Below are 124,119 nucleotides of genomic sequence, written 5' to 3' on the forward strand. Positions count from 1 at the left end.
CCTCCTCTCAGCACCCCCTCACTCTCACTCTTTCTCTCCTCCCCCACCTTTCCCCCCTCACCCACCCTCCCTCTTACCCTCCTCTCCACCCCCTATCCCTCTTGCCCCTCTCTCTATGTCTCTGTCTCTCTCTCTGTCTCTGCCCCTTCTCTCTCTGCCTTCACTCTCTACCCCCGCCCGCCCCCCCCCCCCCCTCCTCCCCCCCTCTCTCTAGATGTGACTGCAAGTTGGGGGCCATGTGTCAGTAGATAGGGTGGTTATGGGGTAAAAGGAGCAAATTAATAATATTAATATAATATCAAGGGGGGTAATTAGCATGAGTGCGGGGGGGGATAGTTAGTGTGTGACGCTGCATGCCGCCTCCCCCCCCACAACCGCACGTTGGGGGAACAGACCCAACGGGTCTGCACTTGGTCTAGTCTTTCCTTTCCTATAATTTGGCGACCAGAATTGTACACCATATTCCAGAATTGGCCTCATCAATGCCTTGTACAATTTTAACATTACATCCCAACTTCTATACTCAATGCTCTGATTTATAAAGGCCAGCACACCAAAAGCTGTAGTAACTCAGTAGGTCGAGAGTCCAGAGTGTTTTAATGTCATATGTACCAAGCAAATGAAACAGTGAAATTCTCACTTGCAACAGCATCCCTGGGTAACATGGATAGGTGACGTTTGGTGGAGTCCTGTCCTGACCCAAAACGTTGCCTATTCGTGTTCTCTAGAGAAGCTGCCTTAAAAATAGGGCATCATGATTAATAATTTTTTTAAATCTTGAAAAATATTCAAAGAAAAGGTGACACAGTGGGGCAGCGGGTAGAGCTGCTGCCTCAGAATGCAACAGACCCAGGTTCGATCCTGACCTCGGGTGCTCTCTGTGTGGAGTTTGCACACTCTCCCCATAACCACATGGGTTCCCTCCGGGTGCTCCGGTTTCCTCCCGCGTCCAAAAGACGTGTGGGCTTGTATAAAAACATAGAAAATAGGTGCAGGAGGCCATTCGGCCCTTCGAGCCAGCACCACCATTCATTGTGATCATGGCTGATCGTCCCCAATCAATAACCCGTGCCTGCCTTCTCCCCATATCCCTTGACTCCACTAGCCCCTAGAGCTCTATCTAACTCTCTCTTAAATCCATCCAGTGACTTGGCCTCCACTGCCCTCTGTGGCAGGGAATTCCACAAATTCACAACTCTCTGGGTGAAAAAGTTTTTTCTCACCTCAGTCTTAAATGGCCTCCCCTTTATTCTAAGACTGTGGCCCCTGGTTCTGGACTCGCCCAACATTGGGAACATTTTTCCTGCATCTAGCCTGTCCAGTCCTTTTATAATTGTATATGTTTCTATAAGATGCCCCCTCATCCTTCTAAACTCCAGTGAATACAAGCCTAGTCTTTTCAATCTTTCCTCATATGACAGTCCCGCCATCCCAGGGATCAATCTCGTGAACCTACGCTGCACTGCCTCAATCACAAGGATGTCCTTCCTCAAATTAGGGTGGGAAAAGTTAGTGTGGAAAAAGTTAGCCTTTGGGTTCTTATTAAATCTTTCCTCCCTTCACCTTAAACCGATGCCCTCTGTAAATTCCCCTCGTGTGTAGTGAGTCGATGAGAAGGAGGGATAGCATAGACTAATGTGAACGGGAGATCGAAGACCAACATGGGCCCGGTGGGCCGAGTAGGCCTATTTCCATTCTGTATCTCAAACTAATCTAAATTCTTTTCAACATCAGCTGGGAGAAAAAGACGAGTTAACTTATTATACCCAAATTTATGGTTAAATAGAATCTTTGCCACCTGCAAAACTGCTCTGATTTTCACATAGATGTTACGGAAACCTGGCTAAGAGAAGGCCAGGACTTGGAGCCTAGCTTCATGTTCTGGGGAACAGGTGCTACAGGGGAGATAGAGGTGAGATAAAGAGGAGCGGTGTTGCTTTATTGATCGGGGAGAATGTAACAAGCAATAGTCCAAGATCACAAGGTCATAAGTGATAGGAGTGGAGTTCGGCCATCCGGCCCATCAAGTCTACTCCGCCATTCAATCATGGCAAATCTATCTCTCCCTCCTAACCCAATTCCCCTGCCTTCTCCCCATAACGTCTGACACCCATACTCATCAAGAATGGATCTATCTCTGCCTTATCTGACGGCCTCCACATCCTTCAGTGGCAAGGAATTCCACAAATTCACCACCCTCTGACTAAAAGGTCAGATGTTACACTGCTACACTTGTTGCTTTACCTCCCCCCTCGACTCCATCCAAGGACTGAAGCAGTCTTTCCAGGTGAGGCAGAGGTTCACCTGCACCTCCTCCAACCTCATCTATTACATCCGCTGCTCTAGGTGTCAGCTGCTCTACATCGGTGAGACCAAGCGTAGGCTTGGAGATCGCTTCGCCCAACACCTCCGCACAATTCGCATTAACCAACCTGACCTCCCGGTGGCTCAGCACTTCAACTCCCCCTCCCATTCCGAATCTGACCTTTCTGTTCTAAGCCTCCTCCATTGGCCAGAGTGAGTCAATAGACAATAGACAATAGGTGCAGGAGTAGGCCATTCGGCCCTTCGAGCCATTCAATGTGATCATGGCGGTGCTGATCCCACCGTAAATTGGAGGAGCAGCACCTCATATTTTGCTTGGGTAGTTTACACCCCAGCGGTATGAACATTGACTTCTCCAATTTCAGGCAGTCCCTGCTTTCTCCCTCCTTCCCCTCCCCTTCCCAGCTCTCCCACAGCCCACTGTCTCCGCCTCTTCATTTCTTCTTCCCGCCTCCCCCACCCCCCACATCAGTCCGAAGATGGGTCTCGACCCGAAACGTCACCTATTTCCTTCGCTCCATAGATGCTGCCTCACCCGCTGAGTTTTTCCAGCATTTTTGTCTACCTTCGATTTTTCCAGCAGTACTTTCTTAAACAACCCTCTGACTAAAGATATTGCTCCTCATCTCCTTGCTACGTAAAAGAACGTAAAAGATGACATTGCTGATGGTTTGTCCAGTGAGACTATATGGGTGGAGCTGAGATATAAAAAGGGGAATTTTTGGGAATGTACCATAGGCACTTCCAATAGTCAGTGTGAATTGGAAGAACAAATCTGCCAGGAGATTGCAGGCAGCTGCTGGACTAATAAAGTTGTCATAGCAGGGATTTATAACTTTCCCAAAATAGCCTGGGACTTTGATAGTGCCAAAGACTCAGACGGGATGGAATTTGGCAAATGCGTTCAGGAAAGTTTCCTTAGGCAACACGTAGAGAGCAATGATAGTGAGCTACTCTCTGGAAGTTGGAAAGGGAAAGTGACTGAAGTGTCCGTGACGGCTGAGCCTTTTGGGGACCAGCGACCACGGTTCTCAGGAGGACAAAAAGTGGGGCAGGAATGTTCAATTACATTTTAATTGAACTTTATTAGAAGGGAAAGTGTGAAACTAGAGAGAGAGAATGATGCCCCTCAAAAAAAAAAAGCTGCAATCTCTATTTGGAGCTGCAGGCGATGGGGAAGGAAGGACCTCAATGAGCATTAAAGGGCCTGTCCCACTTGGTGGTTTTATTCGGCGACTGCCGGCATCATATCAGTGTCGCCAAAAGATTTTGAACATTTCAAAATCCAGCGGCGACAAAAAAAATATTGCGACACTTGAAAAAACACCGCCCGTCGATACGGCATCATGCCACGTCACCTGATACGTCAGTCAATGAAGCTGGCAGTCGCCGAAAGAATCGGCCAGTGGGACAGGCCCTTTACCGTGCAGGACGACATGAACACTGGGGAACTTGGGATAGTTAAGGAAGATGGAAGAGAAAATCTTTTTTTACACACAGTGTGGTGAATCTGTGGAATTCTCTGCCACAGAAGGTAGTTGAGGTCAGTTCATTGGCTAGATTTAAGAGGGAGTTAGATGTGGCCCTTGTGGCTAAAGGGATCAGGGGGTATGGAGAGAAGGCAGGTATAGGATACTGAGTTGGATGATCAGCCATGATCATATTGAATGGCGGTGCAAGCTCGAAGGGCCGAATGGCCTACTCCTGCACCTATTTCCTATGTTTCTATGTTTCTATGTCTTGAGGACATTTCATATTATAGTCAACAGGTGCAGGAGTAGGCCATTCGGCCCTTCGAGCCAGCACCGCCATTCAATGTGATCATGGCTGATCATCCACAATCAGTACCCCGTTCCTGCCTTCTCCCCATATCCCCTGACTCCGCTATCTTTAAGAGCTCTATCTAACTATTACCGTTGATGAGTTGATGGACATCTTAAGGCGTAACCCGGAGGAAACCCACGTGGTTATAGGGCGAGGTATAGTTAGATGTTCCCCCTACAATTGCTTGGGTTTTCTCTGGGTGCTCCTGTTTCCTCCCACATCCCAAAGACGTGCGGGTTTGTAGGTTAACTGCCCCTCTGTACATTGCCCCTCGTGTGCAGGGAGTGGATGAGAAAGTGGGATAACATAGAACATATGTGAATGGGTGATTGATGGTCAGTGCGGTCTCGGCGGGCCAAAGGGCCATGTTGTTTCACTGAACCAATCTATACCAAACCTAGTCATATTGCTTGTGGTGCTCTCCATGTGGCCTCCTCTACATCGGTGAAAACCAAACGCAGACTAGGCGACTGCTTTGCCGAGTATCTATGCCGAGTCATGGAGTCATACAGCATGGAAACAGGCCCTTTGGCCCAACTTGCCCACACCAACAAATATGCCCCATTTACATTAGTCACACCTGTGTGCGTTTGGCCCATACCTTTCTAAACCGATCCTAGCCATGTAACTGTCTAAATATTTTTTAAATGTTATGATAGTACCTGCCTCAACTCCCTCCTCTGGCACCTCGTTCCATACACCTACCACCCTTTGTGTATAAAGGTGACCCAACAGGTTGTGATCCATCAGTCTGAAGAAGGGTCTCGACCCGAAACGTCGCCTATTCCTTCGCTCCATAGAGGCTGCCTCACCCGCTGAGTTTCTCCAGCATTTTTGTCTACCTCAGATTTCTATTAAATCTTTCCCCTCTCACCTTAAACCTGTCGTTCCTTTTGTTCTCGATTCCTCAACTCTGGGCAAAAGACTGTGCATTTACTCGATCTATTCCTCTCATGAGCTTGTACAACTTTATAAGATCACCCCTCATCCTCCTGCTCTCCAAGGAATAAAGTCCTAACCTGCTCAACCTCTCCCGATAGCTCAGGCCCTTGAGTCCTGGCAACATCTTTGTAAATCTTCTCTGCACTCATTTCAGCTTGACAACATGTTTCCTATAACATGGTGTATAAAACTGAACTCCATACTCTAAATGCGGCCTCACCAATTTCTTATACAACTGTAACATGACCTCCCATATTCGATACTCAATACTCTGATTGACAAAGGCCAATGTGCACAAAAAGCTGGAGTAACTCAGCGGGTTGGGCAGCACCTCTGGAGAAAAGGAATAGGTGATGTTTCGAGTCGAGACCCTTCTTCAGACTGAGCGTCAGGGGTAAGGGAAACGAGAGATATAGACGGTATATATAGAGATATATAGAACTAGTTTAGTTTAGTTTAGTTTAGTTTAGAGTTACATACAATAGACAAGAGACAATAGGTGCAGGAGTAGGCCATTTGGCCCATCGAGCCAGCACCGCCATTCAATGTGATCATGGCTGATCATCCCCAATCAGTACCCCCGTTCCTGCATTCTCCCCATATCCCCTAACTCCGCTATCTTTAAGAGCCCTATCTAGCTCTCTCTTGAAAGTATCCAGAGAACCGGCCTCCACCACCCTCTGAGGCAGAGAATTCCACAGACTCACAACTCTGTGTGAAGAACTGTTTCCTCGTCTCCGTTCTAAATGGTTTACCCCTTATTCTTAAACTGTGGCCCCTGGTTCTGGACTCCCCCAACATCCGGAACATGTTTCCTGCCTCTAGCGTGTCCAAACCCTTAATAATCTTACATATTTCAATAAGATTTCCTCTCATCCTTCTAAACGCCAGAGTATACAAGCCCAGCCGCTCCATTCTCTCAGCATAGTCCCGCCAATCCGGGACAGAAACAGGCCCTTCGGCCCACCGGGTCCGCGCCGACCAGCAATCCCCGCACATTAACACTATCCGACACCCACTAGGGACAATTTTTACATTTACCAAGCCAATTAACCTACAAACCTGTACGTCTTTGGAGTGTGGGAGGAAACCGAAGATCTGGGAGAAACTGGTTATATTGCTTGTGGTGACCCACACAGGTCACGGGGAGAACGTACAGACAGCACCCGTAGTCGGGGTCGAGCCCGGGTCTCCAGCGCTGCATTCGCTGTAAGGCAGCAACTCTACCGCTGTAACGGTGATGAAGGAAACGGTCTATTTTTAGGTGTGGGCTCGGTGAAAATGAGTCATACAGAGAATGAAACTCACCAGGACCACAGTGAAACTAGTCCAACCACTAGAGTGAGGTCAAAAGCCACCTGGACCACAATCTACTCAATCCACCCTCCCTTCTTTCCATCCACCCTCCAGCACCCTATCACCTCACCCTCGTCTACTACATCCATTCCCCTCTCATCCCTCAGGGTTCCCTATCCCCTTACTTTCCTGTTCCCATCAGTTTGCCATCCCTCCGTTACTTGGTTCCACTCATCATCTACCTTTTGCATCATATTCCATAATCTAGAGCTTTGATGTCTCCTCTTATCACCTCCCATCTTCTGTCGCCATCTCCACCCTCATCTCCCTCCTCTGATTCCATCTTCACTCAACCCTTCCTCACCTGGATCCCTCTTGCCAGCTCTTAGTTTAGTCTAGTTTAGAGATACAGCGCGGAAACGAACCCTTCAGCCCACCGAGTCAGCGCCAACCAGCGATCCCCGCACACTGACACTATCCTACACCCACTAGGGACGGTTTACAATTTTACCAAGCCAATAACCTGTACATCTTTGGAGTGTGGGAGGAAACCGGAGCGCCCGGAGAAAACCCACCAGGTCACGGGGAGAATGTACAAACTCTGTACAGACAGCAGCCGGAGTCAGGATCGAACCTATGTCTCTGGCAACTCTACCGCTGCGCCACTCTGCACTCTAGCTCTCCCCCCCATTGCTCACTTCTCACCACTTTATACCGGGTATCTATCTCCACTTGCTTACTGGAATTGATGAAGGATGGTGAACTGACACATTGACTGGCCATTCCCTCCACAGATGCTGCCTGACCCAATGAGTTCCTCCAGCAGTTGGTTTTCTGCTCTGAATCCCAGCATCTCCAGTCTGCTGTTTCTCCTTTAATGTCCACTAATCAGGATATCACAAAACCATTAATATATTACAATTAATCCTTAGGACATAGACCACAGATGTCAATTCATTAACACACCCCTGACTTAGTCAAAAATGTACCTCAATTACCAAAATGTATACTCGGCTAAACGGTGACACATTTTCCCCTATACTAGACATATTTTTAACAGCATCTTTCAAAGATTATTAAGCATTCAGATGCATGTGCCCGGCCCAAATCAGATTAAATAAAAATATGTTCCATTTCCCATTAAAAGATCGTAACCTATTTTCAGTCAGATACCAATATTGCTGGATACATTGAACAGCTGGTACTAGTAATCTTATTAAGTTTGTGTTGCAAACACAGACTCTGGTAAAAATGGGGCTCTGCACTTTAGGAAGCCTCCAAGTCAAAGGGACATTTCATTTAAAATATTTGGAAGCATTTCCTCCAATTTGGCATGTCGGATGTCAGATGTAAAACATGCCCATGTGTTCCAGAAATTCAGTGTTTAGTTTAGTTTAAAGATGCAGCGCGAAAACAGGCCCTTCAGCCGACTGAGTCCGCGCCGACCAGCGATACCCGCACAGCAAGGGCCAGGAAGCGAGCGGGCAAGATCATCTATGACCCCTCTCACCCTGGCCACAAACTCTTTGAATCACTTCCCTCTGGAAGGCGACTCCGGACTGTCAAAGCTGCCACAGCCAGACATAAAAACAGTTTTTATCCACGAGTAGTTGCTCTACTCAACAGCCAAAAATCTGTAGCCTCCTTGTGTTCTGGTATTTTGTTGGTTCACATGCTTGATCAATGGTGTTTTATCATTAATGTTTTATTATTATTAATGTTTAGTGTTTTCTGAGTCATTTGTAACTGTCACTGTATGTCATGTCGTTACTTGTGGGCGGAGCACCAAGGCAAATTCCTTGTATGTGAATACTTGGCCAATAAACTTAGTTACTTACATTAACACTACCCTACACATACTAGGGACACTTATACATTTGTACCAAGCCAATTAACCTACGTCTTTGGAGTGTGGGTGGATACCAAAGATCTCGGAGAAAACCCACGGGGAGGACGTACAAACTCCGTACAGACAGCACCCGTAGTCAGGATGGAACCCGGGTCTCTGGCGCTGTTATGGTTCCCGAATGCAAGTACTTCAGAGCCACGTAACACAAGTCAAAAACCAGGTTCAGGTTCAAAAAAACAGTTTTAATAATTCACTGGAACACAAAACTCAAACCTGATATAAACAACCCAGTCAGGGATAGGGATAAACCGACAAACAATTTAACAATGCTCCAGCCAGCCACACCATGGGCCGTCGAACCGGAGATTCCAAAACCTGCCCAAAGAGATACAACCCTGAAACCAAAATACAGGAAAACTCTAAGGTCAGCCCTTATCCGTCCCAACACAATATCTGATAACACGGAATGGTGAAAATACACAAAGTTCTATGCCATGTGGTCAGGCTGCCTCGGCCCCCACCAACAGACTGCTTATCAGTCCGAGTCCACGACGAAGAGAGAGAATTCTGGGAAGCTCTGGTCTTTATACTCCAGATGAGTCACCCGTCACCTGACGCAGCTGGGCCAATCGGGTACAGGAGCCTTTAACCCCTCGATTCCAGACTCACAGCCACGAGGCCTGTACTTGGGATAGAAACAGAGAAGTAAGTACATGGCATTCACCAGGGGGGGGGGGGAAGCGCCTAACACCCCCACCCAAAGATACTGAATAAGTTTCTGAAAATGAACAAAAAAAAACACCACCAAATTTCAGCAACTATTCAGTAACACAGACATTACTGGCGCGACAATGCATAAGCCAATACATCATCCTTGCCACGGATATGCCAGTCAAATGAGACAACCGCAAGGGAAGCGTCTCCAAAGCCTCAGAGTTACTCAGCTTTCCCTGCGTTACTGCCACAGACAACCGTGCCTCCCCCACATCACCACCCGTGTCAGGGGGCAGCACCACTGCAGCCAAAACATGCTTAGAAGGACTTAGCTCCGACCCATCAACCTCCACAGGCTCCTTCCTGTCGAACCAGTCCTTCATCCTAGACTGAGCAGAGGCAAGATTACCCATTGCCAGTTCGCATGCCCTCCTCAGTCTAGAGCGAAAAGTACAGACGTGGTCTAAAATACTACGTTTTGTATCCTCCTGCAACCATTTCTCCTTCAGGACCCTCAACAGACCACGTACAGTATGCGCGAACACCAGGTCAGCAGGACTGAACCCTAAAGACTCCTGCACGACCTCACGCACCGCAAACATAACTAGATGAACCCCCTCATCCCAGTCTTTTTCAAACTCCAGGCAGTAAGTCCTCAACATAGATTTCAAAGTCTGGTGAAACCTCTCGAGAGCTCCCTGGCTCTCAGGATGATACGCACTGGAGTAACAATGCTTAATATCTAACTTGTTGCCCACTCTTGTCCGAGGTAGAGGGCCCACACAATCAACTAGAATCCGCTCAAACGGCTCACTGACCACAGGGATTGGATATAAAGGCGCAGGAACAATCGATTGGTTCGGCTTTCCTGCCACCTGGCAAATGTGACAACACCTGCAGTGCTGTTTCACGTCCTTTTTCAACCCTGGCCAAAAAAAATTCCGTAAGATGCGGTCATACGTCTTATTGACCCCCAAATGTCCACCCAGAGGACCATCATGAGCCAAACAGAGTATCTCGTCCCTATACCAACGAGGCATCACAATCTGATCAACCACGCTCCAATCATCATGCCCAGATATATCCAAGGGAGACCACTTTCGCATCAGTAAGCCATCCCTTAGAAAATACCCCTTTGCTGTGGAATCCATATCCCCCTCAGGCACTGCGCAGTCGCACAGATCCGATAAACCTGGATCACTCTTTTGCTCCTCAACCAGCCGGTCACGTGACAGTGACACCGGCACATTTCCAGACACTATCCCATCTTGAGATGGAGAAACACCCTTCACAACACAGGATCTATCATCCTGATCCCCAAAAATGCTCTCACTCAGGTCCACCACATCCTCAAACTTCGCCTGGCTCTTAGCCATAGCCCTCGTGACAGCACAAGCTGCGAAGACCTTTGGATGCTGCATAGCCAATCTATCAGGACTCTGCACCATCGGAACAGCCGTCACCTCAGGAGTGACTAAAACTCTACCTCCTGCCAAGTCATTCCCCAAAATCACAGAAACTCCCCCAACGGGAAAACACGGCCGTAACCCAACAGTTACCCGGCCTGAAACCAACTCGGACTCGAGACGCACGGTATGCAAAGGCACTACCATGTCATCCATCCCGAATCCTACCACTGGGACACTTGACCCAACCGATGATTCCCCAGAAAACGGCAGTACACCATCCAATATAAAGGACTGAGTAGCACCAGTATCAGGCAAGATGGATACTGGAACTCTGTCACCCCCATCCTCTAGAGAAACAAAACCATTCATGATGAACGCAGAATAATTCCTACACTCATCAGACTCAGGCACCTCAGGTACGACAGGTGCCTTCTGTGTTCCCACCAAAGCCACAGGCTTTGCATTTTTCTGCTTCAGAACGGGACACGACTTTAACATGTGCCCTCTCCTTCTACAATAGTAGCACACAGGACCTTCATTTGTCCTCTCATTTCCGTCAACCTTATCAGCTCGGACCTCCCTCTGTATCAACGTGCTGCCACTTGCAGGCACAGAAACAGCTCTGACACTGCCACCGGCGACACCACCACGATCAACCGGCCGTGCACCAAAACTATAGGATCGCCCAACAAAATCAGATTTATGAGTCAATACATACTCATCTGCCAACACCGCAGCCTTAGACACCTCATTCACCTTCTGCTCATTAAGGTAAGTAGTAACCCTCTCAGGGAGACAGTTTTTAAAGTCCTCCATAATTATCAAGGCCCGCAGTAGCTCAAAATCCTTCACTCCTTGAGAAGCGCACCACCTGTCAAAAAGTGCTTCCTTCTCCCTAGCAAACTCCACATAAGTCTGACTATCAAACTTCCTAAAGCGCCGGAACTTCTGCCGGTACGCCTCTGGAACTAATTCATAAGCCCTTAGTACTGTAGACTTCACACACTCATAGTCCAGACCGCTTTCAACAGATAAAGACGAGTACACCTCCCGTGCTTTACCCACAAAGACACACTGCAATAGCAAGGTCCACACGTCCCTAGGCCACTTCAAGGACAAAGCCACCCGTTCAAACACTGTGAAATACTTGTCCACATCCTCCTCACGAAATGGGGGAACCAGGCGGATGTTCTTGCTCATATCAAACTCCCGTTCCCTAGAAGAAACCCGGGAATTATCTATTTCTTTTTCCCGCAGCTGAAATTCAGCCCTTTTGGTTTCCTCCTCAAGCTCAAGCCGTTTCATTTCAAGAACATGCATGAGCTCTTTCTCTTTTAACAAAGAGGCAATTCTCTGTGACTCAAGCTCCATCTCCTTCAGTTTAATGATGGCCTCCATGTTCTGAACTGGCTGAACAGAAGGTGGGGGACTGTCTGCACCACCAGGCAAAACCCCAGCCTCCACCAACGCAGCCCACAACTCCGATTTAATGGAGTGTTTCTTTGAATGCTTGTCAATAGTCACGGCATAGTTCTCAGCCAGCAAAATCAAATGCTCCTTCGTACATCTATCAAACAACTCCCGACTAGGAGCCTCAACAAATTCTTTCACCTTAAATTCCATTTTCTAATGTAGCCCCAAACCACCAGCTAAAACTTGGGCCTTAATGCTACCACAAACAGGGAAGAAAAAATTCCCTCTCAACACCCAGACTTCCTCAGTCCAGAAGCCTACCAAACAAACCCTCTAAAAACGTCTAGGGTCCTCAAAACTTAGGACGAGCCCCCATTTTGTTATGGTTCCCGAATGCAAGTACTTCAGAGCCACGTAACACAAGTCAAAAACCAGGTTCAGGTTCAAAAAAACAGTTTTAATAATTCACTGGAACACAAAACTCAAACCTGATATAAACAACCCAGTCAGGGATAGGGATAAACCGACAAACAATTTAACAATGCTCCAGCCAGCCACACCATGGGCCGTCGAACCGGAGATTCCAAAACCTGCCCAAAGAGATACAACCCTGAAACCAAAATACAGGAAAACTCTAAGGTCAGCCCTTATCCGTCCCAACACAATATCTGATAACACGGAATGGTGAAAATACACAAAGTTCTATGCCATGTGGTCAGGCTGCCTCGGCCCCCACCAACAGACTGCTTATCAGTCCGAGTCCACGACGAAGAGAGAGAATTCTGGGAAGCTCTGGTCTTTATACTCCAGATGAGTCACCCGTCACCTGACGCAGCTGGGCCAATCGGGTACAGGAGCCTTTAACCCCTCGATTCCAGACTCACAGCCACGAGGCCTGTACTTGGGATAGAAACAGAGAAGTAAGTACATAGCATTCACCAGGGGGGGGGGGAAGCGCCTAACACAAGCCAATTAACCTACGTCTTTGGAGTGTGGGTGGATACCAAAGATCTCGGAGAAAACCCACGGGGAGGACGTACAAACTCCGTACAGACAGCACCCGTAGTCAGGATGGAACCCGGGTCTCTGGCGCTGTGAGGCAGCGACTCACCAAGTACCAGTAAATGTTGCATCTACAACGGCTGGTGTTGTGTGAATTTCATCCATTTCCGTTGATGTGAACAACATAGAGACACAGAATCTTACAGCATGTAAACAGGCCCTTTGGCCCCACTACCCCCATGCCAACCAAGATGCCCCATCTAAGTTCATAAGTTATAGGAGCAGAATTAGGCCATTCGGCCCATCAAGTCGACTTTGTCCAACAACTCGCGTCAACTCAGGAAGAAGCTGTCCTGAGTCTAGTGGTGCGTGCTAGGAAAGGTTCAGAAGGATATGGGCCAAATATGGGCAGCAAATCGGACTAGCTTAGGGTGTCATGGGTTATGGGGAGATGGCAGTAGAATGGGGTTGAGAGGGAAAGATAGCTGGTAGATAGTATGTGGTAAATGAAATTCATGCTTTAAAACACAGTCTGGAGCAAATAACACAAGCGTGGTTGGACACAAGACCTGGCAGTCCGCGGCCTACAGGGGCATCCGCTGAGCCCGTTCCCTGCACAGAGGACTCGAGAATTGCGGACTGCAAGGGGAGAGCCCACCGAGCCGGCCCCTGCTCGTCCCCCAAAGACCAGAGAGCGGGAGGAAGGAGCCGGCGACCACGACGGACATGAGGGGCGAGGATGGAGAGGAGAGGGAACCAGGGTCTGGCCCACCGTGCCCGCGAGGTCGGCTGTGGGAGGCTCCCACCACCCCCACCCCCCCTCCCCCTCCCCCCCTCCACGGGGAACAAAGGTGGACGGGCGAGGAGAGGAGAGGGACGTGGGTTCACCGGTCGATTCACACGACCAAGGAAGGCATTGGCTGGAGGCCCCACAGCAGCCTGGGGCTCGCCTGAAACGGGCACCGCTCATAATATCACTGCACTTTGAAAATGGCACCAAAACATAGCGCTCCTTGCATGCGGGATCAGAGGACTATTTCTGCACACTGGCTCATGGGGGATGTGCTTGGGTGTGGCAATACTCTACTGGACTTTTTCTAAGAAAAGAATTTCACCGCACATGTGACAATAAAGGCTCCGTTGAACTATTGAACCATTGAACTATAATAACTCTATGTTCTGAAACTGGAGAAGCAACTTCATCCTAACTTGCCCTTGGGAAACGGACAAGATAGGATCAGGCACCTGCTTCGCATGTCATCCCATTTTAATCTCCACCGACACAGTCCGATCAATCGTCATTGGATGGGTTAATTTTTTTAAATTCCCTATATATCCCTGAGGGCCCCACTCTATTATCTCCAGGAGTTGAAATGTTTCCATTGTGTTTAGCTCTTAAAGTCTGTAATCGAGAAAATATGCTTCCTGGCAAACTTTATTGAGACATTTTTGTTGTTGCTTAGTTTAGTTCAGAGATACAGCACGGAAACAGGCCCTTCGGCCCACCGTGTCCGCGCTGACCAGCGATCCTCGCACACTAACACTATCCTACACACGAGGGACGATTCGCACTTATACCAAGTATACAAACCCAAACCAATTAACCTACAAACCTGTGCGTCTTTGGAGTGTGGGAGGAAGATCTCGGAGAAAACTCACGTGGCCACGGGGAGAACGTACGAACTCCATACAGACAGAACCCGTACGCAGGATCGAACCCGCGTCTCTGGCGCTGCAACGTTGTAAGGTGGCAACTCTACCGCTCGCTGCTCCACCGTGTTGCCGTTCATGTTATAAAAGATGTTGGTGAGGCTGCATTTAGAGTCAATCATGTCAAACTTTATTTAAGGCAAGATTAGCAAGTTTACAGATGATACAACAGTGGTGGATTTGCAGATAGTGAAGATGGTTGTGAACGATTGCAGCAGGATCTGGATCGATTGGCCAGGTGGGCTGAGGAATGGTTGATGGAATTTAATACAGAGAAGTGTGAGGTGTTGCATTTTGGGAAGTCTAACATGGGAGGGACTTACACAGTGAATGGTAGGGCTCTGGAGAGTGTTGTAGAGCAGAGGGCTGGCACAGTTCCTTGAAAGTGGAGCCGCAGGTAGATAGGGTGGTCAAAAAAGCTTTTGGCGCATTGGCCTTCATCAGTAGGATTGTGGATTGTGGATGATCAGCCATGATCACATTGAATGGCGGTACTGGCTCGAAGGGCCGAATGGCCTACTCCTGCACCTATTGTCCATTGTCTATAGTACATTTCCAGCACAGTTTAGTTTATTGTCACGTGTACCGAGGTACAGTGAATAGCTTTGATCAGTAAAAAATCAGTCAGAGTATTGAGTATAAAAGTTGAAAGGTCATGTTGCAATGATATAAGACTTTTGTAAGGCTGCATTTAGAATATCGTGTTCAATTCTGGACTGCATGTTATAGGAAAGATGTTGTCAAGCTGGAAAGGGTACAGAGAAGATTTACGAGGATGTTACCAGGACTCGAGGGTCTGAGCTGCAGGGAAAGGTTGAGCAGGCTGGGATGCTATTCCTTGGAGCGCAGGAGGATGAGGGGTGATCTTATGGAGGTGTATATAATCATGAGAGGAATAGATCGGGTAGATGCACAGAGTCTCTTGCCCAAAGCAGGGGAATCAAGGACCAGAGCACATAGATAAAAGCTGTCCAGGGTCTGACCTCTCCAGAGGAACATGGGTGAAGCTCAACAGACTTGGTACTGGAGTTTCAATGCCAGCGTGTGAAGATGGGGGCTCCCTCCGCCAGAGCCCAGCCTGTGAATGTGGAGCAGAACAACAGACAGCCAACCATGTCATCTCTGGGTGCCTGCTCTACCACCCACCCAATGGAGCTGTGTCAGGGCCTGGCAGATATTGACGCCAACAGGGACAACAACCTGGCTGCTCAACACCCTAACTATTCCTTTGGTTTACGTTTTATTCGCAAGAAGAAGAAGTCAGCAGTCATTTCAAAGGGATAGGATTGGTTTGACCTGATTAACACTTTGAAAATGCATTGAGAGTAGACAATGGAGAAGATAGAACTTATCTAAATATGTCTTTGATAAGGTGTTATCTGATCAAATTGTGTGGAGGCAGCTCAATAGGGGCAAATGGAAAGATCCAGTCAAGAGTGTTTTATTGTCATGTCCCAGATAGAACAATGAAATTCTTAGTTGCTGCAGCACAATAGAATATGTAAACATAGTACTCTGTAAACAATATGATAAACGAGGGAAAAAAGTTCAGTGTGTGTATATACACATACTGTATGAAGAAGGGTCTCGACTCCAAATGTCGCCAATTCCTTCTCTCCATAGATGCTGCCTCAGCCGCTGAGTTTCTCCAGCATTTTGTGTCTACCCTCACAAGTACACACACATATATATATATATATATATATATATAGACTATAGACTGTTGGGTCCCATATTCATATGGGAAGACTGGTCCCCCAACACAATATTCCATCTCTCCACCAATTCCAATACTGGTGGCCAGGGGGCTTTCTGGAGCGCTAGTATGGGTGTTGTGGGCCAAAGGGACTGGTTTCCAGAGGGCTAGTATGGACATTGTGGGCCGAAAGGATTCTTAGGTTGGCAGCTCAGTCATTCAGGCCTGGTGGGCTGGCAGCTCAGTCACTCAGGCCTGGTGGGCTGGCAGCTCAGTCAATAAGGCCTGGTAGACAAAAGTGCTGGAGAAACTCAGCGGGTGCAGCAGCATCTATGGAGCGAAGGAAATAGGCAACATTTCGGGCCGAAACCCTTCTTCAGTCAATAAGGCCTGCTGGGCTGGCAGATCAGTCACTCAGGGCTGGTGGGCTGGCAGATCAGTCACTCAGGGTTGGCGGGCTGGCAGATCAGTTACTCAGGGCTGGTGGGCTGGCAGCTCAGAAACTGCCAGAAATTTTGCCCAAAGAGAGAAAATGTTGAGAGAGAAGGGGGAGGGTGGAGAATCCATTTTCGATATTTTTCATCTATTTCTGCAGATCACAGCAATGAAGAAGGAAAGTCTATCCTGGCCTGGATCTCACAGGGTGCTAGTGAAGGGAGGGATAAAAACTCCTCCTGGGCTAGTACAGGCCAGATGGGCTGAAGGGACTTTATTTAAAAAAAAAAAAAAGAGTGAAATATCAGTGAAAGGCACTTTTTCTGGACATTTCCTGGCCTGGCACAGGCACTTTGGGCCAAAATGCTCCTCCTGGGTGAATACGGGCATTTTGGGCAAAGGGGACTGGTTTCTGGGTGAATATGGGCCTTGTGGGACGAAATTATTGGCGTCAGGTAGGCCAAACAACTCATTTCCTTTCCATTTCAAACACAGGGCAGGCCAACACCTCATTTCAATTTCCTTTCCCTTTCAAGCACAGGGCAGGCCAACACCTCATTTCAATTTCCTTTCCATTTCAAGCACAGGGCAGGCCAACACCTCATTTCAATTTCCTGTCACGAGCACAGGGCAGGCCAACACCTCATTTCAATTTCCTTTCCATTTCAAGCACAGGGCAGGCCAACACCTCATTTCAATTTCCTTTCCATTTCAAGCACAGTGGAGAATCACAGTTCAGTTCCCTCACGGCGTAGACTCACAGTTCTGTTGGAGGCGAGGAGGACGGTGAGTGAGATGGCGAAAAAAATCATAGTGATATAGGGTAGTGTTTTTTCTAAAATTTATTTACAGCGTAGACAGGAGGTGGTCAAGATGAGATTTTTAGTAATAGTATAGATATATATTTACACACACACACACACACAAAAACACACAAAAAAAACATAGTAGTGTAATAATAGTCTATTCAGATCACTGACTGAAAGATATAAAGGAGGGGGTTAAAAGTAGCTCTTGGAGTTAGGACATGATATTGGGCTCCAACAAGGAGCTTTTTTTTTTAAACAATACCATATTTTAATTTTGCCCAATGTAATTAGAGTCATTGAGTCATGCAGCACAGAAACAGGCCCTTCACCCCAACTAGCCTATGCTGATCAAGATGCCTCATCCATACTCTATGGTGTAATTCTGAATAACCAAATTGTACTTCATTCGTGTATGTCAATTTGGGAAAGGCATCGGAAAGGTATTACGACAAAGCAAGAATTTCCTTTTTCACTTTTTATATAGAGGGTTTAGAGGCTTTGGTGAAGGAATAAAAAAATATGGGATACTAATAATGTGAGGAAAATACCAACAATGCGACCGTACTTGGCAGGATGTGGATATCCTTTTTGTTGAAGCGGTAGAGTTGCTGCCTCACAACGCCAAAGACGCGGGTTCGATCCTGACTACGGGGTGCTGTCTGTACGGAGTTTTGTACCTTCTCCCCATGACCGCGTGGGTTTTCTCTAGGTGCTCCAGTTCCCTCCCACATTCAAAAAACGTACAGGTTTGCCTGCTAATTGGCTTCGGGAAAGATTGTAAATTGTCTCTGGTGTATGTAGGATAGTACTAGTGTGCGTTGGAGTGGACTCGGTGGGTCGAAGGGCCTCTTCCCATGCTGTATCTCCAAACTAAACGGCTACCCTGATCTAATTGAGATCCGACAAATTGTGAAAGGTTTCGAAAGAAGGAATGGAGAGAGTGTTTTCACTTGGGGAAGAACAAAATTAGATGCTTCCATTATAAATTAGTTCCCATAAAACGAAATAGGGAATCCAAGAGTAACTTGTTTGATTTAGAGTGGTGAAAATGTGGGACTTTATGGTTCCAATGTGAATTTGCTTATCCCTTCCCGCCCAGTTACATTCCCCAATAACCGCAGGAGATGCAACACCTGTCCCTGCACTCTCTCTGTCACCTCCATTCATTATCCCTCTCCTCGATATTACATTTCACTCCTCCCCCTCGTTATCTGGCCTCCATTTTCACCTCTAGCTAATTATCTTTTCTCACCTAAATCCACCTAACATTTGCTAGTTTTAGCATTGTAGAAATTCAAGAGGGTACTGGGTAGGCTGAATGCAGTCTTTTTCTCAGGGTAGGGGAATCAAGAACTACAGGGTGTTTAAGAACTGCAGATGTTGGAAAATCGAAGGTACACAAAAATGCTGGAGAAACTCAGCGGGTGCAGCAGCATCTATGGAGCGAAGGAAATAGGCAACGTTTCGGGCCGAAACCCTTCTTCAACTACAGGGTGTAGGTTTAAGGTGAGAGTTGGACGTTTTGTAAATGGCGCCAAAATATGGCGACTCGTGCATGAGTGAGCTATGCAAAAAGAATTTCACTGTGCAGCACACACGTGACAATAAAGACCCATTGCAGGAAACATGTTCCCGATGTTGGGGGAGTCCAGAACCAGGGGCCACAGTTTAAGAATAATGGGTAAGCCATTTAGAATGGAGACGAGGAAACACTTTTTCACACAGAGTTGTGGGTCTGTGGAATTCTCTGCCTCAGAGGGCGGTGGAGGCCGATTCTCTGGATACTTTCAAGAGAGAGCTAGACAGAGCTCTTAAAAATAGCAGAGCCAAGGGATCTGGGGAGAAGGCAGGAATGGGGTACTGATTGTGGATGATCAGCGATGATTACATTGAATGGCGGTGCTGGCTCGAGGGGCCGAATGGCCCACTCCTACACCTATTGTCTATTGAACCATTGAGTTTTATCCCAAACCCTTCCCTCATTTCAGTTTACCAGCTTTCCCCCCTCTCTGATAGAGTAGATTGGAACCCTTCTCTAGACTGATAGTCTAAAGATGGGTTCCAATCCAAAATGTTGCCTGTCCATATCTCTACACTTTTCGCTGAGTTTTTCCTGCACTTTTTAGAGACTCTAGCATCTGCAGTCTCTTCTGTCTACCAAAATATGTTTGAGTTAAATTATATAAATTATATTAAGATTGAGTTTAGTTTATTGTCCCATGTGCAAAGGTACAGTGAAAAGCATTTGTTGTGTGCTAACCAGTCAGTGGAAAGACAATGAGTGATTACAATCGAGCCATCCACAGTGTACAGATACATGATAAAGGAAATAATGTATAGTATGAGATATAGTCCAGTAAAGCCCAATTAAAGATAGTCCAATGGTCTCCAATGAGGGAGATAGTAGCTCTGAGCTGCTCTCTGGTTGTGGTAGGATGATTCAGTTGCCTGGTAGCAGCTGGGAAAAAACTGTCCCTGAATCTAGAGGGATCAGGGGGTATGGAGAGAAGGCAGGTACGGGATACTGAGTTGGATGATCAGCCATGATCATATTGAATGGTGGTGCAGGCTCGAAGGGCCGAATAGCCTACTCCTGCACCTATTTTCTATGTTCTATGTTCTAATCTGGAGGTGTGCGTTTTCACACTTCTGCACCTCTTGCCTGATGGGAGAGGGGAGAAGAAGGAGTGACCAGGGATAGATTGATCCTTGATTATGCTGCTGGCCTTGCTGAGGCAGCTTGAGGAGTGAATGGAAGGGAGGAGTCAATGGAGTCAATGGAAGGGAGGTTGGTTTGTGCGATGGTCTGGGCTGCGTCCACAATTTGCTGCAATTTCTTGCGGTCTTGGACGGAGCTGTTCCCAAACCATGCTGTGATGCATCCTGATAAAATGCTTTCTCGGGTGCATCTGTAGTAGTTGGTGAGAAGTAGGAAGTGGGCGTTAGAAAAGGAAAGAGGAAGAAATGTTGCTATAGTTAGGAAAGAAGAAGTTTAAATGCTGATATGGAAGGCATGGCAGAAGGGCTTGTATATGTTCTATAAATTCGATATATTTATTTGTAAAATTGCAGATATAAGATCACTGTGGGAAACTAACAAGTTGAGTTTATTGTCATGTGTCCCTGTATAGGACAATGAAATTCTTGCTTTGCTTCAGCACAACAGAATATAGTAGGCATTTACTACAAAACAGATCGGTGTGTCCATATACCGTTATATAAATATATACACACATGAATAAATAAACTGATAAAGTGAAACATCTTGGAGGCGCAGTGAAGATTTACGAGAATGTCACTGGTCTTGAGGGCCTGAGCTATAGGCAGTGGTTGGGCAGGTTAGGACTATTCCTTGGAGTACAGGAGGATGAGGGGTGATCTCACAGAAGTCTGTCAAATCATGAGGGGAATAGACAGGGTGAATGCACAGAGTCATTAGCCCAGGGGAAACAAAAAAACAGAGGACATAGGTTTAAGGTGAGAGGGGAAAGATTTAAAAGGAACCTGTGTATAAGTAATGAGCTTCCAGAGGTTGTACTTGAGGCAGGTACTATAACAACATTTAAAAGACAACTGGACAGGTACATGGATAGGAAAGGTTTAGAAGGATACCGGCCAAATGTGGGTACATTTGAGGGCGTCCTGAACCAGGGGTCACAGTTTAAGAATAAGGGGGAGACCATTTAGGACTGAGATGAGGAAAAACATTTTCCACCCAGAGTTGTGAATCTGTGGAATTCTCTGCCACAGAAGGCAGTGGAGGCCAATTCACTGGATGTTTTCAAGGGAGAGTTAGATATAGCTCTTAGGGATTACGGAATCAAGGAATATGGGGAGAAAGCAGGAATGGGGTACTGATTTTGGATGATCAGCCATGATCATATTGAATGGTGATGCTGGCTTGAAAGGCCAAATGGCCTACTGCTGCGCCTATTGTTTATGTTTCTAAATGGGGCTAGCTTGGATGAGGCATCTTGGTTGACATGGATAAATCGGACCAAAAGGCCTGTTTTCTTGCTATATGGCTCCATGACAATATAGGTAGAAACATAGAAAATAGGTGCAGGAGGAGGCCATTAGGCCCATCGAGCCAGCACCGCCATTCATTGCGATCATGGCTGATTGTCCCCAATCAATAACCCATGCCTGCTTTCGCCCCATATCCCTTGATTCCACTAGCCTCTAGAGCTTTATCTAATTCTCTCTCTTAAATCCATCCAGTGATTTGGACTCCACTATCCTCAGTGGCAGGGAATTCCTCAAATTCACAACTCTCTGGGTGAAAAAGTTTTTTCTCACCTCAGTCTTAAATGGCCTCCCCTTTATTCTAAGACTGTGGCCCCTGGTTCTGGACTCGCCCAACATTGACAACATTTTTCCTGCATCTAGCTTGTCCAGTCCTTTTATAATTTTATATGTCTCTATAAGATGCCCCCTCATCCTTCTAAACTCCAGTGAATACAAGCCTAGTCTTTTCAATCTTTCCTCATATGACAGCCCCACCATCCCAGGGATCACTCATACACAAGTGAAAAATGTGTTTAAGCTTTTGCCTGTTCCTTTTTGGGACTTTGAGACTGCAATTTCAATGGCATTGCATTCTAGTTTTACCATTTAAATGAACTGGAGGACTAATTTCAATCTTAGAGTGACAAATGATCTCTAACTTTCTCATTGTCTATTTGCCGTTTGGAAATCTATTTTACATGAGTATGGAATTGGATCTAACCAAAAGGAATTGAAAAATCAGAAAATAGAACATCATCAGTTGTTTGTTTGTTGACATCATCAGTAGTTTGTTTCAAAGCACAAAAATATTAACGTTCTTTAACTTTAGACATTTGAGACACAGTGCGGAAATATGCCCTTTTGCCCACCTAGTCCGCGCCGAGCAGCGATCACCCCGTACATTTGCACTATGCTACACACTAGAGACAATTTACAATTTTACCAAAGCCAATTAATCTACAAACCTGTACGTCTATGAAAGTAAGCATGCAGGTACAGCAGGCAGTGAAGAAAGCGAATGGCATTGTGGCCTTTATAACAAGAGTCGTCGAATATAAAAGCAAAGAGGTCCTTCTGCAGTTGTACAGAGCCCTAGTGAGACCACACATGATGTGTTGTGTACAGTTTTGGTCCCCTGATTTGAGAAAGGACATTCTTGCTATTGAGGGAGTGCAGCGTAGGTTTACAAGGTTAATTCCCGAGATGGCGGGACTGTCATATGCTGAGAATGGAGCGGCTGGGCTTGTACACTCTGAAGTTTAGAAGGATGAGAGGGTATCTCATTGAAACATTTAAGATTGTTAAGGGTTTGGACACGCTAGAGGCAGGAAACATGTTCCCGATGTTGGGAGAGTCCAGAACCAGGGGCCACAGTTTAAGAATAAGGAGTAAGCCATTTAAAACGGAGACGAGGAGACACTTTTTCTCACAGAGAGTTGTGAGTCTGTGGAATTCTCTGCCTCAGAGGGCGGTGGAGGCAGGTTCTCTGTATGCTTTCAAGAGAGAGCTAGATAGGGCTCTTAAAAATAGCGGAGTCAGGGGATATGGGGAGAAGGCAGGAACGGGGTACTGATTGGGGATGATCAGCCATGTTCACATTAAATGGCGGTGCTGGCCCGAAGGGCCGAATGGCCTACTCCTGCATCTATTGTCGATTATCTATTGTCTTTGGAGTGTGGGAGGAAACTGGAGCACCCACGCAGGTCACGGGGAGAACGTACAAACTCCGTACAGACAGCACCCAAAGTCAGGATCGAACTCGGGTCTCTGGCACTGTGAGGCAGCGACTCTACCACTGCGCTACCATGCTGCTCCTTTCATTGCATATCGAGGATTGTTAAGCATAATATAGGGAACATTTTCCACCTGTTTCTGTGCTGTATGAATGAGTCTATTACTCTATGCCTTTCATAATTTTATATACTTTAGTATAAGAATAGGCCATTGCTCCTTCAAGCCTACTCTGCCTTTGAACAAGATTACAATAGGTCTCCCACTTCAACATATTTTTTCTGCTCTATCCATATATCCCATAACCCTTTAAAATCCAGAAATCTATCGATTCCTCCCCTGAATCCCAATCAATTTCTGAGCCACCACAGCGTTTTGAATTACTTTCAAATTAAATGTAAAATCATTTGGTCTCTCTCTGCTCCGTGCCCATTTATAAGATGATTATTAAGTCACTTGGATTAGAATGTACAAGGTAAGTTTGCAGATCACACGAAAATAGATGGCATCAAAGTCAGTGGTTGGCAAGAATTACAGTGGGATCTTGCTGGAACGAGTGCAGAGTAGATTTGAATAAGTTTATTGGCCAAGTATTCACATGCAAGGAATTTACTTTGGTGCTCCGCCCGCAAGTGACAACATGACATACAGTGAGTTAGGAATTATACATAAAACATTAAACATTAATAATAAAACATTATTGATTAAACATGTGCATTAAATAAAATACCAGAGCAAAAGGAGGCTACAGATTTTTGATTATTGAGTAGAGCTACTACTCATGGATAAAAACTGTTTTTATGTCTGGCTGTGACAGCTTTGACAGTCCGGAGTCGCCTTCCAGAGGGAAGTGATTCAAATAGTTTGTGGCCAGGGTGAGAGGGGTCAGAGATGATCTTGCCCGCTCGCATCCTGGCCCTTGCAGTGTACAGTTCATCAATGGAGGGAAGGTTGCAGCCAAAAACCTTCTCAGCTGATCAGACGATTTACGAGGGTGTTGCCATAACTCAAGGGCCTAGGTATAGGAGAGGTTGGGAAGGCAAGGTGTGTGGGAAGGAAGTGCAGGTGCTGGTATATACCAAAGATAGGCAAAAAATGCTGGAGTAACTCAGCAGATTAGGCAGCATCGAAGTAGTGTTCTGACCAGAAATGTTACATATTCCTTTTCACCAGAGATGCTGCCTAATAAGTTACTGAGTTACTTCAGCATTTTCCGTCTCTTGGGTCTTTATTCCTCGGAGTGCAGGAGGCTGAGGGGTGATCTTATAGAGGTGTATAGAAGCATAGAAAATAGGTGCAGGAGTAGGCCATTCGGCCCTTCGAGCCAGCACCACCATTCAATATGATCATGGTTGATCATCCAGAATCAGTACCCCGCTCCTGCTTTCTCCCCATATCCCTTGATTCCGTTAGCCCTTAGAGCTAAATCTAACTCTCTTGAAAACATCACGATATCATGAGTATGAGATCATGGGGAGAATAGTGCAAATGTATTTTACCCAGAGCAGAGCTAAAACAGAGAGATTTAGTCATATGACTCAATGACTAAGTGGACGGAATGTGTAGGAAAGAACAGCAGGTGCTGGTTTAAATTGAAGATAAGACACAAAATGCTGGAGTAACTCAGTGGGACAGGCAACATCTCTGGAGAGAAGAAATGGGTGACGCTTCAGGTTGAGACCCTTCTTCAGATTGATGTCAGGGGAGTGGGCAGGACAGAGATAGAATGTAGTCGGAGACAGTAAGACTGGTGGGAGAACTGGGAAGGGGAAGGGGATGGAGAAAGAGGAAAGGCAAGGGCTATTTGAAGTTAGAGGAGTCAATGTTCATACTGCTGCGGTGTAAGCTACCCAAGTGAAATATGAGGTGCTGTTCCTCCAATTTGCGCTGGGCCTCACTCTAACAATGGTGGAGGCTCAGGACAGTCAGTTTGGGAATGGGAAGGGTAGGTAAAGTGCTGAGCAACCGGGAAATCAGGTAGGTGAAGGCGGACTGAGTAGAGGTGTTCAGCGAAACGATCGCCGAGCCTGCGCTTAGTCTCTGTACATCGCCCACTCCTCTGACATCAGTCTGAAGATGGTAGGCTGCTCTGGAAGGTTAGGTCCCATGGGATTCAAGGAGAGATAGCTGAATGGAAAGAAAACTGGCTTCAGGGAAGGAAGCAGAGGGTGATGGAGGAAACTTGCTTCTTGGACTGGAAGCCCATGACTAGTAGGCACTAGTTCTTTAGGGTTTGGTGCTGGGCCCATTGCTGTTTGCTACCTATATAGAATAGAATGCCGTTTATTGTCATTTAAACATACAAGATTCAAACAAAATTACGTTCCTGCAGTCATAACAGCAAAAAACTAAAACACACAATTAACACAATTCCACACAAACATCCGTCACATCCAACCATCTCTTCACTGTGATGGAAGGCAAAAGTCTTATCTCTTCCCTGTTCTCTGTTCTTTCTTCTTCTTCTCTCGCAGTCAAGCTGCTGCATCGAGCTGATCGATGCGTTTGATGTTAGAGCCCCCGGCAGGCGATGGTAAATCCCGCGACCGTTTAATCCACGCCGGGCGATGTAAGGCGCTGCTCCGGGTTGATTTAAACCCCTCGATTCAGGCGGGAGAAGTTGCCATTGCGGGAGCTCCGAAAAGCGGTCTCCCACCAGGGACCCGCGAGCTCCCGATGTTACCGTCCACCGGGCCTGCAGCTGGAGCCTCCGAAGCTCCGAAGTCGGGTCGCAGCCGCGCTCCACCACAGCGCTCCGCGCTCCGAAGTAGGCCAGATGGTGAGTCCGCAGGCTCTGCGACTGAAGCCCCAGGTCGATTCCGGTTGGAGGCCGCCGGCTCCACGATGTTAGGCCCCAACGACAACGGAGACTCGGCAGGGAAAAGGTCGAGTCCCCGTGAAGGGAAGAGATGAAAACATTCCCCCCCCCCCCCCCCCCGCCCCCCCACATATACACAGCTAAAAATAAAGTGAAACTAAAACCAAAAACATACACCTAACTGGACAAAAAGAAAGAAAAGACAGATGGACTACAGTCAAGCCGCTGCCACAAGGCACCGCCTTATATCCATGATTTGGATGAGAACGTACATGGCATGATTTGCAAGTTTACAGATGACAGAAAAGTAGGTGGCATTGTATATAGTGGTTGTGAAAAATTGAAGCAGGCTCTTGATCGGTTGGCCAGGTGGGCTGAGGAATGGTTGATGGAGTTTAATACAGAGAAGAGTGAATGGTAGGGCTCTGGGGAGTGTTGTAGAGCAGAGGGATCTAGGAGTTCAGGTACAAAGAAACATAGAAAATAGGTGCAGGAGTAGGCCATTCGGCCTTTTGAGCCTGCACCGCCATTCAATATGATCATGGCTGATAATCCAACTCAGTATCCTGTACCTGCCTTCTCTCCATACCCCCTGATCCCTTTAGCCACAAGGGCCACATCTAACTCCCTCTTAAATATAGCCAATGAACTGGCCTCAACTACCTTCTGTGGCAGAGAATTCCAGAGATTCACCACTCTGTGTTTAAAATTTTTTTTTCTCATCTCGGTCCTAAATGATTTCCTCCTTATTCTTAAACTGTGACCCCTTGTTCTGGACTTCCCCAACATCGGGAACAACCTTCCTGCATCTAGCCTGTTCAACCGCTTATGAATTTTGTAAGTTTCTATAAGAATCCCCCTCAATCTTCTAAATTCTAGCGAGTACATAGTTCATTGAAAGTGAAATCACAGGTAGATACGTTGGTCAAAAAGGCTTTTGGCACATTGGCCTTCATCAGTCAGGAGGGTCATGTTGCATTTGTTTAAGACATTGGTGAGGCTGCATTTAGAGTATTGTGTTCAGTTTTGGGCACCGTGTTATAGGAAAGTTGTTGTCAAGCTGGAAAGGGTACAGAGGTTTACGAGGATGTTGCCAGGGAGACTGAGCTATGGGGAGAGGTTGAGCAAGCGAAGACTCTGTTCCTTGGAGTGCGGGAGGATGAGGGGTGATCTTTTAGAGGTGTATAAAAAATTGAGAGGAATAGATTGCGTTGACCAGGGGTCGGCAACCTGCGGCCCTCAGGCCGAATGCGGCCCGTAACCTGAAATAATCCGGCCTGCGGGCGGATTTTTCCCCCCGCAATCATCCGGCCCGCCGTGCGGCCCGAGCAGTGGCCAAGCGCCCCAAGCAGCGGCCGAGCTCTGGCTGTACCGCATCATGCGCAAATCTGCCAGCACGGCCGCTCATCTTCCATGAACACATTTAAGAAAGAACTGCAGATGCTGGAAAAATCGAAGGTAGACAAAAATGCTGGAGAAACTCAGCGGGTGAGGCAGCCTCATGCAATCCTTACATGTCTCACGAGGCTGCCTCACCCGCTGAGTTTCTCCAGCATTTTTGTCTACCTGGGAACACGTGATTTGATGCCTGCCATCAGGGGGGGGATCCATGTGTACACGTGATAGATGTGGCCCGCCATCCGCTCACAGACATGCGTCCCGGCCCCTATTCAGAACAAGGTTGCCGACCCCTGGGGTAGACGAACAGAGTCTCTTGCCCAGAGTAGGGGAATCAAGAACCAGAGGACATAGGTTTAAGGTGAGGGGGAAAAGATTTAATAAGAATCTGAGGGGCAAATTTTTCACACAAAGAGTGGCAGGTGTACGGCACGAGCTTCCGGAGGAGGTAGTTGGGGCAGGTACTATCGGATTGTTTAAGAAACATTTAGACAGGTACATGGATAGGACAGATTTAGAGGGATATGGACCAAACGCAGGCAGGTATGACTAGTGTAGATGGGATGTTGCCTGGTGTGGCCGAAGGGCCTGTTTCCACACTGTAAGACTCTACGACTCCATAAATGCTGTTAGTGAACTGCCTCAACAACATCCTCTCTCAGTTTTTTTCATTTTTCCTCAACTGTGTGGAAATTACTCTGGATGTGACCTCACTAATATTTTGTACAACTGTAACATAACTTCTAACGGCTATACTCAATCCGCTGACTGATAAATGTCAGAGTATGAAATGGCTTCTTCACTACTCAATCCGCTGACTGATAAATGTCAGAGTATGAAATGGCTTCTTCACTACCCTATCTACCTGCAACACCAGTCAGGGAATGTACTTGTACTCATTTATGTCACTTACAAGGAACTATGTAGTCCTAGATTGCTCTGCACTACAGGAGGCTGGGGGAATCGAGAACAGTGGCATAGGATTGAGGTGAAAGGGGAGACATTTTATAGGAATCTGAGGGGAACGTTGTTATGCGAAGGGTGGTGGGTATACGGAACGAGCTGCCTGTGGAGGTAGTTAAGGCGGGCTCTATTGCAACATTTAAAAAGCAATTGGACAGGTACATGGATAGGGCAGGGATGTGGATGTTCCAGGGATATGTTCCAAATGCAGATAAGTGGACTAGTGTAGATGGGACATGTTGATCTGGGAGGGAAAATTGGGCCGAAGGCCCAGTTACCATGCTGTATGCATCTATAACTCTTATGACTCTTTAACATTTCAAATTGATGACCACTCACCTGTATTTGGAGGGAACCTAGATACCAATAACAAATGTGTGGGGGGGAGGGGGAGAGAAAAGAGGAGGACAAAGAGAAGAGTTCTACCACCAGCACAACCCTTGTGCAAATTACAGTTCACTTTTACAAGCAAAATGATTAAAAAGTGCGTTGGTCCAATTCCTTGACAGGGTGTTTTATTCCATGACTTGATTATAAAGTAACAAAGCATGAACTTTGAAGTATCACTTGAAAGCAAACCAGATTAAAATTCAAACATGCTGCTTCACTGATGGCGACTCTTTATATTCTCAATTGAATCTCGTTTCAAACCATTTATTTCTTCAATAGTGAGCTTGCATGTTTATCTAGGATGTAAAATTCCGACTGATGGTGGATAAGCAAACTGCTAGTTGTTGCCCCTTTATTTCTGTTGAAAGTGATGCATTCAAATTCTTAGAAAACACGGTGCCTTTTAAATCAATTTCCTTGCCAGAAGAGACACCATAATTGTAAAGATACTAAATCACTACTGCGATTTAGCAATATGTTTGGAAAGAATACGTCTTAAAATATATTTGTGATCCATCGCAGCTTAACATTAAAATCGCTTTCAATCTCATTAATTCGAACTTCGTCCCCTCTTTGTTTGCACAGTCGAGCTTCTCGAGAGACATTGCAATGTAGGTCAAATTACATAGCAACGCATGTGCAGTGCCAAATCTATTCGTGTGTTATGGTGCTTTTCTTTTTACAGTCAATCCTAATGGTTTGCAGATTTAACGGTAAATGCTTCCGTTCAGTGGCCGAGTGTAGGTTAAATTCTGTCCCCGCCTCCATAAAAGTTAAGGCGGCGTGTTGATAATTAAAATGTTCAGGCGAAATACAAACGAGCACATGGTGTACATAATGTTCTTCGAGAGGATTAAAACAGATGGTTGCGTATGCGGATTGCTGAGCTCACCAGGGGAATTGCAGCTCTCGTAATATTATGGGGGAGGGGAAGGGCGGGCTCTCTATCCTCCACCCTTTAGCACCATGACTTTGTGGAGATGTAAAAATTATAACAGTCCCTGTTTTACGAAACATCCCCTCAGAGTTTGTAAGTAATTTACTATATATACACACACACACACTGAACACACACACATATATATATATATATGCACTGAACAAACATATATGTGTGCATCTATATATACGTACGCACTGAACACACACACATATCTACTGTACACACACATATATGAGTACACATATATTGATATGTGTATATGTATATATACACATACACACACACTGAACATATATAATGAACAAGATACAGAGATATATAATTTTAAAATGTTATTCAAATGGGTTAATTACTCGTTTATTTTGCAAATATATATTTTTAGTTCGCTGCATAACGTCAGCCCTTGTGGATAAAACAGGGCTAACAACAGCATGCACGTGTTGTGATGACATGCTGAAAATAATGCAGCATGGCTGCAGCATGCACCCCCTGACAACACGGAGCAGAGCAAGCCAGGGGACTCAACCTCCTCGGACTAACGCCAATGCATGCATGCAAGCAAACACCACCAGCAACCAGCTTAATGCAACAAACGGCACCATCCCCCGCCCTTCCCCCCTCCTTTTGCACGTGTCTTCGGCCGGGATTTAATTATTAAATGCACTGTGCGTGCTTTTGTTATTATTGTGCCTCCCTCCCCCCCCCCTCTCTCAGCTGAAGCCTGAGTGACAAGCCGGGATCACGTGCTCCTGCCAGGGCGATGACGCAATGCATTGCTGACCTGGCCGAGCGGCCTGCGTGACGCACGCGAGCGGGGACGACCAATCAGGCGGCGGCCCCCCCCGCCCCCCCCTTCACTCACCCTCCCGCCCGGAGACGACGCCGTCCAGTCAGCGGCCCGGAGAGGCAGGGCCGCGGTCGGAGTGGAGCTGCCTTTCACGCCGTCTCCAACTTTGTTTCGCTGGCAGAAGTGGAAGATATAAAGAGAGTGAGAGAGAAATAATATGAGTGTGGCTCCCCCTCTCTCGCCAGTTTTCTTGTCAGAAGCGAAGAAGAGGCCAAGCCAAGGGGAGCAGCGGCGGCAGCAGCAGCAGCCAACACCTCCACCCTCCGATCGCCAGCTCCGTGCGAGCTGACTGCCGGGCGGCCCGTGAGCGAGCGAGCGCGCGCGTCCGCGTGACCTCCCCGGCGCGAGGGAGGGAGGGCTCGAGGCCAACGGTCGGTGCTCGAGGCCAACGGTCGGTGCTCGAGCGAGTGGGAGGAGGGGAGGGGAGGGGGGGAGAAGAGGGGCTTTAAACCCCCCTGTCATTAAACTCTCTCTCTCCCTCCCCCCCCCAATCCCATCCATCTCCGTCTCTTTAATCAACTCACTTCTCTGGTCAATCAGTCAGTCGAGAGGGAAGGGTGGAAGGCACCTCCACAGGGAGGAAAGAGTAGTTAGAAGGAGGATAAAAGGGGGGGGGGGGGGAAGGTTGGAGGTGACACCCAGCCCGCTTGTCAAGATGGCAGCGGCGGGCTGTTGAGCCGCCTCTCGCTCGCACCTCCAGTCCACTCCTTCCCTTCAACCAACCTACAGAGCCTTGCGCCCATCCCCTCCCAGGGTAATTGCTGGGCGTCCGGGGCGCTCCTCAGCCCCTCTTTCCCCCCCCCCCCCCCCCCTGCCCTCCATCTTTACTTCTCTTCACTCTCTCTGCCCCCTCTCCTCTCTTGCGGGTTCCCCGCGGGGCTGAGCTGAGCTGGAATCATGGCCGACGACGGCGGCGCCTCCTCCTCCTCCTCCTCCACCTCGCCCCCTCCTCCTCCCCCCCAAGCCGCCACGCTGGACATCGACCCCGACTTCGAGCCGCAGAGCCGTCCCCGCTCATGCACTTGGCCCTTGCCCCGACCCGGCGGCGACTTCCCCGGCGCTTCGTCCCAGAACGACTCGGCCGCCGAGATGATCCCCGAAGAGGAGGAAGAAGAAGATTTGGACGAGGAGCCCGGTCCGGGTGGTGGTGGTGGAGGAGGAGAAGAAGCGGAGCCTCCGGGGCTGGAAGGGTTGAAGCAGTCGGTGAGGGCGAGCGGCGGGCCGGGGGCTTCCCCTCGCTCCCCTCCACCCTCCTCACTTACCCTCAGCGGCGCCGGGGAGGCTCCCTCCTCCTTCCTGGTGTCGCCGGCCGCCCCGGGGCCTCAGCACCGCAAAGCCTCGTCCCGCAGGAACGCCTGGGGCAACATGTCGTACGCCGACCTGATCACCAAAGCCATCCAGAGCTCGGCCGACAAGAGGCTGACCCTGTCGCAGATCTACGACTGGATGGTCCGCTGCGTGCCCTACTTCAAGGATAAAGGGGACAGCAACAGCTCGGCCGGCTGGAAGGTAAATGTCCGTCTCTCCCTTGCCTCTAATGCCCCGTTCCCGGCATCTCGCCACCGGTTTACTGCTTTCACCAACATTTTAACGGGTCTGCACTCTGCACCTCTCCAGCCAGTTATTGCAGGCACTATCGTAATACATCTGGAAACCAGGAACTGCAAGTTGTGGTTTACCAAAAAAGAAAATACTGGGGTAATTCAGTGGGTCGGGCATCATCTCTGGAAGGACTGTTCCTCAGACTGCCTGGATGCAGTTATTAAACTTACCGAATTGTTAGAAACAAACAACCACAGATACTGGTTTGCAAAAAATATACATACAAGGTGCTGGGGCCTGACCCGCTGAGTTACTCCAGCACTGTTTTTAAATAAAAGTGCTACATGTCCTTTAGAGATGCTGCCTGTCCCGTTGAATACATTATTCTCTCTTGTATTTGTTTTGTTTCCCACGGCTTTTTTTTGCAAATAAGGTTTTCAGCACAGCTGAGAACTTGTTCCGGAACACCCACAAGTGGCGTGGTAAACCTATGACAGGCGTTGAGGACGTGCTACTGTTTTTTCACTCCCCCCGTGTCTTGGTTTAAATGAATCTGGTTAAATTAAATATGTCCAAGTGATATTCAGCGTAAAGAAATGCAAATGATGATAGCGTCCTTCACCACCTCGCAATTGCGCTGCAGCCAATGAGCTAAGGGGTGTGATTGTTATGGTGAATTAGGAACATGCCCGCCAGTTTGGATTGAGCAGAGTCCCAAACAGCTACGTGATCGATACTGGTTGATAATTGAAAAGGTCTTATCCCTCATACGATTCGTACGGGTGTATCTGCTGGCCTGGGCAGATTAACATTCAGATTTTAACATTTTAGTCTGTTAAGGCTTGGTTCTGGCTGTGGCTAATGGGGCTAGCCTTAAAGCCAGATAATATTCGTTCAGTGCCCACTACAGTTGTGGCAAGATAGGGTGAAATATGATAACGTTGAGTGATTTTGAATAAACTGTCTTGTTTGAATATTTTGCTAAGTCTGTGCGTGTGTGTGATGGTTGAAGGTTAGCAATGGTAGCACAATCTGTGATGTTTATGTGGCTGTAAAGCATATCCTTTTGAGTGGGGGGCTTAGAGGCAAGGGAGCTTTATATTTATTTTTTATTCTATTAATAAATGCAAACAGAAGAAAGCATAACAAAACAACAGACTTTTGGTTTGTTTAGTTTATTGAAAATGACATTTCTATTGTGCAATAACATTCATAATTTGCAAATTCTAATAGAATAAATAATAAATATAATGAGTACAGCAATAAAATATGTAATGCAAAATTGTGCAAAGAATGTGTAGTCAGAAGAAGTACAAAAATATAGTGAATTAACTGAATGAGGTAAAGAGTTTATCCTGCACCTTAAGGGCACTTTCTACTTGGTTATGAGTTATGACAAAGGGTTGCAAACATGAAATGTTGACTTTTTCTTTCCACAGAAGCTGCCTGACTTGTTGAATTTTGCCAGCATTATCTGTTAGCTTTAGATGTTCAGCAAGTTCATATCTGCCGTCAGGATTTTCCTTGTCGTGGATGGCTAAAAGTGCAGAAAAATAAATCAGTTGGAGGCGCTTTAGTTTGTGCTTGTGGAGTTTGAGCAGCAACTGATGATACCTTGGTTTATCTGGAAAGTTGTTTCATGGATAGCACATTGCAGGAGGTGGTCACTCTGCAGTTCAAGAGTTTGCAGGCAGAGGGGGAACAGACAAAAATGAGTATGTAGGCAGTTCAGACCCTGAGGGCATCTTGGTATGTAATTATTAATCAATTCTGTCCACTAACAGGGAGAGGATTTCTCAGGATAATGTAATTGGAGCCCAAACCATAGTGAAATTAGTAACTTACTATACAAGGAAGGGCAAGAAGGCAATAGACAGATTATACAGTTGTTTTGGTGATCAAAGGTGAGATTCCAGGATGATATTTGCCACCGTTAAGGATACCTCTGAGCAGCTGCATGGTATTAGAACATAGAACAGCACAGGTACAAGGCCTTTGGCCCACGATGTCTGTGTCAAACATGATGTGAAGGCTATACATCTGCCTGTGCATAATTCATATCCCTCCATCCTGGGGAAAAAGGTTCTTGCTTGGCTACCCTATCTATGTCTCTCAGAATGTTACATTTCTATCAAGTCCCTCAGCCTCCAATCTTCCAGAGAAAACAATCCAAGCATGTTAAACCTCTCCTTGTAGCTAATACCTCCTTCTTTAGGCATCAATTTGGTAAACCCCCTCTGCACACCTGTAATGCGCCTGCATCCTTCCTGTAATGGAGCGACCTGAACTGCACCAATACTCCAACTGCAGCCTAACCAAAATCCTACAAAAGCTACATCATGACTTGTATTCAATCGCCTGACCAATAAGGGCAAACATATCATATGCTTTCTTTGCCACACTACCTACTTGTATTGCCACTTTCAGCGAGTAATGGACCTGGACTGTGATTCCTCTGTACTTCAATGCTGTTATGGGTCATGCCATTAATTGTATGTTTTCCAGTTGCATTCTACTACTTAAAAGTGCAACACCTTGCACTTTGTTTAGTCTAGAGACATTTGCTTGGGTTCAACTCCATCTGCCATTTATCTGCCCATTTTTGCAGCTGTTCGATGAACTGCTATATACTTTGATAGCCTTGCTCACAGTATGCAGTCGCATCAATCTTGGTGTTATCTGGTGATATTCTGGAGAGAAGCATAACTACATTGGGACCAATTTGGTGTAAGTTTGAATGATTTACATGTCAACAGTAGCAGGCCAAATATGAAGGTGGATGTCTTTGCTCGTGTTGTTGGGGGATTTAGACTGTGTTCCCAATTAAAATTTGCTTGGCAGTGAAATGGGAAGATATGTAAAAATTCAAAAATGTGACAATTGCTGAATGGTATCCATCTGTACTGTATCCATTCACAAAATCTAAATTATTGCAGCACTTTGTCTTTATTTGTAAACCAATACATTAGCTTGCTTTCTTGGTTTTGTAGATTTTGGATTGGGGAGAAGGATTTTTTTTATAATCTGCTGGCAAGATTAATTTAAGAAGCTGTTCTGAGATGGTTAGACATCAAAGACAAGATTGAACTTTATGGTTGAACTAAAGAAAAAAATAGCAGTATCATTACCATGATGTTCAAAAATTGAGTACTTCGTAAGATGGCTTACTGAGGACAACCGATCAATTCGCGGAACACCTTCGCTCACCTGCACCAACCTGATCTTCAGGTTGCTAAACACTTTAATTCTCCTTCCCATTCCTACATAGCCCTTCCTGTCCTCGGTCTCCTCCATTGTCGGAATGAGGCTAAACGCAAATTGGAGGAACAGCATCTCGGCTTACAGCTCAGTGGTATGAATATTGATTTCCCTCATTTCAGGTAGCCCTGGCATTCCCTCTCCCTATCCCTCCCCACACGTCGCACTAGCTTCTCATTTTCACCCCACAAGCAGCTTACAATGGCCTGTTTCCTTTATCATCGTTACTTTTTTGCACATCTTTCATTTATTGTTCTTTATCTCTCCACATCACTGTCTATCTCTCGTGTCCCTTATCCCTAACCAGTCTGAAGAAGGATATCGACCCGAAACATCACCCATTCCTTCTCTCCAGAGATGAGTTACTCCAGCTTTTTGTGTCTATCTTCAATCTATTTACCAGATTTTGTCCTGCCCATTCTCTCTTCCGGTCCCAGTCGTCGTCCCGTCCCCCCCCCCCCCCCCACACACACACACACAATCAGTCTCGACAAGGGCCCTGACTCGAAACCTCACATCCATATTCTCCAGAGATGCTGCCAAACCCACTGAGTTATTCCAACAATTTGCCTTTTTTTGTAAACCAACATTAAAGTTCCTTGTATCTAAGTAATTTTAATCATTGTTCAATCATGCATCCATTGTGTAACTGTTGTTTCATATTGTACCTATCCAACATTCAGGAATAATTTCATCCCAGGAAAAGTCTTGAAAGTTGACTCATGGATGTGTAGGAAAGAACTGCAGTTGCTGGTTTAAACTGAAGATAGACACAAGAAGCTGGAATAACAGCAGATCAGGCAGCATCTCTGCAGAAAAAGACTAGGTGACGTTTTGGGTCGAAACCTTTCTTCAGACAGTATGTGTGACACCTTAGATTTTTGAATCTCAGCAATGAGATGCTGGATTATAGAGTCATAGAGTGATACAGTGTGGAAACAGGCCCTTTGGCCCAACTTGCCCACACCGACCAACATGTCCCAGCTACACTAGTCCTTCCTGCCAGCATTTGGTCCGTATCCTTCCAAACCTGTCCTATCCATGTACCCGTCTAACTGCTTCTTAAATGTTGGGATAGACCCTCCCTCAACTGCCTCCTCTGGCAACTTGTTCCATACATCCACCACCCTTTGTGTGGAAAAAGTTACCCCTCAGATTCCTATTAAATGTTTCCCCTTCACCTTAAACCTATGTCCTCTGGTCTTCGATGCACCTACTCTGGGCAAGAGATTCTGTGCATCTACCTGACGAATTCCTCTCATGATCTTACACACCCCTCGTCCTCCTGCGCACCAAGGAATAGAGTCCCAGCCTACTCAACCTTTGCCTATAGCTCAGACCCTATAGTCCTAGCAACATCCTCGTAAATCTTCTCTGTACCCTTTCTAACTTGGCAGCATCTTTCCAAAAACACGATGCCCAGAACTGAACACAATACTCTAAATGTGGCCTCTCCAACATCTTACACAACTGCATCATGACCTCCCAACTTCTATACTAAATACATATTGTATTGTCTGATGGAGGCCAATGTGCCAAAAAACATTTTGACCACCTGATCTACCTGTGACTCCACCTTCATGGAGCTATGCACCTGCACTCCTAGATCCTCTGCTCTACAACACTATTGAGAACTGCACAGTTGCCAGTTTTAGAAATGTTGATACCCTCTAATTACCTAGATTACTTAAATGGCTCTCTAAAATAGTTGTCATCAAGGATGTTTGCCCAACGTTGGAGCGTGTCCATTTGCAGATGCAGGACATATGCTGACCATGCTCTCCAAAAAATGGGATGGACACCCATTATGGATCAGCCATGTGCTTTACTATAATAGCCTGGAGTTCAGCTATTGTGATTATACACAGATGAAATCATGCTGCCTGCGCAGGTACCATCATGACAGCCCATGCTACACACTTTCTCAAAACAGACCTCCTTGGAATATGTCCACTGGCTCCCTTGTAGTTGGCAATATGCAATTAGTAGCTGACTTGGAGCACAATGAGGGCAAGACCTGGAAGTGTTAATAGTACATTTTATTTAGAAAATGAACATCTCAATGTTGATAAAAATGCATCTGTCTTCTGGTGGAATAAATAATTTCACCTTCCTCTTCATGTTCCTTATCCATGGTATAGCTCTCAGATGAAATGGTAGTGTGCTGCCCTGTGTTTGAATGGTTTTAACCTGAACGTAAATGATTGAACCTTTCTCTGCAAGGTCTGATGCACTTGTCATAATCTGGATATGTCTGGGTCATCAGGAGAAGGCAACATACTGAATGCCAACAGAACCTGTTTATGCACCAATGGGAATTTAAAAACAGGAATTCTGAGTGGTGTTTGTATTTTTAGATTTTCTCCTTTTTATTTATCTTCTGAATGCAAATGTAAGTCTGACTTGCAAGTCTGCAGGCAAGGTATTTGTCATCTTTTAAGACATCATTTAAATTTGTGCATCTTTGTTAATGGTGTGCACGTTGGAAAGTTGTTTTAAGCTTTACGTTGCATGTTTAAGGTTAGGATTGTTCTGCCAAGATGATAGTGGAGGCAGATTCAATTGTAATGTTCAGATGGGAGTTGGATAAGTGTTTGCAAATATGTTGGGTAGTGTTACAGGAAGATATTAGATGAATGAGAGTAGCTGCAGTCCATATAAAAGGCCAATAAATATTTGCCGCAAGTGGTTTATGACTGCATATTTTGGTTTATGTTCATGTGTACTGAGATGCAGCGGAAAAACGTTTTTGCCTGCTATCCAGGTAGAACATGTATAAATGATTACAATTGAACATGCACAAATGCAAAGAGAAAGGAAAAAGCATGCTCCCAGATCATGTTGGCTACTTTCCTGTGACAATAGTTGTTGGTGGTGGTGGTGGTGATGGGGGGGGGGGGGGGGGGGGGGGGAGGGCGGAGGTAATTTGCATGATGTACTGGGCTGTACGCATAACTCTGCAACGCCTTGTGGTTTTGGATAGAGCACTTTTTAATGACCATAGAAATTGAGATGTTGAATTACCTTCTGGGAAGTAGATGCAAGGTGTGCTTTTTTGGCCATAGCCTGAATTCTTACCTGTATTATGCTTTGGCTATCTCCATCAAATCCTGCTCTTCTCTTCTAAAAGATGAAAACTCAATTAAGTGGCAAACTGCTCCCACGGCAATGTGAGTTTGTGGTAGATGATCAGTATGTGAACACAGAAATGTTATTCACCACCTTGAATATTTTTCTATTCGATGTGCATGAAATGTGACTAAGTGATATCACTCCTTGTCCCTTAATGCTTAATATTTTTATCGAAGTGATGAATGTTAATTAAAATTCTACCGACTTCAAGTTCAAGTGAGTTTATTGTCCTGTGTCCCTGTATAGGACAATGAAATTCTTGCTTTGCTTCAGCACACAGAACATAGTAGGCATTTACTACAAAACAGATAAGTGTGTCCATATACCATGATATAAATATATACACACATGAATAAATAAACTGATAAAGTGCAAATAACAGAAAATGGTTATTAATAGAAACATAGAAATTAGGTGCAGGAGTAGGCCATTCGGCCCTTCGAGCCTGCACCGCCATTCAATATGATCATGGCTGATCATCCAACTCAGTATCCCGTACCTGCCTTCTCTCCATACCCTTTGATCCCCTTAGCCACAAGGGCCACATCTAACTCCCTCTTAAATATAGCCAATATGGCCTCGACTACCCTCTGTGGCAGAGAGTTCCAGAGATTCACCACTCTCTGTGTGAAAAAAGTTCTTCTCATCTCGGTTTTAAAGGATTTCCCCCTTATCCTTAAGCTGTGACCCCTTGTCCTGGACTTCCCCAACATCGGGAACAATCTTCCTGCATCTAGCCTGTCCAACCCCTTAAGAATTTTGTAAGTTTCTATAAGATCCCCTCTCAATCTCCTAGATTCTAGAGAGTATAAACCAAGTCTATCCAGTCTTTCTTCATAAGACAGTCCTGACATCCCAGGAATCAGTCTGGTGAACCTTCTCTGCACTCCCTCTATGGCAATAATGTCCTTCCTCAGATTTGGAGACCAAAACTGTACGCAATACTCCAGGTGTGGTCTCACCAAGACCCTGTACAACTGCAGTAGAACCTCCCTGCTCCTATACTCAAATCCTTTTGCTATGAAAGCTAACATACCATTCGCTTTCTTCACTGCCTGCTGCACCTGCATGCCTACTTTCAATGACTGGTGTACCATGACACCCAGGTCTCGCTGCATCTCCCCTTTTCCTAGTCGGCCACCATTTAGATAATAGTCTGCTTTCCTGTTTTTGCCACCAAAATGGATAACCTCACATTTATCCACATTATACTGCATCTGCCAAACATTTGCCCACTCACCCAGCCTATCCAAGTCACCTTGCAGTCTCCTAGCATCCTCCTCACAGCTAACACTGCCCCCCAGCTTAGTGTCATCCGCAAACTTGGAGATATTGCCTTCAATTCCCTCATCCAGATCATTAATATATATTGTAAATAGCTGGGGTCCCAGCACTGAGCCTTGCGGTACCCCACTAGTCACTGCCTGCCATTGTGAAAAAGACCCGTTTACTCCTACTCTTTGCTTCCTGTTTGCCAGCCAGTTCTCTATCCACATCAATACTGAACCCCCAATGCCGTGTGCTTTAAGTTTGTATACTAATCTCTTATGTGGGACCTTGTCGAAAGCCTTCTGGAAGTCCAGATACACCACATCCACTGGTTCTCCCCTATCCACGCTACTAGTTACATCCTCGAAAAATTCTATAAGATTCGTCAGACATGATTTACCTTTTGTAAATCCATGCTGACTTTGTCCAATGATTTCACCACTTTCCAAATGTGCTGCTATCCCATCTTTAATAACTGACTCTAGCAGTTTCCCCACTACCGATGTTAGACTAACTGGTCTGTAATTCCCCGTTTTCTCTCTCCCTCCCTTCTTAAAAAGTGGGGTTACGTTTGCTACCCGCCAATCCTCAGGAACTACTCCAGAATCTAAAGAGTTTTGAAAGATTATTACTAATGCATCCACTATTTCTGGAGCTACTTCATTAAGTACTCTGGGATGCAGCCTATCTGGCCCTGGGGATTTATCATCCTTTAATCCATTCAATTTACCCAACACCACTTCCCGGCTAACCTGGATTTCACTCAATTCCTCCAACTCCTTTGACCCGCGGTCCCCTGCTATTTCCGGCAGATTATTTATGTCTTCCTTAGTGAAGAGGGAACCAAAGTAGTTATTCAATTGGTCCGCCATATCCTTGTGCCCCCATGATCAACTCACCTGTTTCTGACTGCAAGGGACCTACATTTGTTTTAACTAATCTCTTTCTTTTCACATATCTATAAAAGCTTTTGCAGTCAGTTTTTATGTTCCCTGCCAGTTTTCTTTCATAATCTATTTTTCCTTTCCTAATTAAGCCCTTTGTCCTCCTCTGCTGGTCTCTGAATTTCTCCCAGTCCTCCGGTATGCTGCTTTTTCTGGCTAATTTGTACGCATCATCCTTCGCTTTGATACTATCCCTGATTTCCCTTGTTATCCACGGATGCACTACCTTCCCTGATTTATTCTTTTGCCAAACTGGGATGAACAATTTTTGTCCGAGCCAGGTTTAATAGCCTGATGGCTGTGGGGAAGTAGCTATTCCTGAACCTGGTTGTTGCAGTCTTCAGGCTCCTGTACCTTCTACCTGAAGGTAGCAGGGAGATGAGTGTGTGGCAAGGATGGTGTGGGTCTTTGATGATACAGCCAGCCTTTTTGAGGCAGCGACTGCGATGAATCCCCTCGATGGAAGGAAGGTCAGAGCCGATGATGGACTGGGCAGTGTTTACTACTTTTTGTCGTCTTTTCCTCTCCAGGGCGCTCAAATTGCCGAACCAAGCCACGATGCAACCGGTCAGCATGCTCTCTACTGTGCACCTGTAGAAGTTAGAGAGAGTCTTCCTTGACAAACCGACTCTCCGTAATCTTCTCAGGAAGTAGAGGCGCTGATGACATTTTTTGATAATTGCGTTAGTGTTCTCGGACCAAGAAAGATCTTCAGAGATGTGCACGCCCAGGAATTTGAAGTTCTTGACCCTTTCAACCATCGACCCGTTGATATAAATGGGGCTGTGGGTCCCCCTCCTACTCCTTCCAAAGTCCACAATCAGTTCCTTGGTTTTGCTGGTGTTGAGGGCCAGGTTATTGCGCTGGCACCATATGGACAGTTGCTCGATCTCTCTTCTGTACTCTGACTCATCCCCATCAGTGATACGTCCCACACAGTGGTGTCGTCAGCGAACTTGATGATGGAGTTCGCACTGTGGTTGGCTACGCAGTCATGGGTATAGAGTGAGTACAGCAGGGGGCTGAGCACGCAGCCTTGAGGTGCTCCCGTGCTGATTGTTATCGAGGCTGACACATTTCCACCAATACGAACAGACTGTGGTCTGTGGATGAGGAAGTCGAGGATCCAGTTGCAGAGGGATGTGCAGAGACCCAGTTCTGCGAGTTTGGTAACCAGTTTGGAGGGGATGATTGTGTTGAATGCCGAGCTGTAATCGATGAATAACAGCCTGACATATGAGTTTTTGTTGTCCAAGTGGTCCAGTGCGGAGTGGAGGGCCAGCGAGATCGCATCCACCGTTGATCTGTTGTGGCGGTAAGCGAACTGCAGTGGGTCCAGATTTTTGTCGAGGTAGGAGTTGATTTGCTCCATGATCAGCCTCTCAAAGCACTTCATCACCACCGGCGTTAGTGCCACTGGTCGATAGTCATTGAGGCACGTCACCTTACTCTTCTTGGGCACCGGTATAATTGATGCCCTTTTAAAGCAGGTGGGGACCTCAGACCTCAGAAGTGAGAGGTTGAAAATGTCCGTAAAAACTCCCGTCAGTTGGTCCACACAGGTTTTTAGAACACGACCGGGTATACCATCAGGACCAGGTGCTTTTCGGGGGTTCGCCCCTCTGAAGGATTTCCTGACGCCTTGTAGGAGGTGATTGCATTCAGGCCCCGCCACAGCTGCCGAACATCTGTCTCATCTTCCAGTTTGGAGCAGAAGTCCCTTTTGGCCTTTTTGATGGCCTTACCAAGGTCGTATCTGGACTTCATGTAGGCCACTGTATCATCGGACATGAATGCCCTGTGTCTGGACTTTAGAAGAGTGCGGATCTCAAAGTTCATCCAAGGTTTCTGATTGGGAAACACTCGGAAGGTTTTTGTAGGGATGCAGTCCTCCACACATTTCTTTATGAAGTCTGTAACGACTGTGGCGTATTCGTTCAAGTCCGTTGCCAAGTCCTTGAACATTGCCGAGTCTACAGACTCCAAACAGTCCTGGAGTTGTTCTTCTGCCCCCCCCCCCCCCCCCCCCCGACCAGCTCTGTGCTGTCCTCACTTCCGGGGGTGCGCTCTTCAATTGCTGCCTGTAGGAGCAAAAAAAGAGCCAGGTCTTTCAAAGTGGAGTTGCAAAAAAGTGGTATGAATTTGAAACTTCGCCTTGGGATCAATTGAAAATTTATGGCGAAGTTTCAAATTCATACCACCTTTTTGCAACTCCACTTTGAAAGACCTGGCTCTTTTTTTTTTAAAGCTATCTCTCCTTGTTTGGAAAATTTTCTGAATTAATATCTTCACCTTGATTCTAAGGAAAACAGTTAATGCAATCTAATTCTTTGTAGCTCTGGAATCATTTAGTTAACCCTATGCTACACATCTTTTAAGACTAATGCTAGTTTCTATGGTCTTCGTATCTAAATCTCACGTAATTCCAGCGATCATCTATTTAACATTTGGTATTGCTGTACCATAATGTCTTACCCTCTCTCTTCTCTTCTTTCCCCCCCACAGTGTCACGGGGGTCAGCATTACATTTATGTATAGTTTAATAGTTCTAGCTTTCTACTGTTTGGGTAGTTCTGCCAGTGTTTTACTCATTCTTGTAATCTATTAATAATTGATTTTTTATATCCATGCTGCCAAAAGAAACTAGTGTGCAAAATATCCTCTTGCATCGTTCTACATTCCTGTACAAGTCCCATAAAGCTGAGCTCAATGTTTTTAATCACAGCCTTAAATATACACAACAAATGTGCCAATTGTGCTCTGAATCGACAATGCCAACAATTTCAAGTTTATCCTCCCAATCAAAAATGGTTATTCTGAATACTGGTCCCTGGGTTTTAGACTATCCAGCTGGTGGAAACCATCTTGCCAAAATCTATTCTATCAAGTCCTTAAGTTATATATGTGTCAATGAACAAAACTCTGGTGGAAAAAACAGGACAAGCAGCATCTGTGGAGGGAAATGAACAGACGCATTTTGGTTCGGGACCTTTCTTCAGGCTGTTTCGGTCCGAAGAAATGTTTTGACCAGAAATATGATCTGTCCATTTCTCTTCATACGATATTCTGAATATCGTCTTCTTTAAAATCATGCACAATCATAGCAAATATTCCTTGTACACCATATAACTTAAAATTTTGGTCAGTCACCACTTAAAACATTAACCTTCCATATAATATTAGAGTATTAGAAGCAACAGTAGGCTGGTATGCCATTCGAGTCTGCTTTGAATGAATGAATAAGTTTATTGGCCAAGGAATTGCCAATTGTCTTGCACACACATCCTGCTTTTTAGTTTTTGTCAGTTGTGGAATACAATAGAATAACTGAAAAAGTAAATTGTTAATGAGTGTAGATCCTTACAACCTGACTTGCAACCTGAAAATGACCAGCTTGTTTTTTGTACTTTTGCTCTCAAAACAATCTATGCTAATATTTCACCAGCTTCTTGAGTCGTTATCTTGCAACTTATTTGCCTCTTATGCCTTTTTGTCTTAAATTCCAAGTAATATTATTATATTATCCTGTTTCATGCAGATCTGCTTGTCAAATGTCCAATTTTAATTAACCCAGATCTAAACATTGCAAAGGGCATAACAAATTCTGGCAGGAGGACTTTAATGTCAAATGCCAAGAACGTCTTTGTAGCATCAACACCGACCAAGTTAGCCAAGTCCTGAAGACCTAGCTGAGTCTGCAGCAAGTAATAAAGACAACATGAGCAATAAGCCGAAGATAGACACAAAATGCTGGAGTAATTCAGCGGGAATAGAAGGAATGGGTGAAGTTTCGAATCGAGGCCCTTCTTCAGACTGAGAGTCAGGGGAGAGGGAGACTAAGCGATAAGGATGGGGAAGGTGTCAAAGCGAGACGTCAGAAGAGATGAAGATCAAGGAGAATGTAGGTCAGATCATTGTTAGCTAGGAGAAGGTGACAACAAAGCAAACAGATATAAAATGTAATTAAGGAAACAGTCAGACTGGTCGGAGAACTGGGAAGGGGGATGGAAAGAGAGAGAGAGAGAGAGAGAAAGAGGGGGGGGGGGGGGAGGGGGGGAGAAGCAAGGGTTACCTGAAGTTAGAGAAGTCAATATTCATGCTGCTGGGGTGTAAGCAGCCCAAGTGAAATATGAGGTGCTGTTCCTCCAATTTGCACTGGGCCTCACTCTGACAATGGAGGAGGCACAGGACAGAAAGGTCTGTGGGACTGGGAGGGGGAATTAAAGTGTTTAGCAACCAGGAGATCAGGTTGGTTTAGGTGGACTGAGCGGAGATGTTCAGCAATACCCAAACAACCTCCCCAACCTCTACAGATGTGCTGCAGAAAGCATTTTATCAGGATGCACCTCAACATGGTTTGGGAACACCTTCATCAAAGACCGTAAGAAATTACGGAGGTTTCCACAAATCAGCAAGGCCACCAACATAAGAACCAGTCATGCCCCGGTCACTCCCACCTCCCCTCTCCCATCAGGCAAAAGGTACAGAAGTTACTACCCATTACTGATGCCCTTGTCTCCTTTTCACTTCTCGCCTTTGTCACTTCACTCAACAGCCTTCCCATCTACAAGTATCACATGCCAGGCTTTGCCCTGTCCCCAACTCTTTTTTCCAGCTTTTCCCATTCTTCGGTCTGAAGAAGGATCCTGTCACAAAACCTCCCTTCAACATTCCCCGGGTGTTGCCTGAACTGCTGAATTTCTCTAGCACTTTGTGCTGTGCATAACATATAAAATATTTAGTCGCCACTTTAATCTTTGGTTCAGATATTTACAACATTTGTTAAAGTTATGAGGGAACTGTCAATGTCCTTGGTATATGAAAGGCTGAGTGAATTTGTGGAAAGTCATTGATGTTTGAAGAGTTGAAATGTGAACCTGTTCCCAGTAATGGAGAGCACAGATTTGCATGAGAAATGGTTGTCGTGAGCACAAGCTTGGATCTGATTGATTGGCTCAAATGAAAAGGCACACTTGCAGTGGGGCAAAACTTCACTGATTCCATGATTTTGGGATTTATTGTTTCTTCATTAATGCCATGTAATTCACCAATTCTTGTGGAAATATTTGGTTCAAGATTGAGCTATAGAAATCTTTCCACCAAAAAAATAATTTTTTTGCATGCATCGTCACTTTAAAAAGCTAACATTTTCTTGGTTTAAACGTCTTTACATGCACAGTTTCCACAGTTCCAGGAATTAGAATCTAATTTGCCATGTTGAATGGTGCTGCTTGGTGAAATGGTTGCACTGTGTCAAACTTGGAAAAAGTCCAGCGAAGCTTGCGTGAAGGTTTTTACTTGAAAGAATTGTCATATGATCATCCTGAATTAAAGGGGTATTCTGAAAGGACAAAAGGCTTAAGTATTAGTTAGTGATTTCTCTCACAGTTTATTACTGGAATATAGTTTAGCACTGATCTCTACTTTTACAGGAAGCAAAGATTAATTTAAATGTCATTTGTGGAGTTCATAACAATTAACTCGACTTTTATCCATTACAAGCCTTGGTGATTTAATCTGTTTTGGCTATGAATGTTGGGAGTACACCGAGTCTAATATTGTGGAATTATACAGCATAAAAATGAGTCTTTTCAACCCATCTCGTCCTAACTGTGAAGCCCAACTGCACTAATCTCACTGGATTGTATCCTTTTATGCCTTTTTAATCCAAGTACTTGTCTCAAGGCCTTTTTAAACATTGTAATTGTATCTGTCTCTTCTACCTTTGCTGGCTTGTTCCAAATAACCACCATCTTAACCCATGGGATCATCTTTAAATTTCTTCTCTCTCCTTAAACCTGTGCACTTTAGATCTAGACTTCCCTTGGAAAAGAGATTCTAGTGATTCCTGTCCCCTAAGGCAATATTCCACCACTGACGCATAGCCACCAACTGCGTAGGCGCGCCTGACGGGTTCCCGTTGTGATGCCAGAGATCCCCGTTGTTACGTGAGTCATGGCAAACCCTCCCCCAACAGCGCAGGCGCGGCCAGCAAGTGGGAGCGCGACTGCAACGTTTTTAAAGTTCAAAATGGCAATAACTTGTAAAATATCACCCCCTCCCCTCCTCCCTCTTCCCCTCCCTCTTCCCTCTCCCCTCCTCCATTACCTCGCCATCCCTCTTCCTACCCCTATCCTCCTTCAGCACTCCCTCCCCTTCCTCTTCACCCTCTTTCCCCTCCCCTCCCCCCCAACTCTTTCCCTCCCTCTCCTTTCCCCAACCCTCAGTAAATCCCTCCATCCCGTCATAACCCCTCTCCCCTTCCTAACCCCTTCCTCTCCCTCCTCACCTCCCCGCAGCCCTCCTCTCTCTCTATCCCCCACTCCCTACCTCCCCCACTCTCCCTCCTCGCCTCCCCCACTTTCCCCTCCCTACCCCCCTCCTCTACCTCTATCCCCCTGCACCCCCACTCCTTACCTCCCCCCTACCCACCCCCCACAATGAAAATCGCGATCTTTTCTTTAAATGAAACCTCCCCCTATCCCACCCCCCACAATGAAAATCGAGATATTTTCTTTGAATGAAACCTCCCACCCATCCGCGATGAAAATCACAATTTTTTTAATGAAACCTCCCCCTATTGCACCCCCACAATGATTTTTATTAAAATGGAATTCTCAATGAAAATAGTGTTTTTTCTTTAAAATATCCTATGCACAATGTAAACTGTTAATGAAAACTGAAGAATTTGATTAAGTTTTTTTGAGAATCGTGTTTTTTTAATGTAAATGAGATTCGTGATGGCATTGTGATGTAATTGTGAATGAAAATGGAAGAATTTGATTAAACATTTTTTTTTAAAATTGCGATTTAAAAAATATATAAATGAGATTTGGGATCCCATTGTGACATCATTGTAACGCGGCTGACAGGCAGAGCAAGTGGAAAAGTGTATTTTGTAAAGTTTAAAGTTTAAAATATCAATAACCTGTAAAATATAACATCAATCTGAACAAAACTCATTTAATTTACATCAAAGGACAATAGTGAGTAAGATGGGCCAACAATTGTAGCGCTATCATGTATCGTTTTGGCATTGGGAGTAGGTGGGGTGGGGGAGGGAGGGGAAGGAGTTGAGTTTCTTAAAAATGGTCCATTTTGTGATCTTCCATAACTTGATGCTGCATTATGTGTTTTTTTTTAACATTTTTCCTCCGCCTTTTGTAAGATAAAATTTTTATTCCATCCCTAGATAGCAATTTATCAATTCTGAGATTTAATTGCTATTAACCTAACTGCTGTAATGCAGGTGTCGCCTTGGCCAATGAAGGTAAGTATACCAAATACTGGGCTGGAAGGAGTGAGAGTAGGGGCCAGTCTTCCAACTCAGTTAGAGAGTGAGCAGGGGTTTTGCCTTCTGTGCCCTTGAGTTTGGCTATGGTTCAAGGAGAGGAACAACTGTTTGCTGGATGATTCAGACAGAGGCAACAGCTGGAGGGAGTGACGAAAACCTTTTTTTTTGAAAAGGCTTAATTTAATCATCTTGCGAGAAGCAAAATTCGAGTTGACCAGTGCTAGCTTGAAATGAGAAATTACAAGGGATTTCAGGAACTGGAATCTCCAGGGAAATCGGTGGGTCAGCCTGCATCTTTGGCAAATATCATCTGGCCTGCTGAGTTCGTCCAGCACTCTTTGCTTTGCTGAAGAGAGGCAGGAGAAGTCAAGTTATTTTTGCTCCAAAGATAGGGTATTAGCAAAAGGTAATGGAGAGGCCAGAAGTGAAGAAGCAGATAAGGACATATTGCATTTGTTACTTTTTAAGTTAATTGTTGGCTTGTGAAATTTGGAAATTTAGCATTGACCAATTCTCATTTTGCTTGAACAGATAGATGCTGCTGCCTTGAACTCCATTCCTGCTGGTGAGATTACTTCAAAAGTATTGTTGAGTAGAGTACATTTAGAATGGTGAGATATTTCAAGTCAGGATGTTGTTGTATAATTTGAAGGGAACTTTCAGGTTGTAAATTTTCTTTGTCCTTTCCAGCATTGGAAAGTTTTGCTGAAATGTTGCAGTACATGTTACATTTTATAGACAATACATACTTTAGTTACAGTGCATCATAGATGGAGACGCTCAATGTTAAAGAAAATCACAGGGTAACCCATTTGGCTGTTGGATATGATGCCACTGACAATTTTTTTTTTTGTAGTTGAATTATTTCTGTGGCTGGTTACTTTGTTTTTGTTGAAGATGTTCATTGTGTGGCTTTAGTGAGAAATAAAAATCCTTGGTAGAATTGAAGTTAATGTAAGGGAAATATCTCTATTTTTCCCCAACAGCGGATGCTAACTTTTGAAAAGGCTTCAAATATCCAACAATATTTGAAGACATCTTTCAGACTTGTGCGACAGCTGCACAAGTGGAATGAGAATTAGTGTCAGACCCACAGTGCAAAATTGTTTATAGTTCTTATGAATTTATTTGGAAACCGGCTTTTATTTGGAGGACCTTTCGTCACATATTCTGGTTCTGGTTTAGATGCTAGAAAAATGGTTCCTATGATTGCAATTCAAGTAAAATGATAAAAAAAAATATTTGCAGTAGATTTGATACATATGGAATGTTAAATGCATTGGGGGAAAATGGAACTTAGTCTCAAATTCCAGCATTTGTGCAACAACCAATATGAAGTTTACTTGGTGCCCTCCTTAATGTTTGGGACAAAGACCCATCATTTATTTATTTGCCTCTGTACTCCACGACACATGGTTTCACAGGCGTTCGTAATAAGCGAGTTCGGTATTCCGAAAAACGTCAGCGATCATGGGATTCGCGATAAAGAAAAAGCGAATGAAACGCTGGCTTGCATAAACTGTGTATAAATTCTTATCTTCATTCATAATTTATGTGTAAAAATGTATTTAATCTGAGGAACGGAGGTGCCGGGTAGCGGGAGAGCAGGGTATAACAGCGAGAGAGGGGGCAGATGCGAGTGGGAGACGGGGAGAGGCATTCTCGGCACTGGCACTGGCACTGGCACTGAGGGGGCCAACCGACAGCCCCTGGACAAGGCGAGAGGCGCAGCCGACGGTCCCCAGGAGCCGGACCAGAGCCAAGCCGGAGCCAGCGCCGCGCTGGCTGCAAGTCCGTGGCCGCCACCGCACAAGGCTGGCGTCCCATCAGTCCAGGGCTGCCGGCCGATCCAAGCTGGAGCCAGCCCCCCCCCCCCCCCCCCTCTGCACCGGCTGCAAGTCCAGGGCCGTCACTACTCCGGAAAGTCAAAGAAGCCATTATGAGACTGAGAAACAGCCAACATTAACTGTTTGGAACATCATTAAGAAGAAAGAGATCACTGGTGAGCTTACTAATCGCAAAGGGACTGGCAGGCCAAAGAAGACCTTCACAGCTGATGAAAGAGGAATTCTCTCTATAACAAAGAAAAATCCCCAAACACCTGTCCGACAGATCAGAAACACTCTTCAGGAGTCAGGTATGGATATGTCAATGACCACTGTCCGCAGAAGACTTCATGAACAGAAATACAGAGGCTACACTGCAAGATGCAAACCACTGGTTAGCTGCAAAAATAGGATGGCCAGGCGACAGTTGGCCAAGAAGTACTTAAAAGTGCAACCACAGTTCTGGAAAAGGGTCTTGTGGATAGTTGAGGTGAAGATTAACTTGTATCAGAGTGATGGCAAGTATGGAGGAGAGAAGGAACTGCCCAAGACCCAAAGCATACCACCTCATCTGTGAAACACAGTGGTGGGGGTGGGCATGCATGGCTGCTGAAGGTACTGACTCACTTATATTCATTGATGATACAGCTGCTGATGGTAGTAGCATAATGAATTCTGAAGTGTATAGACACATCCTATTTGTTCAAGTTCAAACAAATGCCTCAAAACACATTAGCCGGCGGTTCATTCTACAGAAAGACAATGATCCCAAACATACTGCTAAAGCAACAAAGGAGTTTTTCAAAGCTAAAAAATGGTCAATTCTTGAGTGGCCGTCAATCACCCGATCTGAACCCAATTGAGCATGTCTTTTATATGCTGAAGAGAAAACTGAAGGGGACTAGCCCCCAAAACAAGCATAAGCTAAAGATGGCTGCAATACAGGCCTGGCAGAGCATCACCAGAGAAGTCACCCAGCAACTGGTGATGTCCATGAATCGCAGACTTCAAGCCGTCATTGCATGCAAAGGATATGCAACAAAATACTAAGCATGACTACTTTCATTCACATTACATTGCTGTGTACCAAACATTATGGTGCCCTGAAATTGGGGGGACCATGTATAAACACTGTGGTAATGTCTACATAGTGAAACCAAAATGTATAAAAATTGCCTTTATTAAAATCTGACAATGTGCACTTTCACTGCATGGGATCTTTTTTTCTATTAAAAATCTCAAATTTTGTAGTAGAGGCAAATAAATAAATGATGGGTCTTTGTCCCAAGCATTATGGAGGGCACTGTATGCCAATATTGAAGCAATTTCTTCCCTTGCTCCCTTTTTAACCAACTTTATGCTTCAAGGTTGCCAGCACTACTTCTTTTGTAATATCAATATGTTTCAGGACATCACTGTTTTCTTCCTTGAACTCTCTAGCTTTCATGTCCTTGTATAGATGAGCAATATTCATTTAAACCTAATCCACCTCTCGTGGTTCTGCATATAAATTACTGCACTATTCCTTATGGGAATCTCTCTGCCTAGTTACAGTTTTGTTCTCAATATATTTAGAATCTTTTGGGATTCAATTTTAGTTTATCTGCCAGCGATATCTGTTTCCTTTATTCACTCTTTACCACCTTGAAAATATGCTACATCCCTTCACATTAGAGGGATTCGTTTGATCCCAGCTGTCCATACCTGACGTAGAACATGGAGCAGTACAGCACAGGAACAGATACTTTCGCCCACAATGTTCATGCCAAACACAATGCCAATCTTCTCTGCCTGCATGTGATCCATATCTCGCCATTCCCCGCATCTCCAAAGCCACTTAAATAGCAGTATCATATTTGCATCCTCCACTATTCCAGGCACCCACCGCTCTGGGTATGATAAGCATGTGTCTCCTTTTCCTTATCTATGGCCTTGGAATCCTTCTTCAACTATAGTTTACGGATCATTCACAGCTGCCAACTTTCCTCTTCATCTTCCACTGCTGGCATCTATACAGATCCCTGGCCCATATAACTCTTATCAGCATACTCAGCCCATGATTTACGATTGAGGTAATTCCTGAGCACCACCTTCCACTCTGCGTGCATGATAATCACTTTCTTCCTTGCGATATAAAGTTCTGCATGTGGTTTGGATCTACAGCCATGGAGGCATATTGTAAAACCCCCTGATTAAAATAAGAATACTGGAATTATTGTTTTTCTTTAACCTTAAATCTAATTGAACCCATTAGCAATAAAAGGTGCAGCAACGTAACACATTGCCCATGACAATTGCAATTTTACCCCACGCGTACTTGCTCTGTTTTACACAATTTGTCTTACGCAATTAAGTACGCAAAACATTTTTGAATATGCACTGGTCATTGCATGGACGAGTTGGAGTTGAAAATGCTAATGAAAGATCATGATTGTAGACATGTATTTTTAAGCACATGATTGTCAAAGTATAAATCATTGCCAAAATAGTTTATAAATTTGGCATACTTTTTCTCTGTCCTTAAAAGCTAGATTAAAAAGTGTCGAATGAGTAATCTGCTCACCAACATGAACAACAAGGGCATCTTTGTTGTTATATTTCTTTCATATTTTTGTTGATATATTTGTTTGATATAACGAAGATACAGTACATTTAGCCCCTTCACTTTTACCACATTTTATTACGTTACTGCCTTATTCTAAAACGGAGTAAACATTTTTTTAAAATCATCAATCTACACACAATACCCCATTTTAAAAAAAACAAACAAACTGGTGTTTAGAAATTTTTGCAAAGTAATTATAAAAAAAAATACTGGAATATCACATTTACATAAGTATTCAGGCCCTTTACTAAGTACTTTGTTGAGGCACCTTTTGCAGCGATTACACCTCAAGTCTTCTTGGGTATAATGCTACAAGCATGGCACACCTGTATTTGGTTAATTTCTCCCAATCTTCTCTGCAGATCCTTCCAAGCTCTGTCAGATTGGATGGGGAGTGTCGATGCACAGGTATTTTTGAGGATGTAACTTAGGAAAATGGACAAGGGAGAGCCAGTGGATGTAGTGTACCTGGACTTTCAGAAAGCATTTGATAAGGTCCCACATAGGAGATTAGTGGGCAAAATTAGGGGACATGGTATTGGGGGTAGAGTGCTGACATGGATAGAAAATTGGTTGGCAGACAGGAAACAGAGTAGGTATTAACGGGTCCCTTTCCGAATGACAGGCAGTGACTAGTAGGGTACCACAAGGCATGGTGCTAGGACCGCAGTTAATTACAATACATCAATGATTTGGATGAAGGGATTCAAAGTAACAATAGCAAATTTGCAGATGATACAAAGTTGGGTGGCAGTGTGAACTGTGAGGAGGATGCTATGAGAATGCAGGGTAACTTGGACAGGTTGGGGGAGTGGGCAGATGCATGGCAGATGAAGTTTAATGTGGATAAATGTGAGGTTTTCCACTTTGGTATCAAACAGGAAGGCAGATTACTATCTAAATGGCATCAAGTTTGGAAAAGGGGAAGTACAACGGGATCTGGGGGTCCTTGTTCATCAGTCTATGAAAGTAAGCATGCAGGTACAGCAGACAGTGAAGAAAGCGAATGGCATGTTGGCCTTTATAACAAGAGGAGTCGCGTGTAGGAGCAAAGAGGTCCTTCTGCAGTTGTACAGGGCCCTAGTGAGACCACACCTGGAGTGTGCAGTTTTGGTCCCCTAATTTGAGGAAGGACATTCTTGCTATTGAGGGAGTGCAGCATAGGTTTACAAGGTTAATTCATGGGATGGCGGGACTTCTATGCTGAGAGAATGAAGCGGCTGGGCTTGTACACTCTGGAGTTTAAAAGGACGAGAGGGGCTCTTATTGAAACATAAGATTGTTAAGGGTTTGGACACGCTAGAGGCAGTTTTGATCAAGGATCTCTCTCTACTTTGCTCCGTTCATCTTTCCCTCAATCCTGACTAGTCTCCTAGTTCCTGCCGCTAAAAAACATCCCCACAGCATGATGCTGCCACCACCATATTTCACCGTAGGTATGGTATTGGCCGGGTGATGAGTGGTGCCTGATTTCCTCCAGACGTGACGCTTGGCATTCAGGCCAAAGAGTTCAATCTTGGTTCATCAGACCAGAGCTCAAGAAAAAACATCCCTTTTGGCAAATTCCAAGCGGGATGTCATGTGAATTTTACTGAGTGTTGGCTACGCTACCATAAAGGCCTGATTGGTGGAGTGCTGCAGAGATAGTTGTCCTTCTGGAAGGTTCTCCCATCTTCAGAGGAACTCTCCAGAGGAACGCTGGAGATCTGTCAGAGTGAGAGTAGGAATGGAGCAAGGTGGAGGATAAATGCGTGGCTGAAGGACTGGTGCAGAGGGCAGGGATTCAAATTTCTGGATCATTGGGACCTCTTTTGTGGAAGGTGCGACCTGTACAAAAAGGATGGGTTGCACTTGAATCTGAGGGGGACCGATATCCTGGCGGGGAGTTCTGCAAAGGCTACTGGGGAGACTTTAAACTAGAATGGTTGGGGTGAGGGACTCAAATAGAGAAAGCTATTAGACAGTGCAGGAGGCAGAGAAGGAAAGCATTCAGACCCAACATGTAGGGGGGAAAGAAGAAAACAATAATAAACAGAGAATAAGAGGTGGTGGGGTTCTTAAATGGGTGAGCAGAGAAACAGAGGGGTGTAAAATGCGGGCGGAAGCAATAGGTAGCAAGGTGAAAAGTAAAAGTGGCAGGCAGACAAATCCAGGGCAAAAATCAAAAAGGGCCACTTTTCAACATAATTGTATAAGGGGTAAGAGCGTTGTAAAAACAAGCCTGAAGGCTTTGTGTCTCAATGCAAGGAGCATTCGTAATAAGGTGGATGAGTTGAACGTGCAGATAGCTATTAATGATTATGATATAGTCGGGATCACGGAGACATGGCTCCAGGGTGACCAAGGCTGGGAGCTGAACATCCAGGGATATTCAATATTCAGGAGGGATAGAGAGAAAGGAAAAGGTGGTGGAGTAGCGTTGCTGGTTAGAGAGGAGATTAACGCAGTGGAAAGGAAGGACATTAGCTTGGAGGATGTGGAATCAGTATGGGTAGAACTGCGAAACACTAAGGGGCAGAAAACGCTGGTGGGTGTTGTGTACAGGCCACCTAGCAGTAGTAATGAAGTTGGGGATGGCATCAAACAGGAAATTAGAAATGCGTGCAACAAAGGCAAAACAGTTATAATGGGTGACTTCAATCTACATATAGATTGGGTGAATCAAATTGGCAGGGGTGCTGAGGAAGAGGATTTCTTGGAATGTATGCGGGATAGTTATCTAAACCAACATGTAGAGGAACCAACGAGAGAGCAGGCTATTCTAGACTGGGTATTGAGTAATGAGGAAGGGTTAGTTAGCAGTCTTGTTGTGCGTGTCCCCTTGGGCAAGAGTGACCATAATATGGTTGAGTTCTTCATTAGGATGGAGAGTGACATTGTTAATTCAGAAACAACGGTTCTGAACTTAAAGAAAGGTAACTTTGACGGTATGAGACGTGAATTGGCCAAGATTGACTGGCAATTAGTTCTAAAAGGGTTGACGGTGGATATGCAATGGAAGGTATTTAAAGACTGCATGGATGAACTACAAAAATTGTTCATCCCAGTTTGGCAAAAGAATAAATCAGGGAAGGTAGTGCATCCGTGGATAACAAGGGAAATCAGGGATGGTATCAAAGCAAAAGATGATGCGTACAAATTAGCCAGAAAAAGCAGCATACCAGAGGACTGGGAGAAATTCAGAGACCAGCAGAGGAGGACAAAGGGCTTAATTAGGAAAGGGAAAATAGATTATGAAAGAAAACTGTCAGGGAACATAAAAACTGACTGCAAAAGTTTTTATAGATATGTGAAGAGAAAGAGATTAGTTAAAACAAATGTAGGTCCCTTGCAGTCAGAAACAGGTGAGTTGATCATGGGGAACAAGGATATGGCGGACCAATTGAATAACTACTTTGGTTCCGTCTTCATTAAGGAAGACATAAATAATCTGCCGGAAATAGCAGGGGACCGCGGGTCAAAGGAGATAGAGGAACTGAGTGAAATCCAGGTTAGTCGGGAAGTGGTGTTGGGTAAATTGAATGGATTAAAGGCCGATAAATCACCAGGGCCAGATAGGCTGCATCCCAGAGTACTTAAGGAAGTAGCTCCAGAAATAGTGGATGCATTAGTGATAATTTTTCAAAACTCTTTAGATTCTGGAGTAGTTCCTGAGGATTGGAGGGTAGCAAACGTAACCCCACTTTTTAAGAAGGGAGGGAGAGAGAAAACGGGGAATTACAGACCAGTTACTCTAACATCGGTAGTGGGGAAACTGCTAGAGTCAGTTATTAAAGATGGGATAGCAGCACATTTGGAAAGTGGTGAAATCATTGGACAAAGTCAGCATGGATTTACGAAAGGTAAATCATGTCTGACGAATCTTATAGAATTTTTCGAGGATGTAACTAGTAGAGTGGATAGGGGAGAACCAGTGGATGTGTTGTATCTGGACTTTCAGAAGGCTTTCGACAAGGTCCCACATAAGAGATTAGTATACAAACTTAAAGCACACGGTATTGGGGGTTCAGTATTGATGTGGATAGAGAACTGGCTGGCAAACAGGAAGCAAAGAGTAGGAGTAAACGGGTCCTTTTCACAATGGCAGGCAGTGATTAGTGGGGTACCGCAAGGCTCAGTGCTAGGACCCCAGCTATTTACAATTTATATTAATGATCTGGATGAGGGAATTGAAGGCAACATCTCCAAGTTTGCGGATGACACTAAGCTGGGGGGCAGTGTTAGCTGTGAGAAGGATGCTAGGAGACTGCAAGGTGACTTGGATAGGCTGGGTGAGTGGGCAAATGTTTGGCAGATGCAGTATAATGTGGATAAATGTGAGGTTATCCACTTTGGTGGCAAAAACAGGAAAGCAGACTATTATCTAAATGGTGGCCGATTAGGAAAAGGGGAGATGCAGCGAGACCTGGGTGTCATGGTACACCAGTCATTGAAAGTAGGCATGCAGGTGCAGCAGGCAGTGAAGAAAGCGAATGGTATGTTAGCTTTCATAGCAAAAGGATTTGAGTATAGGAGCAGGGAGGTTCTACTGCAGTTGTACAGGGTCTTGGTGAGACCACACCTGGAGTATTGCGTACAGTTTTGGTCTCCAAATCTGAGGAAGGACATTATAGCCATAGAGGGAGTGCAGAGAAGGTTCACCAGACTGATTCCTGGGATGTCAGGACTTTCATATGAAGAAAGACTGGATAGACTTGGCTTATACTCGCTAGAATTTAGGAGATTGAGAGGGGATCTTATAGAAACGTACAAAATTCTTATGGGGTTGGACAGGCTAGATGCAGGAAGATTGTTCCCGATGTTGGGGAAGTCCAGGACAAGGGGTCACAGCTTAAGGATAAGGGGGAAATCCTTTAGGACCGAGATGAGAAGAAACTTTTTCACACAGAGAGTGGTGAATCTCTGGAACTCTCTGCCACAGAGGGTAGTTGAGGCCAGTTCATTGGCTATATTTAAGAGGGAGTTAGATGTGGCCCTTGTGGCTAAAGGGATCAGGGGGTATGGAGAGAAGGCAGGTACGGGATACTGAGTTGGATGATCAGCCATGATCATATTGAATGGCGGTGCAGGCTCGAAGGGCCGAATGGCCTACTCCTGCACCTATTTTCTATGTATCTATGTATCTGACCATCGGGTTCTTGGTCACCTCCCTGACCAAAGCTCTTCTCCTCCGATTGCTCAGTTTGGCCGGGCAGCGAGCTCTATGAAGAGTCCTAGTGGTTCCAAAGTTCTTCCATTTAAGAATGACCGAGGCCACTGTGCTCTTCGGACCTGCAATGCTGCAGAACTTGTTTTATACCCTTCCCCAGATCTGTGTCTCAACACAATCCTGTCTCGGAGGTCTATGAACAATTCCTTCGTCTTCATGGCTTGGTTTTTGTTCTGACATGCACTGTCAACTGTGGGACATTATATAGACAGGTGTGTGCCTTTCCAAATCATGTCCAATCAATTTAATTTACCACTGGTGGACTCCAAGTTGTAGAACATCTCAAGGATAATCAATGGAAACAGGATGAACCTAAGCTCAATTTTGAGTGTCATAGCAAAGAGTTTGAATACTTATGTAAATGTGATATTTCAGTTATTTCATTTTAATTACACTGCTAAAATTTCTAGACACCCTCATTCTGGGCTATTGTGTATAGATTGATGATTTTTAAAAAAATGAATTCAATCCATTTTAAAATAAGGCTGTAATGTAATTTTCCACAGTGTAAAGTAAGGCTTTTTCCACAGTGCAAAATGTGGAAAAAGTGAAGGGCTCTGTATACTTTCTGAATGCACTGTATGTTATATCTTCTGGGTGAATGTCATTGTACACATATTTCTGATTTCAAGCAAAAATATGTATTGGCAGTTGCATCCCTGAGGTTCATAACATTGAACTAATGTATTTATGGGGATGAACAGTACTTAATAGAAAGATACTAATGGATTTGAATGACCAGTGCTCGATTTACAAGCCCCAAAATGCGTGTTACATTGACATCATTAAATAGGATATAGAGCATAAACTTATCCAGTGCTCGTAATGAAACAGACTCCAAAGTGTGCAAACTTATTTTGTGCAATGTCCTTGCTCAATATTTGGAAAATATGGCACTGCTGATGTTGGTTTACAAAAATAGACACAATGCTGGAGGAACTCAATGGGTTCGGCCGCATCTCTGGAGAACATGGATTGGTGACTTTATTTGAGGAAATTCTTTGATTCTCTCTTCTCATCCAAAAAGGACAGTGCTTTTAGTTTTTAAGCTACACAGCCCCATCCATCTTACTACTCAATAGCCAGTGCTTTGACCTAATATTCTACAATCAGAAAAAATAGTCCATCCATCCTGGGAGTCCGTGCAGTGGTTGTGAACCAGTATCCTTATTAATTCTCACTTATCATACTTGTTACCAAGCAGGACATTTATTGAATTGCTTTGGACCCTCATCATTGGCATAATCCCCATAATTTAATGACACCTTCAATCTTGTCCTGGGTATTATATGATCCATCCTTTGCTGTATCATGGACAAATTAGGTCAATGTTTCAAGGTCTTAAGGTCAGTTTATTGTCACATGTACCAATTAAGGTACAGTGAAATTCGAATTAACATACAGCCATACTTTAAAAAAAAAAAAACAACAAAACATGCAACTATGTAAAAGTTAACATGAACATCCACCACTGCGGATTTCCCATGTTCCTCACTGTGATGGAAGGCAATAAAGTCCAACCTACTTCCTCTTTTATTCTCCCGCGGCCGAGGCCGTCGAAATTCCTGCGGTTTGGAGTTCCCGGTCAGATGGTAATGCCTCTGTCCCACTTAGGTGATTTTTTTTCGGTGGTTTCGAAAAACCGACGACTGGACCCCCCCCCCCCCCCCCCACGACAATGTTTATGACAAGCTACAACAACCTACCACCTAGTTGACGTCAAGCTACCGACAACCGGCGACCCAATCGTCGTGACCTAGGGCGTCCACCTACGACCACACAGGCGACAACCGAAGTCAACCTACGTCCACCCGCAACAAGCTATGACAAGCTACGACCCTGTCAGCGACAACTGAAGACAATTCACGTCAATTTGGCCTCTGAAACAATGGAATCACCCAGTTTTCCCTATTAAAGCAATTGTAGGGTGTGGTTTCCAATCATTCTGTATCATGACTACCATGGAGCAACATCAGAGGGTGTTGCTCTTATTACAAGAAAAAGCCCTGCTGCTTGCAGCAGCCTTCATGCTTAAAGATCAGAAAGACGGGGACAAGAAGAATGGGAAAGAAGATATGCAAGAAGAGGTCTGTGTGGTTGAAGGCCTTGTACCTGAAGAGACGCAGGTTGGGCCAGTATGACAACCTGATGACTGAGCTCCAGCAAGAAGATGAGGCTGCCTTCAGAAACTCCACTAGTCTCCCCCCTGAGCTGTTTCAGGAGCTGAAGACACGGGTGGGCCCTCTCCTGCAGAAAAAGGAGACCTTCATGGGGAAGCCACTGGAACCAGGCCAACAGCATCAGCAAGGTTGTCCGAGAGACCTGGAAGGCCATCAATGCTTATGAAGATTAAGTCATGGACTGCCCTAGTACAGCAGATGAGTGGAAGAGAGTGGCGCAGGGCTATGAAACCAGATGGAACTTCCTGCATACATGTGGGGGGCAGTGGACGGTAAGCAGGTGGCCATAAGGTGTCCACCCAAGGGAGGTTTTATGTACTTTAACTACACAAAGTTCCATTCCATCATACTTTATATTAATGATCTGGATGAGGGAATTGAAGGCAATATCTCCAAGTTTGCAGATGACACTAAGCTGGGGGGCAGTGTTAGCTGTGAGGAGGATGCTAGGAGACTGCAAGGTGACTTGGATAGGCTGGGTGAGTGGGCAAATGTTTGGCAGATGCAGTATAATGTGGATAAATGTGAGGTTATCCATTTTGGTGGCAAAAACAGGAAAGCAGACTATTATCTAAATGGTGGCCGACTAGGAAAAGGGGAGATGCAGCGAGACCTGGGTGTCATGGTACACCAGTCATTGAAAGTGGGCATGCAGGTGCAGCAGGCAGTGAAGAAAGCGAATGGTATGTTAGCTTTCATAGCAAAAGGATTTGAGTATAGGAGCAGGGAGGTTCTACTGCAGTTGTGAAGGGTCTTGGTGAGACCACACCTGGAGTATTGCGTACAGTTTTGGTCTCCAAATCTGAGGAAGGACATTATTGCCATAGAGGGAGTGCAGAGAAGGTTCACCAGACTGATTCCTGGGATGTCAGGACTGTCTTATGAAGAAAGACTGGATAGACTTGGTTTATACTCTCTAGAATTTAGGAGATTGAGAGGGGATCTTATAGAAACTTACAAAATTCTTAAGGGGTTGGACAGGCTAGATGCAGGAAGATTGCTCCCGATGTTGGGGAAGTCCAGGACAAGGGGTCACAGCTTAAGGATAAGGGGGAAATCCTTTAAAACCGAGATGAGAAGAACTTTTTTCACACAGAGAGTGGTGAATCTCTGGAACTCTCTGCCACAGAGGGTAGTCGCGGCCAGTTCATTGGCTATATTTAAGAGGGAGTTAGATGTGGCCCTTGTGGCTAAGGGGATCAGAGGGTATGGAGAGAAGGCAGGTACGGGATACTGAGTTGGATGATCAGCCATGATCATATTGAATGGCGGTGCAGGCTCGAAGGGCCGAATGGCCTACTCCTGCACCTAATTTCTATGTTTCTATGTACTCGTGGCTGTGGATGCAAACTACAACTTCCTGTTTGTGGATGTGGGCACACCTGGCAATGTCGAAGATAGTGGGATCTGGAGAGAGACCTCCCTTGGGCAAGCACTGGAAGAAGGAAGAGCAGGCTTTCCTGATCCAGAACCTCAGCCAGGAGAAGACAACCCTGACATCCCCTACACACTGGTTGGTGATGACGCATTCCCACTCAGGTCATCGATGATGAAAGCATACCCTCACAGGCAGATGTCAAGGGAGCAGAGGATCTTCAACTCTGTGCAGGACTAGGAGGGTCGTGGAAAACGCCTTTGGCATCCCCGGCAGCAGATTCAGATCCTTGCTAATTACAATGGAGCAGGAGCCCAAGAATGTGGAGACCATTGTCTGCGCAGCATGTGTCCTCCACAACCTGATCCGCACCAGAAGTGCAGCAGCAGCAGCCATGGTGGAGGGTGACCGAGTGGACAACCAGACAGGCAACATCACACCATGGAGAACTGGAGGACAGGGTACACCGATGGTGACACTGGAGAGATTGCCAGGAAACACATGCAACAAGAGAGCCAAGGACCAGAGAGACCATCTCTGCACTTACTACAACTGCAAACTAGGCAGTGTACCATGGCAGAACGACATGATCTGAACACAAACCGCCAACACCACAAACAGAAGTCCACCACTCCAGGTAGAGAGCCCACAACAGACCAGAAGTAAAGGCAATTTTCAGGGCCACCCACATCCTCCCAAAAGATTTTAATTTTCAATGCAGTACAATGCTTGTGTTTGTTTTATTGATCAAATTATATGAAAAGATTTTGCTTTTCAATGCAGTGCAATGCTTCTGTTTGTTTGTTTTATTGATCGAAATATATGAAATTTAAATATTTGAAAGTAATGACATGAGACGTTATTCTGAAATATAATATCTTCATACATCAATTTGCTGTCAAAATGTCAAGCATTTCCTTTATTGATATTGAAACAGTTTTAACAACAAAAAAAGGTTGGTAAGAACATACAGCAGTGCATACAAAAATATTATAATCACATTAAAATTGAAATTATCTATAATAAATCTATGAAGAATCATAACTTTCACAACAAATAATTTATTTATTATTAGATTAGAAAGAACATACAACTGTGCATACAAAAATAACTATTATACTCACATAAAATTGTACTCTCATACCCCAATAAACTTCAAACTCTAAATATAATACAAGTACAAAAACGTACAGGACATTACATCATTTACGGGCACATTACACTGAATTCACCAAAGTCAGCACCGGCGACAACCTACGTCATCCTGGTGACAACCTAGGACAGCACCTATGTCAGGAGAAGACAAGCTAAGTTCATTGGCAACAAGCCCACCGTTGCCAAAAAGTTTTGAACATTTCGAAATCCAGCAGCGACCAGAAAAACACTACGACTCTTTGGGTAACTTGAGGAGACTACACACGACCATACAGGCGTCACCCCGCGACCATATGGCGACAGCCTAGTTGCCTAAAAAATCGCCTAAGTGGGACAGGCCCATAAGTCCGCAGACTCCCGCAGTGGAGCTCTCGAAGTCTCCCTCAAAGGCCGTCAACTCCTTGTTGTCGGGCCACAGTCCGGACGGAAATACGATAAGGAAAAAAATAGCATCTCCGTCGATGTAAGAGATTAGAAAAAGTTTGCCCCAACTCCCACCCCCCACATAAAACAAGCTAAAGAATACTAAATAACATAGGTTTAACACATACAAACAAACAACAAAGAAGGAAGGGACAGATGTTGGCGAGGCAGTCATTGCTGGTGCCACCCCGTGTAATTGTTCCTGTACAAATTTATTAAATGTTATCTAAACTTCCATTCTTTGCATTTCATGAGTTTTGCAACATTCCAAATGTTTTTTTCCATGCAAACTAAATTAATAAAATATAACTGAAATATTGTTTTTTAGAAGATGGCGTTCGCATTAATGTCAATGTCTCAGATAGGATGCTGAAAATCTTGGCATAAGATCATGTTGCTGTTGACAAAGGACTCTTGTACTAACTTTTTTTTTTTTTAAAAGACACAGCCCTTGTATAAAGAGCAGATGATGAAATTAAATAGGAACAATAAAAACCCATCTCGGTTCTACACTATACATTAATTAAATCTGCATGCAGTTCAAGCTATACCATAATATAGCTTTTGTTACCTTGAACACTTATAGAAAATTTGTATGGCTGTTTAAATCTTTGAATGTTATCTCCTGAAAATAGAAGGTAGACAAAAATGCTGGAGAAACTCAGCGGGTGAGGCAACATCTATGGAGCGAGAGAATAGGTGACGTTTCGGGTCGAGACCCTTCTTCAGACTGAAAATAGATGTTGCCACTCGAGTGCAGATTCTTGCACACCGACACCCCCTGGTGTCTTGTCAAATGTGAACTTTTTTCATATGTTGGCCTTGAAGATATTCATCTGAAATATTCTTCCCTATGGCTGGACTTCAGAAAGGAATTCCTGGCAAGGTCCTCTTGAGTGATCAATGTATTCTTAACTTCCACTCGTACGTGTGCGGGCAGAAATCAGGAAAGTGTTATGGCCTTTTGTCTTGACGATGGAAAATATTGTCAATATATGCAAAAGCAAACTCCTTGTGTTCACTACTACATATTTCCTAAGCCTTTCATTTTTTTTTCTTAATTATCTCGTTCAGCATTGAATTGGTCTGTCACATGAAGACTTAGCTCAAATCATTCATTATTTTTCTGGCCTCTCCTTGTCCATGAACCTACACCGTATCCAAAGTATAATCTTTTGGAATAAATAAATTGCTCAGTTTGTTATATTCCCACACTTTTCAATCTTGTTCTACTTATTTTGTTCCTTTACTTTATTTGATCTTTCTGATATTTGCTGACCTGCAAATATAAAGCAATAGTTCTACTATTAAAGCGTTGTGTTATAGAAAATCACGTTAGAAAAACAATTGTCAAAGGTAAAAAGGTGGTTGGGGAGCTGGAGAATTTCAGACCTTCAGTAAGTTTTGTTTCCCTGCAGGACTTTCCCAAAAAAAAGATATTTTTAATAGCTGTAGGTTTATTTTTATTACTACAGGCTAAATATACTATAGGCTGTATGTCACATTGAAGACGCAAGGAACTGCAGATAATGGAATCTTGAACAAAACGCAGTGCTGGAGGAACACAGTGAGTCAGGCAGCATCTGTGAAGGAAGATGTACAGGAAACGTTTCATGGCGGGACTTCAGACAGATTAGAATAAAGTGACGAAAGCTAGAAAAGAGTTGTGGTGTCGTACATAGCCTGGCAAATGATAAGGGGATGTGTAGGAAGGAACTGCAGATGCAAGTTTATATCGAAGATAGACACAAAATGCTGGAGTAGCTCAGCGGGACAGGCAGCATCTCTGGAGCGAAGGAATGAGTGACGTTTCGGGTTGAGACCCTTCTGTCAAGTTTTCAGACAAGTCTGAAGAAGGGTCTCAACCCGAAACGACACCTATTTCTTCTCTCCAGAGATGCTGTCTGTCCTGCTGAGTTACTCCAGCATTTTGTCTATAAATGATAACCGATTACTGGTGAGTTCATAAGTGAGAGGAGCAGAATTAGGCTATTCAGTCCATCAAGTCCATTGACGTGGCTTCCACAGTCTTCTGTGCAATACATTCCACAGATTCGCCACCCTCTGACTAAAGAAATTCCTCTTCATCTCCTTCCTAGACTCTGCAACTAGTGGAAACATCCTCTCCGCATCCACTCTATCCAGGTCTTTCACTATTCGGTAAGTTTCGACGCGCTCTCCCTCATCCTTCCACACTCCAGCAAGTAGAGGCCTGTGCTGTCAAATGCTCATTATATGTTAAGCCACTCATTCCTGGGATTATTCGCATAAACCTCCTCTGGACCCACACCGGCGTCAGCACATTTTCTCAGATATAGGGCACAAAATTGCTCGAAATGTCTGACCAGAGCATTATAGAGCCTCAGCATTCCATCCCTGTTTTTGTATTCTAATCCTCCTGAAATAAATGCTAGGGGGGTGTTTAATTGTCAGATGGGTGGAGAGAACGACAAAGGCGAGGGGTGATAAGGAAATGACGTATTTCCTGGCGTACTAGATGCAATTTTTTACTCTAAAATAAGGCCCGAAAATGTGCCTGCGTCTTGGAAGCCGAAGGTTAGGCCGGGCAATGCCACTCTCGTAGCGAAGTGCCTGCCATGCCTTCGACCCTGAAGTGGGAAGCGGCTGTAAAAGGACAGCGCCACTGGGGGGGGGAGGGAAGAGTTCCCTTCCACAGCGTGTGTGAGTCTGGCCCGGGTCAGCACGGCCTGGGCTGCACAAAGTAGCAAACTTGGCTGGGCTGCAGGGAGGGCAGGAGCGTTGAGAAGGAGGGGCTTGGAGATCATGCCAGCAACTCGCTCACTGCTGCCGCGGAGCCTCCGCATTGTGGCCAGGTGGGAAGTAGCTCGGGCGGCCACTGGGACCGAACAGCGGAACCAGCCGCCACTTCAGGGCCTTCTGCCCGCCCGCCAGCCACGGTGTCCCTCGGCACAGGCGCAACTGGGTGGAGGTGGTGGTTGGAGGGTAGCTACTGGGCGGAAGGCTGGCTTCTCTGCCCGAGCTCGCTTTCTTTCTCTCTCACTCTCTCTCCCGTTATGTGATCTCCCTGAGCCAGGAAGTCCTCGTCCCTCAGACCTGAACCACACAGCGCATTGGGGGACAGGCGAAGATGGAAGTCCTCATTGCATCCTTGAAGGAGTTTCACATCTTCCTTTCTACTGACTAAACCAAACCCTTGATCCTGTCCCGTCAGCTTTTTTTCAAAATTTAGCAACTCAAAATGGGTGTGCGTCTTTGATGCTGGGAAATACGGTAAATGAAATGTAAAGTCAGAGGGAGGGATATGGGTGAAAAGAAGAGGGGGGGGGGGGGGTGGAATAAATGGGAAATGTAGGACACTGTATTGCCATTCAAATAGCCTTGCGTCTGAGTTTTTATCATTGGGATCATTATCCTCCAACTCCCTACACAATTTCACTCCAGTCTTTTACACTCGTGACATTATCTAATCTTTTATAAGCTTGGCCTTATGAGCATTTCTCCTTTTGCTCTGTAATATGGATACATTTCTAGTTAATCTGAAGGAAAATCAGAGAAATTCAGAGGTCATTGACTGAATTCTTTTTAGCCATCAGGTAATTTGCAGAGGTGGTAATTTGCCAAATGCAGTTGCTTGAAACTTAGATTGTAAGAAAATGAGGCAGCATGGGGCACTTATGCCTCCTCTGCCATTTGATAAGCTGGGGAAAGTGCAGAGAAGATATGAGGATGTTGCCAGGACTCAGGCCTAAACTATAGAGAGAGATTGGCAGGCTGGGACATCATTCCTTAGAGAGTATGGGGCTGAGGGCTGATGCAAAGGTGTGCAAAATAATGAGGGTAATAGATGGGGTGAATGTTTTCTTTTTCCCAGGTTGGGGGAATCGTGAACTAGAGGGCATAGGTTGCAAGTGAGTGGGGAAAGATTTAATAGGATCCTGAGTAGGATTATACCCATCATAGAAGGTATGGTATACCCACCAGAAGGTGGTGGGTATATAGAACGAGCTGTTTGAGGAAGTAGTTCAGGCAAATGCAGTAACAACTTACAAGACATTTGGACAGATACATGTGTAGGAAAGATTGAGGGATATGAGCCAAACATGAGTAAATGGGTCTAGCTTACATTGGCATCTTAGCATTGGCGAGTTGCACTGAAGGTACTGTTTTCTTGCTGTATGACTTTATGATATGTCATATCTTTTGGCTCAGCACTACTTCTTTCCTCATTATCATTATTCATATCCATATCATCTCATTATTCTCATTATCTAATGATACCTTAGTGATGCTCCACAGATCTCTTGGCTAGGGAATCCAAATATTTCAGAGTGAAAAAAATTATTCTTGTCTGTTTTGATTGGCTTATCCCTTTAAGACTAACCTCTGGCGCTAGAGTTCTGGATGGCCAACTGGGTCAAGAGCAATGCATTCATAGCAAAAGGATTTGAGTATAGGAGCAGGGAGGTTCTACTGCAGTTGTACAGGGTCTTGGTGAGACCACACCTGGAGTATTGCGTACAGTTTTGGTCTCCAAATCTGAGGAAGGACATTATTGCCATAGAGGGAGTGCAGAGAAGGTTCACCAGACTGATTCCTGGGATGTCAGGACTTTCATATGAGGAAAGACTGGATAGATTCGGCTTGTACTCACTAGAATTTAGGAGATTGAGGGGGGATCTTATAGAAACTTACAAAATTCTTAAGGAGTTGGACAGGCTAGATGCAGGAAGATTGTTCCTGATGTTGAGGAAGTCCAGGACAAGGGGTCACAGCTTAGAGGGGAAATCTTTTAGGACCGAGATGAGAAAAACATTTTTCACACAGAGAGTGGTGAATCTCTGGAACTCTATATCCTCAATTTCCTCGTTCTTCTTTGGTGGCATTTTGACTGCTCAGCTCCGTCCGTCCGCAGCGACTTCAAAGTGCGGCCATGTTCTTTAGCGGCCGTGATCGCTCTGCCACAGAAGGTAGTTGAGGCCAGTTCATTGGCTATATTTAAGAGGGAGTTAGATGTGGCCCTTGTGGCTAAAGGGATCAGGGGGTATGGAGAGAAGGCAGGTACGGGATACTGAGTTGGATGATCAGCCATGATCATATTGAATGGCGGTGAAGGGCCGAATGGCCTACTCCTGCACCTATGTTCTATGTTTCTCCATTCAAGCCTCAAAGAATGTTGTCCTTTTTGTAGTTGCCTCATCCAAACCTTATCGGCTTCATATCTCGGGCTAAATATGTCATCCTAGTAATCGTAGAACATGAGACTGCAGGTGGTGAAATCTTGAGTCGAAAACAATTGAGTATAAATTAGTCTGAAGTGTTGTGACCCAAAACATTGCCCATTTCCCTTATGGATGCTGCCAAGCCAGCATAGTTCCTCCAGCATGGTTGTTTTCAACCCAAGGATTGCAATAGTGGAACATTATGATACAATTTGGAATTGATGCTTAGAAATTTTGGCTAAAAGTAAAATGCTGGACCAGTTTTGTACGTGCTTATTTATAATCTGCAAATTTGACTGAATTTAAGTTCTGTATATTGTGACTCCTTTGTAATCAAGATCTTAAAATCAATAAATGATTTACGAGAGTACTTATATAAGGTAGTCTTTCCGGAATTTGTTTTCAGGCATCCTTGTGTTAAAGATGCCTTTGCAGGTGAGTTTTAATAAAGCTCCCCAAGCTTTTTGTATTATAATGTTCCACTATTGCAATGGTTAGTGACACAAAGCCTTTGTTTTTATCCCGCTCCTGTTGCGCACAAGGAGATTGAAATCTTCCTACTTCCTGCTTAACCCGAAAAACTGGCAAGAATTTGACGTGCTTCATTTACAATGCAGTTATCAATCTGATAGTGGCTATAATGTGGCTCCAAACCAGGTGATTTAAGCCTGTTTTATGTCGAGATTTTGTTTTCCTTCCCCACCCCAATCTGCACTTTTGTGTATGAAATAATATATGCACACATTTGTAATTTGGCTTAAAGTTTATTGTTAGGTTGTTCAGGAATAACCTTCTGCATGCCAAATTATGTATGATTTACAAGCTTCAGGCCATAAAAGCTACGCCTGCCTAACCATGATTTGAATATTTCATTGGAGACACAAGGATCTGCAGATACAGGTGCACAACCTTTTATCCGAAAGCCTTGGGACCAGACACATTTCGGATATCGGACATTTTCGGGTTTCGGAATGGAAGATTTTTAGCGTAGATTAGGTAGGTAGCGCTGGCGGCTTGGAAAGTCTGCAGCGGCTGCCTCCTCCCCGGAGACCGGGGAATCATTGTAAATCATTGCTTAAATGTTAGTCAGTTAGTTTGGAGGGATTTTATGTGGTGGGGGTGAAGGGGGGAACTTTAATTCTTAGTCCCCTACCTGGTCAGAGAGGCGGGGAGCGGGCAATGCCTTTCCGGGTCGCCGTGCAGTACTGTGCCGCGGCTCCCACATCACAGAGCTGGGGCTGTGGCCGGCTGCGCTGGATTTGGATTTGTAGCGCCGCGCAGCCAGGGGTAGAGTTCGCCGTGGTCGGAGCTACAACCGGCGCCGCCCGTGGCTGGACCACCGCAGCCCGGAGGGCTGTGGGCCGCGGCTCCCAACATCGTGGAGCTGGGGCTGCGGTGGTCCGGCCACGGGCGGCGCCGGTTGTAGCTCCGACCACGGCGAACTCTACCCCTGGCTGCGCGGCGCTACAAATCCAAATCCAGCGCAGCCGGCCACAGCCCCAGCTCCACGATGTTGGGAGCCGCGGCACAGCGGTCCGGAGCTTACTGCACGGCGACCCGGTAAGGCATTGCCCGCTCCCCGCTTCTCCGACCAGGTAGGGGACTAAGAATTAAAGTTCCCCCCCAAAAGCCCACCAAACTAACTGACTAACATTTAAGCAATGATTTACAATGATTCCTACCCTCCCGCGCAATATACACTCACCCAATATACTCTCACCTTCTCTTTTATGAATGGGGATTTAGTTCCCCTTTGTTGGAGGACCGACCGGAGGTTCCGCTGTCACCTCTGCAGGCCACCCTCGGTGAACGTTTTCAAGGACCTTTCTTCAAGGACCGAAAAAATGTCCGTTATTCGGAGGTTTTCGTTATTTGGATCTTCGGATAAAAGGTTGTGCACCTGTACTGGAATCATGAGCAAACAAAGTGCTAGAGGAACTCAGTGGGTCAGGCAGCATCTCTGGGGTGAATGGGCAGGTGACATTTCAGGTGGGAACCCTTCTTCAGACACGGCACAGATCAGTGTTATTATTGTGTAGGAAAGAACTGCAGCTAGACACAAAATGCTGAAGTAACTCAGCGGGACAGGCAGCATCTCTGGAGAGAAAGAATGGATGACGTTTCGGATCGAGATCCTTCTTCAGACTGATCTGAAGTCTCCATTCTTTCTCTCCAGAGATGCTGTCTGTCCTGCTGAGTTACTCCAGCATTTTGTGTCTATCAGTGTTATTATTTGTATGGTCATGCACATTCTTTCTTGCTGCTCATGTGATTCTGAAACATGTTCAAGATTGTGAATTAGTGGTGTAGTTTCCATTGCCTCTTGCTCACAGGCTATTCGCCTCCCACCGTTGCCCCAATAGTAAAAGTGGGTTTATTCTAGACATGATCAGCATTGTTTGTCGGACTATTTCTTGGCCTTCCTCCTCTTTAAAATCCTTATTTCTGTGCCGATAGCAAGCTTGGACATTGGCAGGGAGACGTGTTCATTTTTTAACTTTGTGGTATAACAAAGTGCATTGTACATGAAGGTTCTGCTGTATCGCTGGAAAAATCCTGTTTTCCCTTTACCACTGCCCCTTCATTTCAAGCAGTAATATACCTTTTGTTTTCTTCTTCTTGACTAGAGAACTGGAACCTTGATTTAACATCTCAATTGAAATAACTTTTTGACAAATGCCATCTTCTGGATTACACTGAAGTGTCTGCATAGATTTAAGTCCATGATGAAATGCAGTGAATGCTCTAAATGTTGGAGACTCTGTTCCTCAAAATGGTGCTAAGTAATTTTGATAGAATAAAAAATATTCACGATGTTCCAGTAGTAATGGAACAATCATAGTTAAGATAATCGTATTGGGTTCTATTGCAGGTTGTGATTAAGTAATGTCGATTTCCAGACTAATAGTAATCTCCCAGTTTTGCTTTGAGAAATCAATATTTATAACAAGTATGTGGTGTTTGGTTTGGAACTTTTGATTTAATATGATTTAATAGTCAAGGGTATTGAAGTCTTAAATGTTGGCAGATATCAATGTTAGAAGAAAGTCCACGCTATTTGCAGACATGTAAATTTTAATTGTTCTGTTTTTGGTATATAGATGTGACAATGAAACGCTCTTGACTCTTGAAAACTGCCCCTGCATGATTTTAATCAGTTGGTAGTATTTTTATAAGTTTATTTGAAGTTTTGGCAAAACATATCTGTTTCCTAAAGAAGAATATGGAGATGCCTTTGTGGAAGAATCACTGAAATGCAAAGGAGAGAAGGGTAGGAAAAAATCAACAGACATATGAGAAAAATAAAATTGTCAAGCTATATTACCAAGCAACAGCAACCAATAATCTCTTCATTTTTGCCCAGTTATAGTTACAATAGATACACCTTGCTCAGGATGAGAAGGTGCAAGGCATGATTATTAAGATTGCAAATGATACTAAATTGGTGGTACTGTCGACAGTGAAGTGGGTTATCAAAATTGGACTGAAGAATGACTGAGTTCAATGCAGATAAGTGTGATGTGTTGCATTTTGGAAAAATTGAACCAGGGCAGTCCTTGACAGTGAATGGCAGGGCCCTGTGGAGTGTTGTAGGGCAGAGGGATCTAGGAGTACAGGTGCAGTTCCATGAAAGTGATGTCACATGCAGATAGGATAGTAAAGAAGGCTTTGGTACATCGGCCTTCATCAGTTAGAGTAGTGAGTATAGAAGTCGGGGCGTTATGTTACAGTATTGTACAAGACATTGGTGAGGCTGCGTTTGGAGTATTGCTGGCAGTTTTGGTCACCCTGATATAGGAAGGATGTCACTGTGGAAAGAGTGCAAAGAAGATTTATGAGGATGTTGCCAGGGCTTGAGGGTCTGAGCTGAAGGGAGAGGTTGGACGGGCTAGGATTTTATTCCTTGGAGCGCAGGAGGCCAAGGGGTGATATTAGAAGTGTATAAAATCATGAGGGGAATTGACAGGGTGAATGCATAGTCTTTTGCCCAGGGTAGGGAAATCAATAACCAGACTTGCATGAGTTTAAGGTAAGAGGGGAATGATTTGGTAAAAACCCGAGGGGCAACTTTTTCACGGAGGGTAATGAGTATATGGAATGAGCTGCCAGAAGAGGGAGTTAATGTAGTTGATAACAACATTTAAAATATACTTGGCGAGATATATGGATAGGAAAGGTTTACAAGATTACATGGACCAAATGTGGGCAAGTGGGACCAGTTTACATTGGGCATTTTGGTCTGTGTGGATGGGGGCTGAATGGCATGTTTTCATTTTTCCCCCATAGATGCTGTCTGACCCGCTGAGTTACTTCAGCACTGTGTCTATCTTAGCTTAATGCAATTTGTTTACTCTCTGTTCTGGTTATATTGCAATTATTTATTGCACTACAAGTCAAATTTTTTTGATGAACTCTGTTCACATTAACAGTGAGATATGGACGCTCATGGTGCTTGGTCAGAGGAGCATCTTACATAGTAAAGATTGGGAAGAGAGAAATCTTTGGGATGGGAATTTCAGAACCTAGAGTCTTGGTAGATGAAGGTGACAGAGCAATAAGATTTATGATTTTTAAATTGCAAAGGAACAACCAAAAACAAGCTCTAAGGATCCATATCCTTGACTGTTTCTAGTTTCTGATTACAGGCATGATGTTACAAAGGTTGATGGACATGAGGCCAAGGAGATGTTTGAAAATAGAAATGAGAATTTTACATTCAAAGTTAACAGGCAGTTAGTTTAGCCCAGAAGATGATTTAATCTGACATTCAATTTGAATAAAAATGATCAAGGGATTCATAAGGAGAAGTAAACACTCAACCACCTATCATTAGAATGCACAACGCAAACACCATTCACCCAAATTGTCCCCCACTCTCTTTCTCTTCAGATTAAATTTGTACTTCTTGCTGCTGAAACAAAAGCTAAATTCAAACTGCTGGGAAATCTAAATTTTAGAAAATATTGGAGAGAGTTAACATTTCAGGTTGAAGCAGACCTCTACCTAAAATGTTACTTTTTTCCCTTCTTGACTGACCTTGTCCTGATCTGAACGTTAACAGCACCGTTTTATTGCTTCCTTCCTTCTATGTTTATCTAGCTATCATTGAACGCAGTTGGCACAGCTTCAAAAATGGTGAAATCTGCAGCATTTATATTTTGGGGATGCAGATAATAAAATTATATTTACCTGAAATGGATGTTTTGAGAAATGTCCATGAAGCCTCAAACGAGGTTGCTACGTTTCTAGATAAGTCTCATTACTTTCTATAGAGAGAATCAAACACATTTTCAACCAATAAAGACATTATTGTCGAGGCATAAAAGACACAGATTCTGGAATCTGGAACAAAAAGCAAACTCAATGGGTCAGGCAACATCTCTGGAATCCAAAGAAAGAGTCCTGACCTGAATCAACATTGTCAATATACCTCCTCCCTCGACTCTGTCCAGGGACCCTGACAGTCCTTTCAGATTAGGCAGAGGTTCACTTGCACCTCCTCCAACTTCATCTACTGTATCCGTTGTTCAAGGTGTGGACTCTTATACATCGGTGAGACCAAATGTAGACTGGGCGATCAGTTCACCTGGGCCTACCTGATCTACCGGTTGCTAAACACTTTAATTCCCATTCTCACAGTGACCTTTCTGTCCTGGGCCTCTTCCATTGTCAGAGTGAGGCCAAATGCAAATTATTATTCGCTTGGGCAGTTTACAACTTGAATCTTGATTTCTCGTACTTCAAGTAACCCTTGCATCTCTCTCTCCGTCTCTCCCCCACCCAAGTCGTCGTACTAGTTTCAAAGTCGTCTTGTTGAGTCTCATTGTCTATAACTTGTTTTCCCCAGGCTCACAGCTAACAATGGCCTGTTTTCTTTTTCATCGTTACTTTTTTGCACATTTCATTTACTCTATATCTCTCTACTACTCTATAGCACAGTCTATATCTCTCATTTCCCTTTCCCCTGACTGTCAGAATAAGGGTCTGAACCCGAAATGTCACTTATTCTTTTTCTCCAGAGATGCTGTCTGACCCGCTGAGTTACTCCAGGTTTTTGTCTATCTTCTGTCCATTTTCATACACAGGTGCCGCCTGTCCTCGAGCTGTATGTTTTCAGACAATTTCAATATACATTCCATTGTCTTCATAATGGTACCTTGGGTTTTAAATATATGTATATTTGTTATTATTTTCATGGATGCTACTTGATCTGTTGAGTGCAGTATTTTGTATTTCCAGCACCTTGAGTTTCAATTTTTACTGATTGCAAGGAAAATTAGTGTAATTCTGGAGCTTGTACTTAACTCCAGTCATCACTGAGATTGTGTTTCTGGTAGATGTGTTAGCAAGGATTTTGGATATATATATATATATCTATCTATATTACTAAAACTCTGTTCTTGACCGGTTTTGGCGATCTGTGCTGCGATTTCCGAGAGAACGCCGCCACCTACGGCCGTCATTTTTGGCCACCTCGCTCAGAGCCCCCCTCCGCCGTATGTGTGCCGAGGATTTTTCCCGTCGATGAAATATGACAGAGATATTAATGATTTTACAAAATTCCCCATTCTCTCTGCTGCCCCTGCTGGCGGCAGGGGGGAGGGACTATAAAACCAGGAAGTGGTGTGCCTCAATTAGTCTGCAAGCTGGAGGAAGGCAGAGGGTCACGTTTCTCTGAGCTGTGAATAAAACTGAACAAATGTCCACACAACTATGAGTAAGTACCCTTAATGTGGTTTGAAAATGAAAATATGGTTAAAGTAAAAAAGCACTGCCTGCAAATGGTTGTTTGGGTTGAAATAAAAAGGCACTCTCTCTCTCCCCTCCTCTCCTCTCCCCCCCTCCTCCTCTTCCCCCTCACCTCACCCCCCTCTCAGCACACCCCCTCACTCCCCCCTCTCCTCTCCCCCCCTCCTCTCCCCCCCCCCCTCCTCTTCCCCCCCTCCTCTCTCCCCCCCTCTCCTCTCTCCCCCACCTCTCCTCTCTCCCCCCCTCTCCTCTCTCCCTCCCTCTCCCCCTCTCCTCTCCCCCCTCTCCTCTCTCCCTCTCCTCTCCCCCCCTCTCCTCTCCCCCCTCTCTCTCTCTCCCCTCTTTTTCTCCCCCTCTTCCCCTCTATCCCCTCCCCCACCGTCCCACCCCTAAACCCCCCTCCCCTCCACACACCCCCTTCCCTCCACCCTCCCTGCTCCCCACCTCTCCCCCTCCCCTCACCTCACCCCCCCTCTCAGCACACACCTCTCTCTCCTCTCTCTCCTCCCCTCCCCCCTCTCTCTCCCCCCTCCCCCCTCTCTACTCCCCCTCTCCCCTCCCTCTCCTCTCCCCCCATCTCTCCTCCCGCTCTCTCTCCCCTCCCCCTCTCTCCTACCCCCCTCTCCTCCCCCCTCCCCCTCTCCCCTCCCTCCCCTCTCCTCTCCCCCCATTTCTCCTCCCCCCATCTCTCCTCCCCCCATCTCTCCTCCCGCTCTCTCTCCCACCTCCCCCTCTCTCCTCCCCCTCTCCCCCCCTCTCTCCCCCCTCTCTCTCTCTCTCTCCACCCCTCTCCTCTCTCTCTCCCCCTCCTCTCCTCTCTCCCCCTCTCTCTCCCCCTCTCTCTCTCTCCCCTCTTTTTCTCCCCCTCCTCCACTCCATCCCCTCCTCCACCGTCCCTCCCTTAAACCCCCCTCCCCTCCACACACCCCTACCTCCTTCCCTCCACCCTCCCTCCCCCTCCATGCTCCCCACCTCTCCCCGCCCCCTCACCTCACCCCCCCCTCTCAGCACACCCTCTCTCCCCTCCCACCTCTCTCCTCCCCCCTCCCCCCCTCCCCCTCTCCCCTCCCCCCTCTCTCTCCCCTCTTTTTCTCCCCCTCCTCCCCTCCATCCCCTCCCTCCCCTAAACCCCCTCCCCTCCACACCCCCTACCCTCTTCCCTCCACCCTCCCTCCCCCTCACCCTCCCTCCCCCTCCCTGCTCCCCACCTCTCCCCCTCACCCCCCCTCTCAGCACCCCCTCACTCTCACCCTCTCTCTCTCACCCTCTCTCTCTCCTCACCCACCCACCCTTCCTCTTCTCCTCCTCCCCACCCTCCTCTCCCTCTTGCCCCTCTCTCTGTGTTTCTGTCTCTCTCTCTGTCTCTGCCCCTTCTCTCTCTGCCCTCACTCTCATCCCGTGCCCCCCCCTCCTCTCTAGATGTGACTGCAAGTTGGGGGCTATGCGTCAGTAGATACGGTGGTTATGGGGTAAAAGGAGCAAATTAATAATATTAATATTATATCAAGAGGGGTAATTAGCGTGAGTGCGGGGGGGGGGGAGATAGTTAGTGTGTGTGATGCTGCATGCCGCCTCCCCCCCCCACAACCGCACGTTGGGGGAACAGACCCAACGGGTCTGCACTTGGTCTAGTATATATATATGTCTCTTCCTCTCCCCCTCCTCCCTCTCTCTGTCTCTGCCCCTCCCTCTCTGTCTCTGCCCCACTCTCTCTGTCACTGCCCTCTCTACCCCCCCTCCCTCTCCATCTCTAGACGTGCCTGCGAGGTGGGGGCTATGCGTGTGGATAGGGTGGGCATGGGGTAAAAGGAGCGAATGAATAATATTAATATGATATCAAGAGGGTGGTTAGTGTGTGTGGGTGGTTGCTAGTGTGTGTGTGTGTGATGCCGCGGCCCCCTTCCCCCTTCAAGGGTCCCAACGGGTCCCACATGGTCTAGCACATAACTAAAACTCTCATCTTGTTATCTTCCAGTTTGCGTTGTTTTTACATTTGTGCAAAAACGGTACACGATAGCGCTAAGATTTTTCGCCACCTTACTCACAATTGTCCTGTGCTGCAAGTGCGACACATTTTGTTCCAATTGGTGTTATATTTTAAAAGTCATCAAGGTTTAAAAATCTTTAAAACCGCACATGCGCAGATTAGTCTCCTCTCCTGTCAGTCACTGCTGGGATGGCGACGCCCCTTCCTGTACCATCGTCGCACTGATTGGCCGCGTCCGCCAGGCGCGGCTTCCGGTCGGCACGGCCTCTGGTCAAGGCAACCTCCGGTCAGAGTAGCGACAACCTCGAGATCTTGGGGTGGTGAGGAGGGAGAATGGGGGATTTGAGGGAGAGGGGGGGGGTAGGGAGGGAGAGGAGGGGGTAGGGAGGGAGAGGGGGGTAAGTGGGTGAGGAGTGAGACTGGGGATGGATTGAGGGAGAGGGGGGGAAGTGGGGGAGGTGAGGAGGGAGTCGGGGGGATTGAGAGAGAGGAGGGGGGAGGGAGAGGGAGGGGAAAGTGGGGGAGGAAGGTGGGATAAAGGGATAGGAGGGGGGTATGGAGGCGAGAGGAGTTATGGAGGGAGGGGGTGACTGAGGGTAGGGGAAGGAGAGGTGAGGGAGGGATTGGGGAGGAGGAGAGGGGAAAGAAGAGGGAAGGTGAAGAGGAGGGGGAGAGTGTTGGGGATGAGGGAAAGTGAGCCACGCCTGCGCAGTTGGGGGCTATGGCTGATTGATGGAATATTGCGTTGAGGGAACGCAATATGACAGGAACACAACGGATCGCACTTAGTCTAGTATATATATCATATACTTATTAAAACTCTGATCTTGTACGTGTGTATATGTGCGTGTGTATATGTGGTTGTCTTTACATCTTCGCAAAAGCACTACACGATAACGATTACAATTTTACATATTCCGATTGACATTTTTCCCCTCGAGACCGGGAACACCTTATCTGAACATTTTATGCTTTATTTCTCGACTCATTACTGATTCAAAGTCCAAAGACTTTGAAATTAAAACCACCAGCTTCAACTGATGACGTCACAATGGCTCAACTAGCAAAGTTGATCACTATCTCCTTTGTCTCGTTGACATTGAAAGAGAGGTTGTTGTCTCTACACCAGGACGCATGGTTCTCGATCTCCTTCCTGTACTCAGTCTCATCATTATTTGATATCCGTCCCACAATGGCGGTGTCGTCTGCGAATTTGTAGATTGAATTAGATTTGTACATGGCTGCACAGTCGTGGGTGTACATGGAGTAAAGAAGGGGGTTGAGAACGCATCCTTATGGAGCACCAGTGTTGAGGATTATCATAGATGATTTGTCCCCTATCCTCACTGATTGGAGTCTGTTGGTTCAGACGTCGAGGATCCAGTTGCAGAGATGAGTGCTGACACCAGTTTATGAATAGGAGTCTGATGTAGGTATCTCTTATCCAGTTGTTCTCGGAATGAGTGTAGGGCCAGGGCGATGGCATGTCCGTGGACCTGTTGTGGCGGTAGGTGAATTATAGTGGGTCATGGTTGCTTGGTAAACTGGATTTAACGTATTCCATAACTAGCCTCTCATAACCTCATGGATGAAGTATCTTTATTCCAATACTCAATTCCACATGTAATAAAGGATCAACTACAATTTGAGGCTTTAATAGCTTGCTGCACTTGCACATAGACTTTGACTTGTACACAAGGATATTTGTGTCTCTTTGAACATCAAGTTCAAGTTCACATTTATTGCCACGTGCACCAGTTAAGATACAGTGGAATTTGACTTACCATGCGGCCATACAATCAAAAAGAGCACAATACACAATAGAATATGACATGAACATCCACCACAGTGGAATCAACATTCTTCACTGTGGTGGAAGGCAATAACGTTCAGTCAGTCCTCCTTTGTTCATCTGTGGTCAGGGCCATGAACCCTCCGCAGTCGGACGGCCCGATATACAGGCCCTCGTCGGAATGCTCGAAACTCCGACATCGGGACGGAAGGACACTCTGCGGCTTCACGATGTTATAGGCTGCAGGCTGGCGGTCGAAGCTCCTCTCCGGCGATCCCCTGCAAGGGATTCCAGACTCCGCGATGGAAAGTCCACTGCGCGCCCGCGGCTTCAGGATGTTATAGTCCGCGGGCCAGCGATCGGAGCACTTCTTCTGGCGATCCCCGGCCAGGGATCGGCCGGCTCCGCGATGGAAAGTCCGCGCTATGCCCGCTCCTGAAGTTCTGGGCCCCGACTCCAGGAGAGGCCGCACCAATCCAAGCTGTTAGGCCGCGAGGGAGGGTGAAAATGTGACATGAGGAAAAGTCACATTCCGTCGAGGCAAGTGGCCGAAAAACAGTTTTCCCCCTATTCCCCGCTACCACCTGCTGGCGAGGCTGGAGACTCGCGGCGCCACCCATCACTTTTAGTGCTGTAACACTTTTGCTGCCTCAAAAAGGCTGGCAGCATCATTAAGGACCCACATCATCCTGGCCACACACTCATCACCCTGCTACCTTCAGGTAGAAGGTAAAGGAACCTGGCAACGACCAGGTTCAGGAATAGCTACTTCCCCACAGCCATCAGGCTATTAAACTTGGCTCGGACAAAAACTCTGAACAATAATAACCCATTATCTGTTGTTTGCACTTTACCAGTTTATTTATTCATGTGTGTATATATTTATACTATGGTATATGGACACTCTGATCTGTTCTGTAGTCGTTCCTACTATGTTCTGTCGTGCAAAGCAAGAATTTCATTGTCCTATCAGGGACACATGACAATAAACTCTCTTGAATCTTGAACCTAATCCAACAGATAGATGGCCCATATCACTCAGACTCTCCTATCCAACTGTTGTTTAAATGTCATAACTCTACAAGGCTCCAATGCTTTCTTTGCGAGCACATTCCATATGCACACCCCCTTCTGTGTAAAATGAGATTTTTTCATGGGTTGATGTGTCTCTGTCCAAATGTTGTTAGCTACCAGCATATAGTTGAGGTGGAATTTCATATTAGCCAGATTAGCTGTAGGGCATGTCTCTATTTTTAAAGATGTCGTAATAAAGTAGGCTGGCATGTTTCTTTTTTGATGGCAGCTTATAAATAACGTGATTTACTTAATTTGCATTTATTGGGTGAGATTTGACTCAACCTCCCAGTTATTAGGCCATTATCAGCAATACTCAAATTAAAAATCTGTTACATAATTTGGGCTTTTTTCTTTTAAATTCCTTTTGGATTTCCTATCAATGATCAGGGCATTTTTGATTGAACTAAAGTTTATTTAAAACTAATTTACAAAGACATTCTGCACTTCCTGGCTCATATTAAGGAATTGCATGTTGGCAGAAGGTTAAGTTGTGGAACAAAAATATATTCTCTTCCAAAAAAACATACGCTTGGTTGTGTGGAATGGAATGTTCTTTTTTGCATTCCAAATATGCAGAGCTAAGATTGAGGCTATTGCAAGGTCAGTGTAGTTTCACTCATCTGCGATCTTTAAGGTATTAATCATCAATACAGGGTGTGTCCCAATTAGATATTGTAGAAAATAAAAATGGGCCTGAGACTTATATTTTGTGGTTAAAGGATATTTAATTGTAAATCTACAAATTTTATTTGGAATACAATTAAATCATTATGATATATACCACTTTGATTTTAAAGTGTTTGAGATTTACAAGTTGACCGTAGAAAATGCATATCTACTCTGCTGTGTAAAGTACATTTGATTAGTAAATGTACTTCATTCATAACTTTGATCAAGCCTTCTATGGAATACCGCATTTAATTCAGCTGTTTTAGTTTATTTTAAAGATACAGCGCGGAATCAGGCCATTTGGCCGACCGAGTCTGCGCTGACCAGCGATTCCCTTATACTAGCACTAACCTACATACCCAGGACTTTACATTTTTTACCAAAGCCAATTAACCTAGCAACCTGTAGGCCGTTGGAGTGTAGGAGACAACGGAGCACCCGGGAAAAGCCATGGGGTAACGGAGAACTCCGTAAGACAGCACCCGTAGTCAGATTGAACCCAAGTCTCTGGTACTGTAAGACAGAAACACCATGCTGCCCATTTTACATGGTGAGGAATTTACTGAAGTTTTGGGTAGGGGGCAGAAGAGGCCTATAAACATTCCGGTTATAAAAAAGATTGTTTATTATTAAACTAAGACATGGAATGCTGCACATTTGCTAAACTTGAGTGTTTGTGATGTAGGAGATGATGGAGCAAAATTCTGTATGACTTAAATCAAATCAAATCAACCTTTATTGTCATCTTGCAAAGCAACAGTTGCACAGTGCAAAATGAGAAGACGTTTCCCAGGGAATACCGGAGCATCGCACATGAAACTTAAAACATTTCACACATAATAACAATAAAAAACAATCCAGTCCCTGATGAAACAGTATAAATAGTTAAAAGCAGGTAAAACAGCAACATTAAAATACAGTAAAACCAATCATTAAAATGTCCAGGGCAGCTGATTTGAGTGGCCAGTGCCAGAGTTATTAAAATGTCAGTGCAAAGCCGCAGAATCAGGTGACTGAGTACAGAGTGTTCAAAAGGGAACTGCAGATGCTGGAATATCGAAGGTACACGAAGGGTTTCGGCCCGAAACGTCGCCTATTTCCTTCGCTCCATAGATGCTGCTGCACCCGCTGAGTTCCTCCAGCAATTTTGTGTACCGACTGAGTACAGAGTGACTGTTTAGCAGCCTCACAGCCTGTGGCAGGAAGCTGTTTAGCAGTCTTGTAGTCCGGGCTTTGATGCTACGGTATCTCTTGCCTGATGGCAGGAGATCCAGGTGTGTGTGGAGGGGGTGCAGTTTGTCCTTAGCTATTCTCAGAGCTTTTTTCAGACAGCGGCTCTGGAACAGTTCTTGTACCGAGGGTAGGGAGACGCCAATGATCCTCTCTGCTCCCCTCACTACCCTCTGCAGAGCCTTCCTGTCCGAGCAGTTGCAGTTGGAGTACCACGTGTTTATGCAGTACGTGAGTACAGACTCCACCGTGCCCCTGTAGAAAGTCCTGAGGATGTTGGTGGGGAGTGAGGCCTGTTTGAGTTTCCTCAGGAAGTGCAGTCGCTGATGGGCCCGTTTGACAATCCCAGTGTTGTTCCTGGACCAGGTAAGACTGTCTGTAATTTGAACTCCGAAGAACTTAATACTCTCCACTCTCTCCACTGTGGTGCCACTGATGTTGAGGGGTGTGTGTTTTGGCTGCGCCCTCCTGAAGTCGACAACCATCTCCTTTGTTTTGTCGACATTTAATGCTAGATTGTTGTCGCCGCACCAGTCCACTAGTTGTTTTACTTCCTCCCTGTACATTGATTCGTCATCTCCGCTGATGAGTCCCACCACTGTTGTGTCATCCGCAAATTTTATGATCTTATTGTCCCTGAATCTGGCAGCACAGTCATGTGTGAGCAGTGTGAACAACAGCGGGCTGAGCACACAGCCTTGAGGGGAGCCGGTGCTCAGCGTGATCGAGCCTGAAGTGTTCTTGCCAACACGGACTGACTGCGGTCTCTCTGTCAGAAAGTCCAAGATCCAGTGACACAGGGTGGTGTTGAGGCCCAGCAGGGTTAGTTTCTCCACAAGTCTCTGTGGGATGATGGTATTAAAAGCTGAGCTGAAGTCAATGTACAGGATTCTGGCGTAGGTGTTTTTGTTTTCCAGATGAGTGAGTACTGTGTGCAGCGTGGTAGAGAAGGCATCTTCTGTAGAACGGTTGGGGCGATAGGCAAACTGGAGGGGGTCTAACGATGAGGGGAGGCTGGCAGTAATGTGAGGTTTCACCAGGCGTTCAAAGCACTTCATTATTATTGGGGACAGGGCGGTATTCATTTAGGCAGGCAACAACTGGTTTCTTTGCTATGGGGATTATTGTGGAAGTTTTGAGGCATGTGGGGACAATGGCTTGACTAAGGGAGATGTTGAAGATGTCTGTTAGCACATCTGCTAACTCCTCAGCACATTCCTTGAGCACACGTCGTGGGATGTTGTCGGGTCTGACTGCTTTCCACGGGTTGACCTTAGACAGGATTCTCCATGTGTCCTGTATGGTGACTGTATGGTGCCTATTTTCACTAAGAATAGTAAATATATGGACCAAGATGGACTTCTCATGCATGGTTGGCAATTTCTGAATTCAGTAAGAGCTGGGATGTACATTTCTATGTTACAAAAGTTGGATGTTGCAGATAATTCTGAAGTTGTAGGAAATGGGATGATAAAATGTTTTGAGAGCTGACAGACTGGGCCGAATAGCTGCCTCCTGTGTTATAAGAAAATAAGAATATTATCTTGTAAATCCAACCTTCACTTTGAGCACCCCTATCTCTAGACTAAATTTCTCCTATTTCTTCAACCTTCATATCCAGGTATTTTGTGCAACCCCTGTTTCTGCAGCATTGATGTATCTTGCAGAAACTGGATTCCAGCTACCTTCAGCTGCCTCAATCATGTCAATGCATTGATGACTCCATCGGTGCTACCTCCTGCACCCATGCAGAACTCACTGACTTCATTAACTTCCTGCACCTTGCATCCTGCACTCAAATTCACTTGAACCATCTCCGACACCCCCTTTTTGATCTCACAGTTGGAGGAAAAGCATTCTCATATTTTGCTTGGGCAGCTTACAAACCAGTGGTATAAATATTGATTTCTCTAACTTCAAGTAACCCCGGCTTTCCCTCTCTCTCCATCCCTCCCCCACTCATGTCGCACCAGCTTCTCATTTTCACCCAACAAACAGCTAACAATGGCCTTCCTTTATCACCTTTACTTTTTTGCATATCTTTCATTCATTGTTCTATATCTCTCTACATCATCGTCTATTTCTCTCGTTTCCCTCTCCCTTTCAGTCTGAAGAAGGGTCTCGACCCGAAACGTCACCCATTCTTTCTCTCCAGAGATGCTTCCTGTTCCGCTGAGCTATTCCAACTTTTTGTGTCTATCTTCATGTCAAAACTCCTCATTAGTTGCACAGTTCCATTCATTAAAAAAAAACAGAATCATTTTATTCCACCCCTAATTAGATACAGTGCATTTGGATGAATTTGTCTTTTTTGTCTAATGAAGTGGAGAGGGTCAGCAGTGTGAAGTTCCTAGGACTCCACCTGGCGGATGACCTGACCTCTACGACCAACACCACAGCAGTGATCAAAAGAGCTCAGCAACGGCTCCACCCTCTCCGGAGACTAAGGAAAGCAGGTCTCCCTACTGCTCACCTAAGGACCTTCTACAGGGGCACAATCGAAAGCATACTGACCTACGGCATCACTTCCTGGTTTGGGAGCTGCAAGGCTTACGAACAATATCAACTCAACAGGATAGTGAAGACAGCCAGCAGGATCATTGGTGCCCACTCCCTTTCCTGTTGGAGATCTACAAGAAGCAGAGCATCAGTAGAGCCATCTCCATCATCAAGGACCCCTACCACCCATCACACCACATCTTCTCCATTCTGCCATCTGGGAAGAGGTACAGGAGCATCAGCTGCAAAACCAGCAGGATGCTCCACAGCTTCTTCCCACAGGCAATAAGACTTAACGGACTGTGTCCCCTCCCCAAATATCGTTCACCAACACATTCAACCTCGTCCATACAGCTAGGCACCTGTCAAAGTAAAGCCACTGTCGGTCGGAATGTCTGTTTTTATTCTATTGTAAATTTTAGGCCTACTTTCTGTTTTTAGACATGGTAATTTTAATTTGTTTTTAAAGCTCTATGTATTTATCCTTTTTTTTTACTAACTACACTGAATGGAAACTGATCGAGTAACGTTTTTTCGTTTCCTCTGTGTATGCAAGTACTCAGTGAAAATGATATTAAGCTTCTAATACAAGAACAGCAGTCACATTGGAACTTCACCATCTCCAATTCAGACACCATCTTGAACTGGAGAAATATTGTTGCTTGATCATCACTGGGTTGACATTCTGGACGTCCTTACTACAGCTCTATGTGAATTAATTTAATAACAGCGTTGGTGTGTAAGCCTTCAACATAAAATCTATCATTTGATTCTTCTCCATTCTGATGCAATTTATCTATCTTTCATCTGCTTATGTATTCTTTGGTGATGTAGTGTCACCTTTTTTGGCAAGTCCTGTGAAATGCAGAAAGCAATTTTATTCCTTACAGTTTTTGAGGAACACAGCACAGTCTGACGTACAAATCTCATGTATGAAATACTCTGTAACGTGTAGCATTTTGTTATGATTAATCCCAGCAATATTTTGTTTTGGAAATTTTTTCGTTTCCAGAGATTTTGTTACGCAGCATTGCACAACTTGCTTTTTTTTTTAAAGTAGTCTTGTTACATTGCAGAATGATAAATTAATACCATATGTTTCTTTCAAACAAAAATCTAATTGGTTGATCAGTTGCAGCTGGTCAGTTTATAGTATCAACTTGCAATGTAAATGACAGTTGGATGGATCCCAAGTAAATGGATTTAAGGTTCTACGTACTTTCTCAATCTATATCCAATGCAGGGGAAAATGGCTATTTCTGAAGCTCATATTTCAATTGACCATATAGACATTCTTTTGGCCAATGTGTAGTTTTGATTTAAATGGTGCTGAAATATATTTTGGACTCAACAGTGTTTAAAATATTGACTGTCCCTGGTAAAGAGTATTCCCTTGCATTGAAATTAATATCCTCTTTTATTTCAGTTTGAAGCTAATGGTCTTGCTCATCAGAATTTCTCAGATAGCCTAGCCTTTCATCAACTGTATTTTAATCCATTTTACTGTCGAGATTTTACTTGTAGGCCAATTCTCAAGGTGGTTTTGATTTTATTTTGCGTATTCTGAGCTGTTCCAACAAAAATATACTTCATACAAAATGTTTCACCAACTCCATAGTAAATGGACAAAGTCCATGCTGGCTGCCTTTTTGAGGTAGCGACTCCTATAGATCCCTTCGATAATGGGGAGGTTAAGACCTGTAATGGACCGGGTCATGTCCACCACTTTCTATCTCCTTTGTTTCTGGATGTTTGACTTACCGAACGGGCTGTGAAGCAGTCAGTCAATATACTCTCTACAATACACCAATGGTAGTTCAAGAGAATATTTGTCGATGTACCAAATCTTCTAAGGAAGTAGAGGCATTGATGGTCTTTCTTATATTCTCAGCCCAGGAGATATGCACATTCAGGAACTTGATGACTCTCTCCACTGCTGACCTGTCAATGAAGAAAGGTTTGTAGATCCTTGGCCTCCCTCTTCTAAAGTCAACAATCAGCTCCTTGATCTCCTGATATTGAGAGCAAGGTGGTTGTCTGTGGTACCATTCAATCAGACGGTCAATCTCCTGCCTATTCTCTGACTATTTGTAATTCGTCCAACAAAGATGGTGTTATACAACACTTAAAGATGGAGTTGGAACTGTATCTGATGACGCACTCATGGGAATAGTGAGTAGAGCAGGGAACTGAGCATACATCCTTGAGATGCGCATGTGCTGATGGTTGTTGAGGAGGAAGTTTTTTTGCCAATTTTTACTGATTGTGGTCCGTTGAGGAGGAAGTAGCGGATCTATTTGCATAGGGATGTGCACCCAGTGCCATGAGCTTGATAACAAGTCTGGAGGGTGTGGTGGTGTTGAACACTGATCTGTAATCGATGAACAGCAGCCTGACATACATGTTCTTATTCAAAGTAATTCAGTGCAGAGTGAAATCACATCATGCATAGATCTGTTATAGGGTCATACAGTGCGGAAACTGGCCCCATTGCCCATATACAAAAACAGGGATGTAATGTTGAGGCTCTACAAGGTGCTGGTAAGGCCGCATTTGGAATATTGTGAGCAATTTTGGGTACCATATCTGAGAAAGGATGTGCTGGCTCTGGAGAGTTCCAAAGGAGGTTTACAAGTATGATCCCAGGAATGAATAGGTTAACCTATAATGAGTGTTTGTCGGTACTGGGCCTGTACTCGCTGGAGTTTAGAAGAATGAGGGGGGGACCTCATTGAAACATACAGAATAGTGAAAGGCTTGGATAGAGTGCATGTGGAGAGGATGGTGCCACTAGTGGGAGAGTCTCTGACTAGTCATAGCCTAAGAATTAAAGGACGTTCTTAGGAAGGAGATGAGGAGAAATTTCTGTAGTTGGAGGGTGGTGAATCTGTGAAATTCTTTGCCACAGAAGGCTGGGGAGGCCGCCAGTGGATATTTTTAAGGCAGAGATGCATGGGATCTAGGGAGAGCTATCTGACTGGATGCAGAATTGGCTTCATGGTTGGAAGTAAAGGGTGGTGATGAAAGGTTGTTTTTTTGGGCTGGAAGTCTGACTATTGGTGTGCCTCAGGGATTGCTCATTGTCAACAAGAGCAATGATTTGAATGAAAATGTACAACACATGGTTTGCAGATGACACTAAATGTGGTGGTATCATGGAGAGTGACAATGGTTATTAAGAATTGCAGCAGGATCTTAATGAGCTGGGGGAAGGGGGGGGGGCAAGGAATGGTTTCATGCATTCAATAAATTATATTGGAATTTTAATATAGCACCTGAAGGAAAATGTGTGTAAGCCTTCCATGGGTAGCAACGTATATTGTTGATTTTGGCTGTTAGTTAGGAAATACACAGAGCACCAGTAGATGGTAACAGTATTGCTGCAGTATTGTAGTGAATAGCATCAAAAGCATATGTGTATTTTTACAATACTGGCACACAATAATTTCAAATTCCTTCAAAAATGTTGGCAAGCACTTTATTGGGTTCATGACTAACATAGTATCAACAAAAAAAATTAAGAAAATATAGCATATTGATGGCAAGTTTCTGAAAATGACATCAGAATACACAAATACATTTTGTGTAACGGTTGTCGCTTTGTGTCCACAGTAAGTGCACGTATTTCTTATTCCTTTCTATGTTTATGAACACCACATATCTATATACTTTTAAAACTGTGTGTGTGTGGGTGTATGTCATTTTGCCTTTGAAACGTATCTCCTCGAAAACCAGATGCAAAAACGCAGATATTTTTACACATTTCGGTAGGGATTTAACTTATGATTTCAGAAATCCACTCCTCTCTAAATTCGGTCAATTATTTCCCCAAATTTTGAATAAAGTTGTTCACAAAACTCACTTAAAAAAAAAAAAATCGCCGCTTGCCAGCTGCTGACATCACAATGCCCACATGCCCACCAATCGAGGCCCACCTGCCTCCTGGCCCCGACCCACGCCGCTGTAGACTAATGCAGCTGCTGTCAACGCACATGCGCAGTTTTCCACGAGGTACCCACCCACCCACCCCCACCCCCCTGTTCTTCAAAAGGCGTAGAAAGATCGAGAAAGTTCTGCAGAACAAAGATTCTCAGTTCTCCGCTATAGGATCTTTGTTCTGCAGATCTCGGGGTCAGCAGTGCCTCGCGCGCTGAACCTTCTCCTCACTGTCGGCGCAGCTCGTGAAGCCCCGCCTGCGCGCTCATTCCAGCTGCCGGTTCCCAGAGAGTCAGAGGCAGCTTCTGTCTCCGCATTTCGCAGCCCACTCACTCGCCCGGCTCCCCTCCCCCCCCCCCCCCCTCCTCTTCTCACCTCCTCCCCTCTCCTCCTTCCCTCTCTCCCATCTCCTCTCTACCCGTCACAGGGGACGACCTCCTTCTCGGGGAGGCCCGATCGTCTGACTCCCCCGGCCCGGCTCTGTCATGCTGGTGGGTACGCTTTCCTTAGCGGAAGCCATGATCGGCTGGTCCCCCCGCTGCTTTTCACCGTCCTCAGATCGGGCCCCCGCGAGCTGCCGCATTATAGTGAAGAACAATCACTATAATTGAAGAGAGAAAACTTGATCTTCCATTGATAGAAATTAACTTGTGTATGTTTGAATCTTTGAATTTAATACTATGAGAGCTCTTTTGTACATAGCAGCATCCATTAGTTGGTTGTTTGTAACCAGGAGACAGCCTGTAAAGGTCTTTCAAGTTGATATTCATTTTTTAAACTTTGTACTCTTCAGTAACAAACAAAGTGGGAAGTTTGTTTATAATTGTACGTACATAATTGCCTAAAGATGTGCTGATGGTTGGTCATACAGTACTGAAATGGGTCCTTTGCCCACCAGGTCCACACTGACCATCAAGTGCCCATTTATATTAATTTTACACTTATGACATTTTATCCTCCCCATATTCCCATTAACTGCCCTCACCGCAAGTTCTATCATCCACCTACACGAGGGCCAATTTATAGCAGCCAATCCACCTACAACCTGCACATCTTTGGGATGCTGGAGGAAACCCGTGTAGACAGGGTGATGTAGTCATGTGCAAACTGTACACGGATGACATTGAAGGTCGGGATGGAACCTGGGTCATGAGCTGTGAGACAGACTCTGTGACATCCAAATGCACCTATTTGAATTCTTGCCCAATTTCTTTGGCATCTGCTATTTTCTCTGCTAAAAATCGCAATTATTCAAATTTTCGTTGTCATTTTCCATTTCTTGTCCAATTATTCAATGACTAGTGTAATCCTCTTGTACCCTACTACCACCAACCAACCAACCAAGCGTACTGCTTTGATATTCTTCAGTTTGAATGCTATATGATTGAGATGCATCCTGCAATGAGTTGTTCACAGCCAGAAAGGAAGTACCAATAAATGATATTGAAAAGCTCCTTCAAACCTCAGTTTAAAAGATGATTGGTAATTTGCAAGATGTTAAATTAACATACATTTTTTCGATTTTCCACAAGCATAATGAAATAGCTGTTTTTGTTTTATTTTTTGACTCCGTATTGTGTTATTAACATTTTGATTTTTGTTTTCCCTTTTCAGAATTCAATTCGTCATAACCTTTCACTGCATAGCAGATTTGTCAGAGTTCAGAATGAAGGTACGGGCAAAAGTTCTTGGTGGATGATCAATCCAGATGGTGGAAAAGGTGGGAAGTCTCCACGAAGGCGTGCAGTTTCCATGGATAATAATAATAAATATGCAAAGAGCAGGGGTAGAGCAGCAAAGAAGAAGGCAGCCCTGCAAGCTGCACAAGAAGCTAGTGTGGAAAGCCCGTCACAGCACACAAGAAGCCCAACATCTCGCAGCAGTGACGAATTTGATGTATGGACAGACTTTCGTTCTCGTACTAACTCAAATGCCAGTACTTTGAGTGGGCGGCTTTCACCTATATCAGCCAATCCTGAACTTGACAATGTTCCAGATGAGGAAGCGGCTCCTTTGTCTCCCATGCTTTACTCTAGTCCATCCAGTGTTTCCCCAACTGCAAGTAAATCGTCCACTGTTGAGCTCCCTAGGTTAACTGACATGGCTGGAACCATGAACTTGAACGATGGATTGACAGAACATTTAATGGATGATTTATTGGACAATATTACTTTAACACCTTCTCAACAGTCATCACCTGGGAGCATTGTGCAGAGAAGCTCAAGTTTTACTTATGGGTCAAAGAGTTCTGGTTTAGGTTCCCCAAACAGTTTCAGCAATTCCATATTTGGACCACCGGCTTTGAATGCTTTGCGGCAGACTCCCATGCAAACTATTCAAGAAAACAAGCAAGCCACATTTTCTTCCATTTCCCGGTTTGGCAACCAAACGTTACAAGATCTGCTTGCGTCTGATTCTCATGGTGACGTTATGATGACTCAGACAGACCCTCTGATGTCTCAAGCGAGTTCTGTGGTGTCTTTACAAAACTCACATAGAAATCTGATCATTCATAATGATCCAATGATGTCGTCCTTCACTGCCCAGTCTACTCTGGCAAACCATAATCCACTGCATCGCCAGTCTCCACCTCGGACGTCTGCACTTACTGGTGATAGTGCCTTGTCAAACTCCATGAATCATGTAGCATTACCAACAGATTCTAACAGTGTCGCCACAAAACACCAGCTTCAGTCATCTGTCAATCGGTCTATGCATATGGGATTGTCTGATACACTTACTGGCCCTCCCTATCCTGGTAGCATGGTTCTTCCACCTATGGGGCAAGACAAATTTCCCAGTGACCTGGACTTGGATATGTTCAATGGAAGTTTAGACTGTGATGTGGAATCCATCATTCATAATGAACTCATGGACGCTGATGGGTTAGATTTTAATTTTGATTCACTTATATCTGCTCAGAGTGTTGTGAACTTGAATGTGGGAACTTTCACTGGTGCTAAACAGACATCGTCGCAGAGCTGGGTTCCAGGCTGAAGTTGCCTTTTAATGGTGGAAGGAGGTGAGTGAAATCTAGGGAAATATGTAATAGAAGTGCCCAGGAGTTTAATAGAATGTAAATGAATATATAGAATTGTGTGCATTTGGAGCACACCAAAGATAAATATAAGTTTTTAATTCATTTCCAGCATAACCCAGTGCTAATGAAGCTCAGCAGGTCAAGCAGCATCTGTGGAGAGAATGGGCAGACGAGGGTTCAGGGCCTAAAACGAAACATTCCTAACCTAAGATGTCATCTACAGGAAGGAACTGCAGATGCTGGTTTATCGAAACCGAAAATAGACGGCAAAAGCTGCAGTAACTCAGCGGGTCACACGGCATCTCTGGAGAGAGGTGACGTTTCAGGTCAAGACCCTTCAGACATCTGTCAAGGCGTCGTCATCTGTCCGTTCCCTCCACAGATGCCACCTGACCGCTGAGTTCCTCCAGCAATTGTGCATTTTGCTCAGGATCTTGTCTCCAATTTCTTGTCTCCACTTTCTATTCATTTTGTGACATGGCTGCATTTATGATCTGCCAATAATTTGCTTTAAGTAGTTGACAGTGGTGAGCTGCCATGTTCAACAGTTATATTGTGAGGATAGTTGTACAATATTGGTTAGAGAGCAGCATGAATTAGAGACATGATTCTTGAAAGAATGGTGATTTTATTACTAAGGCGGGATGTTTGGTGATTTGAGGGGAATCTATAGCTGGTGGTGTTTGCATGCCCCTGCCACCTTTCCACTGGTTGTTAGAGGTCATCGGTTTTGGAGGTATATCAAGTAACCTTGATGAGGAACTGCATTGGGTTTTGGAGACGGTACATTCAACAGCCATAATGTACTGGTGTTGGTGGCGGTGCATACTAAACGTGTGGATGGGCAACCAATTGTGAGCAGCTTTGGCATAGTAACACAAGTTACTTGTGTTGTTGGAACTTTACCCTCGACGTATGCCCTGAAGATACTGCAATGCTTTGTGGTGTCAGGAGATGAATCACTCTCTGCTGGTTACCTTCCCTGTTCCTGTGGCCACATTATTTATTTTCATTCTAGTGTCTGCATGGTGGTGGCCTCCAGGATATTGGCAGTGAGGAACTTGGTGATGGTAATATCATTAAACATCAAGGGTGGACGATCAGAATCTGTCATTGAAAATTGGTCATTCACAAGCACTTACTTTATGAAAGCTACAGTGCCCTCCATAATGTTTTGGACAAAGACCCATCATTTATTTATTTGCCTCTGTGCTCCACAATTTGAGATTTGTAATAGAAAAATATCACATGTGGTTAAAGTGCACAGTCAGATTTATTAAAAGCCATTTTTATACATTTTGGTTTCACCATGTAGAAATTACAGCTGTGTTTATACATAGTCCCCCCCATTTCAGGGAACCATAATGTTTGGGACACATGGCTTCACATTTACATGACATTGCTGTGTCCCAAACATTATGGTGCCCTGAAATGGGGGGGACTATGTATAAAGACTGCGGTCATTTCTACATGGTGAAACCAAAATATATAAAAATAGCCTTTATTAAAATCTGACAATGTGCACTTTAACCATGTGATTTTTTCTATTACAAATCTCAAATTGTGGAATACAGAGGCAAATAAATAAATGACGGGTCTTTGTCCCAAACATTATGGAGGGCACTGTATTTGATGATCAGTCCATGCTTGATTGTTCTCTGTGTATTGCTGTCTGCGGGATGCATTGCTTCATTCTCTGAATCATTGTGCATGGAACCTTGCAGTATGTAATTATCAACAAATTAAAGTACATTAACACTATCCTACACACATTAGGGTTCATTTACAATTTTAGCCAATTAGTCTACAAACCTGTGCGTCTGGAGCATGGGAGGAAACCGGAGCTCCCGGAGAAAATCCACGCAGGTAATGGGTAGAACATACAAACTCCGTACACACAGGCACCCATAATCGGGATCGAACCCGTGTCTCTGACGTTGTAAGGCAGCAACTCTGCCGTTGCGCCATCGTGCCGCCCACAGTGCCCCTTGTATGCAGGTACAAGATGTTAGAAACTCACAGCATGTCATTATTTATAAGGGGAAATTGCATTGGGAAGTGAGGAGGGCTTGCTACATTTATATGGGGCATCTGTGAGAATGAGTGTACTGAACAATTCTAATATCCATCAAGGAAGAATGTTAATACATTAGAAGCAGTTCAGAAAAAACTACTACCTGGAATAAAGACATTGTTTTGTAGGGGGAAAATAGGTTGACAGGCAAACTTGTATTCACTGGAGTTTAGATGAGAGAGGGGCACTTGTTGGAAACATAAGATCCAGTTGGTTATGTTATGTTATGTAATTGTTAATGTCATAAATGTAATTTGCTAATTGTTGCATGGGTTTGTTTTTGCTGCTTTATGTACATATAAATGTAATGTCCTTGCTGGATTGGCATCTCGTCGTTAGAGATGCCAGTGGCAGTAATGGACCTGGTTTCGGCAGTCTTCACTAATCGCATAAGTAGACTGAAGAATATCCTTCGGCATGGGCTGTACAGTTCTGTTGGAATCTGCTGATTGCCACTTCACATTATGGATTCTCAGCTTTGAGCTTTCTGGTCTGCTGTGAATCCACATTGTCTTGTAACATGATAGAAGATTTTTGCAAACATTTGAGTACATCAGGAATATGTGGTGGTTATTTCTACTAGTTGAGATATTAGCAGCAGGCAGTGAGGCAGTAAGTTTATTCCTAGTTTTGTTCTCTCATTATCTGAAAACAATGCTTTCTACTATTTGGCCAACTTGGTCAGTGGTGATATGCACGTCACTTCTCGTGATGCATGTTGAAATCTTGCTCTTTGAATACCCTTTGCATCCTTGTCACCGTGACACTCTCCATAATAACTTTGACATTTTATGGGCCCAACTCATCTCTCATCTATATACTTCCGCTCATTCCAAATACTGAATTGATCCAATCACCTGTACATTTTAACTTTTCTAGTATCTATTGGCTCCAGTCCTACCATTTGTGCAAATTCAAAATTATCTGTTGGTTTGCCCTTCTTACGTCTTGTAGTCCTGCGATCTTTGTTCCTTCAACTATGGCCTCAGCACTTTGTCACATCCCTTGCTTTAGTCATTGAATATATCTTTGAGCTTCCATTTTCTTCATCTCCTTAGAACCCTCATGTAAAGCCCCATCAAAGCTTTTGGATAACCACAAGATTTTCTTTAGCTATTTTTATATTTCTATGAACTCATTGAACTTTAAGTTTTCTTTAAATGCAAACTGTGAAAGGGATAGGTTTGATCAAAAACAGTTACCCCGTCCCGGCTCGAAGGGCCGAATGGCCTACTCCTGCACCTAATTTCTATGTTTCTAATCGTTTTTATAGACCTAGTCAATCAGAATGTCAATCGATATCGACTTAATAATGCCTTTGTACCCCAGTGAATCTTACATGAATTTGTGGTTTCTATACCTTTTCTCTCTGTTATCTTTGTATATCTTGCCCACTCATTTTTTACACAAATATTCTCTTTTACTGGTTGTTTGACTCTCAATATTAATTAGAAATTAAATAATATTTTAACTTTTAATTAAATGTGTGCTTATAAAATCGATCTGTTATCTTCCTCTTTAAGTAAAACAATTATAGAATAGAATGCTATTTATTGTCATTCAAACCTAGGTTTGAACAAAATATAATTTCTACAGTTTTTTACATTACAAAACAATCCAAGACCCACACTTAACACAGTTTACATAAACATCCATCACAGTGAGTCTCCAACATCTCCTCACTGTGATGGAAGGCAGTCTTTATCTCTTCCCTTTGTTCCTTCTCCCTTATGTAAAGCTATTTAAACTTTATTTGAATGTTCCTGAGAGTGGGCCCACTGGATGTGTCACTGGAGCCAAGAAACCCATGTAAAACTACTCTAGACCTGCTGAACTCATCTTGTGGGTCCACAAAAGGTTAATTGTGACCATGCATGTATTGAGCATAATCTGGCCCATTCATTTGTTTTTCAATCGGGTGAGAACTTTTTTGGGAAGTACTTGTCTGTGTTCATATGTATTCATTTTTTTGAAAATATGGACTGGCAGTCCTGTGTGTATTCCTCTTTCCTTACACCGATAGTTTTGCCATCTGCTGGTGCTTTTGTTTGCATTCATGACTCCAGGGCAAGTTGGTAACTGGATCCAAAAATTGGCTTGGCAATGGGAAATGTAGGGTGATGGATGAGGCTTGTTTATGCGATTGGATGTCTGTGATCAGTGGTGTCCCACAAGGATTTGAGCTGAGACCATGATATCTGCAGTATATGTGAATCACCTCTGGGAGGTATGATCAGCAAGTTTGCAGATGACATAAAGATTGGTAAAGTTGATGTGTGTAGGAAAAGTCTGAAGAAAGATCTTGACCCGAAACGTCACCCATTCCTTCTCTCCTGAGATGCTGCCTGCCCCGCTGATTTACGCCAGCATTTTGTGTCTACCTTTGGTAAAGTTGATAGTTTGGGAGGTAGTTCTGGGCTGCAGAGTTATCAAAGTGTTGAAATGAGTGTAAAATGACACTTGGCATTTAATCCAGACAAATGAATGTTTGTATTGTGAGAGTATCAATGAGGCTCAGACCTACACTGAATTGTAGTCTTGAGGAACAGAAATATTGAGGAACAGCAGGACCAGTGATCCATGATAGTAGTTAGTATTGTTGGAAATGTATATGGGATACTGGCCTTCATTAATCATGACATTGAATAGGGACTTGATACTTCAATGTTAAGTCCTTGCCTAGACCTCAGACGGAATGTTATGTACAATTCTGGGCACAAAAGTAAAGGAAGAATGTGATAGCGCTGGTGAGGATGCAAGGAGATTCATCGGGAAGTTGACTGGCATGGAGCAGTTCAGTTACGAGGCTAGAAAAACTAGGTCTTCTCCCTGGATTAGAGATGGTTAAGAGGGATATGATTGAGGTATATAGATATGATAGATTGAAAGAAACTTCCCCATTAGATAAAAGTGGAGGGTATATGTTTAGATTAATGGGGACACACTGAATCTCCTCAATCTTCTAAGAAAGTAGAGATGTAAAACATTATCAAACATTATCTTATTTTTTTGGTTGTAATTTTATTCAATTGTGGTTACATCTATGTTATTGCAGTTTGAATACTTCACATAAGAGATAATTAGTTACTGTGCAGGCAGTCTATTTAGGGATTAATTGATTAGGCAGACAAATAAAAATAACAAGTGTGCACTCTTTCAGTTCTCTGCTTTTAAATAGTTGGGAGACCCAAGTGCAGTCTGACATTTTAAATGTTGTTCTGTGTGTAATCCCTACCTTTTGTGGTGTACTTTGAGTGAAGCCAGTTGTGTTTTGGGGGGTATGTATGTATGTAGGTAAGTTTCATAAGATTTGGTCAAGGATGAGAAAGTATTAATGACTGAATTATTTATTTAATGCTTGATTTCAGGATAATGTCATACAATTGATTAGTTGGTGTTCAGTCACACTGATTCCAAGAATGCTGTTGAAGCCCTGGTCACATAATATAGGCATTCGTTGATGTCAAATCTTTGCGTTCATGCATCTTTATGCTCATGCAGAAAAATTTACAGTCTCAAGATCAAGTTTGTCCTCGTTTATAGAATTATTGTTAATAAGGACATGGATAAATTTATGGACACAAAATATTTTTCATACATTTGTGCACTTGTGTAATAAGCTGTAAAATGCTTAGATTCGTTTTTTTAGTTTAGAGATACAGCAGGGAAACAGGCCCTTCGGCCCACCGGGTCCACACCGACCAGCGATCCCCGCATATTCCCACTATCCTACATCCACTAGAGACAACTTTTACATTTACCAAGCCAATGAACCTAAAAACCTGTACGTCTTTTGAGTGCGGGAGGAAAACGAAGATCTCGGAGAAAACCCACGAATGTCACGGGGAAAACGTACAAACTCTGCACCCGTAGTCGGAATCGAACCCGGGTCTCAGGCGCTGTATTCGCTGTAAGGCAGCAACTCTACCGCTGCGCCACCGTGCCGCCATGCCTCAATAACAAAAATCAAAATATCCAGGGAATATTTTGAAAGCATGGTTCCTTGCACTTGGTGTTCTTCTAGACCCACGATTTCACAATTGGGCTTTCATTTCTAAACTGTTTAAAATTATAATGGTACTGTGACAAGAAATTGGCGATGTTCCTGAATGATGAGGTTGCTTGGGCATGGTTTCACTGCTTTTAAATTGAGGAAATTATATCGTTGATGGTGTTCCCTTCATATATGGATTTGAGGGTAGTTGAGCTTCGCTTCTTCTTTGAATTTCAGTATTTAATAAAAAAAGTTATTTAAGCTATGAAATGTGCCTCTTTAGAATACCGCTTCCATATTTATATTGCACTATTACGTAAACAAATGTGGAAAAGTATTCGAGATTTGAGATAGGGCTGTTTCTTGGCACCTCTTTCTACAGACAGAAAAGTAGTTGAAATGACCAGATTCAAATTTGAGTGGAAAAATTTAATTACTTTATTACAAAATTGAATGTAACAAAATCTAGATTTTTGTAAAATTACCATGATCTGGTGTAAATGAAGGAGCAGGTCGTCAACTACAGGAAGTGGTGTGGAGTATATGCCACAATCTTTGCCAATTATGCTGAAATGGAGATGGTCAAGAGCATCAAGTTTTTAAATGTAAATATAACCAACAATTTGTCTTGGTCCAATCACATTGACGTTATGGCCATGAAAACACATCATAGAAAAATAGCAACATAGAAATTAGATGCAGGAGTAGGCCATTCGGCCCTTCGAGCCAGCACCGTCATTCAATGTGATCATGGCTGATCATCCACAATCAGTACCCCATTCCTGCCTTTTCATAATCCTTGATTCCGCTAGCCCTGAGAGCTTTATCTAACTCTCTTTTGAAAGCATCCAGTGAATCGGCCTCTACTACCTTCTGAGGCAGAGAATTCCACAGATTCACAACTCTTGGTGAAAAAGTTTTTCTTCATCTCAGTTCTAAATGGCCTACCCCTTATTGCTAAACTGTGGCCCCTGGTTCTGGACTCCCCCAACATCAGGAACATGTTTCCTGCATCTAGCTTGTCCAATCCCTTAATAATTTTATATTTCTATAAGATACAATACAATACAATACAATTCAATTTATTGTCATTTGGACCCCTTGAGGTCCAAACGAAATGCCGTTTCTGCAGCCATACATTACAAACAAATAGACCCAAGACACAATATAATTTACATAAACATCCATCACATTGCTGTGATGGAAGGCCAAAAAAACTTATCTCTCCACTGCACTCCCCCACCCTGATGTCAGAGTCAAAGTCAAAGCCCCCGGCGGGCGATGGCGATTGTCCCGTGGCCATTAAAGCCACGCCGGGTGATGCAAGGTCGCACACCGGGTTCTAGATGTTAGAGCCCCCGGCGTGCGCTCGCAGTCCCGCAGCCATTCCAAGCCGCGCGGGGCGGTGATGTAAGGCCCCGCTCCAGGAGCTCTTCAACCCCGCAACTCGGGCGGGAGAAGTCGCCGTTGCGGGAGCCCCGAAAAGCGGACTCCCTCCAGGGTCCCGCGGGCTCCCGGTGTCACTGTCCGCCAAACCCGCAGTTGCAGCCACCGAATCTCCGGGGGTCGGGTCGCAGCAGCGTCCACCACAGCTCCACCCGCTCTGGACTCGGCCAGCTCCGCGACGGTGAAGTGAGTAGTCGGCACCACAGCCCCCGGTCTTCCTGTTGGAGGCCGCTCCTCGTTGCAGCCCCAACGACAACGGAGACCCGACAAAGAAAAGGCCGGGTCTCCCGTGCAGGGAGAGATTTAAAAGTTACCCCCTCCCCCCCACACCACCCTCTCATCCTTCTAAATTCCAGTGAATACAAGCACAGTTGCTCCATTCTTTCATCATATGACAGTCCCGCCATCCCAGGAATTAACCTCGTGAACCTACGCCACACTCCCTCAATAGCAAGAATGTCCCTCCTCAAATTAGGAGACCAATACTGCACACAATACACCAGGGCCCTATACAACTGCAGAAGGACCTCTTTGCTCCTATACTCAACTCCTCTCGTTATGAAGGCTAGCTTTCATCACTGCCTGTTGTACCTGCATGCTTACTCTACTTTCTCAGAAACCTAATAAAAACTTGGCCTGTCTGTAATGACCCATGCCATTTTCTACAGTGCAGCATAGAAAGCATTCTATCTGGATGCATCACAACTTGGTCTGGTACTGCTCTTCCCAAGACTGCACAAAATTACAGAGTTGTGAACGCAGATCAGTCAGTCCATCACTCAAACCAGCTATTGACTCAATGTATACAATGCTGTCTTGAAAGTGCAGCCAATGTAATCAAGGATCTTGATTATTCTTTCTGTTATTATTTCTCCTCAGGCACAATACAAGTAAGCTTAAAATGATGTATCACCAGATTCAAGAATAACTTCTTCCCTGCGGTGTCAACTGTTGAACAGACTTGTAATTGGCCCTTGAACTTTTTTTCTACGCTTTCTCTGTAGTCGTAATACTATATTCTGCACTCTCAATTTCTCTTTTGCAATACTTTATATACTGGTATAATTTGCCAGATTAACGTGCAAAACACGTTTTTCTCGGTATCTCAGTATACGCTACAATAATAAATCAATCTCACAAAGCAGTCACAAATGAAGAATGTCATTGCCTCATTTTAATATTCATCAAAATGTTTCATGTTTTCCCACAGCCAAATATTCATCGTTTAAGTTTCAACTGCTACTTGGTTTGGCAGTCATGATGCATGTTTATTTTATAATTTAGTTATTAAATCAATGGTCCAACGTAATAATTTTTCTCAACCATATATAAGATTGCCTTTTGGTGCTTTGTTCATCTTTTCTGCCTTGACAAATAGTCCAGCAACTTGAATATGAGCAAGACTATACAACAACTTCTATTTTCCAGCCCTGTCCCAATATCCCTAGTCTGTCTTTCTGTCAGTATATACTGCTTGCACAACACTTTAACACATGGAAATCCAAAGATAGAAATCTTGAAAAGTTCTCTTATCATTTGTCTTAAAGTCACGATCCTTTATCCTTGGACCATGCTTATTGCTCACCTTCATTCATTCTTTTAAATTCCACACAATACAAAATCTATCAGTTTAACATTTCCTCAAGATAACTCTTAGAGTAAATCCAGTAAACCCCTCCACTGACTTCAGAGTAAGTACATCATTAAGATCAAGGCTGAGCACTATATTCATACGAGGTTTTATCAGACTTAGAACATAGAACATTACAACAGAGGAACAGGCATTTCAGCTCCATGTCTGCACTGACATGATGCCTATATAAACTAATCCCATCTGCCTGAGCATAGTCCATATACCTCTGTCCCTTGCCTATGCACGTGTCTGTCTAGGATCCTCCTTAAACTTTACATTGTATCTAAACATCTATCTCTATCTACACCTTTCATGATTTTTTAATTCTATCAGGGTTGCCCCTCAGCTTTCAATGATCCAGAGAAACAATTCAATTTGTCCTTCGAGCTAACACTACAATCCAGGCAACATCCTGGTAAACCTTTTCTGCACCCATTTCAAAACCTCTCTCTATTGTGTGAGAACCAGACTGCATAAAATGTGGTCCAGCCAAAATGTTATACATCGACAACATGACTTCCTGATCACATACCTTCTTTACCACCTTATCTAATTGTGTGCCTCCTTGGTGGAGCTATGGACTAGGACCCCAAGATCCTTCTGAGGGATCTGTACATTAATGCTATTAAGGGTCCTACCATTTTTCAAGCCACCAACTCCCTCTTAATATTGATAGGATCTAGTTTGTCAAAATTATCTTTCCTAAAGAAATTTTCTTTCAGTATGTAATTTCCTAAGTAATATCTTTCAGTCTGAAGAGGGGTATAGACCCGAAACGTCACCTATTCCTTCGCTCCATAGATGCTGCCTCACCTGCTGAGTTTCTCCAGCATTTTTGTCTACTTCCCCTTCCTTTCAAAAACCCTGGAGCGTATCGTTGCGTCACAACTTCATTCCCACCTCCTTGCGTATAACCTACTTGAACCCCTCCAATCTGGCTTTCGCCCCCTCCATAGCACAGAAACTGCTCTCCTCAAAGTCCTCAATGACCTCCTCACCTCTGCTAACACTGGTTCCCTCAACATCCTCATCCTCCTCGACCTGAGCGCAGCCTTCGATACAGTGAACCATAACATCCTGCTCACCAGACTCAAGGACCTCAGCATTGAAGGCTCTGCACTCAGCTGGCTCCGTTCCTACCTTTCCAACAGATCCCACTTCATCTCTCTCCACAACCACACCTCTGCTACAGCCGCAGTCACTCAAGGCGTTCCCCAAGGCTCCGTACTCGGCCCCCTCCTCTTCATCATCTACATCCTCCCCCTTGGTCAGATACTCCGCCACTTCAATCTGGACTTCCACTGTTACGCTGATGACACCCAGATTTACCTTGGCACCAAATCCCCCCACAACCCCCCCCTCTCCCATATCAACTCCTGTTTGTCAGCAATAAAAACCTGGATGCAACATAATTTCCTCAAACTCAACAGCGATAAGACAGAATTTCTCCTCATAGGCTCCAAAGCCACACTTAGCAAAATCAATAACCCCACTCTCACCATCGACGGCACCACTGTCTCCCCATCTCCCCAGGCCCGCAACCTTGGCGTGATCTTTGATTCCACCCTCTCCCTTGAGCCTCACATCCGCCATGTCATTAAAACCTCCTTCTTTCATCTCCGCAACATCGTCAAACTCAGACCCTCTCTCACACCGCCTGCTGCTGAAAGACTCATCCATGCCTTCATCTCCTCCCGACTGGACTATTGCAACTCACTTCTCCTTGGCATCAGCTCCACCTACATCAACCGACTCCAACTGGTCCAGAACGCAGCCGCCCGACTCATCACCCACACCAAATCCTGGCATCACATCACTCCAGTCCTCAAAAAACTTCACTGGCTTCCCGTCTCCCACCGGATCACCTACAAAATCCTGGTCCTCACCTACAAAGCCCTCCACCATCTGGCCCCCACATATCTCATTGACCTCCTCTCCCCCTACCAACCCTCACGGTCCCTCAGATCCACATCAGCCGGTCTCCTCTCCATCCACAAGTCCAACCTCCGCAGTTTTGGGGACAGAGCCTTCTCCAGGGCAGCTCCCAGGCTCTGGAACTCCCTCCCCCAACTGATCCGCAATTCCGTGTCCCTCCCCATCTTCCAGTCCCGCCTCAAGACCCATCTCTTCACCTCTGCCTATCCTTAGCCCCACGTCCCCGTCCCTTTTCATCTGTGCATTAATTGCCTCATGCTGTGTTTTGTATTGAATTCTGTCTTTACTTTGTGTACTAGTCATGTCTCTACTATTTATTTCATTCCCCTTACATGTTTTTCCTATACATGCTCAATTTTTGTAAGGTGTCCTTGAGACTCTTGAAAGGCGCCCATAAATAAAATGTATTATTATTATTATTACTTTCCTAATCTCTCAATTATCCGTGCCCTTCTCCATGTCGAACATTGTGACATTCATTAAGGACCATGCCCACTTCCTCTGACACCAAGCAGAAATCACCTCTTTTGTCCTTTAGGGGTCCTACTCTTTTCTGAGCTAGTTTTATTACTCCATACACATATGTATGCATATATCCATGTGTATATAAAATGCTTTGGAATTTGTCTTAATCCTATTTGACACGGACATTTCATGGTCCCTTTTAGCCTTTCTAATTTCATGTATAGTTTTTTCCTGCTTCATATATATTTAGGGACAAAGACCCATCATTTACTTATTTGCCTCTACACAATTTGAGATTTGTAATAGAAAAAAATCACATGCGGTTAAAGTGCACATTGGCAGATTTTATAAAAGCCATTTTCGTACATTTTGGTTTCACCATTAGGAATTACAGCTGTGTTTATACATAGTCCCCACCACCCCCCCCCCCCCCATTTCAGGGCACCATAATGTTTGAGACAAATGGCTTCAGAGTTTGTAATTGCCTCCTTCATGCAGGTATAAGAGAGCTCTCAGCACCTCGTCTTTCCTCCAGTCTTTCCATTACCTTTGGAAACTTTTATTGCTGTTTATCAACATGAGGACCAAGGTTGTGCCAATGAAAGTCAAAGAAGCCATTATGAGACAGAGAAACACAATAAAACTGTTAGAAACATCAGCCAAACCTTAGGCTTACCAAAATCAACTGTTAGGAACAAGAGAGCACTGGTGAGCCTGCTAATCGCAAAGGGACCACGCAGGTCAAGGAAGACCTCCACAGCTGATGACAGAAGAATTACCTCCATAATTAAAAAAAATCCCCAAACACCTGTCAGACAGATCAGAAACACTCTTTAGGAGTCAGGTGTGGATTTGTCAATGACCACTATCAGCAGAAGACTTAATGAACAGTATTACGGAGCATACACTGCAAGATGCAAACTCGTTAGCCGCAAAAAAAAAGGATGGCCTGGTTATAGTTTGCGGCCTGGGCATGTATGGCTGCTGAAGGAACTGGCTGACTTATCTTCATTGATGATACAACTGCTGATGGTAGTAGCATAATGAATTCTGAAGTGTATATACACAACCTATCTGCTCGTTCAAACAATGCCTCAAAACTCATTGGCCGGAGGTTCATTCTATAGCAAGACAATGATCCCAAACATACTGCTAAAGCAACAAAGGAATTTTTGAGTGGCAAAGTCAATCACCCGATCTGAACTCAATTGAGCATGCCTTTTATATGCTGAAGAGAAAACTAAAGGGGACTAGCCCCCAAAACAAGCATAAGCTAAAGATGGCTGCAATACAGGCCTGGCAGAGCATCACCAGAGAAGTCACCCAACAACTGGTGATGTGAATGGATCGCAGACTTCCAGCAGTCATTCCACGCAATGGATATGCAACAAAATGCTAAACATGACTACTTTCATTTACATGACATTGCTGTGTCCCAAACATCATGGTGCCCGGAAATAGGTTGAGTATGCATATACACTGCTGTAAACTCTACATGGTGAAACCAAAATGTATAAAAATGGCCTTTATTAAAATCTGACAATGTACACTTTAACCGCATGTGATTTTTTTCTATTAGAAATCTCAAATTTTGGAGTACAGAGGCAAATAAATAAATGATGGGTCTTTGTCCCAAACACTATGGAGGGCACTGTAAGCATAACTACCTGTAAATTGTGGCATCATGGTTACTGTTCTCAAAATGCTCCCCTACTGAAACTTAGATTACCTGGCCAGGTTTATTCCACAACTCTGGGTGTAGAACGATCGCATTCCTCATCGGACCATGTCGTTTCAAGACTGGATGCAGCACAACGTCCAAAGAAAGGCTCAGGACTCGAAGGACTAAGCTGTAGAGAAAGGTTGTACAGGCTAGGGGTTTATTCCTTGGGGCGCAAGGAATAAATAAAAGGAATCTAAGGTGATCTTAGAGGATACAAAATCATGAGAGGAATAGATTGGGGATAGCACGCTAGTTTTTTATTGTACCTTGGTACACGTGACAATAATAAACTAAACTAAAGCTTTAGGGCAGGGGTCACCAGCCTACGGCCCACGAGCCGAATCCGGCCCGTAACCTGAAATCATCCGGCCCACAGGCATTTTTTTTTTTCAATTCGTTATCGTGACCTGGGAACTGTAGCCAGTCCCGGGGACGTGAGCTGATCTGGGAACTGCAGCGAGTCACTGCGAGCCCTACAGCCAGACCCGGGGCAGGTGAGCCGACCTGGACGCTACAGCCAGTCCCGGGGCAGGCGAGCCGATCTGGGAACTGCAGCCAGCACTAGTCAGTGGATACACGGGGCGGCACGATGGCACAGCGGTACTGCTGCCATACAGCTCATTCAGCGTCACAGATCCGGGTTCCATCCCGACTATGGGTGCTGTCTGTACGCAGTGGCGGACTGGGTCTAAAAAATATTGGTTGCCTGGAGACAAAGGGGGCCCACTTCATCAGGGGCCCACTTGCCATCAGGCAAGCTGACACCCTGGCCAGTCCGCCACTGTCTGTACGGACTTTGTACGTTCACCGTGAGGGTTTTCTAAGATCTTCAGCACATGAACAGTACAGTCCCTTTGGCCCACAATGTCAAGACCTTCTCTCATCTATCTACGCATAATCTATATCCCCCCATTCCCTGCATATCCATGTGCCTATCCGAAAGTAGAAAGTGATGAGATAGAACAAAGGTTGGGATTGTTGATGCAGATTGCTAATTGAAAGCTCCTCCGCACCATGTGACTTCACAATTGTGAAGACATTGTTTCGGCCACATCTGCCATGAACAGAATTGTCAATGAACAAAGAGTGAAAATGTCTTCTCATTTAGTAGAGGGGTCAGAAGATAGATCTGAGTATTATTGGTGTGCATTTTAAAACTGCAGCTTTTGGACACTCTCAATTGGCAGTATGCAGGTGATAGATTGGGGAAGTAACTGAGGGAAAGTGCTTTTCAATTGATTCTGTAATTGTACCCAGATGGATACAAATGGAATTACATGCATGCAGTCACACCCAATTGATAACAAAGCTCTATTGGAAGTGAATGATCAGGTGTTAACGGTTGAGAAGGACCACAGGGAATAATAAACCATTAATAGTCGCACGTAGTCATTTGTAACCGAGCCATGTTGTACTGTGGCAAGGGCAGGAATCCGGAGGGATTCCAAGCTGGGGAAAGATGGGCACAGACTTATTGGTCAGCACTTTAAGGATTTTGGCAAGTGGGTGCTAAGTAGAATGCAAGGATGAAGGGGTTTTTTTAAGTAGAGGGTTAAATTTTGTGTAAAACATTTGTCTTTCGATGCACAATTGCAAAGAATGCTTCCTAAACTAAATCTTGGCATTTTCTCAAGTCCTTGGAAGATGAATTGCTATTTTCAGTCTCCAGGGAGCTGAAAATGTTCCACAGAAATGAAAGAAAATGTTTTCCAAAAATGGCTCATGACATATTTTATTTTGAATGATGTATGCCATTAGAGATTCCACTGCCTATCCACGTTTTAAGCACGGTGTAAACAAGACCTGTACTTGTTTCAGAAATTATTGCATCATGCTTGAGGGTGAGCAGTTTCTCTTTTATAGTTTCATAAAATAGTGTAATTCATTATCTACGTTTTTCAGTATCAAGAGAACTGAACTGCTCAGGAGCCTTTACATTCACTTTAAAAAACGTTGACTTTTTTCTTTCATAGTTCTAAATGGATGTCCTTACCAAATTCTCAGCTGTTGCTCTACTCAGTAACTCTCTGTCTGTGTCTGTGTCTCTGCCTCTGTCTCTCTGTCTCTCTTTACCCTCTGCTCACAATACTGTCAATAAATACATCTGAACTATCAAATTGAGTATCAAGCTGTTTCTCCTTATACTGGAGCCTTTGTGTGGCCTGAAGCACACCTGTTCTTACTATTGCTCAACAATTTCATAGAAATAGAATTGAGAAGTTCTCAATTCCAGAGTAGTCAGCACAATTTGTCAGCTTACGATTCCTAACAATTATCAAGGTTGAATGTTCACAATCTTGCTTTGAATTCGACTTTTCCCTATTGAGAATTCACCATAGAGACTTATGTGACTCAAATAACTGACTACTTGTTCCATATCACATCTGTCCAGATGATCTCTAGAGCCAATAATTGAATGATATTCTACTGTTAATTAGGGGCGCTCTTTTTACCCTAGGGTTTGGGCGTTTTTAAGCAAGAATTGTTGCAGTCCGTGGTGATACTTGAGATACCACATGCTAATAAATGGGTATTAAGCTTTTATTTAATGGCTGTTTAGTTCTCAACATGTACAACAGTTCTCAACAGGCAAATACTTCGCAAAGAATGATGCTACCAACACACAGGCATCTTATTTTCAATTTGCTTAAGTTGCTGATTGTTTTATTTATCTTTATGTGCTGGCTTCATCACTCTGGTTTGGGTAAAATGATTCCATTAGAGTATTCTGTTGCATTTTGAGTAAAATCGCAATAATTATATCATTTGTGGCCGAGACCTCTGTGCTGCCAGAATCCATTTAGCCACAGAATAAGTGGTGTGGTACAGCTGGCACTATTTTAACATTCAGGCATATCTTCATGTACTGTCAATGTATTAGTTATGCAGTGAAGTGAACCAGTGTTTGACAGTCAATAAAATATGATCTGGAGTAATTTGTCAAACTGATAGTCAGGTTCATGTCACTTTTCTGGCCTGCGATTTGTATTGAGTACATTTGAAATATACAGAACATTTTGGCTTAATTCACAATGGAATGGCATTTTGGGTCTGAACAAGGGTCCCAACCCAAAACATTATCCATTATTTTCTAAGAGTCTAGCCCGCCGAGTTACTCCAGCACTTTCTGTTTATTCTTGATTTTATTTTCTACTTAGGAAACTAAGGTGCATGATTTTGAATGTTTTGTGAGGATCTGTTCCTTTTATTGACAATTCCTCTCGCCTTTCCAAATGTTACAAACCTTCCTGCTGCAAATAGACCCTGTTTTGGCATCGTGAAAATACTGCAATTCCGTCCACCTGTAAGTTAAAGGGTCTGGTGTTTCCATATATGGCATTGCAGTACATCCATTTTGCTACCTAAGACAAATTCATGGCTGCTAGAATCAAGGATGAGGGCAGCAGGTACATGGAAACACAACCAACTTGGGTCCCAAGTCACAATATTTATTATTGTTGGATTTAATTCTTGAATTGAGGTCTTGTTTAATAAAGTACTTTCTTTTACAAAAATCTAAGCTCAATCACAGATATAATTTATGTATTTGTGAAGGTAGGACATTCATTTATAAAGCGTGCATCAAGACTTCCCAAAGTGCTGTGCAGTCAGTGAGCCCTTTAGAGGTGTACTCAACTGTCCATGTCGGAATGTTGCTTTTGAAATGTGTCACGTACAATGGTTAGCATTGCAGTCTAAATTATCGTGGATTTGTTATGAAGTGGGGATCATGTCTGTTGAACCGCTGGATGCACAGATTCCTTCTTGTGAATTATAGAGGAGGTCTTTGGCCTTTTGGAGGTGGTGGTAGACAAGGCTCCTAGCTCCTGTGGCGAACAAGAAAACAAATTACTGAATCGCTTAACTAGGGTAATCATGATAATGGTATCTCTTAATTCCTCTGACATGATTCCTCTTCCATTATGAAGGATATGATCATGAATTCACACCAGAAATATTTATTCATTTTTAATAATGAAGAGGCTTTTTTCCTGCTCCAGAGGCCTTTTGTTCATCTGCAGACGTTTCCGCCCGTTGACGTTGTGACGTGTGGGACAGAGACTAGGATATCATCATCAGACCTGGTATCAAATTCACAAGCTCCTGAGCACAAATGGACTCCAATTGTTTCTATGGTTAAGAGACAAGTACAGCTTACATTAGGCCCCACATCAGTCTGAAGAAGGGTCTCGACCCGAAACGTCGCCTATTCCTTCGCTCCAGCCTCACCCGCTGAGTTTCTCCAGCATTTCTATCTACCTGAGAAATCTACCAACAATACCCTTTGAACATAATCTTCATTTGACAGGAAAGGTGAACCAAATGTTTGACGTTTTCTCCCATGTTATAGTCCCCAGTACAGGGCTTTGATTAGCTTCGTTGAATGGCCCATGTTGTCAGCATGCTTGATGCTAGGCCTTTGAATTGAATGTAATACTTTATTGTCACATGTAACCGGTCACAGTGAAATTCTTTGCTTGCATACCCAAGGTATGCAAATAGTCGCCACGTACGGCGCTGACAAAGTTACAAAGTACCCTCACGTCGGGTTCTTCCCCCTCCCTCACAGCGGTCCCACCATGCCGGTTCCTCTTTTGTTCCTTCCCCCGGCAGCGGCGTCCTCACTTCCATATGGTCCATCATCGTCCGCTGGTCGGCGCCCTCATCGACCGCCGCATTGACCTCTCCACTATTGCTGCCAGGTCCTCTCTGGACACCTCCATGGCGCCGACCCCAGCCCCAACCACGGCTCAAATGCGGCACGACCAAAGTCCTTCGATGCCTTTGATCTGGTTCCGCAACCTTTGATCTGGTTCTGCGGCCTCGACACCTCTCACCTCCTCGACACCTCTCGATCAGGTGGTAGTTGGCGTGGATGTTGGAGTGAACGCTCTTGAAGCACTGGATCTCTGAAACAAGCACTCTGAGCTTTGTCAAGACAAGAAATTCCCAAGAGGATAGAAGAAGCATATAATGGGCATTCGCTGTCTTCATGGGAATAAAACGCCTTAATTGACTCGACTCGTGTAACCGCTCGTATGGAGGAGCAGCAGCATCCAGAAAGCCATTGAGCAGCAAGTATCGCTGCCTTCAGACCAACCAGACCAAGCAGCCCACTTCACAACACCATCAGGCACCACCTGCCTCATTGCAGTCTGTGAATCCTGCCTTAGATTCTTCAGCAACCTTAATGTCTGGAACTAAAGTGGCAGCAAGATATCCTGCATCCACATGAGGCAGATATTGCATTGATTCTTTGTCTCATTAATGTGGCACCTGAAATATAAAGTGGTGTCAATTTTGTGCTTGAGTCTTTTATTAGATTTGGGTGCTTCTGATTCAAGTATGGATTTAATATTGTCAAGTGTACTGACAGTAATGTGTTTTTGTGTGTTATCCAGGCTGATCGTACCAAACATGGGTGCAATCATATTACGCACAAGTATAACACAAGTAGTACAAAAAGTGAACGAGTGCCCGATAAGGGAGGTGAGAAGAGAGAATGATGGCTGGGATGTGAGTGCTTATGTTGGCAGTGAAATGTAGATGAAGCGTGGATAGGGGCTGGGGCTGGTTTGTGTGATGGACTGGGTGGCAATTTCTTGTGGACTTTGGCAGAGCATTTGCTGTACCACACTGATTCATCCACACAGAATGCTTTCTATGGGGGGGGGGGGGGGATGTGTGGGAGGAAACTTTTTTTCTCTCTTCCTTTGACGGAGATGAGACTTTTTCTGTATCGTATCCCCGTCCACACTGCGGCCTTAACATCATGGAGCTGACTGTCCCTTTGTTAGGGATCGACTTCGGTAGCTTCGACCGCCCCGATCGCAAGAACCTCGATCGCCCCGATCACAGGAGCTTCGATCGCCGACTGCGGGAGCTTTGATCGCCCCAACTGCGGAAGTTTTGATCGCCCCGACCGCGGGATAAAAGGAGGAAGATGGTATAAGTTATTTGGTTCCCATCACAGTGGGGAATGTGAAGTCGCCGAAAAGACAAGATGGACGTGCTGCCTGCGCTGGTGGGGACTCGGAGGCAGTGCCCTGAGTGCAGTGATCTTGGTGTTTGTGGGGTCATGGACGGCTTTCTGACTGTTTGGGTGGACAGGGACTGCAGAATGACAGCGGTCGGTGCAACTCTGGTCACATCACGGTGAAGGAGTGTGTGTGTGTGTGGCCCGGACATTGAACTGATGGCTGTGGGTCTCCGCTTATGCTGTGTGGCCTGGGTATTCTCATACACCGCTGTGGTGGCTGTTTATGTTTAATCTTTATGTAATTTTGTATCTTGTTGCTTTTTTTTGGTATGGCTAAGGTAAATGAAATTTCACTGTACCATGTGACAATAAAGGACCATTCAACCACTGAAATTGGTTAGAGTGATTGAGACATGCCAAATTTCCTTAGTCTTCTGAGGAAGTAGAGGAGTTGGTATGCTTTCTTGGTCATGTCATTGATGTGAATGGATCAGGTCAAATTGGTGGAAATATTTCCATCTAGGACCTTGCAGCTCTCGACCATCTCCACTTCAGCACCAGTTGCATTACCTCAGTAAACTGTAACCCACTGACCGCATCTGATACTACTTTTAATATCCTAAATGAGTTATTTTTAATGCCAGAGCAATCATGTGACAAGCTCCCTTCCTCAAGTCAAAAACTAGTTTTAGATTTCTGTGGTGATGTTTCTGAACATTCTCTAGTCCTATTTACAGTTAATTACTTCATATTTTGAGTAGAGTGCATTCATACTGGGTTATTGGAAGTTATGTCATTATAACATTGGAGAAGTTGAAGGAGAGGTATACTTATGAAGCCAAGTTTCTTCTAATCCTTTCCCTTTTTTTCCCCATAGGTTAGTGAACTGAATCCTTCTCGCCAAATCTGCTATCATCAAGATAACATGAGTCAGATGACAGCAAATGTATTTGACAGCTGTGTATCTGACATTTTCATCTGTAGTGGGGACAGTTCCTGGAATTGCATCTCAACCAAGTGAAAGATGTTAACGAGAAGAATACAATTTACACTTGAAATGATTTTTGAAGTGTTTAAAAGAAATTCCATTTAAGCTGTACAGTTTCTCCTGCATCCCGTTATATTTAGCCGTATATAAATTGTTGGTTGATGCAGGTTGGTGCTTAATTTCAATTTTATTTGATGAGCATCTGCCTATGGTCTCCATTGTATCAGAATGATTGAAGTGATAGAATGGGACTAATGAACAGTGCCAACAAAGGCAAGAATACTAATGAGGAAACGAACATGTCAACTGGTTGAATGGAGTGCGACAAATCAGCATTGTCAAAATGCCGGAAGACTTAAAAACAGATGATGGTTTTAATCCTTTTTAACCTAATATGCAATTGATTAATTGGCATTTTTTAATAATTTGAAACTGCATGAGCTTATTCACAATGATTTGCTGGTTTGAATGGACATCTCGAATTTATGACCCAACTTTATTTGGTCTTCTATAATAAGAGTGTAAGATTTAGAGGTGAGGTTGGTGATTAAAAAAAAAAAATACATTCATGTGTTGACAAGTCACCTACCCTTGGCAAAACTGACTCTAACTTTGCTTGGCTTTACAGACCAATGTGTGTACAGACCAATCTTGTGAACTAGTGATTGGGTAGAAAGTTTTTTTTTTGTGTGTTTACAGATTATTGCATTCAGAGAAAAAAGCCAAAATTATTTTCTCTCAAAGCCAATTTTGCTGCATGCATTGAAATTTAAATATATTTACAGGATTGGACAACTTGCTCTATTATATTCATTAATCATAGATTTTTTTTTCAAAGTTCCTGTCGTTTAAACAGAAAAAAAAACTTTGCCCTTCCCCATTCTGAGTACAGATTGATTTGAGATAACAAATCATATCATCATCATCATCAGATAACAAGCTGCCTCCCTTTTGAACAGAATCATCAATGGTCAGCTTTAATGTGGTCTATTTTCTGTAGGTACATTTATACTTGTATAGTAAATTGTTTTCAATAATGCATTTCTGTATGACATTTGTACATTTATTGAAAGTTTTATTGTACTGTGTACCCTTGATCACCTTTTTGAAATGTTTCTATATAAATATACAGCAGCTCAGATTGCACCAATTTATGCATATTTCTTCAACTAATGTGTACGATCTTTCTCTTTATACAATAGGGTAATGCACATTTATATTTTATTATGGCCAGAGACAAATCATTATGCATGATTATTTAGTAGGAAATTAGCAGTTTGCTTCAACTCATTGCATGAAATTCTAGGCCATTGTGGTCGTTGATGTCAGTGCCCCTGGGGAGCGAACAGTGAAGAAACTTAATTGTGTAACTAATGTCTCTCATAAATGGATTCTTGTCTTCTCATCATGGACGTCATCTAAAAAGGTGTGCTGTATGCTATTGTAATTGTAGAATGATAGCATATCAATTATGGCTATTGAATTGTTCTCATCAAATGTAAATGAAGTTTAAGGTAGTATATTCATTCCTTTCATTTACCAATGTTTTTATTTTTGCTCTTTAAAATCATACCACTTATTAACTTCTGAATCAGGTATTTTGATAGAGAATTCTGCATATGCCAATGTTCTTGCTATGGTAGAATAGCAATTAAAAAATGCTCCAGTTCCTGCCAGTCTATTTGGAATCGTACCACAAACCATAACCCAGTGTTGACAGTGTCCTGAATCTGTGGCAAGTCTCAGGTTAGCATCTCAGGATATGGAGAGAGGGAAGAATTGCAGGGATTTACAATACCACAATAAGTGAATGTTAACTCAACCCCTTCTGGGGTTTGTATAAAATTAATGGGAATGGAAAAGTGCTTTTGTTCTTTTGAGATTAATTTAGTCCTAATGTTTGCAACTTGTAAAACTCAGATCATTCATACATAATCCAATTTGTTAAATTCACTTGTGCACTGTCCATTGATCAGATTCCATGCCCTGATTGTTATCTTCTCCCCCCCCCCCCCCCCCCCCCCCCCCCCCCCCCCCCCCATCCGATGAAACGCACCACTTGGCTACCAGTTACATCTATTGGTTTGAAACTGCCACAATTCAAGTTTCTGGGGGGGGGGAAAGCATTTTTTATAAACTGTGTCCACTATCCAATTCTGCCTGCACCCATTGGTCAGAATGTGGTGACTGGTGGTGATTAAAATTGAGATGGGAATATCCTATATTTTATTTTTCAAATGCATAGATTGAAATATTATGTACATGAAATCTATATTCTAAGATGAATATACTACCTTCCCTTCACCTCCTGTAAATTTGATTAGTTTTGACAAGAAAACAAAAGTTCTATTGAACTGCAGTTTTTTATTGAATAAATTATTGGTATGTATTGCTATGTGCTTCATTAATCTGTGCTCTAGAAGAGTGCGCATGTAAAATAAAGCTTGATAACACTATATATATTGAACTGAAATATTTCCTTTGGGTTCTAATTTTCATATGTAAATTCTATTCATGGGTTATTCCAAATGGAAGGTAGTTATAAATATAATTCCACAGCAAGTTACTTTCTTCTCATCTATTAATCTCATCTAATGCATCTGCTGTTCCCAATGTGCATCCTATACATCGGCGAGACCAACCATAGACCCATGCCAAACAATGAAACATTTACGCTTGGTCCGCTGAGGCCCAGGGGATCTCCCAGTTACCAACCATTTCAACTCCCATTCCCATACTGACCTTTCTGTCCTGGGCCTCCTCCATTGCCAGAGTGAGAACACATGCAAATTGCAGGAACAGCACCTCATATTTCGCTTGGGTAGCCTGCAACCCAGCGGTATGAACATTGAATTTGTTAATTTTAAATCACTTCCACCAACACTCCTCCCCACTTGCCCACTTCCTCCTCCCTAGTCGTTTAACCAGTTCCTCAGCTCTCCACAGAAGATAGACACAAAATGCCTGAGTAACTCGGCGGAACAGGCAGTATCTCTGGTTAGAAGGGATGGGTGACTTTTTGGGTCGAGACCCTTCTTCTCACCACATTGTATTTCTCCTGAGTTCACACCCTCTCTAGCCAACAATGGGCCCACCAGGGCACCACCCTGCCTGAGATCATTTTGTTATCGGTCTCGATTGGTCCTGGTGTTATCTTGCCACACACCCCCCTCCCCCCTCCTCCTCCCACTTTCAGTCTGAAGAAGGGTCCTGGCCCGAAACGTTACCTATTCTTTTTTTCCAGAGATGCTGCCTGACCTGCTGAGTTAGTCCAGCACTTTGTCTGCCTTTTTGACTAGGTTGTGTATGTTACTACCCGTGTAAGAATCTGAGCTCTCATTTGGAAAATCTCCAAATTTGAAAACCTGAAACCATGGTGTCAGTGCCATTAATAACTGAGAAAGAAGGTTGGGCAAATTGTCTGACCCGCTGACGTAGTTACTGCCTTAACTACTGTCTTTTTCTCCTACACATAGGATAGTATACAAATGTGCATATTCACTCACCCATCTAGTTCACTGGCCCCTTGACAAGCCACTGGTAGCTTGGAACGTTTTCATTTGTGGAGGCTTTCAGTGACAGCAGTCCAGGGTCTGCCAAGAGACTTTAGACTGACTGAAGTAAGAACAGCCTTAGTCTGGGGACACAAGAAATTGTGTCCCCAGACGGCGCGGACTTGGTGGGCCAAATGGCCTGTTTCCGCACTGTATCTCTAAAATTGCCGATGCTAGAATCTTGAGCAAAACACAAATGCTGGAGGAACTCTGCAGGTCAGACTTCTTTAGACTGAAATTAGAGGTGGGGGGAGGGAGGGAGGGAGGGGTGAAATAAACGAAGTAAGTAAAGGCCAGAACAAATCGGGGCCGGCCACAGATGACCTCGGGAAAGGTGGAGCCCATATTGGCCCATTGTTGGCTGGGGGAAGGTGTGATAACAAGAGGGATACAAGGATGCAAACAGTGGATCTGGTAGGACGACTATGTGGGGAAGGAGGGAGAGGGGAGGGAATGCAGGAGTTACTTGAAATTAGAGAAATCAACGTACATACAATAGACAATAGGTGCAGGAGTAGGCCATTTAGCCCTTCGAGCCAGCACCGCCATTCAATGTGATCATCCCCAATCATACCGCCTTGTTGTAAACTGCTAATGCGAAGTATGAGGTGCTGTTCATCCAATTTACGTGTGGCCTCACTGACAATGGAGGAGGCCCAGGACCGAAAGGTCAGCATGGGAAGGGGAGTTAAAATGTTTTGCAACCAGGAGATCGTGTCGGCCAAGGCGGACCGAGCATGTGTACAGCGAAATGACTGCCAAGCCTAAGCTTGGTCTTGCCGAGGCAATAGGCCGACGAAACGTCATCTATCCAAACCCTCCACAGACGATAGACACAAAATGCTGCAGTAACTCAGCGGGACAGGCAGCATCTCTGGAGAGAAGGAATGGGTGATGTGTCGGGTCGAGACCCTTCTTCAGACTGAAGACATGAAACGTCAACCATTCTCTTCAGAGATGCTGCCTGTCCCGCTGAGTTACTCCAGCATTTTGTGCCTATCTTCGGTTTATCTATCTGCAGTTCTTTCTTACACATTTCACCTGCTCCACTGCCAAATCTCCGCAAGGTATGTCTACTTTGAAGAAGTTCTCTCTCTCCGACGAGAGTTCTGCAGCTCAGTCTAGACCTGAAACATCATCCATTCGTTCTCTCCAGAGATGCTGCCTGGCCCGCTGAGTTACTCCAGCATGTTGTGTCCATCCCCTCCATAGATGATGCCTGATTCGTGAGTTACGCCAACACTCTGCCAGGGTCTAGTCCATTCGATGGGGTGGTGTTGCAGGGAAACGATAGGTAAAGCGGTATTTTTACTGATATTGTGCAGTCCAGGAGCAGATGACCCTAAACTGCATTGCTCTCATGTCTCCTCCCCTTCACAGACTGTGAAGTGGATATTTTCTGAAATAGGAGCAACACAACGATTCAATTGTTCTGTTTACTGTTAACAAAGGTAAAGTGAAATACATTTGTTTTGCATCTAGATAAGACAGCACGGTGGCGCAGCAGTAGAATTGCTGCCTCACAGCTCCAGAGACCCGGGTTGAATCCTGATAATGGGTGCACTCTGTACGGAGTTTGTACGTTCACCCCATGACCTACATGGGTTTTCTCCAGATGCTGCGGTACCCTCCCACACTCCAAAGACGTACAGGTTTGTAGGTTGATTAGCGTGCTAAAATTGTAAATTGTTCCTAGTGTGTAGGAAAGTGTTAGCGTGCGGGGATCGCTGGTCGGCACGGACTAGGTGGGCCGAAGGGCCCGTTTCTAAAAACGATATCTGTATCTCTGAACTAAACTAATCACTGCGATTATTGTACATAAAGACAATCCCCGATTAAGTACCCCATGCATGGAGTTTAAGAAGGAACTGCAGATGCTGGAATATCGAAGGTAGACAAAAGTGCTGGAGAAACTCAGCGGGTGCAGCAGCATCTATGGAGCGAAGGAAATAGGCAACGTTTCCTGACTACAGGTGCTGTCTGTACGGAGTTTGTACGTTCTCCCTGTGACCATGTGGGTTATCACCGAGATCGGTTTCCTCCCACACTCCAAAGGTGTACAGGTTTGCAGGTTAATTAGCTTGGTAGAAATTTAAATTGTCCCTAGTGTGTGTAGGGTAGTGTTAATGTACGCGGTCGATGCCGACTTGCTGGGCCGAAGGGCCTGTTTCCGCGCAGTATCTCTAAAACTGAAATACTAAAAGTTCAAGTTAAAACTAAGACACAAGACACCGTATACCACATTTGCACCTTGTACAAAAACTCCATATCCAGCACCAAAGGTTAGGATTGAAGCCAGATCATGCCATTAGACAGCATTCCTAGCCAAGCCACTATGCTGCCAATCACTTTAGTAGTTCTTACGGGAGATTAGCTGCCAATGCAACAACTCCTGACATTATGGGTCAATAACATAATGGAAAATATGTTTTCATTCACCACAGCCCATTAATCACAATAGTATGTTGCAGAGTTTCAAGTTGCAGAGGGATCTGGATGTCCTTGTGTATAATATACAAAAGCGTGGCATGGAGTTGAAGTGATTAGTAAAGCTAATACTGTTATTAGTGAAAGGCTGTGGAGAGGATGTTTCCACTAGTGGGAGAGTCTAGGACCAGACCTCACAATTAAAGGACGTTCCTTTAGGAAAGAGATGAGGAGGAATTTCTTCAGTCAGAGGGTGGTGAGTCTGGAATCTTTGCCGAAGAAGGCTGTGGAGTTCGTCGATTAATATTTTTAAAGGGGAGATAGATTCTTGATTAGTACGGGTTAAGGGGAGAAGGCAAGAGAATGGGGTTAGGAGGGAGAGATAGATCAGCAATGATTGAATGGCGGAGTAGACTGGATGGGCCGAATGGCCTAATTTTGCTCCTAGTTATTGGTCATAATCATTTAGTAACAACTCGTAAACTAATGCTGTACAACGCACACCTCGTCCCATCTTCACTCGTCCCACTTCCCTGCATTTGGCCCCGTATCACTCAAAACCCTCTCTATCCATGTACCTGTCGAAATGTATTTTAGAGTTCCTGCCGCAACCACCTCCTCTGGCAGCTTGTTCCATACCACTGTGTGAAAAAAAATTGCCATTCAGGTTTCGAGCAATTCTTTCTCGATTCACATTAAACCCCTGATCTCTGGTTCTTGATTCTCCCTACTCTGGGTAAAAGACTATGTGCAGTCACCTTATTTATTCCCCCGTTTAAGAAGGAACTGCAAATGCTGGAAACATCGGAGGTAGACAAAAATGCTGGAGAAACTCAGCGGGTGAGGCAGCATCTATGGAGTAAAGGAATAGGTGACGTTTTGGGTCGAGACCCTTCTTCAGACTCATTCCCCTATCTATTATCTACTACCCTTATGATTTTATATATACACCTCCATAAGATTACCCCTCAGCCTCCTGCAACTCCAAAAAATAAAGTTCTCGCCTGTCCCAATGGCTGAGGGCCTCAATTCCTGGCAAGATCCTCGTAACGTTCTTGTTTTGACACAGATTTACAGTTCTGGGCTAAAGCTATTGGAAGCATATGAGGAAAAAGTCTCTTTACATCAAGAATATTTAAGATCTGGATTTTACTACCTGCAATAGGAAACTCCTGTTTGACAAATTTCAGTTTGCTTTTGAAGTTATAATTATCAGGTTGCATAAGTGCGAACCAGTATTTACGGTATTTCTGGATTACTGAAAGGTGTTTGGTGATGTACCACAGTAAAAGTGGTGTAGGAAAGAACTGCAGATGCTGGTCTGCACCGAAGATAGGCACAAAATGCTGGAGTAACTCATTAGGACAGGCAGCATCTCTGGAGATAAAGAATAGGTGACGTTTCGGGTCGAGACCTTTCTTCAGATTGAGAGTCAGGGGAAAGGGAAACGGGAGATATTAATGCTGATGTAGAGAGATATAGAACACATAGAAACATAGAAAATAGGTGCAGGAGGAGGCCATTCGGCCCTTTGAGCCAGCACCGCCATTCATTGTGATCATGGCTGATCGTCCCCAATCAATAACCTGTGCCTGCCTTCTCCCCATATCCCTTGACTCCACTAGCCGCTAGAGCTCTATCTAACTCTCTCTTAAATCCACCCAGTGACTTGGCCTCCACTGCCCTCTGTGGCAGGGAATTCCACAAATTCACAACTCTCTGGGTGAAAAAGTTTTTTCTCACCTCAGTCTTAAATGACCTCCCCTTTATTCTAAGACTGTGGCCCCTGGTTCTGGACTCGCCCAACGTTGGGAACATTTTTCCTGCATCTAGCTTGTCCAGTCCTTTTATAATTTTATATGTTTCTATAAGGTCCCCCTCATCCTTCTAAACTCCAGTGAATACAAGCCTAGTCTTTTCAATCTTTCCTCCTATGACAGTCCCGCCATCCCAGGATCAATCTCGTGAACCTACGCTGCACTGCCTCAATCACAGGGACGTCCTTCCTCAAATTAGGAGACCAAAACTGTACACAATACTCCAGATGTGGTCTCACATGAATGAAAGATATGCAGAAAATCAAAGATGGTAAAGGAAACAGGCCATTAGCTGTGAGCTAGGTGAAAACCAGTTACAGACAATGAGACTCACCAGGGTGACAGTGAAACTATTACAATGACTAGGGCAGGGGAAAGGCAGAGAGAGAGGATGCAAGAGTCACTTGAGGTTAGAGAAATCAATATTCATATATCGTTGGGTTATAAGCTGCCCAAGTGAAAAATGAGGTGCTGTCCCTCCAATTTGCATTGGGCCGCACTCTGTAAATGGAGGAGGCCCAGGACAGAAAGGTTGGTGTGGGAATGAGAAGGGGAGTTAAAGTGTTCGGCAACCCGGGAGATCGGGTGTGAATGGAACAAATCAAAGCCAGTCGTAGAGCTGGAGAGCAGGAGGAATCATGGGAGGGGGAGCAGCGAGAGAGGACGTTGCAGAACTCCTGTCTGAGAGTGGAGGAAAACTTCTTCAAAGTAGACACACCTTGAAGAGATTTTGCAGACAATGTGTAGGAAGGAACTGCAGATGCTGGTTTACACCAAAGATAGACACAAAATGCTGGAGTAACTCAGCGGGTCAGACAGCATTTCTGGAGAGAGACGTTTCGGGTCAGGACCCTTCATCAGACTCAGCGGGTTAGACAGCAAAGTTGTTGTACAAGGCTGGAGTAAGCTCTTGGCATGGGTTGAGTATTGTGTTATGGATAGAAAACAGAGGTGTAGACAATAGGTGCAGGAGTAGGCCCTTCGGCCCTTCGAGCAAGCACCGCCATTCAATGTGATCATGGCTGATCATCCCCAATCAGTACCCCGTTCCTGCCTTCTCCCCATATCCCCCGGCTCCGCTATCTTTAAGAGCCCTATCTAGCTCTCTCTTGAAAGTATCCAGAGAACCGGCCTCCACTGCCCTCTGAGGCAGGTTAGACAGCAAAGTTGTTGTACAAGGTTGGAGTGAGCTCTTGGCATGGGTTGAGTATTGTGTTATGGATAGAAAACAGAGGAGTAATTAATTGGTCATTCTCAGATAGTCACTCCATGGTGAGAGAGGTGTCAGGGATTCTTGGCTACTCGTGATTTAGTTTCATAATTTAGCTCGGTACATGTGACAATAAACTAAACTGAACTTTGTTCAAGAAATATAGCTAGATACTGATAAGTCTAGAAGTCATGGTGCAGCTTTATAAGACTTTAGAGAAACAGCGCGGAAACAGGCCCTTCGACTCACCAAGTCCACGCCGACCAGCAATCACACTGTACACTAACACTATCCTACACACACTAGGGACAATGCACAAATATACCTCGCCAATTTTTGCATAATCTTTCATTCATTGTTCTTTATCTCTCCACATCACCATCTATATCTCTCGTTTCCCTTATCCCTAACCGGTCTGAAGAAGGGTCTCGACCCGAAACATCACCCATTCCCTCTCTCCAGAGATGCTGCCTGTCCCGCTGAGTTATTCCAGCTTTTTGTGTCTGTCAAGGTGTAAACCAGCATCTGCAGTTCCTTCGCACACAGCCGACAAACCTTAACGTCTTTGGAGTGTGGGAGGAACCCGGAGCACCTGGAGAAAATCCACGCAGGTCACGGGGAGAACGTACAAACTCTGTACAGCCACGTACCCATAGTCAGGCTGGAACCCGGGTCTCTGGTGCTGTAAGGCAGCTACTCTAATGCCGCCCTGATCTGGTTCTATCCGCCTCATTACAGGAAGGGTGTGGAGGCTTTGGAAAGGGTGCAGCTGAGGTTTACTTGAATGTTGCCTGGATTAGTGGGTATTAGCTACTGGGAGGGGTCAAGGAAAGAGCGTTCACGTCACGGCCCTGTTTCCACCAATCTTTCCACCACCACGCACAAGAAGCACAAGTAACGACATGACAGACACCAATGTATGCAGATGCTGAGAAGTGCGTTCAGTTCTGGCTGAACAACTTCTAATCTTGCGTGTGGACTCGATAACAAGAAGAAGCTACTGGGAGAGGTTGTAAAGTATAAGTATATTATTAAAGCTTTATTTCAGACACAGGTCCATATAACACATCAAACAGTACAAAGAATTACAAAGATACATTAAAAAAATTGCATATTAGCCTAAAATATATATAAGCTATTGCACCAATGCCGTCTATAGTATACATCGGCGAGACCAAGCTTCGGCTTGGCAATCGTTTTGCCGAACACCTCCGCTTGGTCCGCATTAACCAATCTGATCTCCCGGTGGCCCAGCACTTCAACTCCCCCTACCATTCCCAATCCGACCTCTCTGTCCTGGGCCTCCTCCATGGCCAAGAGTGAGCACCACCGGATATTGGAGGAGCAGCACCTCATATTCCGCTTGGGCAGTCTGCACCCTAGCGGCATAAACATTGAATTCTCCAATTTCCGGTAGCCCTTGCTGTCTCCTCCCTTTCTCAGCTCTCCCTCGGCCCTCGGGCTCCTCCTCTTCCTTTTTCCTTTCTTCTCCCCACCCTACATCAGTCTGAAGAAGGGTTTCGGCCCGAAACGTTGCCTATTTCCTTCGCTCCATAGCTGAGTTTCTCCAGCACTTTTGCCTACCTTCGATTTTCCAGCATCTGCAGTTCCTTCTTAAACAGTATAGTATAAAGTATCCTTTATTGTCATTCAGACTTTTCAGTCTGAACGAAATTGCGTACCTTGCAGTCATGACAGAATAGAATAACAAAACACACACTTAACACAGTTTAACATCCACCACAGTGAGTTCACCAGGCACCTCCTCACTGTGATGGAGGGCAAAAATCTTAAAGTCCTTGTCGCTTCCCTCCTTGTTCTCCCTCTGCATTGAGGCAATCCAGGCCTTCGATGTTGGGTGATGGTAAGTCCCGCGGCCGAATCTGAGCTCTGCGAACGGGCCGGTCCAAACTCCGCAGCCCGGGGCGGACGAAGGTGTCACTTGGATTGTTTTCTCTGGAAACGCCAGAGGTTGCGAGGAAACCCGATGTACGATCACGGTAGACGATTTTTCAGAACATTTTTCCCAGGCTGGAAAATCAAAGATAATTGGGCACAGCTTTAAGATGGGAGGGTTAGAGTTTAAGAAGATGAGCAAGATAGGATTTTTCTACACCGAGGGTGGGGTGCGCCTGGATGTGTCGCCCGGGATGTGGTGGTTGAAGCAGAGACGTGTGTGGACTTTTGGACATGCAGGGGATAGAGGGACATGGATCACAAAGCAGGCAGATGTGATGGTCTTGGCATCATGTTCAACACAGGAATTGTGGGCCGAAGGGCCCGTTCTGCTATACTGTTCCATGCGGATGAATGAAAGGAGGATTCAAAGACAAGTTATGTTCAAGAAGGAACTGCAGATGCTGGAAAACCGAAGGTAGACAAAAATGCTGGAGAAACTCAGCGGGTGCGGCAGCATCTATGGAGCGAAGGAAATAGGCAACGTTTCGGGACGAAACGTTGCCTATTTCCTTCGCTCCATAGATGCTGCCGCACCCGCTGAGTTTCTCCAGCATTTTTGTCTACCTTCAAAGACAAGTTATGTGTGTGGACATGAAAATGGCAGATAGAGCTGATGCTTAAATGGGAAGTTATTCACCTTTTAGTACGAATATTTGTACATACCAGGGTCTAGTCAACTAGCACTGCATTATTAATCCATTGTATTATTGATTTTTATATTAATTTGTGTTATTGCATTAATAGGCCTAGAATTTCAATATTCTGTTGCCAGTACATATGGCATTTAAAGTCTCTCCTGACTGCCCAAGGCTGCAAGAAATGTCAGAGCTGTAGATGTAGCCCAGTCCGTCACACAGACCAGACCCCCCCCCCCCCCCATCGACTCCATCTACACTTCACGCTGCCTCGTGAAAGCAGCCAACATCATCAAAGACTTGCCCCACCCCGGTCATTCCTTCTTTTTCCTTCTCCTGTCTGGCACAAGGTACAGAAGCTTGAAAGCGCGCACCACCAGACCCAGGAACAGCTTCTTCCCCTCTGTTATCAGGCTTCTGAACGGTCCTTCCATAAGCTAGGGTACTGTCCGATTCACCTCTACCCCATTGTGGGCATTGGACTTTGTCTGTGGAACTGATGCGCTACAATGCTGAGAACTATATTCTGCACTCTGTATCTTCCCCTTTGCTCCACCTATTGTACTTGAGTTTGACCTGATGGTATTTATGTGCGGTATATCTGAACTGTTTGGTTTGGTGACTGTCTTTAGATTAGATTAGATTAGATTAGATTAGATTTTATTTGTTGTCATTTGAACCCAGAGGTTCAAATGAAATTTGGTTTCTGCAGTCATACACACAAGTAGAAGAACCAAGACACACCACAATTTACACAGACATCCATCACAGCGAATCTCCTCCTCACTGTGATGGAAGGCAAAGTCTTATCTCTCCCCTGCACTCCCCATTCTCCTCCCGATGTCAGAGTCAAAGCCCCCGACGGGCGATGGCAAATAAGTCCCGCGGCCATTTAAAGTCGCGCCAGGCGATGCAAGGCCGCGCTCCGGGTCTTGATGTTGGAGCCCCCGGCGGGCGCTAGCAAGTCCCGCGGCCATTTAAAGCCGCGCCGGGCGATGTAAGGCCCCGCTCCAGGTCATCCTCAACCCCGCAACTCGGGCGGGAGAAGTCGCCGTTGCGGGAGCTCCGAAAAGCGGTCTCCCACCCGGGACCCGCGGGCTCCCGGTGTCACCGTCCACCGGGCTGGCGGCTGGAGCCCCCGAATCTCCGGGGTCGGGACGCAGCAGCATGCCACCACCGCTCCTCCCGCTCCGAACTCGGCCAGCTCCACGATGGTAAGTAGGTCCGCAGGCTCCGCGACTGGAGCCCCCAGGTCGTTCCGGTTGGAGGCCGCTCCACGGTGCTAGGCCCCAACGACAACGGAGACCCGACAGAGAAAAGGTCGGGTTCTCCGTACAGGGAAAATATTTTAAAAGTTTAACTCC

The 124,119-nt window shown here is 44.7% G+C and overlaps 1 protein-coding gene across 1 annotated transcript; it reads left to right on the forward strand.

Moving 5' to 3' along the window:
• The first annotated feature begins 31,153 nt into the window (after positions 1 to 31,153).
• Positions 31,154 to 113,174, forward strand: foxo3 (forkhead box O3). The gene is made up of 3 exons (XM_033021966.1): positions 31,154 to 32,031; positions 89,490 to 90,897; positions 111,043 to 113,174. The coding sequence occupies exons 1-2, from the start codon at positions 31,420 to 31,422 to the stop codon at positions 90,870 to 90,872; spliced, it is 1,995 nt and encodes a 664-aa protein (XP_032877857.1). The 5' UTR covers positions 31,154 to 31,419; the 3' UTR covers positions 90,873 to 90,897; positions 111,043 to 113,174.
• The last annotated feature ends 10,945 nt before the right edge of the window (positions 113,175 to 124,119 follow it).

This window comes from Amblyraja radiata, chromosome 5 (assembly GCF_010909765.2).
Source record: "Amblyraja radiata isolate CabotCenter1 chromosome 5, sAmbRad1.1.pri, whole genome shotgun sequence".
NCBI lineage: Eukaryota > Metazoa > Chordata > Chondrichthyes > Rajiformes > Rajidae > Amblyraja > Amblyraja radiata.

What these genes read in the sequence shown, in the direction of transcription:
- foxo3 (XM_033021966.1), top strand. Translation starts at nt 31,420, where the DNA reads ATGGCCGACGACGGCGGCGCCTCCTCCTCCTCCTCCTCCACCTCGCCC. An exon ending in ACAGCTCGGCCGGCTGGAAG is followed by an intron (nt 32,032 to 89,489) that starts GTAAATGTCCGT and finishes TTCCCTTTTCAG; the next exon opens with AATTCAATTCGTCATAACCT.